Genomic DNA, 109,379 nt, shown 5'->3' with positions numbered 1-109,379 from the left:
TTCTGCAAGTCCTCTATATAACTGGGTTCTGTTTGAGCCGTTCTGCAAGTCCTCTATATAACTGGGTTCAGTTTGAGCCGTTCTGCAAGTCCTCTATATAACTGGGTTCAGTTTGAGCCGTTCTGCAAGTCCTCTATATAACTGGGTTCTGTTTGAGCCGTTCTGCAAGTCCTCTATATAACTGGGTTCTGTTTGAGCTGTTCTGCAAGTCCTCTATATAACTGGGTTCTGTTTGAGCCGTTCTGCAAGTCCTCTATATAACTGGGTTCTGTTTGAGCCGTTCTGCAAGTCCTCTATATAACTGGGCTCTGTTTGAGCCGTTCTGCAAGTCCTCTATATAACTGGGTTCTGTTTGAACCGTTCTGCAAGTCCTCTATATAACTGGGTTCTGTTAGAGCCGTTCTGCAAGTCCTCTATATAACTGGGTTCTGTTTGAACCGTTCTGCAAGTCCTCTATATAACTGGGTTCCGTTTGAGCCGTTCTGCAAGTCCTCTATATAACTGGGTTCCGTTTGAGCCGTTCTGCAAGTCCTCTATATAACTGGGTTCTGTTTGAACCGTTCTGCAAGTCCTCTATATAACTGGGTTCTGTTTGAGCCGTTCTGCAAGTCCTCTATATAACTGGGTTCTGTTTGAGCCGTTCTGTGCTCTGCAAGTCCTCTATATAACTGGGTTCTGTTTGAGCTGTTCTGCAAGTCCTCTATATAACTGGGTTCTGTTTGAGCTGTTCTGCAAGTCCTCTATATAACTGGGTTCTGTTTGAGCCGTTCTGCAAGTCCTCTATATAACTGGGTTCTGTTTGAGCCGTTCTGCAAGTCCTCTATATAACTGGGTTCTGTTTGAGCCGTTCTGCAAGTCCTCTATATAACTGGGTTCTGTTTGAGCCGTTCTGCAAGTCCTCTATATAACTGGGTTCTGTTTGAGCCGTTCTGCAAGTCCTCTATATAACTGGGTTCTGTTTGAGCCGTTCTGCAAGTCCTCTATATAACTGGGTTCTGTTTGAGCCGTTCTGCAAGTCCTCTATATAACTGGGTTCTGTTTGATCCGTTCTGCAAGTCCTCTATATAACTGGGTTCTGTTTGAGCCGTTCTGCAAGTCCTCTATATAACTGGGTTCTGTTTGAGACGTTCTGCAAGTCCTCTATATAACTGGGTTCTGTTTGAGCCGTTCTGCAAGTCCTCTATATAACTGGGTTCTGTTTGAGCCGTTCTGCAAGTCCTCTATATAACTGGCTTCTGTTTGAGCCGTTCTGCAAGTCCTCTATATAACTGGGTTCTGTTTGAGCTGTTCTGCAAGTCCTCTATATAACTGGGTTCTGTTTGATCCGTTCTGCAAGTCCTCTATATAACTGGGTTCTGTTTGAGCCGTTCTGTGTTCTGCAAGTCCTCTATATAACTGGGTTCTGTTTGAACCGTTCTGCAAGTCCTCTATATAACTGGGTTCTGTTTGAGCCGTTCTGCAAGTCCTCTATATAACTGGGTTCTGTTTGAGCCGTTCTGCAAGTCCTCTATATAACTGGGTTCTCTTTGAGCCGTTCTGCAAGTCCTCTATATAACTGGGTTCTGTTTGATCCGTTCTGCAATTCTCTATATAACTGGGTTCTGTTTGAGCCGTTCTGCAAGTCCTCTATATAACTGGGTTCTGTTTGAGCCGTTCTGCAAGTCCTCTATAAAACTGGGTTCTGTTTGAGCCGTTCTGCAAGTCCTCTATATAACTGGGTTCTGTTTGAACCGTTCTGCAAGTCCTCTATATAACTGGGTTCTGTTTGAGCCGTTCTGCAAGTCCTCTATATAACTGGGTTCTGTTTGAGCCGTTCTGCAAGTCCTCTATATAACTGGGTTCTGTTTGAGCTGTTCTGCAAGTCCTCTATATAACTGGGTTCTGTTTGAACCGTTCTGCAAGTCCTCTATATAACTGGGTTCTGTTTGAGCCGTTCTGCAAGTCCTCTATATAACTGGGTTCTGTTTGAGCCGTTCTGCAAGTCCTCTATATAACTGGGTTCTGTTTGAGCCGTTCTGCAAGTCCTCTATATAACTGGGTTCTGTTTGAGCCGTTCTGCAAGTCCTCTATATAACTGGGTTCTGTTTGAGCTGTTCTGCAAGTCCTCTATATAACTGGGTTCTGTTTGAGCCGTTCTGCAAGTCCTCTATATAACTGGGTTCTGTTTGAACCGTTCTGCAAGTCCTCTATATAACTGGGTTCTGTTTGAACCGTTCTGCAAGTCCTCTATATAACTGGGTTCTGTTTGAGCCGTTCTGTGTTCTGCAAGTCCCGTATATAACTGGGTTCTGTTAGAGCCGTTCTGCAAGTCCTCTATATAACTGGGTTCTGTTTGAACTGTTCTGCAAGTCCTCTATATAACTGGGTTCTGTTTGAGCCGTTCTGCAAGTCCTCTATATAACTGGGTTCTGTTTGATCCGTTCTGCAAGTCCTCTATATAACTGGGTTCTGTTTGAACCGTTCTGCAAGTCCTCTATATAACTGGGTTCTGTTTGAGCCGTTCTGCAAGTCCTCTATATAACTGGGTTCAGTTTGAGCCGTTCTGCAAGTCCTCTATATAACTGGGTTCAGTTTGAGCCGTTCTGCAAGTCCTCTATATAACTGGGTTCTGTTTGAGCCGTTCTGCAAGTCCTCTATATAACTGGGTTCTGTTTGAGCTGTTCTGCAAGTCCTCTATATAACTGGGTTCTGTTTGAGCCGTTCTGCAAGTCCTCTATATAACTGGGTTCTGTTTGAACCGTTCTGCAAGTCCTCTATATAACTGGGTTCTGTTTGAACCGTTCTGCAAGTCCTCTATATAACTGGGTTCTGTTTGAGCCGTTCTGTGTTCTGCAAGTCCCGTATATAACTGGGTTCTGTTAGAGCCGTTCTGCAAGTCCTCTATATAACTGGGTTCTGTTTGAGCCGTTCTGTGCTCTGCAAGTCCTCTATATAACTGGGTTCTGTTTGAGCCGTTCTGCAAGTCCTCTATATAACTGGGTTCTGTTTGAGCTGTTCTGCAAGTCCTCTATATAACTGGGTTCTGTTTGAGCCGTTCTGCAAGTCCTCTATATAACTGGGTTCTGTTTGAGCTGTTCTGCAATTCTCTATATAACTGGGTTCTGTTTGAGCCGTTCTGCAAGTCCTCTATATAACTGGGTTCTGTTTGAGCCGTTCTGCAAGTCCTCTATATAACTGGGTTCTGTTTGAGCCGTTCTGCAAGTCCTCTATATAACTGGGTTCTGTTTGAGCCGTTCTGCAAGTCCTCTATATAACTGGGTTCTGTTTGAGCCGTTCTGCAAGTCCTCTATATAACTGGGTTCTGTTTGATCCGTTCTGCAAGTCCTCTATATAACTGGGTTCTGTTTGAGCCGTTCTGCAAGTCCTCTATATAACTGGGTTCTGTTTGAGCCGTTCTGCAAGTCCTCTATATAACTGGGTTCTGTTTGAGCCGTTCTGCAAGTCCTCTATATAACTGGGTTCTGTTTGAGCCGTTCTGCAAGTCCTCTATATAACTGGCTTCTGTTTGAGCCGTTCTGCAAGTCCTCTATATAACTGGGTTCTGTTTGAGCTGTTCTGCAAGTCCTCTATATAACTGGGTTCTGTTTGATCCGTTCTGCAAGTCCTCTATATAACTGGGTTCTGTTTGAGCCGTTCTGTGTTCTGCAAGTCCTCTATATAACTGGGTTCTGTTTGAACCGTTCTGCAAGTCCTCTATATAACTGGGTTCTGTTTGAGCCGTTCTGCAAGTCCTCTATATAACTGGGTTCTGTTTGAGCCGTTCTGCAAGTCCTCTATATAACTGGGTTCTCTTTGAGCCGTTCTGCAAGTCCTCTATATAACTGGGTTCTGTTTGATCCGTTCTGCAATTCTCTATATAACTGGGTTCTGTTTGAGCCGTTCTGCAAGTCCTCTATATAACTGGGTTCTGTTTGAGCCGTTCTGCAAGTCCTCTATAAAACTGGGTTCTGTTTGAGCCGTTCTGCAAGTCCTCTATATAACTGGGTTCTGTTTGAACCGTTCTGCAAGTCCTCTATATAACTGGGTTCTGTTTGAGCCGTTCTGCAAGTCCTCTATATAACTGGGTTCTGTTTGAGCCGTTCTGCAAGTCCTCTATATAACTGGGTTCTGTTTGAGCTGTTCTGCAAGTCCTCTATATAACTGGGTTCTGTTTGAACCGTTCTGCAAGTCCTCTATATAACTGGGTTCTGTTTGAGCCGTTCTGCAAGTCCTCTATATAACTGGGTTCTGTTTGAGCCGTTCTGCAAGTCCTCTATATAACTGGGTTCTGTTTGAGCCGTTCTGCAAGTCCTCTATATAACTGGGTTCTGTTTGAGCCGTTCTGCAAGTCCTCTATATAACTGGGTTCTGTTTGAGCTGTTCTGCAAGTCCTCTATATAACTGGGTTCTGTTTGAGCCGTTCTGCAAGTCCTCTATATAACTGGGTTCTGTTTGAACCGTTCTGCAAGTCCTCTATATAACTGGGTTCTGTTTGAACCGTTCTGCAAGTCCTCTATATAACTGGGTTCTGTTTGAGCCGTTCTGTGTTCTGCAAGTCCCGTATATAACTGGGTTCTGTTAGAGCCGTTCTGCAAGTCCTCTATATAACTGGGTTCTGTTTGAACCGTTCTGCAAGTCCTCTATATAACTGGGTTCTGTTTGAGCCGTTCTGCAAGTCCTCTATATAACTGGGTTCTGTTTGATCCGTTCTGCAAGTCCTCTATATAACTGGGTTCTGTTTGAACCGTTCTGCAAGTCCTCTATATAACTGGGTTCTGTTTGAGCCGTTCTGCAAGTCCTCTATATAACTGGGTTCAGTTTGAGCCGTTCTGCAAGTCCTCTATATAACTGGGTTCAGTTTGAGCCGTTCTGCAAGTCCTCTATATAACTGGGTTCTGTTTGAGCCGTTCTGCAAGTCCTCTATATAACTGGGTTCTGTTTGAGCTGTTCTGCAAGTCCTCTATATAACTGGGTTCTGTTTGAGCCGTTCTGCAAGTCCTCTATATAACTGGGTTCTGTTTGAACCGTTCTGCAAGTCCTCTATATAACTGGGTTCTGTTTGAACCGTTCTGCAAGTCCTCTATATAACTGGGTTCTGTTTGAGCCGTTCTGTGTTCTGCAAGTCCCGTATATAACTGGGTTCTGTTAGAGCCGTTCTGCAAGTCCTCTATATAACTGGGTTCTGTTTGAACCGTTCTGCAAGTCCTCTATATAACTGGGTTCTGTTTGAGCCGTTCTGCAAGTCCTCTATATAACTGGGTTCTGTTTGATCCGTTCTGCAAGTCCTCTATATAACTGGGTTCTGTTTGAACCGTTCTGCAAGTCCTCTATATAACTGGGTTCTGTTTGAGCCGTTCTGCAAGTCCTCTATATAACTGGGTTCAGTTTGAGCCGTTCTGCAAGTCCTCTATATAACTGGGTTCAGTTTGAGCCGTTCTGCAAGTTCTCTATATAACTGGGTTCAGTTTGAGCCGTTCTGCAAGTCCTCTGTTGGATATCAGGAAGATACAGACCCACGTGGATACTTGAAAGACCAAGAAGGTGAGAATAATTAAAGATAACTAACTAGGTTTCCCTTTTTATCTGTGAATTAATCGTTGGAGTAGAGAAACACATATACAAAGAACCAGATACAAAGAGGACCATACTGTATGCGTGTCAGGTAAAATAACACCCCAATAACAACCCATCTCCCAGGACAAACTAACTAGCAATAGCTAGCGAGCTAAATGTCCATGAATGTTTCATGCCTGTTTCGACCTGCTCCCAAATTAATATAGTTGGTTCACAGTTGGTTTTGATATTTTAACCTGCGTGTCATCATTCTATCTGGTGAGGATGGACAAAATCAGGTGGATGCAAGTGCATGGCTGGTGTAGTCAGCATTTGGAAACTGTGTTTCAGATATCTCCTTAAAGTAGTAGAGCTGCTGCTCCTCTCCTCACAGAAGTCCTCCACCTGCAAATCCGAGGCCCTAATTGTGCTTCTGTTGCAGGTGTGGTTGCGAATCAACCTTTATTTGCATGCAATTAACATATACTGAACAAAAATATAAATGCAACATGCGACAATTTCAAATATTTTACTGAGTTACAGTTCAAATGAGGAAATCAGTCAATTGAAATAAACTCATTAGGCTCTAATCTATGGATTTCACATGACTGGGAATACAGATATGTATCTGTTGGTCACAATTACCTTTAAAAACACTTCTAGCACTGAGATGCAGTGCCTTAGACAGCTGTGCCACTGAACTTGCCTAGTTAAATAAAGGTACATCTAAAAAATAAAAAATAATTGCTTACACCTGCCCATACCTTAACTCCACCACGACCATGGGTCACTCTGTTCACAACGTTGATATCAACAAGCCGCTCACCCACACGACGCCATACACGTGGACTGCGGTTGTGAGGCCGGTTGGGCGTACTGCCAAATTCTCTAAAACGACATTGGAGGCAGATTATGGTAGAGAAATGAACATTACATTCTCTGATAACAGCTCTGGTGGACATTCTTGCTATCAGCATGTCAATTGAATACTCCCTGAAAACTTGAGACATCTGTGGCACAGTGTTGTGTGACAAAACTTCACATTTTAAAAGTAGCCTTTTATTGTCACCAGTACAAGAGGCACCTGTGTAATGATCAAGCTGTTTAATCATCTTCTTGATATGCCACACCTGTCAGGTGGATGGATGATATTGGCAAAGGAGAAATGCTTGCTATCCGGGATGTAAACAAATTTGGCACAAAATTTGAGAAATAAGCTTTTTGTGCGTCCCACGTTCATGAAATGTGGGACCAACACTGTACATGTTGCGTTTATATTTTTCTTCAGCGTATATTAACATGCATTACCATTTCTCCCGACAGTGGAAAAACTGCTCTGGCTCTCTGCATGAAACAGATGCGTGCTTCCCCCACGCTGAAAGAATGGCAGACGCTGCCGAACTAATAGTCCAAAGTCAGATGAGGAGTATTCTATGGTTTCAAACGGCACTCTATCCCCGCTCTTCGAAAGAGACAGTGATGTATTTTTAAGTTTGGTGCAGCGATAGAGTGGTGTTTGAACTAGGGATTCTTTTACATCCACAGTGACATTTAAGATGACTCATTGTATGGTTCTACTTCCAACTGACTGTTTCATACCTCTATTGAGCATGTAAATTGAGTATGTATCCATTTGCCTGGAGGATCACAAGAGGTTAGATGAGGACACAGGGCATTTTAAATCATGCATTGGACATTGATTTTATAACCAACACATTTTAAATGTAAGTTACTATATTTCGGGAAGATCAGATTGACCTGCAAAGCTCAGAACTTTAATTGACATCACAGTCAACTGAACTATTACAAGGATGGGAATAAGCCACATTACAACATATAATTAATAAAGTCTTCAATTTATTAATAAATATACATCTATACAATATATCTGTACAACTGCAACTATACACAACATAAAGAAGTTAAGGTAAATAAATGTAAAACATTGTTATAATCAGAAAAATCTGATTATTAGAGATCCTCTCTTCAGACACACCTTTGTGACTTGAACTTTAGCACAACCATACATTGATTAGAATGGCAGATGTATTAAGATAAATTCCAGTCACAGGCATTTCTCTAAAGGATAGTATCTGGTCCTATCAGGCTGTTATGTTTCGTCTTTATTTAGTTATTTTTTTGTGAAACATATACATCAGTGATTTTAATTGGCGGAACATACTAATCTCTCTACTTTACATCAAAATGTTCACCTTTGAGCATTATCCATCTTTGAAATATTACTTAGATACATTACAGCATTGTGTAATACACCAAATTACACTATCCATTTGTTATAGACTTGAACAGAGGATGATTACAGTACAGGTGGTTCATGTTCAGATCTATTCCCTTAGCACATAAAGGAAACACAAATGAACACTAATTCATTAAAACAAAGATGTAAAGGGTTTTGAAAAAAAGCGGTTAAAACAATATATAGAGGCACTCTAACAGAAGGCAGTAAAGTCCCATTCTTTCATTCTCTCATTTCAATGTTCGGTCATTGTCACACGGCAGAGTTCACAGTTCACTTACATGCTTGACCTACATCTTTCAGATGTCATTTAGGATGTTCCACAGAACTATGTGGAAAATCTTGAAGAATATTGGGGGTCACAAGAAGAATGATGTCTTCAGGAGTTTGTACTACACATTCAGACAGTGTGACAGGTGACATTCAATGTTCTCATGGTTCCTTTCCTTCCTTGTCTCGGTCCTTTCCTCTGCCGGTTGAGAGATTGTTCCGAAATCACACCTGCATATTCGCTCCATATTGTCTGACAGTTTTACTGACCACATGATACACCTACAGCCCTAAAAACCTGCTAAACGTGTAGTCCACTACATACATGTTTTGTAATAATCAGACAGTGGGCAAATTCCCGAGCAGAATCCCTGGGGAAGGGTTCTGGGCTCGGCCTCTTCGCTATTTTCTTGTCCGGAATTCTGCAGTGACATCTCCACCTCCCAATCCACATTCAGAGGAGAGGCCTTCCCTGATGACCAGGGGACTGGGACACAGGTGGTCAGATGTAGTACTCCCTGTTGTCCCTGAGGGTGGAGCTATGACTGTCATGGAGGTGGCACTCTGTCCGGTAGGCTGGTTCTGCCTGGTAGGCTGCTTCTCTCCGGTAGGCTGTTTCCAGGTTGGTTCGGTGCTCCTTCTCCTTGATGCTGGCGTCTCTCCGGGCCTGACGGTGCTGGTACAGGAAACGGGTCATCACCGCCACTACACACAGAGTGATGAAGACTACTGCTGACACCACACCTGCGGGGGAGCAAGGGCAGCCATCTTTATTGGACCATTGAATAAGTTCTTTAGTGGATTGTAGAATAAGTTCTTAGTGGACTATAGAATAAGTTCTTTAGTGGACTATAGAATAAGTTCTTTAGTGGACTATAGGGGAAGTTCTTTAGTGGACTATAGAATACGTTCTTTAGTAGACTATAGAATAAGTTCTTTAGTGGACTATAGAGGAAGTTCTTTAGTGGACTATAGAGGAAGTTCATTAGTGGACTATAGAGGAAGTTCTTTAGTGGACTATAGAATAAGTTCTTTAGTGGAATATAGAGGAAGTTCTTTAGTGGACTACAGATGAAGTTATTTAGTGGACTACAGAGGAAGTTCTTTAGTGGACTACAGAGGAAGTTCTTTAGTGGACTACATAGGAAGTTCTTTAGTGGACTACATAGGAAGTTATTTAGTGGACTATAGAGGAAGTTCTTTAGTGGACTACAGAGGAAGTTATTTAGTGGACTATAGAGGAAGTTCTTTAGTTGACTACAGAGGAAGTTCTTTAGTGGACTACAGAATAAGTTATTTAGTGGACTATAGAGGAAGTTCTTTAGTGGACTATAGAGGAAGTTCTTTAGTGGACTATAGAGGAAGTTCTTTAGTGGACTATAGAATAAGTTCTTTAGTGGACTATAGAGGAAGTTCTTTAGTGGACTATAGAATAAGTTCTTTAGGGGACTATATAATAAGTTCTTTAGTGGACTATAGAGGAAGTTCTTTAGTGGACTACAGAGGAAGTTCTTTAGTGGACTACAGAGGAAGTTCTTTAGTGGACTACAGAATAAGTTATTTAGTGGACTATAGAGGAAGTTCTTTAGTGGACTATAGAGGAAGTTCTTTAGTGGACTATAGAGGAAGTTCTTTAGTGGACTATAGAGGAAGTTCTTTAGTGGACTATAGAATAAGTTCTTTAGTGGACTATAGAGGAAGTTCTTTAGTGGACTATAGAGGAAGTTCTTTAGTGGACTATAGAATAAGTTCTTTAGTGGACTATATAATACGTTCTTTAGTGGACTACAGAGGAAGTTCTTTAGTGGACTACAGAGGAAGTTCTTTAGTGGACTACAGAGGAAGTTATTTAGTGGACTATAGAATAAGTTCTTTAGTGGACTATAGAGGAAGTTCTTTAGTGGACTACATAGGAAGTTATTTAGTGGACTACAGAGGAAGTTATTTAGTGGACTATAGAGGAAGTTATTTAGTGGACTATAGAGGAAGTTCTTTAGTGGACTACAGAGGAAGTTATCTAGTGGACTATAGAGGAAGTTCTTTAGTGGACTATAGAGGAAGTTATTTAGTGGACTATAGAGGAAGTTATTTAGTGGACTATAGAGGAAGTGCTTTAGTGGACTATAGAGGAAGTGCTTTAGTGGACTATAGAGGAAGTTCTTTAGTGGACTATAGAGGAAGTTTTTTAGTGGACTATAGAGGAAGTTCTTTAGTGGACTATAGAGGAAGTTCTTTAGTGGACTATAGAGGAAGTTCTTTAGTGGACTATAGAGGAAGTTCTTTAGTGGACTATAGAGGAAGTTCTTTAGTGGACTATAGAGGAAGTTCTTTAGTGGACTATAGAGGAAGTTCTTTAGTGGACTATAGAGGAAGTTCTTTAGTGGACTATAGAGGAAGTTCTTTAGTGGACTATAGAGGAAGTTCTTTAGTGGACTATAGAGGAAGTTCTTTAGTGGACTATAGAGGAAGTTCTTTAGTGGACTATAGAGGAAGTTCTTTAGTGGACTATAGAGGAAGTTCTTTAGTGGACTATAGAGGAAGTTCTTTAGTGGACTATGGAGAGAGTTCTTTCAGTTGTGAAGATTTCTATATTATATTTATTAAGTATTTATTCATTTGGCTGTTTAGACTCCGAAAAAGTACATTTCATATATTAATTTAACTGGCACTGAGATAATTGTGAGCTAAAACTTAAAATCCCTTGCCAAATATGATTCTTACACTTTAAGAATTTACGGTAACACTTTATTTGGCACCTAGTGTCAGAACACGTTATGACACGGTCATAACCATGTCATAATATTTCATAAGAGCTGACATAATCTGTCATAACGCTGTCATTATATGGTCATGACACACATTTAGATGTGTTGTGACATATTGCAATATTTTATGGCTGCTTATGACAGCTACATAAGAGTGTCAAAGCCCACAAATCCTACCACACAAGGCAAACCATTCCATTCTACTTGTAAATAGTATGTTATATAACATTTCTCAAAACGTCCCATTTTATTACCATTGTAATTGTACACACACTGATGTCAAACATGTGTCTAGCCCAGTGCTGTGTCGCTGATGACGGGGATGAATATCGGAGCAGGACAAAACACCCTTTTTGGGATTTATGACTGACATGTGGTCATGTACGTGATAGGCCTATATGGCTAACAGTATATTATTACCCGTATATTATTACCTGAGTTTTGACTGGACACTATTTAAAATAGGATTCCAGAATGATCATGCCCCCCGTATTTCTTGCTCAATTCTTAAAATTAAGCACATTAATCCACTTTACAACGTGTTAAAACATCAAACATTTAAAACATTTTTTTACCTTTATAATAAAGCAATCTATGCATCATCGCATTTGCAGACTTATGTAATATAGTCTACCATTCATAATGTGATGAGTAGATTGCATAGTCATAATTTAGGCTAATAATATAAATTAATCACTGTTCGCAAAAAAAGCATGGCTGAGGCATGTAGCGTAGAGTAGGCCTAGGCTATGTATCAGATACGTTTCTTCTTTATTTGCATTGGAAAAATGTGGCCTTTTATAAACCCATTTCATGGAATTCTACAACACTTTATATGACTGGAGACATTAGCAGAATCTTTTTTAATATGACACATTACAGGGTAGCCTACTCTGCTGACACTGACAAACGGATCAATAAAAACTATGTTGTCCATATAATAGGCCTACGAGAAGGGGAGACACAAATATAATATGACGTCCATCTAAACTGGAGGAGGAAATTATTGTCAAACAACAAACTTTTAAGTAGCACTGACCCAAAAATGATAAGTAGTGAATATGCACAGTGCAACACTCAGCAGAGATATTGCCAATGCTCTCTGATGGTGCCAATAAGATTTTGATAAAACCGATTAGGTTTTCATTTTCTTCTCTTTACAGCAATTACCATTTGCTTTCCAAACTAGGTTATCCTGAGATTGTATTTTGAAATATTTTGATATGCCTGGCTGGTCCTCTACTTTTCACAACACTAATCTCCCCAAATTGCCTGCACCGTCTTTCCTTCTGACTGTAGGAAATACGATTTAAAACAAAGAAGCTAATGATCCTCTGTGGCCAAATCATGCTTTAGTAGCCTATTTTTTAAATAATTGTATTTATTTCTGTATAGACAGGAGAAAGCTAATTAGGCTGTAAAATTTTGGCAATTTAACTCAATTTACTTTAGCAAAAGTTTAGCTTCCCCTAGCATTATGGACACACTGCCTATGCTTACATATTAAAGAGGTAACCACTCGTAACATCCCTATTCGATTGCAGGCTACGGATTATGTTTTTTTGTGGGCCATTATAAATACAAATTAATCTTGATGGGTGAGAATATTATCAAGTGCATGTCAAATTGTTTATGTTGATGTTAATTAATGGACAATTAACACAGTTATTTGCATGACAATCACCGGCTGACAAAATGTCATGACCACCACAGCCCTAGGTGAGCATACATTTATGGGCTGAAGGAGCCTTTATCTGATGGTCAGTCTCAGCGGAGGAAGAAGCCAGCAGGGTCCGCCTCTCAACACCCTCTGCTCTCCCTTTCCTCAATGACCATCTTCCAGCTGTTAGCAAAACTTGAGTTGTACCGTATTATTTCTGCTTCACGCACAAATTCATGTTGTTTCTCATATGATCAGAGAAGATGAAATATTCCTCAATTTAAAAAAATACCAAAGCTGATAATAATAACAATGCAAACTTATCAATACACTTTCCTAATCATTCATTGCAGCTGCAGTGCTTGTTGTAGCGCAAGTGGAAGTAGTGTGAATGCAAATTTTATGGCTTAAAAAAGTGTTGAATAGAAAGTGTTGACAGTGCAGAGTAAAAACGTAAACATGAACTCACTCATAAAAACAGCAGCTCTTTGTTGTAATTTGTGACAGTCTCTCTCTAAAAGTTCAGAAAACTCACAGCATCAACTTTGCTGTAGCTGTCTTTTACGCCTGCTACGTTACTGCAGACACAATAATCTGAGCCATCCAATTGGCCAGTGGTAGGCCTATAGTCCACTTGAATTGCTCCCCAACGGGAAGGCTGAGTTTGTGCCTTAAGACATATGAGATGGTTCAAAACGGGAACACGTTTTATACCCGGCACGACAGAAATTAAAGAAATAGGAACGCAAGGCTTATCTTTGGGTTTTTCACAGAAATATTTGGCAATCGACCAGGAATGCCTTGTTGCTCAACCAGTCAATCGCGATCGACCCATTGGTGACCACTTAAATAGATGGTAGCTAACTGTTAGCTAGCTAGCTACATGAATAGTTGAGAGCTAGCTTTAGCTATGTTATGAAAACAATGAGAAAACTGGATTGTAATGTATTTGATAATGTGTGAAAGTGTTTGCTATTGCCATAATATATTTGGTATAACGTTTTAGTTTTCAGCTTTCTTTAGCGGTGTCACTGCATTGTAGCAAACTCTATTCTGATTTCTGTCTATACTTATATTTTTCAGAGAAAGTAATGCATCTACTGCATCCAGGAGTGGAGGTGAAGACCTTGAGGGAGGCTGCAGAAACAAACTTTCACATGAAAGGAAACTTCTTCACAGGGAAAAAACAGATTTGAATAAATAATACAATTTAGAGTTAAATCCTTGTTGTTGTAATTAATTCTTTAGTCATGTTTTTTCCCATTTTATTTTAAAAACTTGTAGAAAATACACTTTATGACACTATTATGAAGCATTATGACCATCCTGTGTCACTTTATTTGGACTAAGAAAATACACTTTATGACAGTGTCATGGAGCATTATGACCATCAGAATCATATAAGCCAGATGGACCTATCACGTACATGCCCTTATGTCAGTCATCAGTCACAAAGAGGGTGTCTTGTCCTGCTCCTGAAATCTGCTCCTGCATTCATCCCGGTCATCAGCAACAGAGCATTGGGGAAAGTACATGTCTGAGATCAATGTGTACGCAATTACAATGATAATTTAATATGGTCAATAACAGAAAAAGTTGTATAAGATAAACATACTGTTTACAAGTAGACGATGGTGTAATGGATTGTTTTGCTTTGTGCTGTATGTTTTGTGTGTTTTGACACTCTTATGTAGGTGTCATAACCAGCCATAAAATAACACAATATATGTCACAACATGTCTAAATATATTTGTCATGACAGTGTTATTACCATATTATGACAGGTTATGACATGTTATGTCAGCTGATATGACATATTATGACACTAGGTGTCAAATAAAGCGTTCCCAAATTTAATTAGGAATGGTAGTCTACTGTTGTAATCTTTATCAAAATTAAGTGTGAGGGAAATAAAAGTAGTGATGGAAATTTCACAATTCTTTACCTAGGCAGTTTTACATATTTTAAGAGGCCATTCTACACAATGGAGATTAAAAGTTGGGTTCACAGAAATTGAACAGTCTTCTTTTATTCCCTTTTTTTTATCCATTAGCTTCATTATCTACAAACATATCTGACTTAAAGTCAATTCATAAGACCTTTTAAATCAAATCAAATTGTATTTGTCACATGCGCCGAATACAACAGGTGTAGACCTTACCCGTGAAAAGCTTACTTACAAGCCCTTAACCAACAGTGCAGTTCAAGAAATAGAGTTAAGAAAATATTTACTAAATAAAATAAAATAAAAAAATAAATAATAAAGTAACAAGATATATACATACCAATAACGAGGCTATATAAAGGGGGTACCGGTACTGAGTTAATGTGCAGGGGTACAGGTTAGTCGAGGTAATTTGTAAAGTGACTATGCATAGATAAGGAACAGAGAGTAGCAGCAGTGTAAAAATAAAGGGGGGTGTGAATGTAAATAGTGCAGGTGGCCATTTGATTCATTGTTCAGCAGTCTTATGGCTTGGGGGTAGAAGCTATTAATGAGCCTTTTGGACCTAGACTTACTTTACAGTGCAAATAACAGCCCTTCTGGGTAATTACTTTGGAAGTCTCTCCAGTGCTGACTTACTTTACAGTGCAAATAACAGCCCTTCTGGGTAATTACTTTGGAAGTCTCTCCAGTGCTGGAAATGTCTAAATTGTGGCATGTTATCCTGTCTTGACAGACACACATTATTCCAAGAAAACGTCTGAGGAGAGAGCAAGAGGCAGAGATAGCCGGGGCTCATTTCACAGGACACTGACTTTGGCAATTGAGCACTTTAACAACTCTGAATTGGAAATCTCACCTCCAATTACCGCATAGTTGCTTTGTGAAGCGTTGCTTAATGGCCCCCTGCCTCTGCCGACTGTCTCTGAATGATCTACTGGAAGAGGGAAGAGAGTGCGGTGACATCATGGGGAATGTATTACATCATTGATCTGTCATTTGTTTGAGGACTGGGGACCGACATAAAACAATGAGCAACGTTCCCTTGGGAACCATCATTGTGACAATGGAAGAATCTGTAGACTGAAAACTCTCGGCTTCGGTGTTGACAGTGTACAATATTAAAATGTTAGACGACATCGTCCACAGAAATACAGTATATTCTGAATACATTCTACATTCCTCACCTGATTGAGAGTGAAATATTGTTGAGTCAGCCAGCGCTCCACAGTTAGACTCCACCAGGTGACCCCGTACACTGACCAATGAGCTGCCACGGTTCAGTAGCGCTGCCTTCAGTGGAGCCATGTGATTGAACTGGACGGAGGACAGGCAGCCAATGAAGCCCTTAGATCCTGCCTGCATCACTTCCTCATCCATAGCGCCCACTATGTAAACAACAAGGAAGGTACTAATCAAACTCCCAGATTTACCTGATTAATCAGAATGGTAATAAAGCAATCACACGTCCACCGACTGCAGACAACGACGTCCGTATCTCACCTTGACTAATGCACATGTTGGATAGAATCCCTCAAAGCAATCTGTCTCTCTTTGTCAATGTGAGATAGCATGGACCACTGAGCAGGCCCTCTTGAGACTGTATTGTCTCTGCTTGTTGTGTTCAATGAGACAGTCTGAAAATACATATCAACTCTATACAAATCCAATTAGAGCTCCACTAAAATCAAATCACATGTTTATTTGTTCACATGTGCCGAATACAACAGGTACAACCTTACCGTGAAATGCTTACTTACAAGCCCCTTAACCAACAGTGCAGTTTTAATAAAAATAAGTTAAGAAAATATTTACTAAATAAACTAAAGTTTCAAAAAATTAAAAATAAAATAACAATAACGAGGCTATGTACAGGGGGTACAGGTTAGTCGAGGACAATACATTTATTTAAAGATTTCTCAGCATTTGCAGGAAATTAATCATAACGACTGCCACATATGTAGATAGGATGCTGGCTGCTTAGAGCACTTGAATATCATTAAATCAGAGATATGAGCTCTGAAAGCAATTTGCTATTTTGATTTGTGTTAAGGACAAGAGTAGATGGGCATAAGATACAAGAGAGATCAGTGTGTGCCTGTAATTTGTCTAAAGATTTCAAATATAATGGAGCTAATCAGACTACGAGGGTCAACATTCAACAGCTTCTTCCCTTTAAAGTAATATTGTATCTAATTGGTTTGAAATCTATAATTACCATACTTCCCATAGAAGGCAATTTACTGTACAGGAAGTAGTATAATTGACCCCCAAATAGTTTAACGATGATCATCGCCACCATGTTCATCATTGGTCTTTGTTTGTGGTGCTGAAGCATTCCTTTGACTTAATAGATCCCTAGGAGACATAACCCAGCCAAGAATGTATTTCCTTTCATCCTGCAGAAAACACGTTGGAAGTAGTGGATGCTGTTGTGCTGTGCTGGAGTCATATGAATACAGTATGTGTGAAAGATACAGGCATACTCTAGAGGAAATGGATGTTTTGTCCTATATACACTAACCCAGATTTAGCATACATAATGTTGTTTAGATTTTGTGTGTTTAACTTTACTTTCATGACTTTTCATGAGTTTGATGAAACATTGGAAATCATTTAAAATGATTGATGCTTAGGCCTGCCTATGTTTAGTATTTTTGATTCAATCCTTCTAAATATCTAATACATCGCCAACGATCAATGTCTAAAAACAGTGTTCTTCTCAAAAGAACGTATAGACAGCATCTATTCGTACATATATGCATCCTCATCCAACAGGAGATCCCCAGTACCATAATGATAAAATGAATACATTTGTTATGAAATGCAAATGATGTTGTTAATTAGCATAGATTTACTCGTTCCCTAAACTATTGTGAATCTCTGTGTTAGACAAATTACGCTTGGTTTACTTAACGGTTCTATTTAGCTCCTGACTAATGTGTGAAGTGATACGCTTGAGTACAATACTCCCAAGATTTGTGATGCGTGCAATATGTGAGCCAGATTATTAGACAGATACAATGTCCTGGTGGGGTGGCTGACAACCCTCCCCATCAGCCTGTCAAATCTATACCAGATGCGAGAAGTGATTATTTGACCAAATCTAGTGCTTAGATTGTCTATTCCACGTTATATCACAGACACGTCTCGTCTATCTCTTCCAGCTTAGAAGCTTTGCCTTAATTGCAAAGACTGATTCTTCTAAGCCCTGCACTGTGGTAGGCTGTTCATTTCCTCCATTTACAGTAAAAACCATGACTGTAGCCTCCAGTCATTTAATCATTTCAAACTACCTCAAAACGCACGTCCTAATTTCTCTGGTGGGCTCACCTGTGACCTTCCCCAAGGTCAGTGATTTGATGGAGATGAACTCTGTGTCTGATGACAGGCTGTACTTTAGGTTCATGTCCTTGTCAATCTAGTGGAGAGGGAAAAAAGAACATTGAGGTGTGAAGAACACACACAACCCCCCTGATCCTCACCCTCTTCACCCCCTGCTCCTCACCCTCCTGCTCTTCACCCCCTGCTCCTCACCCTCTTCACCCCCTGCTCCTCAACCTCTTCACCCCCCTGCTCCTCACCCCCTTCACCCCCTGCTCCTCACCCCCTGCTCCTCAACCTCTTCACCCCATGCTCCTCAACCTCTTCACCCCCTGCTCCTCACCCCCTGCTCCTCAACCTCTTCACCCCCTGCTCCTCACCCTCTTCACTTCCCTGCTCCTCACCCTCTTCACCGCCCTACTCCTCACCCTCCTGCCCCTCAACCTCTTCACCTCCCTACTTCTCTCTCCCCTGCTCCTCACCCTCTTCACTCTCCCCTGCTCCTCACCCTCTTCACTCTCTACTGTTCCTCACCCTCTTCACTCTCCCCTGCTCCTCACCCTCTTCACTCTCCCCTGCTCCTCACCCTCTTCACTCTCCCCTGCTCCTCACCCTCTTCACTCTCCCCTGCTCCTCACCCTCTTCACTCTCCCCTGCTCCTCACCCACTTCACTCTCCCCTGCTCCTCACCCTCTTCACTCTCCCCTGTTCCTCACCCTCTTCACTCTCTACTGTTCCTCACCCTCTTCACTCTCCCCTGCTCCTCACCCTCTTCACTCTCCCCTGTTCCTCACCCTCTTCACTCTCCCCTGTTCCTCACCCTCTTCACTCTCCCCTGCTCCTCACTCTCCCCTGCTCCTCAGCCTCTTCACTCTCCCCTGCTCCTCACCCTATTCACTCTCTACTGTTCCTCACCCTCTCCTGCTCCTACATTTCTATTTCATACATCAAATGTAGGAATCCCATTTGTTGTAAACATCCCATGTTTATCCTTTGCTCACCTGTAGGTAGACGTCTTTTCCCTCACGGTGGATTCTGATACGGTGGAGGCGTCCGTCTGCCAGGCTGGAGGGTCTGGGACTGAACACATCTGGTCTCCTGTCCACATGGAGATGGTACCAGATCTGGATACTCCCTGTAGACCACAACACAAGCTGGGTTAAACCGTGAATTCAAAGGGTTGAATTCTACCTTGATAATCCTAGACGTGTCCCTACCGTTGCGTGTCAGGATGACTGCTATGTACTGTTGACTGAAGGTGCTGACAGTGAGCAGCATGGCAGGGCTCTGTGTGGTCATGAAGATGAAAGCAATGTTCTCTCTGGCCCTGCTGTTCTCTCTGTAGACACTGGAGGCCTGGAAGCTCCTGTTCTGCATCACAGAGAAAGGCTCCTGGAAGGTGTAGGTCACCGACGACTCTCTGTTAAACGACACAGACACCTCTGCATGGACACAGAGAGAGAGTATGGGTTAGGTAATGCATTGTATCATGGGTGACAGTCCAGCACAATATGGTCCTCTCTTACTTGTTGCTAGCCATCAATAGTATCTCCATTCATGCTATAGTAACTGCCCCAGAGGCCCCAGAGGCCATTCTGCTAATATGTTTATGGCCATCTAAAAGTAAAAAGAAAAATGTTTAAAAAAATAACAATATTGTCTAAGTTCTGTGTTCCAGATGCTACGGTAGTGGGATTGGATCAAAGTGAGACTATTGTATTTCAGACCAGTGGAATATTTCAGGCTTGTCTGCTCCATGATAATGGAGGCCTAGATTAGTGTGAATGTGAGAGCAGAGACAGACCAGAGACAGCGGAGGAGGAAGGATCTGTCATCTCATCTCATCCCTCTTTGATCTCTTCTTCAGATGGACTCCAATCTGCACTCTGCCACTGATCTCAACACCTCTACTTCAATACTTCAAGAACAAGTGAACATTAGGACTGAGGCAGCCTAAGATCTTTGCTGGCATCGAATATTTCACTTGAAAACACTAAATATTCAAGGTTTTCATCACCTCTGAGCGATGTTAGATTTCTGTAAAAGGGCTGTTGTGACATAGCTCTATGTTAATCAACTTCTCCTGACTGCAGCAGATTGCACTTCGCGAGGGAACTTTTCACCCAGCTGTTAAAAATGATACTATACAAAGTGGAAGTGCATGTTTTGTATGTATACTTGAAGTTAAAGGATAGAATCATAGATTCAGCATCAGAATGAATAGATGAAACAACATTACAGCTAAATCAACCCCAAGGCTTAACCTCTGTGATGGAGTTACTATGCGTTTCACACCTTCCTTGCAGGAGGGCCCCCCGTAGGCAGACTGAGAGCAGTCACAGACGTAGCCGCTGTTCTTCTCAATGCACCTCCCGCTGTTGTGGCAGAGACTGCTGGAGCCACTGCAGTGGCCGGGGCAGCCAGCGCTCACCCCCGGGGTCATCTTAGCCCGCTCCTCCAGGTTAAAGGTCACACCGTTTATAGTCAGAGTTCTGATGCAACCCAAGAAGCCCCTCTGCCTAGCCGCCGTTCCCCCTGGAGGAGGGGTGACAGGTTATAACTAGTTCATATGTTTATTACAGTGTTATAACACAATTAGTATATAATGCATCATATTCTACTGAGTACTAGCTGCTGTTCCCCCTGGAGGGACCACAGGTTATAACTAGTTAATATGTTTATTACAGTGTTATAACACAATTAGTATGTAATGCATCATATTTTACTGAGTACTATCTGCTGTTCCCCCTGGAGGAGGGACAACAGGTTATAACTAGTTAATATGTTTATTACAGTGTTATAACACAATTAGTATGTAATGCATCATATTTTACTGAGTACTAGCTGCTGTTCCCCCTGGAGGAGGAACCACACGTTATAACTAGTTCATAATGCTTGTTACAATGTTACAACCAGACCTGGGTTCAAATAATATTTCAGGTATTCAGATAACAATTATTTGAATAAATAAGTAGTTGAATATTGGAATGTATTTGGAAATACACTTGTAAAGTATTTGAAAATACTTAAATACACTCCCATGCATTTAACTCAGTTATTAGAAACTATTATCTGAAATAAGTATTTTGAAATACTTACAGATACAATTTGGTTGACAATTTTGTAATTATTTTTTATACAAATAACCATTCAAATACACATTTTTTTATTTAACCTTTATTTAACTAGGCAAGTCAGTTAAGAACAAAATCTTATTTACAATGACAGCCTACCCTGGCCAAACCCGGACGACGCTGGGCCAATTGTGCGCCACCCAATGGGACTTCCGGATGTGATGCAGCCTGGATTCGAACCAGGGACTGCAGTGACGCCTTAAACCGCTGCGCCACTCGGGAGCCAAACAATTGTAGAGATGCCGGGGATTGAAACCGAGGCCGCATAAATAAAAGTACTTGCTTTGGGCTGTGTATTTGAAAATACTATATTAGTTACAACTAATTTATATGGTTTATATGGTATCACATTTATAACTGCTCTATGCACATATTAATCCACAGAGGGGCTGTTCACCCTAGCCCTACCAACACACAGCTGGCTGTTGAGACTGAGACTATGAGGCCAGCCCTACCAACACACAGCTGGCTGTTGAGACTGAGACTATGAGGCCAGCCCTACCAACACACAGCTGGCTGTTGAGACTGAGACTATGAGGCCAGCCCTACCAACACACAGCTGGCTGTTGAGACTGAGACTATGAGGCCAGCCCTACCAACACACAGCTGGCTGTTGAGACAGACTATGAGGCCAGCCCTACCAACACACAGCTGGCTGTTGAGACTGAGAATATGAGGCCAGTCCTACCCACACACAGCTGGCTGTTGAGACTGAGACTTTGAGGCCAGCCCTACCAACACACAGCTGGCTGTTGAGACTGAGACTATGAGGCCAGCCCTACCAACACACAGCTGGCTGTTGAGACTGAGACTATGAGGCCAGCCCTACCAACACACAGCTGGCTGTTGAGACTGAGACTATGAGGCCAGCCCTACCAACACACAGCTGGCTGTTGAGACTGAGACTATGAGGCCAGCCCTACCAACACACAGCTGGCTGTTGAGACTGAGACTATGAGGCCAGCCCTACCAACACACAGCTGGCTGTTGAGACTGAGACTATGAGGCCAGCCCTACCAACACACAGCTGGCTGTTGAGACTGAGACTATGAGGCCAGCCCTACCAACACACAGCTGGCTGTTGAGACTGAGACTATGAGGCCAGCCCTACCAACACACAGCTGGCTGATGAGGCTGAGACTATGAGGCCAGTCTTACCCACAAACAGCTGTCTGATGAGGCTGAGACTATGAGGCCAGCCCTAACCACAAACAGCTGGCTGTTGAGACTGAGACTATGAGGCCAGCCCTACCAACACACAGCTGGCTGTTGAGACTGAGACTATGAGGCCAGCCCTACCAACACACAGCTGGCTGATGATACTGAGACTATGAGGCCAGCCCTACCAACACACAGCTGGCTGATGATACTGAGACTATGAGGCCAGCCCTAACCACAAACAGCTGGCTGCTGAGACTATGAGGCCAGTCCTACCAACACACAGCTGGCTGTTGAGACTGAAACTAAGGCTATGAGACCATGCCAGCCCTACCCACACACAGCTGGCTGTTGAAACTGAGACTATGAGGCCAGTCCTACCCACAAACAGCTGGCTGTTGAAACTGAGACTATGAGGCCAGTCCTACCCACAAACAGCTGGCTGTTGAGACTGAGACTATGAGGCCAGTCCTACCCACAAACAGCTGGCTGTTGAGCCGGAGGCGGAGGTGTCCCTCAGATGGAGCTTCCAGGAAGCGCATGGGTAGTTGGTCCACCTGCAGTGAGGCCTCCTTCACGCTGCGCTCCGCCCTCACATAGTGCCACTGCCTGTCATTCAGGGGCACGTGGGACTTAATGGCCAGGACCACCGGCCCGTTTCCCACATCAAAGGAGAACATCACTGCGAACGGAGCTGAGGGAACAGAACGGGGACACAAGCTGACAGTCATTCAGGTCAGTAGTGAATCTGAGACTCCTCTTTTCTATGGGACACCATTTCGTTTTATGTCGATGAGTTGCAATGTGATGCATTGATCTTCAAAGGCTTTATTTGTGACCAAATCTTTATACATTTAGTTATTTTCTTGTTGGGGGGAGGCGGGGGCTATAGGTGCAATACACAAATGAATATATTTGAATAGCTTGCATCCACCTGTATGTAAATAAAATAAATAAAAAGAAGTGAGCCTCCACCCACAACCTCATCCTACGTCTCCATCCATCCAACCACCCACAGTGACTTACAGTCATATTATATATGCATACACGCTGCACTTGTTTCAGAGCTCCAAATGGAATATTACGAAAGACTTCAAGATAAGCTTTTACAGACTCATTTTGAACTCGGTGCTAGTCAGTACATTCACAATGTAGTTTGATCATTATTTTCTTCAACAGCCGCTGTTTTTGGCTGCCAAGGAAAATGTTATTAGAGGCTTGACAGCTTGATAACAGAGCACTGTGTGTGTCATTAGTATTAAATTATGCAGTGCAGGTCAGGAGTGACATCTTGCACATTTTTCTAACTGCATGTCAAATGTAGGCTACTGTAGCTGGGAAGTGCTTTCATCAGAAAACAGAATATTTATGATTTCAAACCACTGGCCTCCTCCAAATGGATCCTGGTGTGTGTGTGTGTGTGTGTGTGTGTGTGTGTGTGTGTGTGTGTGTGTGTGTGTGTGTGTGTGTGTGTGTGTGTGTGTGTGTGTGTGTGTGTGTGTGTGTGTGTGTGTGTGTGTGTGTGTGTGTGTGTGTGTGTGTGTGCGCGCGTGTGTGTGCGCGTGCGTGCGTGCGCGTGTGCGTGTGCGTGAGAGTGCGGCTAACAGACTCACAGCTGAGCTCCACTCTGATGAAGTCCTTGAGGCCCAGGTTCTCCAGGAAGACTCCTGAGGGAGCGCTGGTCTTGAAGTAGAAGGAGATGTCAGTGCTGAGCTCTGCCTGGAGGGTGGGGAAGTGCAGGTAGGATGACTCCTGGTAGAAGGACGCTGCATTCCACACAGACTCTAGAAAACAGGAAATACAAGTATTTTCTACGTTTTGAACACAGTCAATATTTACTCAGCATTTTGCCAGGAAAAACAAGGATGTTCAAAAGGACCATGTGTAAGATAAACATGTTACAAAATAGAACAGTTCACCTACTGTCGCCATAACAACGCAGCGGGCCGATTCTGTAGAGCGCCTCAGAGCCAGTTCTGTTGGTGTCTCCAATCACGATCTCAGTCACTGGTAAGTGCTCTTTGTAGGAGAGGACTCCTGTGTCATTAGACCTGCAATAAACAGAGAGAGAGAAGCCTCTTAATTTCACTACAGATAAACTAATCCAATCCTCAGTCAGCATTGAAACTTCAGAGTAAACACTATAAAGATGGAGTGATCGATCAAGGTCTGGACTGTATCTCAGGAGATATGCAAATTAGGTTCCCCAAATGCAAAATTACATGGAGGCACACAGGGTGAGAATAAATGTTTAAAAAAGAATGTACACAACAGAATTCAAGTTTAAAACAAATTATGTAATAAAGAATATTATCATAAGAACTGCAGTTGAATATGTTTTATAGTTATTTATACCTTCGTATAGTAAATGTTTTCCAGCAGTTGAATTGTGATGAAGATATCCCTGTATTTAAAGTTCTATATGGAAAGTAAGTAATGCGCCAAAAACATTTTTATTATGAGCAAAAAGACAAACGCAAAGGTCTGTACAGCTTTGATATTGATCAATGAACAGCCCAGTAGATACACAGAGACATATTTGCCTAGTTACCATGAGTCTGTGTCGGCATCACAGTTGCAGAAGTAGTTCATGTCCATGCAGTTCTCATCCAGGCTGCAGGAGCACTGCTGAACACCTGGCAGGAAGCCTCCCCAGTAGGTCCGTCTCTCTCCACCCTGGTCCACCCACCAGGACAGCGGGCTGCCATCTGGACCAGTCACAGGATTACAATTAGGTCCACATGTAGAAAAACAGAATCTGCACAGTGAATGTGATTAGAGCCCTGGGCATCTTTTGGTATCCCATGGCATTGTGTCAATGAGTCCTCAGTGATGTCAGTTAGACTCGCAGGGCTCATTTCCTGGAGCATCTGCAAGTGGCCCTGCTACAGTCTTCTGTCCCACAACATGACTCTGCCTGAGAGACACTACAGGCCTGCAGGAACTAGATTCTGTTACATTTCAAACCCGCACACATTACAGATGCCCTCTCATGGAACTTACTTTGAGGTCTTGAAATAAACAGAGGTACAATATTGACAATTAAACAGTCTTCTTTGGCTCCAGTGTTGCTTGCTTATTTAATCAGAATACGTTCCAGTGTTGGGCAAACATTTGAGAGCTTAATACTATACAAATTAGTTGTTGTTTATTGTTCTGTTTTTGTAGTCATGACAAATAATGTGCCAATGTGGATCCTAAGTACTGAAACGGTACATTTATACAGTGCATTCGGAAAGTATTTAGACCCCTTGACTTTTTCCACATTTTGTTACGTTACAGCCTTAGTCTAAAAATTGATTAAATATTTTGTTTTTTATCAATCTACACACAATACCCCATAATGGCAAAGCGAAAACAGCTTTTTATAATTTTAGCAAATGTATTCAAATTAAAAAACAGAAAAACCTCAAGAGTTGCTCTGTGGAGATGGGAGAACCTTCTAGAAGGACAACCATCTCTGCAGCACTCCACCAATCAGGCCTTTATGGTAGAGTGGCCAGACAGAAGGCATTCCTCAGTAAAAGGCACTTGACAGCCCGCTTGGAGTTTGCCAAAAGGCACCTAAAGCGTCTCAGACCATGAGAATGAAGATGAAACCAAGATTGAACTCTTTGGCACCATCCCTACGGTGAAGCATGGTGGTGGCAGCATCATGCTGAGATGTTTTTCAGCAGCAGGGGCTGGGAGACTAGTCAGGGTCCAGGGAAAGATGAACGGAACAAAGTACTGAGAGATCCTTGATGAAAACCTCCTCCAGAGTGCTCAGGACCTCAGACTGAGGCGAAGATTCACCTTCCAACAGGACAACAACCCTAAGCACACCGCCAAGATAACACAGGAGTGGCTTCGGGACAAATCTCTGAATGTCCTTGAGTGGCCCAGACAGAGCCTGGACTTGAACCTGATTGAACATCTCTGGAGAGACCTGAAAATAGCTGTGCAGTGACACACCCATCCAACCTGACAGAGCTTGAGAGGATCTGCAGAGAAGAATGGGGAGAAACTCCCCAAATACAGGTGTGCCAAGCTTGTAGCGTCATTTTGAAGAAGACTCGAGGCTGTAATCGCTGCCAAAGGTGCTTCAACAAAGTACTGAGTAAAGGGTATGAATACTTATGTAAATGTGCTATTTCAGTTTTTTATTTTTAAAACATTTGCTAATTTCTGAAAATATGTTTTTGCATTTATCATTAAGGAGCATTGTGTGTAGATTTATGAGGAAAAATAAGAATTTAATACATTTTAGAATAAGGCTGTAACATAACAAAATGTGGATAAAGTCAAGGGGTCTGAATACTTTCCGAATGCACTGTAGATGAAACGGTATAATGAATCGAGAAGACGAGTCAAAATTACAGTGTCATTGTAGATGCTAATTGGCCTTTTCTTGTCATATTACAAGCTGCAGCTGTTGCCTGTGCCCAACACTACAGACACATAATTAAACAAATGAAAATCACAAACAAATAAAAAACTATCAAACATATTAAACTAATGTGAACCATATTCCATCAATGCATGCAGGTTACACATTCATGACGGTGTGATGTATGAGTTCACAAAAATACACTTTTTAATATCATGCAAATTTACATAAATCCATTTGCCAAATTGGTCTAATAATAAACAATTATTGATCGCTATATTTATTGAACAGCTAAGTAACATGGTGTGTATGACAGAGGGGTTGAACATCATTAATCTTCTATAGAGAGAATATATGGGTTGAAGCACGACAGCCAGCAGAAAACAACCTACAGTATTCATGTTCCATCTGACACTGTTCATATATAGCCCATGAAATGACTTGTTTCCTGTCTCTTATTGATCCACTGTGAAAATTAACTTGTTTGTTTGCGCACACATGACAGCCAGGGAATCAGGGAATTCAGGACTTCATGAATGTTTCATGATTTAGGAGCAAATGTGGGATGCCTGGGAGACCGTTTGCTCTCAAAGCAATTGAAGATTGATGCTCAGAGACATGCTGGGCGGTAGCCTTTCAAGTTATTGCAAGATAATGGGATCAATGTTTAGAGGATTGAGCGTATATTAACACGCTCAGGTCAGAGTCAGGTTCATTCTTAGAATACTAACCAGTCATATTACGGAACAGGTCCATCTGGGAACATCTAAGTTTGACTTCATAAGGTGAACAGGATGCTATCAACCCAACTCACCTCTGGTGTTGAAGAGGCGGGACTTCCTGCAGCTGTACATAACTTCCTGTTGACACTGCTCTGACCTGGCCACGAGGGCCATCAGTTGTTCAGGTGAGGCGCTGTAGTTAAACTTCATAATGTAGGGCTTCTGTAGTGTCGAACCCTGGACCCTGACTGGATCTGTGTTGTTGTGGGTCACTACTGTCCACACCTTGTTCTCTACAACACAACACAACATAGAACAAAACACAAACCTGAAGACATTTTGACCTGTAACATGCTGTACATGATGTGCAGAGCCGGTTGGTTGTGTCATTTTCAACCTTTTGATTATAAAACCTTGGATACATTCACAAGCTTTGACTTAGTACAAGCCAATATCCAAATAAACATGTTGAATTAATTATTAGATTGATTAAAAAGGGGCTTCCTGCATGTACAGTAATCCACAGTCAAACATAAGACTTCATGTAGGCTCTCTAACCAAGGGTGAATAGTTTGTATGATTCAATGAGGTGAGAACTTCTATTCATTACCATCCCCCTATTTGATGTACTATGGGGGAATTGGTGTTTACCTTGCCTGAGAGAAAATCCTCTTCCACTTTGTGATTATTCACATCCCAGGTTGTCAAGCTGAGCGTTATTTACATCTCTAATAGATTCCTTAATTGAGGTCAACCTGAGGCGACTCAATGCAAAATTATTAGGATTTGTGGAGGGCAAAAAAAAAGGCAAACATTGTGATCTTGAGCCAGACTATCAACAGGCAGCAGCCAGACTATCAACAGGCAGCCAGCCACCCAGCCACCCAGCCAGCCAGCAACCTCCGTAATTACTTAAATGTTGCATTTACCTCCGGAAAGGTGAGAGCTGAAAGCTCATGACAGCAAGTGATGGATATTGTCTTGAGTGCCAGCGTTGAGGCATCAAGCTCTCATTCCTTTACTCTGTCTGTCAAAAGTCTAAAGCCCTGAAGACATGAGACACAGACTTGAATCAGAGCCTTGATAATTTTGTGGATTCACTTTTGTTTTTGAGTAACTTTGCACACTTTTACACAAATAATTTCTTATTTACAGCAGAGATTTACCCAAATATTTACTTGAAGCTCTCATTGTAACCAAAGGGCGGGTCCATATCGAGTAACCCTAATGATTTTCCACATGATAGCTTGGCTGTCAGTTGTGCTGTGGGTCAAAGCAATGTGATCTGTCAGTGACTGAATCGGATATTGCTTACCAAGACTGGGGGCCCCGGTGGCAGCTCACCTGTCATGTTGCAGTAGACCTGTGTGGGCGCCAGAGGACCACTTCCATCTGGATCAATGGAGAAGAGGCCTGAGGAGCTGCCAGTCAGCCGGTAGGCCTCACATGATGCCTCATAGATGGCTACAGAGGAACACAGGGAAACATGATGCCTCATAGATGGCTACAGAGGAACACAGGGAAACATGACGTCTCATAGATGGCTACAGAGGAACACAGGGCAACATGATGCCTCATAGATGGCTACAGAGGAACACAGGGAAACATGATGCCTCATAGATGGCTACAGAGGAACACAGGGAAACATGACGTCTCATAGATGGCTACAGAGGAACACAGGGAAACATGATGCCTCATAGATGGCTACAGAGGAACACAGGGAAACATGACGTCTCTTAGATGGCTACAGAGGAACACAGTGGAAACATGACGTCTCACAGATGGCTACAGAGGAACACAGGGAAACATGACGTCTCATAGATGGCTACAGAGGAACACAGGGAAACATGACGTCTCATAGATGGCTACAGAGGAACACAGGGAAACATGACGTCTCATAGATGGCTACAGAGGAACACAGGGAAACATGACGTCTCATAGATGGCTACAGAGGAACACAGGGATACATCATGCTCTCAAATGTCTGACAGAAATTTGATGAGAAAGTTTTAAAATGATTGTATTGGCTAGCATGTAACATAATTGAAAGTGGCTGGAAAATTTGCGATAGTTCTGAGTGGATATTAGTTGAGAAATTCTAAAACACAGACATCTACCTTTGAAAATAGGAATATAATATATGGTACATCAATATACATGCTTTATACATGCTTTATATGAACCTACACATCCAAGTATAACTGACCAAATCATGAAAAACAAGCATAGTAATTTTGAATTCCGTAAAGTGAGTGTGGAAGAGGTGAACAAATTATTGTTGTCTATCAACAATGACAAGCCACCGGGGTCTGAAAATCTGGATGGAACATTACTGAGGATAATAACGGACGATATCGCCACTCCTATTGGCCGTCTGTACAATCTAAGCCTATAGGAAAGAGTGTTCCCTCAGGCCTGGAGGGAAGCAAAAGTCATTCCGCTACCCAAGAATAGCAACGCACCTTTCACTGGCTCAAACAGCTGACCAATCAAATCAACCTGTTACCAACACTAAGTAAACTTTTGGAAAAAAATATGTTTTATCAGATACAATGCTATTTCACAGTAAACAAATTAACAAGAGATTTTCTGCATGCTTATAGGGAAGGGCATTCAACATGTATGGCACTTACACAAATGGCTGATGATTGGCTGAGAGAAATTGATAATAAAAAGATTGTGGGAGCTGTTTTGTTAGACTTCAGTGCAGCTTTTGACATCAGCAATAATAATCTGATGCTGGAAAAACGTATGTGTTACGGCTTTACATTCCCTGATACTGTATGTTGTGGATCGAGAGTTACCTGTCTAACAGAACACAGAGAGTTCTTTAATGGAAGCCCCACCAACATAATCCAGGTAGTCAGGCATTCCCCAGGGCGGCTGTCTAGGCCTCTTACTTTTTTCAATCTTTACTAATAACCTGCGACTGGCTATGAGTCAAGCCTGTGTGTCTATGTATGGTGATGACTCTATACACGACACACGTCAGCTACCACAGCAAGTGAAATTACTTAGAGCTGCAGTCAGTTTCAGATTTGGTGGCAAGAAATAAGTTAGTGCTAAATATTTCAAAACCTAAAAGCATTGTATTTGGGACAAGTCATTCACTAAATCCTAAACCTCAACTACATCTTGTAATGAATAATGTGGAAATTGAATGAATAATGTGGAAATTGAGCAAGTTGAGGAGACTAAACTGCTTGGCGTAACCCTGGATGGTAAACTGTTATGGTCAAAACATGTTGATGCAACAGGAGCTAAGATGGGGAGCTGAGAACTGTCCATAATAAAGCGCTACTCTGTCTTCTTAACAATGCTATCAACAGGGCAGGTCCTAGGCCCTAGTTGTGTCACAACTGGAATACTGTCCAGTCATGTGGTCAGGTGCAACAAAGAATAGGGCAGAACAGGGCAGCACGGCTGGCCCTTAAATGTACATGGAGAGCTAACATTAATAATATGCATGTCAATCTCTCCTGGCTCAAAGTAGAGGAGAGATTGACTTTACTATTTGTATTTGTGAGAGGTATTGACATGTTGAATGCACCTAGCTGTCTGACACCCATGCATACCCCACAAGACATGCCACCAGAGGTCTCTTCACAGTCCCCAAGTCCAGAACAGACTATGGGATGCACACAGTACTACATAGAGCCATGACTACATGGAACTCTCTTCACACAGTACTACATAGAGCCATGACTACATGGAACTCTCTTCACACAGTACTACATAGAGCCATGACTACATGGAACTCTCTTCACACAGTACTACATAGAGCCATGACTACATGGAACTCTCTTCCACATCAGGTAACTGATGCAAGCAGCAGAATCAGGGGGAAAAAACGGATAAAAAAAACACCTTATGCACTGCACTCTACACACACATACACATGGATTTTGTGTTGTAGATATGTGGTAGAGTAGTATGTAGTAGAGTAGTGGCCTGAGGGCACACACTTAATGTGTTGTGAAATCTGTTGTGAAGTTTTTAAAATTGTATAACTGCCTTGATTTTTTTGGGACCCCAGGAAGAGTAGCTACTGCCTACGTAGGAACTAATGGGGATCGATAATACATAGAAATACAATTGGACCTTGTCATACTAATGTTGTAGCCTTCCCATATTGCATGTCATATTGCACACATACGCATACTGTAACTAAGAAAAGGTAGCAAGCCAGACACCATTATACATTAAAAAGAGTATGTTCGAAGTAAGTGGGGGCATTTTCAATCATGTGGTGCACATTCATATCAAAGTGCACTGCATCCGCTGGCGAATAAACAAGAAATCAGTATTCAGGAGCAGAGGGTTCTGAGAGCGCTCAGTGGTGAATATCGAAAAGGGTATCTGTACATGTCTGGAGACGACAGATGAGAGGAGAAACTTCCATGTGTCAGACTGAGGATCTTGATGTACATTACCTGAGACCCAGATAGTTAAGCCAGGGGACTGATCACTACAGGTTCACTCTGGCTTTAAACCATCTCATGTTGTTACCCCTTTGAATTACACTTTATAAGGAGGGCAGCACATGTATAACAGCTCTATGTGATTGTGAGATGCATTTAATTATAGTGCATATCCCGTCATGGGGTGTATTGTGCAGTATCGTCAAGAACACATTTGAGAAAGGAGTGGTGAGTGTTATATACTGTATATAGTGTAGCTAAGAAGAGCAGGCGGGGACTCACAGTTGTGGCAGGTGGCTCCAGTGTATCCTGTCCCAGAGCAGTCGCAGTAGAAGCGACTCCAAGACTGGGAACACTGCCCTCCATGTTCACAGAAGTTGGGCAGACATCTGGAGATAGGCAACAGCAGAAATATACATGACGTTATCATGTATATAAATATCTATACTATGCATGAGCAAATGTCAGGGTGTACATAATAAAAATAATAAAACATTCTAAAGATTTGATAAGGTAGAAAATCAACTGCAAATCTGTTTTTACAATCTCAGAGATTGATGATATATACGTATACTAGTTATTTATTTGAAAGATTCTGAACTTGTTTCCCCAGTAATAAACACAAACAATCACACAATGAAAAGTCTCAGAAGGATAAAGTGTTGGCAACCAAAGAAATGCAATCAAAGCCCAAACACGTATCTGTAAGATCTCACAATCCTTTTTGTAAAGAAGGGTAAAAATGTGCTTTGTCTTTGTGTCGAGGCCTACTATCCTGAACCTTGCATTATCTGCTAAGGAGACTCCCTCCCAATATATTTTTCATTTCCTTGTCATTATCAAGGCACGGTCTGACACGCAAGTACTCAAGAGGTGAGACGACACAGTTTGTGCATTTTTCTTTTGCCGTTGTTTATTTATGATTTACAAGACTGCTCGGTAAATCCCAAATTAATTGGTACCCCTCCAACTCAGATTGTTTGGGCAACTGGTAAACAAACACAGTACTGTGTTATTATGTTTGAAAAAAACAAACGGCAGCATAATCACATCAAACCCAGAACATGTGTTTATGGGATTTGAACACCCAGCGCTTCACAGCAATTCCTCTGCTAACCACAATTTCCTGATTAACCTGTTTGGCGTGCAAGCCCGACGTCAGTACACTTATGACAACAGCCAGCTCAAAGTGCAGGGCGCGAAATTCAAAAGATATTTTTTTTAAATATTTAACTTTCACACATTAACAAGTCCAATACAGCATATGAAAGGTACACATCTTGTGAATCAAGCCAACATGTCCGATTTTTAAAATGTTTTACAGGGAAGACAAAATATGTAAATCTATTAGCTAACCACGTTAGCAAAAGACACCACTTTTCTTACTCCATCAGTTTTTTACTCCATCAGTAGCTATCACAAATTCGACCAAATAAAGATATAAATAGCCACTAACCAAGAAACAACTTCATCAGATGACAGTCTGATAACATATTTATTGTATAGCATATGTTTTGTTAGAAAAATGTGCATATTTCAGGTATAAATCATAGTTTACATTGCAGCTACAGTCAGAAATTGCACCGAAAGCAGACAGAATATTTACAGACACCAACGTCAAATACCTAATTACTCATCATAAAACATTTCTGAAAAATACATAGTGTACAGCAATTGAAAGACAGGCATCTTGTGATTCCAGACAATATTTCAGATTTATCAAGTGTTTTACAGCGAAAACACAATATAGCGTTATATTAGCGTAGCCACAATAGCCAAAAACACAAGCAATTTCCCAGTAGCAAAAGTAAGCGATCATAACAAACAGGCAAAAGATATATAATTTTTGACTAACCTTGATTTTCTTCCTCAGATGACAGTCCTATAACATCAGGTTATACATACACTTATGTTTTGTTCAAAAATGTGCATATTTAGAGCTGAAATCAGTGGTTACCCATTATGCTAACGTAGCTACTATTTCCCACAACGTTCGGATATTTTACTGACACTTTTTCTGGCACACATATTCTGACCAAATAGCTATTCATAAACATAACTAAAAAATACATGTTGTATAGGAAATGATAGATCCATTAGTTATTAATGAAATCACAGTGTTAGAATTCTAAAAATAACTTCATTACGTTATGCAGCTTCGGTATAGCTTAGAGTAGCCAAAACGTTGGCCGCCCACGACTAGTACACAGTTCGACAGATATATGAAATAGCATCATAAAATGTTTCTTACTTTTGCTGATCTTTCATCAGAATGTTGGACAAGGTGTCCTTTGTCCAGAACAGTCGGTGTTTGGATTTAGAACCTTCATTTTCCCTCTCGATTTAGGAAGCGCACTTGCCAAGTGGCACGGATCTCTCCAACGTAAACAAAGTCAGAGAACGGAACACGGCAAAACTCCCGAAAAAATTTCAATAATCTGATTAAACTATATTGAAAAAACATACTTTACGATGATATGGTCACATGTATCAAATAAAATCTAAGACGGAGATGTTAGTCGTCCATAACGAGAGCAAAACAGAAGGCAAATCCATGTCCTCTTTCGCGCGCTCCAGAAACAGGAAGTGGACGGTCACGTCAAACAAAGAGCTTTAATTCCACCTCAGACCAAGATAAACACGACATTTTTTCTCTCACCGCCTCTTGACAACCAGGGGAAGGTGTATGAAGTGTATGTAGACTCTTACGTATCATGCCCATGTATAGGCATGAAGTTGAACAGAGCATCGATTTCTGACATTCCACTTCCTGGTCAGGAAGTGTGCTGCAGAATGACTTCTGTCTCACTCAGAGAAATAATTCAAACGGTTTTAGAAACTAGAGAGTGTTTTCTATCCAATAGTAATAATAATATGCATATTGTACGAGCAAGAATTGAGTACGAGGCCATTTGAAATGGGCACAATTTAACTGGCTACTCAATACTGCCCCTTGCAGCCATAATAGTATTTTCCTCAAGCCTCCTTCAGTTTTGCGTAATTTTTATTTTTTATTTTATTTTTTTAATTTTATCCCCTTTTCTCCCCAATTTTCGTGGTATCCAATCGCTAGTAATTACTATCTTGTCTCATCGCTACAACTCCCGTACGGGCTCGGGAGAGACGAAGGTCGAAAGCCATGCGTCCTCCGAAGCACAACCCAACCTAGCCGCACTGCTTCTTTAACACAGCGCGCCTCCAACCCGGAAGCCAGCCGCACCAATGTGTCGGAGGAAACACCGTGCACCTGGCCCCCTTGGTTAGCACGCACTGCGCCCGGCCCGCCACAGGAGTCGCTGGAGCGCGATGAGACAAGGATATCCCTACCGGCCAAACCCACCCTAACCCGGACGACGCTAGCCCAATTGTGCGTCGCCCCACGGACCTCCCGGTCGCGGCCGGCTGCGACAGAGCCTGGGCGCGAACCCAGAGACTCTGGTGGCGCAGTTAGCACTGCGATGCAGTGCCCTAGACCACTGCGCCACCCGGGAGGCCCCAGTTTTGCGTAATTGCCCGGCTTTCAAGCACGCAGCTATACAAGCAGGCATCTACAATTTCATACACTTTCGTCTTTCTACCATGAATTGCTATGGAGCGGAGTGACCGCGGCGTGGATAAGGTAACAAGCCATGGTTTCATCACCATAGTGCTGTTTCTATTGTTGTGTTCACGGCTGCCCTCACAGGTCATGAAATTAGAACCCGCGGCACAGAAGTGAACACTTGCAAAAAACTGTAGTCATGAAGTTTGATTGGACACAGAGAAAAGAAGATTAGCACTCGTAAAGGTTAACCTTCCAATCCTTTAATGAAGCATAGTTCTGGTAGTTACATCAAGACACGCCACTCCGATGGACGATGACACATTTCCAACGGACTGCTTGAACTAGCCTCCCTAAATAATATTGCATGGCAGTAAAATCTACAACACATTCAGCGAACTCTTTGTGGAAGGCTCCATGAGAGGCAGCCAATTACACACAGACATCTGTTTTGTTGTCACCAAGCATCTAATTTCCTCTTTTTACACATTCCATCGCTTTAACTAACATCAACTAACATTTAATCTGTAAATGTTGCACACACTCCAACATCATCTCAATCTGCCGGGTCGCAATCCGAACAGAACAATCAGGTATAGCTGTGATCTGACATCAGAGGATTCCCCTCAGGGTGAATACAAGGAGAAACGCCTGCTCTCTTGTTAGTCTCCTCCCTGTAAGTGTTCCGGGTTTCCACAACCTTGCCATGACATCCATTCAGCGTGTACTAATTCCACCCATTGGTTCCACAACAGAGTGGGGCAATAACGGAATGAGAGGACGCCACGCCCCACACAGGAAGCAGCTTGTTAGTAGGGCCCTCAACCAGGTTGATGAGGCTACAGTACCAGGCTCCATTGCAAGGTCTAATTGGCCGAGCCTAACTGTAAGCCTATCTCTATTGGCTGTGGTGGAGAGAATAACTGCCGTTTTGTTTTAGTTTGTCATCCAAACACACCAACATTTGGGGATTGGAGCCCCACCTTACTTGGTATAACGTCTGCAGAAACCCTAAAGTCCAACCTGTCATGGATGCTACATGTGTCAAACTGCAGCTCCTTGTAGTCTCCTAGTCGTCCTTGGTGCACCAGGTTCAGGTCCATGGGCTGGCTGTTGATGGAGAAGAGACGCATGCACCCCTGGAACGCCAATGTGGGGTTCTCACAGCCCGAGACGTTCAGAGACGGACAACCTGTGACACAGATTGAAAAACTGTTGCTAAATCGTCGTATTTTCATCATCCAGCATTTCCTGTATACATCTCCAGATAATGTCTTCAGAAGCTGCAGCAAAACCTGACCACCAAGACCTGGTCTCATGAGACAGTTATGCAGACAAAAAGACTCATTGTGTGTGGCCTTACCTCCGAAGTAGAGGCTGTCTCCTGCCTCCATGTGGTCTCCCAGCTCCATAGTTGAGGACGGCTCGTTGTCCAGAGTCATGGTGACCTGGAGACCTCGGGAACTGAGACTCGCAGAGTGCCACAGTCCATCATTCACTCTGTGACCTGTGGACACAGCGAGGTGTCATTTCTGTGCACGTCACATTTCAATGAGACACCACCAATCTCTATTACAGGCTTATCAAACATCACTTGCAGGTTTTTTCAGGGACTGTTGGGATTGTGATCTCCAACATGGGTCATATTTCAGATTACATTGTTTGTGCTAGGCCTACATATTGCAAATCAGAGCCTGTCATTGGCTGTGTAATCTATGGTCACGCGCTACGACATACTACACTGTACTAAGAAGGGAAGAGGACATGGAAATACAAATGAATGACTATGTGGTTGGTCAGATTGAAGCTAAATCATTGCCAGAGGACAAAACGTAATGCTGTGACTGTACTGGTGGTTATTGTTGGATGAAACATTGATTTGGCCGTCGGTTCCAACTCCAAATAGACATACAGTAACAGTGGATTGTGGGATATTAATTTGGATTGTCCTTTATAGTGAAGGGCTTCCAAGCTGTGGCAGTCTTTCTGTGGGTCTATAATTCCCTCTGTGCCTGCCATCTGCTGAAAGTCTGGGCTCTGCAATCCAATATTAATTCTACATGTTATTTCTGTCTGACTGCAATCCTGCAGAACTGGCATCCAAAATACAAGATATAAAGGATGGCATTTTAACTCAAGCCATTCAAAGAAGATGAAGCGTCCTCTGAGTTTATAGGGGGCAAAAGGTAATAGAAATGATGTAGATGAAATGTGCAAAACCAAACACAGACGGTCTCCGCCTGGATGATGGATGAGTTTTTTACTGTCTGCCTGTTTCACTGGAATAAAGAGCCTTTTATAGTTTGAGTCCCCATAGACAGAACTACTGATTCCAGCTTAGTATGGGTCTGGGTCAGCTAGACTAGGGGCTGTTGGCCCTTACCGGTGGAGACCTCTTCTTTCTGCTGGGCTGACATGTGGTGGGTCAGGCGCAGCCGACTGTTAATGATCTGCAGCTTCAGTCGCTGGGGCTCCAGGGCCAGCCGGGTGGAGAGCAGTAGCCCATCTGGGTTCCACGTTCTGAACTGGAAACGCACAGCGAAGCCTCCCGAAGCAGACGGCGTGGCCGGGAGCGACAGGAAGCTGCTGCTGGAGCTCAGGAAGGTAGTGGACACCAGCTGAGGCTCAGAGCACGAGAAGGTCACATTGCCCTGGTGACACACACAGAGCACACAGATGACGGAATGATTTACTCACACCATCATCAACATGATGAATACATAATGAATCTCATGTTGGGTTTACTGTACGTTCATCTGAGCAGAATGACAAACAGTGGGCTGGTAAAGGAAGGTATCAACTGAATATGGTACTTAGATAACCAAATTGCCTGTAAGAACAAAATAAATCCTTGAGAATGCCATATAAAGCCAAATGACTATCTGAAATTCAAAAGGTGCATTACAAGACCACCACAAATGCAGAAATGTAATACAATATCAAACTATGACATTTCTGAGTTTCTCCGCTCCAATCTAGGTCAGCCGTCAGGTGGGAAAAGAAAGAACACACTAATTCCAAGTGGTCCAGAGGCCTTGTGTGGTACATGGAGCTAAAGAGCAGCCATGTCAATTGAGGTCAGCGGCCCATCAATCCCAGAGCCTCAGAAGCAGGGAAGAGCAATCGGCAGCACTTCACTCTCAATGTGATCCCTCGCCACCAGACCACCACCTCAGGTACTATTCCACATTGAAATTCCATTACGGATTCCATCATGGCAGTCAGTGAGCAAAATTGCTCACTTTCTCAATTGTAAGTAAAGGCCTTTTAACATAGCAATCAGAATTTCAAGGGAAAGAAATGTGCCTGTGATGCAATTATGTGGCACTTAGGCTTCTGTCTGATTTGATGGGGGGGGGGGGGGGGGGGTCTATTCATGTGTTTAGAATTAAAGACATAGTAGTGAGGGTCAGATATAACTTAAACGGTAGAGAGAATATAGATTGGTTTTCTCACTCAATGTTTTCCTCTACGGACAGAAAGCTATGTGACTAACTCAAATACAAAATGTGATTAAACATAGTCGAATCACATTGTAGGCAAACGTGAAATCTCACTGCAACAGTGCAATTAAAACAGTCTGAGTTCACAGAGGCCTTGGTTGATTAACTACTTTGTCCCCATACTATTTTAAGGATGTACTAATAATCTATGGTACGTTTGGATGACACTGGTTGTCTTACCACGCTGTAGATCTGAGGCTTGCGGCGCTTGGCTAGGTCGATGATGTTGATCCCATTGTAGTAGAGGTTCTCAATGCAGCCATGGAAGTTCTTCCTCAGGAAGGTACCAGGCTTACCTGGCAGTGGGATGCCCCCGAAGCTGAGCTTTGATGAGGAAAAAGGGTGAAACGTATACAGGATTAATTCAAATTGTCACAATTAGTAAGATAACTTGGTTGAACTATTTACTTGGTCTGAAGTGTTTGACTATTCTACAGTAAGGTGTTTGGATAGACACACCTCATAGTCCACCTCCAGGGAGTCTCCTTCCCCCTTGGTCCTGAAGTGCTGTGTGTGGGTGTCCACGGTGAGGTTGACCTGCTTGTTGAAGCGCTCGATGAGGACAGAGTGCCAGTGCTGGTCGTCCAGAAGACTGCTGAGAGTGACCGCAACACGACCACTGCTGAACCGCAGCCTAGTGTCATCTGAAGACAGAGAACAAGATAATATGGTTACTTTGATATAGATCATAAAACAGTCCAGTATATTGAGGAAAGAAGAGGTCTGAAAGAATGTGCTCACAAGACATTCCCAAAACGGAGCACTAGAACAGTCTTCCCCAGACTCAGCTGTTCAGGATGTGGCTCTTTATGGTTGATAACATTGATCGTTATACAGTTGCCATAGGGACCGTATTGATTTGATTGAAAGAAGAGGTGCTCTCATAGGAAGTGCAGACAAGACAGTCATTTAAGAATCCTCTTTCCCAGCTCAGCTGCTCACAATGTGGATCCTTAACAGTCTGAGTCTATTTTGTAAATGGAGCTCAGGGTCAGTGGTAACTGGAAGGGTATCAGAACACAAACATCCAGTTACCCTCCCAGACTGCTCCCCAGTCTGCTTTTACATAGTTCAAATGACTATTTAATCCTTACCCAGAAACCCTTGTGTCCTGTTACACATGACCTTTGACTCATTGACCTCTGCGAGATTACCTTTACCAGGTTGAGGTAGAGGGCCAGCCTGCCCCGGTGTGGCTAACTCACCCAGGTTGAGGTAGAGGGCCAGCCTGCCCCGGTGTGACTAACTCACCCAGGTTGAGGTAGAGGGCCAGTCTGGCCCGGTGTGACTAACTCACCCAGGTTGAGGTAGAGGGCCAGTCTGGCCCGGTGTGACTAACTCACCCAGGTTGAGGTAAAGAGCCAGCCTGCCCCGGTGCAGCTCCAGTGTGATGTAGTCGCCCCTCTGACCCTCTCCATGGAGCAGCACCCCCTCAGCCTGGCGGCTCTTGAAGCTCAGCGAGATCACATCCTTCACCGTGCTCATGGACTTCTGGTTAAACCGGTAGAGCAGCGAGCTTCTGCCATCAAAGTCTGCCACGTCTGATTCTGAAGGCAATCAACAGACAGTTAAATGGTTTGGCATTGGATTATTTGCTCCCTGTCACAAAGAGCCTATTATGAACAGACTGCTATAGCTCTCAGCACTTCATACCTATGAAGGAAATGCTAGTGTCTACATCAATGGTAGTATTTAAATGTACACTGAACAAAAATATAAAAGCAACATGTATAGTGTTGGTCCTTGTTTCATGAGCTGAAATAAAAGATCCCCGAAATGTTCCATACGCACAAAAAGCTTATTTCTCTCAAATCTTGTGCACATAATTGTTTACACCTGACAGGTGTGGCATATCAAGAAGCTGATTAAACAGCATGATCATTACACAGGTGCACCTTGTGCTGGGGAAAAAAAGGCCACTCTAAAATGTGCAGTTTCGTCACACAACACAATGCCTCAGAAGTCTCAAGTTTTGAGGGAGTATGCAATGTTTTGTGTGGGGGAGCGGTTTGCTGATGACAACGTTGTGAACAGAATGCCCCATGGTGGCGGTGGGGTTATGGTATGGGCAGGCATAAGCTACGGACAACAAACACAATTGCATTTTATCTATGGCAATTTGAATGCACAGCGATACCGTGATGAGATCCTGAGGCCTTTGTTGTGCCATTCATCCGCCGCCATTACCTCATGTTTCAGGATGATAATGCATGGCCCCATGTCGCAATTCCTGGAAGCTGAAAATGTCCCAGTTCATCCATGGCCTGCATACTCACCAGACATGTCACACATTGAGCATTTTTGGGACGCTCTGGATTGACGTGTACGACAGCGTGTTCCAGTTCCTGCCAATATACACCAACTTTGCACAGCCATTTAAGAGGAGTGGGACAACATTCCACAGGCCACAATCAACAGCCTGATCAACTCTATGAGAAGTGTCGCGCTGCTTGAGGCAAATAGTGGTCACACCAGATACTGACTGGTTTTCTGATCCATGCCCCTACCCTTTGTTTTAAGGTACACTATACATTATATACAAAAGTATGGAGACACGCCTTCAAATTAGTAGATTCGGCTATTTCAGCCACACCCGTTGCTGTATAAAATCGAGCACACAGCCATGAAATCTCCATAGACAAACGATGGCAGCAGAATGGTCTTACTGAAGAGCTCATTGACTTCCAACAAGCCAGTTTGTCAAATTTCTGCCCTGCTAGAGCTGCCCCGGTCAACTGTAAGTGATGTTATTGTGAAGTGGAAACGTCAAGGAGCAACAACGGTTCAGCTGCAAAGTGGTAGGCCACACAAGCTCACAGATGGAATCGCAGAGTGCTGAAGAGCGTAGCGTGTAAAAATCGTCTGTCCTCATTTACAACACACTACCCTGGTCTCCCGGGTGGCGCAGTGGTCTAGGGCACTGCATCGCAGTGCTAGCTGCGCCACCAGAGTCTCTGGGTTCGCGCCCAGGCTGGGCTGGGTTCGCGCCCAGGCTCTGTCGCAGCCGGCCGCAACCGGGAGGTCCGTGGGGCGACGCACAATTGGCATAGCGTCGTCCGGGTTAGGGAGGGTTTGGCCGGTAGGGATATCCTTGTCTCAGTATGTAAAAAAAAAAAAAAATGTAATAAAATGTATGCACTCTACTGTAAGTCGCTCTGGATAAGAGCGTCTGCTAAATGACTAAAATGTAAAAATGTAAAAATGTACCGAGTTCCAAACTGCCTCTGGGAGCAATGTCAGCATAATAACTGTTTGTCGGGAGCTTCATGAAGTGGGTTTCCATGGCCGAGCAGCCGCACACAAGCCTAAGATCACCATGCGCAATGCCAAGTGTCGGCTGGAGTTGTGTAAAGCTTGCCCCCATTGGACTCTGGAGCAGTGTGAATGTGTTCTCTGGAGTGATGAATCATGCTTCACCATCTGGCACTCTGACGGATGAATATGGGTTTGGCGGATGCCATAAGAACGCTACCTGTCCGAATGTACAGTACCATCTGTAAAGTTTGGTGGAGGAGGAATAATGGTTTGGGGCTGTTTTTCATGGTTTGGGCTAGGTCCCTTAGTTCCAGTGAAGGGAAATCTTAATGCTACAGCATTCAATGACATTCTTGACGATTCTGTGCTTCCAACTTTGTGGCAACAGTTTGAGGAAGGCGCTTTCCTGTTTCAGATGCCCCCGTGCACAAAGCGAGGTCCATACAGAAATGTTGTTGAGATCGGTGTGGAAGAACTTGACTGGCCAGCACAGAGCCCTGACATTAAGTACATCGGACACCTTTGGGATGAATTGGAAAGCCGACTGCGAGCCAAGGCCTAATCGCCCAACATCAGTGACCGACCTCACTAATGCTTGTGGCTGAATGGAAGAAAGTCCCCGCAGCAATGTCCCAACATCTAGTGGAAAGCCTTCCCAGAAGAGTGGAAGCTGTTATAGCAGCAAAGGGGGGACCAACTCCATATTAATGCCCATGATTATGGAATGAGATGTTCGACGAGCAGGTGTCCACATACTTTTGGTCATGTATTGTACTTGGTTTTTACCTGCATTAAGTACCAATTTCAGTTCAACAAAGGCTTTCTGCAGGGCAATAAAGGCAGATTGAAACTCTGACAGAGCTTTATCAGCTGTGGGAGCAATAGCATACACCACAGTGTCATCTGTATACAGTATAAAGTTACAATTTTGTACAGATAAATGAATATTGTACATTTAAATATTGAAAAGAACCTGACCAAGAATCGATCCCTGTGGGACACCTTTTGTTATGTCCATAAAACATGATTTTACTGATAAACCATCAGTAAATACTCATTCACATACATGTTTGTTTGAACTCATCCAAGATTGATTTAGACTGTATTTTTCTTTAGAAAAGAGAGAATTGCATCAATATCAAAATCCTATCTACTATATTTTTGCAGTTGTCCTCAAACATCCTGCTTTCATTAAAGGTTATACACAGAAGTAGGGTGTTCTGGATGTAATGGGTGGAGGGGCCACTTACTGTAGGCATTATATTAGCTGAACGTGTTTGGTCTGAATGTAAGGGCTGGTGGTCACTTTAATGTAGTCACAGCTTATATGGTCTGTATGTAAGGGATGGTGGTCACTTTAATGTAGTCACACCTTATATGGTCTGGATGTAAGGGATGGTGGTCCCTTTAATGTAGTCACAGCCTATATGGTCTGGATGTAAGGGATGGTGGTCACTTTAATGTAGTCACAGCCTATATGGTCTGGATGTAAGGGATGGTGGTCACTTTAATGTAGTCACAGCCTATATGGTCTGGATGTAAGGGATGGTGGTCACTTTAATGTAGTCACAGCCTATATGGTCTGGATGTAAGAGCTGGTGGTCCCTTTAATGTAGTCACTGTCTATATGGTCTGAATGTAAGGGCTGGTGGTCTGATCACTCACTGTAGGCACAGCCGTAGACCTCCACTCTGAGTCCCACCCAGCCACTGGGGTTCCAGTCCAGGGGGACGAAGCGCAGGAAGCGGCTTCTGATAGAGTGAGACAACTTGTGGTGGACGACACTGTCAGCATTCACATTCCCCACAAACCTCTGCAGACAGATAGAGAGAGGAGGAAGCGAGTAGGGAGAGGAGGAAGAGAGGAAGGAGGGAGACGAGTAAGAGGGGAGGGAGAGGAGAACAGGCAGCAGGGCAACGCCAAGCATAAATATATAAATCATTTTATATGTATAAATACGTATATAATATATACACTATGGTCAAAAGTTTAAGAACACCTACTCATTCAAGGGTTTTCATTTTCTTTATTTTGACTATTTTCTACATTGTAGAATAATAGTGAATACATCAAAACTATGAAATAACACATATGGAATCACATTGTAACCAAAAAAGTGTTAAACAAATCAAAATATATATTATATTTGAGATTCTTCAAATAGCCACCCTTTGCCTTGATGACAGCTTTGCACACTCTTGGCAATTTCTAAACCAGCTTCATGAGGTAGTCCCCTGGAATGCATTTCAATTAAGACATGTGCCATCTTAAAAGTTAATTTGTGGAATTTCTTTCCCTCTTAACCCTTGTGTAGACTTAACATTCTGTATACTCCCCTTGACCTAAGTGTCAAAAATGACCTGCCTTCACTGAACCCCTATAATAAAGCAGCTTCATTTAATTTTAAACCCCAAATCTATTTTGCATGAAGAAACAACCTGTCATTCATCACAAACTTTGTGAATATCTGGGTTGTCCCTCTTCACAATGCAGAAAGACTGCATTTAAATCAGTGGAAACCACTCATTTTTATTACAACACACCTGTTATGATTGTTTTCTTTACTAAAGTAGAGGTTTATTATTATTATTACTATTATTATTATTGCATAGGTGTAAACATACATTTTTTAGCAGGAGAGCACTTGTATAGTCTAAGAAAGTAGCAGAAATGTGCAAAAAGTAGTTTTAAATGCATTTTATTGAAGGGAAACAATAACAGTCTTGAACTTTATTTGGCAACATAGTGATATATTCTCATATACTGTACAATGAGGAATTCAACTACAAAATACTAGTGTTCTCACATTTTTTTAACCATTTCCCCCACCCTCAAGGTTAATAAACAACAACAATAAATAAGAATAAAATAATATAGATACAAAACAAAAACGTGAAGAACATAAATCAATCAACTCTAATTAGCACATGTAGGACAGTATACAAGTGTGTGTGCATGGACTTTGCAGAGATATTCCTCACATGTGCAGCACATATTTGTTTTCCAGTCCTTCTTTGGGGGACATAATTGGCATCTCCTCCTCTTGCCTACCCCAGCTGCAGCCTCAGGTGGATCAGAACAAGATTCAGCACCCTGAACAGCTTTCATAAGCACTGCAGAGGCTGATGTGCGGAAGAGGCGCTCCCTTCTTTGAATGTGTGGGGTTACAAGTGCCTTTCCCAGCTGTTCCATGAACACCCTCCTCTTTTTCCACTTATCAGGCATCCAGGTAGGGTTGAACTTGTTCCATATCACAAAGTTATTGTATGAGGACACATCAATGATGTTATGGAAGATGACCAGAGGCCAGTCATCCTCCTGCAGCTGTAAGTTCCAATCACCTTGTCCAGGTTGTCCACGCCTCCTTTGTTGTGGTTGTAGTCCAGGATGATGGCTGGCTTCCTGTCCTCACGATCACTGATCTCAGCCATTTTGTTCAGTGTGCTCAGGAGGACCACGTTCTTGTTACTCTTCGGGAGGTAAGAAACTAGAGTGACGGTGAAGGTAAACTTAGATGAGAAGGCCTCTCTCCCCCTTGTTGCGAGGAGTGCAGGGGGAGCTCAGGCTTGTTCTTTCTAACTGTGCCAACCATTGTGATCTTCCTCTTCAGGAGCTGCTGGCTGAGTTCAATCAGTAGCACACATAATCTCAATGTGTGTGTGTGGTTTTTGTGGTGTGTAAATGATTTTATAACTGCTGGGTCAAAAATGACACTAAGACAATCTTTGTACCCTGGTGGTGTACAGCTTTCATGGAAATATGAACAAAGGCAAAGTTTCACTTTTTCTAATGTTGTGGGTCACGCTAGTAAAAGTCATCAAACTTCAAGTTGAAAAAATATCATTTATGTGGTTTTCTCTGCTGATAAACATAGTGGCGGGTCATTTTCTACCCCTAAGACAGCACAAGGGTTAATGCGTTTGAGCCAATCAGTTATGTTGTGACAAGGTAGGGGTGGTATACAGAAGATAGCTCTATTTTGTAAAAGACCAAGTCCATATTATGGCAAGAACAGCTCAAATAAGTAAAGAGAAATGACAGTCCATCATTACTTTAAGACATCAAGGTCAGTCAATTACGGAAAATGTCAAGAACTTGAAAGTTTCTTCAAGTGCAGTCGTAAAAACCATCAAGCGCTATGATCAAACTGGCTCTCATGAGGACCACCACAGGAATGGAAGACCCAGAATTACCTCTGATGCAGAGGATACGTTCATTAGAATTACCAGCCTCAGCAATTGCAGCCCAAATAAATGCTTCACAGAGTTCAAGTAACAGACATCTCAACATCAACTGTTCAGAGGAGACTGTGTGAATCAGACCTTCATGGTCAAATTGCTGCAAAGAAACCACTGCTATAGGACACCAATAAAAAGAAGATACTTGCTTGGGCCAAGAAACACGAGCAATGGACATTAGACCAGTGGAAATTTGTCCTTTGGTCTGGAGTCCAAATGGATGATTTTTGATTCCAACCGCCATGTCTTTGTGAGACGCAGTGTGGGTGAAAGGATGATCTCCGCATGTGTATTTCCCACCATAAAGCATGAAGGAGGAGGTGTTATGGTGTGGGGGTGCTTTGCTGGTGACACTGTCTGTGATTTCTTTAGAATTCAAGACACACTTAACCAGCGCAGCTACCACAGCATTCTGCAGCGATACGCTATCCCATCTGGTTTTGGCTTAGCGGGACTATCATTTGTTTTTCAACAGGACAATGACCCAACACACCTCCAGGGTGTGTAAGTGCTATTTTACCAAGAAGGAGAGTGATGGAGTGGTGCATCAGACGACCTGGCCTCCATAATCCCCCGATCACAACCAAATAGAGATGGTTTGGGATGAGTCAGAACCCAGAGTAAAGGAAAAGCAGTGGGAACTCCTTCAAGACTGATGGAAAAGCATTCCAGGTGAAGCTGGTTGAGAGAATGCCAAGAGTGTGCAAAACTGTCATCAAGGCAAAGGGTGGCTATTATTCAAATAAATAATCTCAAATATAAAATATATTTTGATTTGTTTAACACTTGTATGGTTACTAAATTATTCCATTTGTGTTATTTCATAGTTTTGATTTCTTCACTATCATTCAACAAAGTAGAAAATAGTAAATATAAAGAAAAACCCTTGAATGAGTAGGTGTTCTAAAACTTTTGACCGGTAGTGTACATATATACTATACAGGAAATATATGATATTCAGGAAATGTATAATATAAATATATACTATCCAGGAAAAATCTAATATATATATATATATATACACACACATATACAAATATATAGAAATATACACAGGAAATATATTTAAGTGATAATGCCCGAGAAGCCGGTGTTTGGATATATATTGACACAAATGTTGCATTATCACTTTGATCCCAACATCTTCAAATAATGATAGACATATTTTCATGAAGAATGTTATTTTGATGAATTTATTCATACTATTTCATCATTCTGCAAGATATAGTCCCGACACAAATCTACGGTTGCTACCCAAGCCGGATGGTCATTCGTTCTATTGGTTTGGTTGCCAGAGACGTAACCCAGTTATTCAGTATCTATGGACACAACCCAGTCATTCGTTTACATTTTTCATTACCATACTGGCTGGCAACGTTCTTATTCCTTGCATGCTAGCTTGCCGACTACAGCTAACTTACAGTCATGTCAATAGCCAGAATAACAGCAAGTAGCTGCACTTGCACTTGTTAAAGCTTAACAGCTAGTAACATTTATTTGGACATATCCATTACAATGATCTAATGAGGCGCGATTTCGCCTGGCATAGAAAATGTGCTCAATCATAAGGACACTGTTGTTCAGAGGAGCTAGTCAGCAACACAGCTAACACAATGACTTCAAACTGAAGCTGGAAAGATTGCAAACTAGCTGCAATTTGTTTCGTTTAACTTTTTTTTCAATTGACATTTCTTTGTATATATCCATAAAAATGATGCCAGATAATTCATGATTTTGACTGGTTGAGAATTGCCAGTAAAGCTCTGAGACATGAATTTGTCGAGGCACAGATTTGGGGAAGGGTACCAAAAAATCCTGCAGCATTAAAGGTCCCCAAGAACACAGTGGCCGCCATCATTCTTACAGTGGCTTGCAAAAGTATTCACTCCCTTGGCATTTTTCCTATTTTGTTGCCTTACAACCTGGAATTAAAATAGATTGTTTGTGGGTTTGTATCATTTGATTTACACACATGCCTACCACTTTGAAGATGCAACATATTTTTTATTGTGAAACAAACAAGAAATAAGACAACAAAAAAGAAACTTCAGCATGCATACCTATTCACCCCCCCAAAGTCAATACTTTGTAGAGCAACCTTATGCATCAAATACACCTGCAAGTCTCTTGGGGTATGTCTCCATAAGCTTGGCACATCTAGCCACTGGGATTTTTGCCCATTCAAGGCAAAACTGCTCCAGCTCCTTCAAGATGGATGGGTTCCGCTGGTGTACAGCAATCTTTAATTCATACCACAGATTCTCAATTGGATTGAGGTCTGGGCTTTGACTAGGCCATTCCAAGACATTTAAATGGTTCCCCTTAAACCACACGAGTGTTGCTTCAGCAGTATGCTTAGGGTCATTGTCCTGCTGGAAGGTGAAGATCCGTCACAGTCTCAAATCTCTGGAAGACAAACAGGTATCCCTCAAGAATTTCCCTGCATTTAGTGTCATCCATCATTCCTTCAATTCTGGCCAGTTTCACAGTCCCTGCCGATGGAAAAACATCCCCACAGCATGATGCTGCCACCACCATGCTTCCCTGTGGGGATGGTGTTCTCGGGGTGATGAGAGGTGTTGGGTTTGTGCCAGACATAGCATTTTCCTTTATGGCCAAAAAGCTCAATTTTAGTCTCCTCTGACCAGAGGACCTTCTTCCATATGTTTGGGGAGTCTCCCACATGCCTTTTGGCAAACACCAAATGTGTTTTCTTATTTATTTATTTTAGCAATGTTTTTTTTCTGGCCAGTCTTCCGTAAAGCCCAGCTCTGTGGAGTGTACAGCTTAAAGTGGTGCTATGGACAGATAATCCAATGTCCGCTGTGGAGCTTTGCAGCTCCTTCTGGGATATCTTTGGTCTCTTTGTTGCCTCTCTGATTAATGCCCTCCTTGCCTAGTCCGTGAGTTTTGGTGGGTGGCCCGCTCTTGGCAGGTTTGTTGTGGTGTCATATTCTTTCCATTTTTTAAGAATGGATTTAAATGGTGCTCCGTGGGATGTTCAGAGTTTATGATATTTTTTTATAACCCAACCCTGATCTGTACTTTCCACAACTTTGTCCCTGACCATTTTGGAGAGCTCCTTGGTCTTCATGGTGCCGTTTGCTTGGTGGTGCCCCTTGTTTGGTGGTGTTGCAGACTCTGGTGCCTTTCAGAAGAGGTGTGTATATATACACTGAGATCATGTGACAGATCATGTGACACTTAAATAAAGTCCACCTGTGTTGTCAGATGAATGCTATGTCTGGCATCATGTGACTTCTGAAGGTAATTGGTTGCACCAGATCTTATTTAGGGGCTTCATAGTAAAGGGGGTGATTATTTTTTTTTTTTAAACAAGTATTTTTTTTTCATTTCACTTCACCAATTTGGACTATTTTGTGTATGTCCATTACATGACATCCAAATAAAAAATATATTTAAATGACAGGTTGTAATGCAACAAAATGGGAAAAATGCCAAGGGAGATGAATACTTTTGAAAGGCACTGTAAATGGAAGAAGTTTGTAACCACCAAGACTCTGACTAAATCCGGCCAAAATGAGCAATTGGGGGAGAAGGGCCTTGGTCAGGGAGTTGACCAAGACCCCAATGGTCACTCCGACAGAGCTCCAGAGTTCCTCTGTGGCCATGGGAGACCCTTCCAGAAGGACAACCATCTCTGCAGCACTCCACCAATCAGGCCTTTATGGTAGAGTGGCCAGACGGAAGCCATTCCTCAGTAAAAGGCACATTACAGCCCACTTGGAGTTTGCCAAAAGGCACCTAAAGGACTCAGACCATGAGAAACAAGATTCTCTCGTCTGATGAAACCAAGAATTAACTCTTTGGCCTGAATGCCAAACATCACGTCTGGAGGAAACCTGACACCGACCCTACGTTGAAGCATGGTGGTGGCAGCATCATGCTGTGGGGATGTTTTTCAGCAGCAGTAACTGGGAGGCTAGTCAGAATCCAGGGAAAGAGGAATTAAGCAAATTAGAGAGATCCTTGATGAAATCCTGCTCCAGAGCGCTCAGGACCTCAGACTGGGGCGAAGACACAACTGACCTTGTGTCTTGTCTAGGAAAATGCCTTTCAGCAAAGAGTTGAAAAGGGTTTTGTGTCTTCCAGGACAAATGTTTTGGATCATAAATATAAATGGATGTAGTTCCCACGAAATGTGAAAGGTATGAAACATTACTATGTTGCGACAAAGCAAAACTCTCTCCAAATGACTCTGCTTTAAGATGAAAAAGATCAAATGTGTTGCATGGGTCATGTTGCGTGGGTTGGAATGGTGAGAATTTCCACCAGTGCTACTCAGAGGGAGAAAAAAAAGCACAAAAAAAACACTACTCAGAGGGAGAAAAAAAAGCAGTATGTGGCAAGTAGTGACTGAAGAAAAAAAAAATGGTACCACATATCGTCTGCTCCCAGGGAGATAAAAATGACCTTTCTCTGAGAATGTGAGATGTCATTATTCTTCTTCATTTCCATCCCGCTATCCCTGTAACCTCCACTGCATCAACAATCTGTATTGGGAGGCTGAGGGTGATGAACGGAGTGAAAGAGAACGAGAGAGTAGAGAAAAAAAAGAATAGAAACTGGGATGACAGATCACAAGCGACCGTCATAACGGATTCAAGGCAGGTGATGAACTAAATGGATAATGATGTGTATCACAGAGTAAAGGAAAGATGGATTGTTGACACCGGAGCTCCAGACTTTGTGAATAGTCCAACAGGGTCATTAATTCACTTCTCCCTGCAGTTGAAAACACAAAATCACATGGAGAGGTAGTATAAGAGGCACAAATTACACACACATGGAATGCATGCAGTAGAATGGAGGTGGAGTGTTACCTCTCTGAAAGAGAGTGCATAAAGACTGGTCTCTTGGTAGACAAAGAGACAGTCCTGCAAGTTAACTATTTAGGCTGTTATTGTGATTTATGCACATGCTTTTCTGAGTCCATTTAAGTGGAGCCTGGTGACAGTATTTTAGAAGAGGTGCAAGCTAAGCACTTACAAATGCATTCTAACTCATGTCTATGCAAGATAAGCATTTGGAAACTCGCTAGGGTTTACTCATCCATTCAGACCATGCAGGCTACTGCAATGCATATCCTCCACAATGTAAAGTAACTTATTTAGCAAATGAAATTAGAAAATTGTTTGCTTCACCAAAATATGGCATAGATATTCATTACTGAGAAAAATATACTTCTCAATATCCATGAGATGATTACAGCAATTTACCACAATAACCCCCAAACACAGGCCTACTATTATTAGAGAGACAAATCTGCTAAACAAACCCTTATATCCTGCAGGCAGGCAGTATACAGTAGCTCAAACTATAATAGTTGAGGTTTTCTGCACAGAATATCGACCAGGATAAAGCCAGAGTTTAGAAGAAATAGTGAAATGGTATTTGATGACAAATACATGTCTCCTCTTTATTGCAATTCCAGATAATTGCTTTCCAGGGAGGTTGTTTGAAAAGTGTGTAGACCTTTTGTTCTTCGGTATTTATATAATACCTGTGAGGAACCAACAAACGAATGGACCCTGAAACAATTCCTATTTTTTCAAGGGAAAACAGCTGAAACTGAGCTCATCCAGTCAAAACAATTCAATCGCTTATTTCCCAAAGGTAGTTTGGGAAATACATTTTGACTGTACATTAAACATTAAATAGTTCCCTTTATTGCAATCAATAGTTGAGTTGTACTTCATAAGGTGTCAATATATCCATTTCCTATGTAGATAGACACCGTACTCAAAAGATGACATGTTCTTTTCCAGGTTAGAGGTTCCGTCCAATTACTGTGCAGATGTAAACCAAAATATCTGGAACTCTTGAGAGGACAAAAGACCTCCCATTGGACCAGAGCTTCATGTTAGTCACAGTCCAAATAAACAGCTCCTAACCCCACAGTGACTTCATTATTTCTATCCTGTATCCATTCTGAACCGACGGCCTCCCTCCCCGTTCATTACGACTCTACTATTCCTCGCTCATGACGAGGTCCCTAACGTCACGTACGTCAGCTAAGAGTACATACACTCCAATGTGAAACATCCCTATTAAAGGCTTGAATGCCAGGAAATCAACATGAATTGGTGATCAAGTACATATACAGTACCAGTCAAAAGTTTGGACACATCTACTCATTCAAAGGATTTTCTTTATTTTTACTATTGTAGAATAATAGTGAAGACAATGAAATAACACATATGGAATCATGTAGTATATATTTTATATTCTTCAAAGTAGCCACCATTTGCCTTGATGACAGCTTTGCACACTCTTGGCATTCTCTCAACCAGCTTCACCTGGAATTCTTTTCCAACAGTATTGAAGGAGTTACTACAAATGCTGAGAACTTGTTGGATGCTTTTCCTTGATTCTGTGGTCCAACTCATCCTAAACCATCTCAATTGGGTTGAGGTTGGGTGATTGTGGAGGCCAGGTCATCTGATGCACCACTCCATCACTCTCCTTCTTGGTCAAATAACCCTTACACAAACAGTGTGTTGGGTCATTGTCCTGTTGAAAAACAAACGGTAGTCACACTAAGCGCAAACCAAATGGGATGGCGTATTGCTGCAGAATACTGTGGTAGCCATGCTGGTTAAGTGTGCCTTGAATTTGAAATAAATCACAGACAGTATCACCAGCAAAGCACCCCCACACCCCCACACCTCCTCCATGCTTCACGGTAAGAACCAGAGATACGGACATCATCCGTTCACCTACTCCGCGTCTCACAAAGACACGGCGGTTGGAACCAAAAAATATAAAATTTGGACTCATCAGACCAAAGGACAGATTTCCACTGTTCTAATGTCCATTGCTCATGTTTCTTGGCCCAAGCAAGTATCTTCTTCTTATTGGTGTCCTTTAGTAGTGGTTTCTTTGCAGCAAATCGACCATGAAGGACTGATTGATGTGGTCTCCTCTGAATAGTTGATGTTGAGATGTGTCTGTTACTTGAACTCTGAGAAGCATTTATTTGGGCTCCAATCTGAGGTTCATTTAACTCTAATAACTGTATCCTCTGCAGCAGAGGTATCTCTGGGTCTTTCTTTCCTATGGTGGTCCTCATGAGAGCCAGTTTCATCATAGCGCTTGATGGTTTTTACGACTGCTCTTGAAGAAACTTTCAAAGTTCTTGAAATTTTCCGAATTGACTGCCCTTCATGTCTTAAAGTAATGACGGACTGTTGTTTCTCTTAGCTTATTTGACCTGTTCTTGCCATAATATGGACTTGGTCTTTTACCAAATAGGGTTATCTTCTGTATACCTTGTCAGAACACAACTGATTGGCTCAAACACATTGAGGAAAGAAATTCAACAAATCAACTTTCATCAAGGCACACCTCTTAATTTAAATGCATTCCAGGTGACTACCTCATGAAGCTGGTTGAGAGAATGCCAAGTGTGTGCAAAGCTGTTATCAAGGAAAAGGGTGACTACTTTAAAGAATCTCAAATATATTTTGATTTGCTTAAAACCTTTTCGGTTACTTCATGATACCATATGTGTTATTTCATGATTTTGATGTCTTCACTATTATTCTACAATGTAGAAAATAGTCAAAATAAAGAAAAACCCTTGAATTAGTAGGTGTCCAAACTTTTAACTGGTACTGTATATATCTCCCTGATAATCTTCCTATTGCAATGGGTTCTTGTATTAGCAAATCAGCCTACATTTTAAAATCACACATTGCACATTACACAGTAGCTAATCAAGCATCTTGTAATTTACTCAACATTCACTTACATTCTGTTCACCAAAGTATTTAGACTATAGAGAAGATATGGCACAAGGGCAATTTCATCAATTACCCAAATGTTACAGAATCCCTCTGCCGAGGGCGCTGTTCGATTCATTTCCAGTGTGTGTTGTTGTTTATACCAGGCTGTGTGTCAGTGGGTCACAAACCAGTAAAATACATAGAGCCGGGTGGCTCTTTTTCACCAAATTTTGACTTAATATTCATAGCTAACAGGCATGTCAATCAATGATTAAAAATACACTGTGTGTACAAAACATTAAGAACACCTGCTCTTTCTATGACATACTGTACGCTGACCAGGTGAATCCAGGTGAGAGCTATGATCTCTTATTGATGTCACTTGTTAAATCCACTTCAATCAGTGTAGATTAAGAAGGATTGTCAAGCCGTGAGACAATTGAGACATGGATTGTGTATGTGTGCCATTCAGAGGGTGAATGGGCAAAACAAAATATTTAAGTGCCTTTGAACGAGATATGGTAGTAGGTGACAGGCGTACCGGTTTGTGTCAAGAATTGCAATGCTGCTGGGTTTTTCACACTCAACAGTTTCCCGTGTGCATCAAGAATGGTCCACCACCTAAAGGACATCCAACCAACTTGACACAACCGTGGGAAGCATTGTAGTCAACATTGGCCAGCATCCCTGTGGAACACTTTCGAACATCTTGTAGAGTCCATGCCCCGACAAATTGAGGCTGTTCTGAGGGCAAAAGGTAGGAAGGTGTTGTTAATGTTTTGTACACTGAGTGTATATACGGCAGGAAGTAAAGAAGGATACAAAAACAGCACCTCAACAGCCTCTTCCTGAAGGATCGTAGAGATGATATCTGAATAAGGTTTATATCCCCTCATTACTGTGGAGCAGCTGGAACAGTGTGTTTTCAACAGAACAACACACCAAGCTCATTAGATTGTGTTCTACACATTGTTTCACTCCAGGGGTAGAACAATTGGCAAATTGATGGAACAATTCTACTTTCTTAACAAGCTCACAGGGGTTTACGTGAACATACATTAACATTAGAACTGCACACATAGCTTTATGATGTTATGCACATTTGGAGCAGATAGCATACATTTTCTCTGAAAACCAAAGACTGTACTGAGCTTACATCCTCAAATGAACGGATTGGAAACACAAAAACCAAAAGTGAACTAATTTCCAACACACCACAGGTACAAATAATATCATTAGACTTTATAGCGCAAAATAATACAAGATTTCATCACCTAATAGCTAGCTGGTCACTCACAGTCAGTCTTTCATTTTCTTTTCTCCCTGACTTTTTCTAATAGGATCAATAGCAGCTGGTTCATGAGTGCCATCCTGTTGTTCCTAACTTTAAGAACTATACTCCGTGTTGTGCCATTGCGGTGCTGGCCTGGCTGTGTGACTCTAAAAGACAATGACAGCTGAGAGTTGCAAGAATAGATAATCATGTTGTCCTTGTGACCTGGTCTGGCACAGGGCAGAGATAAAAGGACTGAACCTTTGTCTCTGTCTTGTGGCTGCGGGTATTGGTGTGGTTGTGTACGTGCGTATGTGCGTTTCTGCAGTGCATGCACGTTATTATGTGTGTGTCACAGAGAGTGAGAGAAAGGAGAGATTGAGAGTGTTGAGAAAGTGCCTATGTCAATGTGTGTATATCTTTAGTGCTGCTATTTTCATACGCAGCACATAATACCATCTAAACTTACAGGTGCAGAGTTGCTGCAACCTGGCAGACGCAGGCAGCTGCTGGTATCTCATTAGCCCTCTCAGCCAGCACCACCATCAGCAGGCCATTACCTTTCAACTTCCCTTCCCAGACGGATGTCAATTCTCTGTGTGGAGTACAGTGTCAAACTGTGGTCGCCCACCTTTGGTCCGCTTTCATTAGGGACGTCTCACTAATTAGCTGCCACTGCTGTTTCTGTAGGCAGTTTTCAAAACCAAATGACACCTGTTGTCTTCTTACATTAACAAAGAAGTGAATGGCATGACTATTCAACAGATGTCTCCTCTGTGTCTTGTTGATTGACACCAGGCAACTGGCATGTTCTTAGTTTTCAATTAACTAACTGAAAAATCATTAAAAACTATTTGACTGATTTCAAAGCAGCACATTGCATTTACAACAAGAGTAGAGAGGTTAGGGGTAGGTTTGATGGCTAAAAATCTATAGGCTGCATAAAAGAAATTGAACAGTTATCATCTATTTTGCTAGCATAGACTGGAATATGTTCCTTGATCCATCCAATGGTATTGAGGAGTATACCACCTCAGCCTTCATCAAAAAGTGCATCTGCGACGTCGTCCCCACAGTGACCATACGTACATATCCCAACCAGAAGCCATGGATTACAGGCAACATCCGCACCAAGCTAAAGGCTAGAGCTGCCACTTTCAAGGAGCGGGACACTTATCCGTACGCTTATAAGAAATCCCGCTATGGCCTCAGACGAACTATCAAACAGGCAAAGCGTCAATACAGGACTAAGATTGAATCATACTACACCGGCTCTGATGCTCGACAACTATGAAACAGCCTATAGGAAGGAGGGCAGAGACCTGACAGTGTGGTTCCAGGACAACAACCTCTCCTTCAATGTGAGCAAGAAAAAGGAGCTTATCGTGGACTACAGGAAAAGGAGGGCCAAACAGGCCCCCATTAACATCGATGGGACTGTAGTGGAGCTGGTTGAGAGTTTCAAGTTCCTTGGTGTCCACATCACCAACAAACTATCATGGTCCAAACACACCAAGACAGTCGTGAAGAGGGCATGGCAACACCTTTTCCCCTCAGGAGACTGAAAAGATTTGGCATGGGTCCGCAGATCCTCAAAAAGTTCTACAGCTGCACCATCGAGAGCATCCTGATCGGTTGCATCACCGCCTGTTATGGCAACTGCTCGGCATCCGACCGTAAGGTGCTACAGCGGGTGGTGTGTGCGGTCCAGTACATCACTGGGGACAAGCTTCCTGCGATCCAAGACCTATATACTAGGCGTGTCAGAGGAAGGCCCAAAAAATTGTCAAAGACTCCAGTCACCCAAGTCATAGATTGTTCTCTCTGCTACCGCACGGCAAGCGGTACCGGAGTGCCAAGTCAGCTCCTTAACAGCTTCTACCCCCAGCCATAAGACTGCTGAACAATTAATCAAATGGCTACCCGGACTATTTACATTCACACCCCCCTTTGTTTTTACACTGCTGCTACTGACTGTTTATTATCTGTGCATAGTCACTTTACCACTACCTACATGTACAAATTACCTCGACTAACCTGTACTCCCGCACATTGACTAGGTACCGGTAACCCCTGTATATAGCCTCGTTATTGTTATTTTATTATGTTAGTTTTTATAAAAAATGTACAACACCTGTTGTATTCGGCGCATTTATCATAATTATTTATTTTTTTAACTAGGCAAGTCAGTCAAGAACAAATTCTTATTTACAATGACGGCCTACACCGGCCAAACCCGGACAACGCTGGGCCAATTGTGTGCCGCCCTTTGGCACTCCCACTTACGGCCGGTTGTGATACAGCCTGGAATCAGAACTGTCTGTAGTAACGCCTCTAGCACTGAGATGGAATGGCTTAGACCTCTGCGCCACTCAGGAGCCCCAGCATGTGAGCTCTCATTCTTATTCTTTTGGCTCCACATAAACTTCATGTAACTCACTCTACATCCACTTCACGTAACTCCCTCTACATCCACTTACTGTAACTCACACTACATCCACTTACTGTAACTCACACTACATCCACTTCACGTAACTCACTCTACATCCACTTCACGTAACTCACTCTACATCCACTTCACGTAACTCACTCTACATCCACTTCACGTAACTCACTCTACATCCACTTCACGTAACTCACTCTACATCCACTTACTGTAACTCCCTCTACATCCACTTCACGTAACTCACTCTACATCCACTTCACGTAACTCACTCTACATCCACTTCACGTAACTCCCTCTACATCCACTTATTGTAACTCACACTACATCCACTTACTGTAACTCACACTACATCCACTTCACGTAACTCACTCTACATCCACTTCACGTAACTCACTCTACATCCACTTCACGTAACTCACTCTACATCCACTTCACGTAACTCACTCTACATCCACTTCACGTAACTCACTCTACATCCACTTACTGTAACTCCCTCTACATCCACTTCACGTAACTCCCTCTACATCCACTTCACGTAACTCACTCTACATCCACTTATTGTAACTCCCTCTACATCCACTTACTGTAACTCACACTACATCCACTTACTGTAACTCACTCTACATCCACTTACTGTAACTCACTCTACATCCACTTCACGTAACTCACTCTACATCCACTTCACGTAACTCACTCTACATCCACTTCACGTAACTCACTCTACATCTACTTCACGTAACTCACTCTACATCCACTTACTGTAACTCACTCTACATCCACTTACTGTAACTCACTCTACATCCACTTCACGTAACTCACTCTACATCCACTTCACGTAACTCACACTACATCCACTTACTGTAACTCACACTACATCCACTTCACGTAACTCACTCTACATCCACTTACTGTAACTCCCTCTACATCCACTTACTGTAACTCCCTCTACATCCACTTACTGTAACTCCCTCTACATCCACTTACTGTAACTCCCTCTACATCCACTTACTGTAACTCCCTCTACATCCACTTACTGTAACTCCCTCTACATCCACTTACTGTAACTCCCTCTACATCCACTTACTGTAACTCACTCTACATCCACTTCACGTAACTCACTCTACATCCACTTACTGTAACTCCCTCTACATCCACTTACTGTAACTCCCTCTACATCCACTTACTGTAACTCACTCTACATCCACTTCACGTAACTCACTCTACATCCACTTCACGTAACTCACACTACATCCACTTCACGTAACTCACACTACATCCACTTCACGTAACTCACACTACATCCACTTCACGTAACTCACACTACATCCACTTCACGTAACTCACACTACATCCACTTCACGTAACTCACTCTACATCCACTTCACGTAACTCACTCTACATCCACTTCACGTAACTCACTCTACATCCACTTACTGTAACTCCCTCTACATCCACTTACTGTAACTCCCTCTACATCCACTTCACGTAACTCACTCTACATCCACTTCACGTAACTCACTCTACATCCACTTCACGTAACTCACTCTACATCCACTTACTGTAACTCCCTCTACATCCACTTCACGTAACTCACTCTACATCCACTTACTGTAACTCACTCTACATCCACTTACTGTAACTCACTCTACATCCACTTACTGTAACTCACTCTACATCCACTTACTGTAACTCACTCTACATCCACTTACTGTAACTCACTCTACATCCACTTCACGTAACTCACTCTACATCCACTTCACGTAACTCACACTACATCCACTTACTGTAACTCACACTACATCCACTTCACGTAACTCCCTCTACATCCACTTACTGTAACTCCCTCTACATCCACTTACTGTAACTCCCTCTACATCCACTTACTGTAACTCCCTCTACATCCACTTACTGTAACTCCCTCTACATCCACTTACTGTAACTCCCTCTACATCCACTTACTGTAACTCCCTCTACATCCACTTACTGTAACTCACTCTACATCCACTTCACGTAACTCACTCTACATCCACTTACTGTAACTCCCTCTACATCCACTTACTGTAACTCCCTCTACATCCACTTCACGTAACTCACTCTACATCCACTTCACGTAACTCACTCTACATCCACTTCACGTAACTCACACTACATCCACTTCACGTAACTCACACTACATCCACTTCACGTAACTCACACTACATCCACTTCACGTAACTCACACTACATCCACTTCACGTAACTCACACTACATCCACTTCACGTAACTCACTCTACATCCACTTCACGTAACTCACTCTACATCCACTTCACGTAACTCACTCTACATCCACTTCACGTAACTCACTCTACATCCACTTCACGTAACTCACTCTACATCCACTTCACGTAACTCACTCTACATCCACTTCACGTAACTCACTCTACATCCACTTCACGTAACTCACTCTACATCCACTTACTGTAACTCCCTCTACATCCACTTCACGTAACTCACTCTACATCCACTTCACGTAACTCACTCTACATCCACTTACTGTAACTCACTCTAAATCCACTTCATGTAACTCCCTCTACATCCACTTACTGTAACTCCCTCTACATCCACTTACTGTAACTCCCTCTACATCCACTTACTGTAACTCCCTCTACATCCACTTACTGTAACTCCCTCTACATCCACTTACTGTAACTCACTCTACATCTACTTACTGTAACTCACTCTACATCCACTTCACGTAACTCACTCTACATCCACTTCACGTAACTCACACTACATCCACTTCACGTAACTCACTCTACATCCACTTACTGTAACTCACTCTACATCCACTTACTGTAACTCACTCTACATCCACTTACTGTAACTCACACTACATCCACTTACTGTAACTCACACTACATCCACTTACTGTAACTCACTCTACATCCACTTCACGTAACTCACTCTACATCCACTTCATGTAACTCACTCTACATCCACTTCACGTAACTCACTCTACATCCACTTCACGTAACTCACTCTACATCCACTTACTGTAACTCACTCTACATCCACTTCACGTAACTCACTCTACATCTACTTCACGTAACTCACTCTACATCCACTTCACGTAACTCACTCTACATCCACTTCACGTAACTCACTCTACATCCACTTCACGTAACTCCCTCTACATCCACTTACTGTAACTCACTCTACATCCACTTCACGTAACTCACTCTACATCCACTTCACGTAACTCACTCTACATCCACTTCACGTAACTCACTCTACATCCACTTACTGTAACTCACTCTACATCCACTTCACGTAACTCACTCTACATCCACTTCACGTAACTCACTCTACATCCACTTCACGTAACTCCCTCTACATCCACTTCACGTAACTCCCTCTACATCCACTTACTGTAACTCCCTCTACATCCACTTACTGTAACTCACTCTACATCCACTTACTGTAACTCCCTCTACATCCACTTACTGTAACTCACTCTACATCCACTTACTGTAACTCACTCTACATCCACTTACTGTAACTCACACTACATCTACTTCACGTAACTCACACTACATCCACTTACTGTAACTCACACTACATCTACTTCACGTAACTCACTCTACATCCACTTCACGTAACTCACACTACATCCACTTCACGTAACTCACACTACATCCACTTCACGTAACTCACTCTACATCCACTTACTGTAACTCACACTACATCCACTTCACGTAACTCACTCTACATCCACTTCACGTAACTCACACTACATCCACTTACTGTAACTCACTCTACATCCACTTACTGTAACTCACACTACATCCACTTACTGTAACTCACACTACATCCACTTCACGTAACTCACTCTACATCCACTTCACGTAACTCACTCTACATCCACTTCACGTAACTCACTCTACATCCACTTCACGTAACTCCCTCTACATCCACTTACTGTAACTCACACTACATCCACTTCACGTAACTCACACTACATCCACTTCACGTAACTCCCTCTACATCCACTTACTGTAACTCCCTCTACATCCACTTCACGTAACTCACTCTACATCCACTTACTGTAACTCCCTCTACATCCACTTACTGTAACTCACTCTACATCCACTTACTGTAACTCACTCTACATCCACTTCACGTAACTCACTCTACATCCACTTCACGTAACTCACTCTACATCCACTTCACGTAACTCACTCTACATCCACTTCACGTAACTCACTCTACATCCACTTCACGTAACTCACACTACATCCACTTCACGTAACTCACTCTACATCCACTTCACGTAACTCACTCTACATCCACTTCACGTAACTCACTCTACATCCACTTCACGTAACTCACTCTACATCCACTTACTGTAACTCACTCTACATCTACTTCACGTAACTCCCTCTACATCCACTTCACGTAACTCACTCTACATCCACTTCACGTAACTCACTCTACATCCACTTCACGTAACTCACTCTACATCCACTTCACGTAACTCCCTCTACATCCACTTACTGTAACTCACTCTACATCCACTTACTGTAACTCACTCTACATCCACTTCACGTAACTCACACTACATCCACTTCACGTAACTCACTCTACATCCACTTCACGTAACTCCCTCTACATCCACTTACTGTAACTCACTCTACATCCACTTCACGTAACTCACACTACATCCACTTCACGTAACTCCCTCTACATCCACTTCACGTAACTCACTCTACATCCACTTACTGTAACTCACTCTACATCCACTTACTGTAACTCACTCTACATCCACTTACTGTAACTCACTCTACATCCACTTCACGTAACTCACTCTACATCCACTTCACGTAACTCACTCTACATCCACTTCACGTAACTCACTCTACATCCACTTCACGTAACTCACTCTACATCCACTTCATGTAACTCCCTCTACATCCACTTACTGTAACTCACTCTACATCCACTTACTGTAACTCACTCTACATCCACTTCATGTAACTCACTCTACATCCACTTACTGTAACTCACTCTACATCCACTTCACGTAACTCACTCTACATCCACTTCAAGTAACTCACTCTACATCCACTTCACGTAACTCACTCTACATCCACTTCACGTAACTCACTCTACATCCACTTCACGTAACTCACTCTACATCCACTTCACGTAACTCACTCTACATCCACTTACTGTAACTCCCTCTACATCTACTTCACGTAACTCCCTCTACATCCACTTCACGTAACTCACTCTACATCCACTTCACGTAACTCACTCTACATCCACTTCACGTAACTCACTCTACATCCACTTCACGTAACTCCCTCTACATCCACTTACTGTAACTCACTCTACATCCACTTACTGTAACTCACTCTACATCCACTTCACGTAACTCACACTACATCCACTTCACGTAACTCACTCTACATCCACTTCACGTAACTCCCTCTACATCCACTTACTGTAACTCACTCTACATCCACTTCACGTAACTCACACTACATCCACTTCACGTAACTCCCTCTACATCCACTTCACGTAACTCACTCTACATCCACTTACTGTAACTCACTCTACATCCACTTACTGTAACTCACTCTACATCCACTTACTGTAACTCACTCTACATCCACTTCACGTAACTCACTCTACATCCACTTCACGTAACTCACTCTACATCCACTTCACGTAACTCACTCTACATCCACTTCACGTAACTCACTCTACATCCACTTCATGTAACTCCCTCTACATCCACTTACTGTAACTCACTCTACATCCACTTCATGTAACTCCCTCTACATCCACTTACTGTAACTCCCTCTACATCCACTTCACGTAACTCCCTCTACATCCACTTCACGTAACTCACTCTACATCCACTTCACGTAACTCACTCTACATCCACTTCACGTAACTCCCTCTACATCCACTTACTGTAACTCACTCTACATCCACTTACTGTAACTCACTCTACATCCACTTACTGTAACTCACTCTACATCCACTTCACGTAACTCACTCTACATCCACTTCACGTAACTCACTCTACATCCACTTCACGTAACTCACTCTACATCCACTTCATGTAACTCCCTCTACATCCACTTCACGTAACTCACTCTACATCCACTTCACGTAACTCACACTACATCCACTTACTGTAACTCACTCTACATCTACTTCACGTAACTCCCTCTACATCCACTTCACGTAACTCACTCTACATCCACTTACTGTAACTCACTCTACATCTACTTCACGTAACTCCCTCTACATCCACTTCACGTAACTCACTCTACATCCACTTCACGTAACTCACACTACATCCACTTACTGTAACTCACTCTACATCTACTTCACGTAACTCACTCTACATCCACTTCACGTAACTCACACTACATCCACTTACTGTAACTCACTCTACATCTACTTCACGTAACTCACTCTACATCCACTTCACGTAACTCACTCTACATCCACTTACTGTAACTCACACTACATCCACTTCACGTAACTCACTCTACATCCACTTCACGTAACTCACACTACATCCACTTACTGTAACTCCCTCTACATCCACTTCACGTAACTCACTCTACATCCACTTACTGTAACGTACTGAAGAATCATTCCAATTAACACCGCACACCCTTTGTAGCCCGTTTTGCTGGTAACGCCAGGGTAGTGGGAGCATGGTGCTGGTAACGCCAGGGTAGTGGGATCATGTTGCTGGTAACGCCAGGGTAGTGGGAGCATGGTGCTGGCAACGCCAGGGTAGTGGGAGCATGGTGCTGGTAACGCCAGGGTAGTGGGAGCATGGTGCTGGTAACTCCAGGGTAGTGGGAGCATGGTGCTGGTAACACCAGGGTAGTGGGAGCATGGTGCTGGTAACGCCAGGGTAGTGGGAGCATGGTGCTGGTAACACCAGGGTAGTGGGAGCATGGTGCTGGTAACACCAGGGTAGTGGGAGCATGGTGCTGGTAACGCCAGGGTAGTGGGAGCATGGTGCTGGTAACGCCAGGGTAGTGGGAGCATGGTGCTGGTAACGCCAGGGTAGTGGGAGCATGGTGCTGGTAACGCCAGGGGAGTGGGAGCATGGTGCTGGTAACGCCAGGGTAGTGGGAGCATGGTGCTGGTAACACCAGGGTAGTGGGAGCATGATGCTGGTAACGCCAGGGTATACTTTCAGAATGTACTGTATAGCATATAAACTCTTCAAATGCACTCTGTCTGAATACAGAACAGCTATGGGACTATTCCAAGGCCCAACCTAACATTCACCCAACAGTATGTTAGAGTACAACATTGAAATATCATTACTTAACACAAAAGACAGAGATAAAAAAATACAATGCACTTCACTACTATATCCCAATTCAGTCACAATCAATCATTGAGAACAATTGCAAGGCATGTCAAGTAGGGTTCATACACTACATCATTATTTCTACATTATCCCACATTTGAGTGTAAATAATGTATTTTTAAAGACATAGAAGAGAATGAATAATTCAATACATATTGCCATAGTGGACTGGACATGCTGTCTGCACTTGTAACTTCAACTACTGTAAATTATACACCATGTGATAGAAACTCTTGAGTATTGCTAATGTGCAAACACATTTGTCCCCGAGACATCAAGAAAAATTCTGAATGGCAGAAAATGCAAGAATGTTGAGTTGTATTTGACAAAAATGGAGTGAACACAACAGCTTTTAAATAATGTACGTCCACTAAAACATCATGAACAGTCTACTTTTTGTTGTTGATGTTAATTCAATTATGTACACATGCTAACCAAGCACTAGCGATACAGTCATATTAGAGGGCGAATAGGATGAATGCGGAGTGAGTCAGTGAGTAGAGTACAGCCACACCTCCCACACTATCGTCAAACTTCACAAAATGTCTCCTTCACAAGGATTTTAAACAATGAGATAAAAAGCAAGATACAGTCTGAATTCTCCTAATGGTTTTCCCCACAAAGCGTCTCTGATGAGAGCAGAACAAGAACAGAGAGGTTTAACCTTCCGCTCGCTCTCACACCTCAGAGGCTAAGGACAAAAAGGGCATTTTCATACCTCTTTCTGAGCTATAGTTCAAATCAGAACTTGATTATATGTTACACTGTATTTTTAAAATTTTGTCCTGTTTGTTTCACATTGCCAAATGTCAAACGAACTAAAAGGCCTGAACAAAACCATATGGTCATGTGACTAATTTATTGATTGGAGAAACATGAATCCATCTATGATTATCAAAAAGCATGACTTGTCCCAAACATCATATTACTTTTGCTTTGGTCTTCAAATCAAATCAAAGTTTATTTGTCACGTGCGCCGAATACAACAGGTGTAGACCTTACAGTGAATTGCTTACTTACAGGCTCTAACCAATAGTGCAAAAAAGGTGTTAGGTGAACAATAGGTAAGTAATGAAATAAAAACAACAGATAGGCTATATACAGTAGCGAGGCTATAAAAGTAGCGAGGCTACATACAGGCACCGGTTAGTCAGGCGAATCGAGTTAGTATGTACATGTAGATATGGTTAAAGTGACTATGCATATATGATGAACAGAGAGTAGCAGTAGCATAAAAGAGGGGTTGGTGGGTGGTGGGACACAATGCAGATTGCCCGGTTAGCCAATGTGCGGGAGCACTGGTTGGTCGGCCCAATTGAGGTAGTATGTACATGAATGTATAGTTAAAGTGACTATGCATATATGATAAACAGAGAGTAGCAGCAGCGTAAAAAGAGGGTTTTGGGGGGGGGGGGCATACAATGAAAATAGTCCGGGTAGCCATTTGATTACCCGTTCAGGAGTCTTATGGCTTGGGGGTAAAAACTGTTGAGAAGCCTTTTTGTCCTAGACTTGGCATTCCGGTACCGCTTGCCATGCGGTAGTAGAGAGAACAGTCTATGACTGGGGTGGGCCGTACGCACTACCCTCTGTAGTGCCTTGCGGTCAGAGGCCGAGAAATTGCCGAACCAGGCAGTGATGCAACCAGTCAGCATGCTCTCGATGTTGCAGCTGTAGAACTTTTTGAGGATCTAAGGACCCATGTCAAATCTTTTTAGTTTCCTGAGGGGGAATAGGCTTCGTCGTGCCTTCTTCACGACTGTGTTGGTGTGTTTGGACCATTCTAGTGTGTTGTTGGATGTGGACACCGAGGAACTTGAAGCTCTCAACCTGCTCCACTACAGCCCCGTCGATGAGAATTGGGGAATGCTCAGGCCTCCTTTTCCTGTAAACCACAATCATCTCCTTAGTCTTGGCTACGTTGAGGGATAGGTTCTTATTCTGGCACCACACGGTCAGGTCTCTGACCTCCTCCCTATAGGCTGTCTCGTCATTGTCTATGATCAGGCCTACCACTGTTTTGTCATCTGCAAACTTAATGATGGTGTTGGAGTCGTGCCTGGCCATGCAGTCGTGGGTGAACAGGGAGTACAAGAGGGGACTGAGCACGCACCCCTGTGGAGCTCCAGTTTTGAGGATCAGCGTGGCAGATGTGTTGCTACCTACCCTCACCACCTGGGGGCGTCCCGTCAGGAAGTCCAGGATCCAGTTGCAGAGGGAGGTGTTAAGTCCCAGGATCTTTAGCTTAGTGATGAGCTTTGAGGGTACTATGGTGTTGAACGCTGAGCTGTAGTCAATGAATAGCATTCTCACATAAGTGCTCCTTTTGTCAAGGTGGGAAAGGGCAGTGTGGAGTGCAATAGAGATTGCATCATCTGTGGATCTGTTTGGGTGGTATGCAAATTGGAGTGGGTCTAGGGTTTCTGGGATAATGGTGTTGATGTGAGCCATTACCAACCTTTCAAAGCACTTCATGGCTACGGACGTGAGTGCTACGGGTCTGTAGTCATTTACGCAGGTTGTCTTAGTGTTCTAGGGCACAGGGACTATGGTGGTCTGCTTGAAACATGTTGGTATTACAGACTCATTCAGGGACATGTTGAAAATGTCAGTGAAGACACCTGCCAGTTGGTCAGCACATGCCCGGAGCACACGTCCTGGTAATCCGTCTGGCCCCGAAGCTTGTGTATGTTGACCTGTTTAAAGGTCTTACTCACGTCGGCTACGGAGAGAGTGATCACACAGTCGTCCGGAACAGCTGATGCTCTCATGCATGCCTCAGTGTTGCTTGCCTCGAAGCAAGCATAGAAGTGATTTAGCTCGTCTGGTAGGCTCGTGTCACTGGGCAGCTCGCAGCTGTGCTTCCCTTTGTAGTCTGTAATAGTTTGCAAGCCCTGCCACATAAGACGAGCGTCGGAGCCGGTGTAGTATGATTCAATCTTAGCCCTGTAGTGACGCTTTGCCTGTTTGATGGTTCGTCGCAGGACATAGCAGGATTTCTTGTAAGCTTCCGGGTTAGAGTCCCGCACCTTTAAAATGGCAGCTCTACCCTTTAGCTCAGTGCGAATATTGCCTGTAATCCATGGCTTCTGGTTGGGGTATGTACGTACAGTCACTGTGGGGACGACGTCCTCGATGCACTTATTGATAAAGCCAGTGACTGATGTGGTGTTCTCCTCAATGCCATCGGAAGAATCCCGGAACATGTTCCAGTCTGTGATTGCAAAACAGTCCTGTAGTTTAGCATCTGCTTCATCTGACCACTTTTTTATAGACCGAGTCACTGGTGCTTCCTGCTTTAATTTTTGCTTGTAAGCAGGAATCAGGAGGATAGAGTTGTGGTCGGATTTACCAAATGGAGGGCGAGGGAGAGCTTTGTACGCGTCTCAGTGTGTGGAGTACAGGTGATCTAGAATTTTTTCCCCTCTGGATGCACATTTAACATGTTGATAGATTTGGTAGAACTGATTTAAGTTTCCCTGCATTAAAGTCTCCGGCCACTAGGAGCGCCTCTGGGTGAGTGGTTTCCTGTTTGGTTATTTCCTTATACAGCTGACTGAGTGCGGTCTTAGTGCCAGCATCTGTCTGTGGTGGTAAATAAACAGCCATGAAAAGTATAGCTGAAAACTCTCTAGGCAAGTAGTGTGGCCTGCAATTTATCACAATATACTCTACTTCAGGCGAGCAAAATCTAGAGACTTCCTTCCAACAACTTGCGAGAGGAAACAGGGCAATAGCCCCTCTAACTGCCATGTGAATAGCCTATATTCAGTAGCCTATGGGAGAATCTCAATTGCAGACTCCTCACATCCTCATCTCCTTCTCAAAACCCATCCAACCAATGGGGAAAACACACCAGAGGTAAGAAAAAACACTCCAAAACAAAGCCTCCTAATTCATGTCCAATTTCCTTGCAGCTTTGCCCTACTCTGAGTTACAGCTCAATACTCAGCTACTCTCTCATCCCAGTGTGCCGAGTGAAAAGAAAAGTCAGAACGTAGATGACTTTTACATTTTTAAATGTTTTATTTATTTATTTAACCTTTATTTAACTAGGCAATTCAGTTAAGAAAAAAAAATCTTATTTACAATGACGGCCTACCCCGGCCAAACCATAACCAGGGCGACGCTGGGCCAATGTGCGCCGCCCTATGGGACTCCCAATCACGGCCGGTTGTGATACAGCCTGAAATCGAACAAGGGTCTATAGTGACTTCTCTAGCACAGAGATGCAGTACCTTAGACCGCTGCGCCACTGATTAAGTTAAAGTTCATGTGACCGACTGGGTTGAAACCCGGCTATCCTGCGCTTCTGTATTAGCCCATTGAGCTATAGCCAAGGCATTACCTCAGGAAATAACACAGCAGTGAAAACAAGTCTACAGTGGATGGTGTTCAGTGATAGATGAGAGGGGTTGAGTGGAGCTGAAGGATGGGACTAAAAACAAGATAACTATTAATCAAATCAAATTTTATTTGTCACATACACATGGTTAGCAGATGTTAATGCGAGTGTAGCGAAATGCTTGTGCTTCTAGTTCCGACAATGCAGTAATAACCAACAAGTAATCTAACCTAACAATTCCACAACTACTACCTTATACACACAAGTGTAAAGGGATAAAGAATATGTACATAAAGATATATGAATGAGTGATGGTACAGAACGGCATAGGCAAGATGCAGTAGATGGTATAGAGTACAGTATATACATATGAGATGAGTAATGTAGGGTATGTAAACATAAAGTGGCATAGTTTAAAGTGGCTAGTGATACATGTATTACATAAAGATTAAAGTTGAGTCAGTATGTTGGCAGCGGCCGCTAAATGTTAGTGGTGGCTGTTTAACAGTCTGATGGCCTTGAGATAGAAGCTGTTTTTCAGTCTCTCGGTCCCTGCTTTGATGCACCTGTACTGACCTCGCCTTCTGGATGATAGCGGGGTGAACAGGCAGTGGCTTGGGTGGTTGTTGTCCTTGATGATCTTTATGGCCTTCCTGTAACATTGGGTGGTGTAGGTGTCCTGGAGGGCAGGTAGTTTGCCCCCGGTGATGCGTTGTGCAGACCTCACTTCCCTCTGGAGAGCCTTACGGTTGTGGGCGGAGCAGTTGCCGTACCAGGCGGTGATACAGCCCGACAGGATGCTCTCAATTGTGCATCTGTAGAAGTTTGTGAGTGCTTTTGGTGACAAGCTGAATTTCTTCAGCCTCCTGAGGTTGAAGAGCCGCTGCTGCACCTTCTTCACAACGCTGTCTGTGTGGGTGGACCAATTCAGTTTGTCCGTGATGTGTACACCGAGGAACTTAAAACTTTCCACCTTCTCCACTACTGACCCGTCAAAGTGGATAGGGGGGTGCTCCCTCTGCTGTTTCCTGAAGTCCACAATCATCTCCTTTGTTTTGTTGACGTTGAGTGTGAGGTTATTTTCCTGACACCACACTCCGAGGGCCCTCACCTCCTCCCTGTAGGCCGTCTCGTCGTTGTTGGTAATCAAGCCTACCACTGTAGTGTCATCCGCAAACTTGATGATTGAGTTGGAGGCGTGCATGGCCACGCAGTCGTGGGTGAACAGGGAGTACAGGAGAGGGCTCAGAACGCACCCTTGTGGGGCCCCAGTGTTGAGGATCAGCGGGGTGGAGATGTTGTTACCTACCCTCACCACCTGGGGGCGGCCCGTCAGGAAGTCCAGGACCCAGTTGCACAGGGCGGGGTCGAGACCCAGGGTCTCGAGCTTGATGACGAGTTTGGAGGGTACTATGGTGTTAAATGCTGAGCTGTAGTCGATGAACAGCATTCTCACATAGGTATTCCTCTTGTCCAGATGGGTTAGGGCAGTGTGCAGTGTGGTTGCGATTGCGTCGTCTGTGGACCTATTGGGTCGGTAAGCAAATTGGAGTGGGTCTAGGGTGTCCGGTAGGGTGGAGGTGATATGGTCCTTGACTAGTCTCTCAAAGCACTTCATGATGACGGAAGTGAGTGCTACGGGGCGGTAGTCGTTTAGCTCAGTTACCTTAGCTTTCTTGGGAACAGGAACAATGGTGGCCCTCTTGAAGCATGTGGGAACAGCAGACTGGGATAAGGATTGATTGAATATGTCCGTAAACACACCAGCCAGCTGGTCTGCGCATGCTCTGAGGACGCGGCTGGGAATGCCGTCTGGGCCTGCAGCCTTGCGAGGGTTAACACGTTTAAATGTTTTACTCACCTCGGCTGCAGTGAAGGAGAGCCCGCAGGTTTTGGTAGCGGGCCGTGTCAGTGGCACTGTATTGTCCTCAAAGCGAGCAAAAACGTTATTTAGCCTGTCTGGGAGCAAGACATCCTGGTCCGCGACGGGGCTGGTTTTCTTTTTGTAATCCGTGATTGACTGTAGACCCTGCCACATACCTCGTGTCTGAGCTGTTGAATTGCGACTCTATTTTGTCTCTGTACTGGGACTTAGCTTGTTTGATTGCCTTGCGGAGAGAATAGCTACACTGTTTGTATTCGGTCATGTTTCCGGTCACCTTGCCCTGGTTAAAAGCAGTGGTTCACGCTTTCAGTTTCACGCAAATGCTGCCGTCAATCCACGGTTTCTGGTTTGGGAATGTTTTAATCGTTGCTGTGGGTACGACATCTGTCACGTTCCTGACCTGTTTTATGTTATTTTTGTATGTGTTTAGTTGGTCAGGGCGTGAGTTGGGGTGGGCATTCTATGTTTTGTGTTTCTATGTTTAGGTCACTTGTAATTAGCCTTATATGGTTCTCAATCAGGGACAGGTGTTTGACGTTTCCTCTGATTGAGAACCATATATAGGTTGGCTGTTCACACTGTTTGTTTGTGGGTGATTGTCTTCCGTGTCTGTGTCTGTGCACCACACGGGACTGTTTCGTTTGTTCGTTCGTTTGTGTCGTCTGTACCAGTTCATGCGTTCTTCGTGTTATGTAAGTTCCATGTTCAGGTCTGTCTACATCGGTTTTGTTATTTTGTAAATTCTCAAGTTTGTTTAGTTTTCGTCTTGTTTAAATAAATATTCATGTCGTATCACAACACTGCGTTTTGGTCAAATCCCTACTCCTCCTCTTCGGACGAAGAGGAGGAGGAAAACCATTACAGAATCACCCACCAACCAAAGACCAAGCGGCGTGGGAGAGCTCAACAGCGAAACCAGGACTCGTGGACATGGGAGGAAATATTGGACGGAAAAGGACCTTGGGCTCAGACAGGGGAATATCGCCGCTCTGTTGAAGAGAGGGAGGCAGCTAAAGCCCAGGAGCGGTGGTTTGAGGAGGCAGCAAGGAGACGTGGCTGGAAGCCTGTGAGTAAACCCCAAACATTTCTTGGGGGGGGGGCTAGAAGGGAGAGTGGCGAAGTCAGGTAGGAGACCTGCGCCCACTCCCTGTACTTACCGTGGAGAGCGAGAGTACGGGCAGACACCGTGTTACGCAGTAGAGCGCATGGTGTCTCCTGTACGTGTGCATAGCCCGGTTCGGTACATTCCAGCTCCACGTATCGGCCGGGCTAGATTGAGCGTTGAGCCGGATGTCATGAAGCCGGCCCAACGCATCTGGCCACCAGTGCGTCTCCTCGGGCCGGCTTACATGGCACCAGCCTTACGCATGGTGTCCCCGGTTCGCCTACATAGCCCGGTGCGGGTTATTCCACCTCCCCGCACTGGTTGGGAGCATACAACCAGGTAAGGTTGGGCAGGCTCAGTGCTCAAGGGAGCCAGTACGCCTGCACGGTCCGGTATTTCCGGCGCCACCTCCCCGCTCCAGGCCAGTGCCTACACCACGCACCAGGCTTCCAGTGCGTCTCCAGAGCCCTGTTCCTCCTCCACGCACTAGCCCTATGGTGCGTGTCTCCAGCCCAGTACCACCAGTCCCGGCACCACGCACCAAGCCTCCTGTGCGTCTCCAGAGCCCTGTACGCACTGTTCCTTCTCCCCGTACTCGCCCTGATGTGCGTGCCCTCAGCCCGGTACCACCAGTGCCGGTACCACGCCTATAGTACGCCTTGAGAGTCCAGTGTGCCCTGTTGTTGTTCCCCGCACTAGCCTGAAGGTGCGTGTCTTTAGCCCGGTACCTCCAGTTCCGGTACCACGCACCAGGCCTACAGTGCGTCTCAGCCGGCCAGAGTATGCCGTCTGCCCAGCGGCGCCTGAACTGCCCGTCTGCCCAACGGCGCCTGAACTGTCCGTCTGCCCAACGCCGTCTGAACTGTCCGTCTGCCAAGCGCCGCATGAACTGCTCGTCTGTATTGAGCCTTCAAAGCCGCCCGTCGGTACTGAGCCTTCAAAGCCGCCCGTCTGCCATGAGCCTGCAAAGCCGCCCGTCTGCCATGAGCCTACAGAGCCGTCCGCCAGACAGGAGCCGCTAGAGCCTTCCGCCAGACAGGAGCCGCTAGAGCCTTCCGCCAGACAGGAGCCGCTAGAGCCTTCCGCCAGACAGGATCAGCCAGAGCCTTCCGCCAGACAGGATCAGCCAGAGCCTTCCGCCAGACAGGATCAGCCAGAGCCTTCCGCCAGACAGGATCAGCCAGAGCCGTCAGCGAGCCATGACCAGCCAGAGCCGTCAGCGAGCCATGACCAGCCAGAGCCGTCAGCGAGCCATGACCAGCCAGAGCCGTCAGCGAGCCATGACCAGCCAGAGCCGTCATCCAGCCATGACCAGCCAGAGCCGTCATCCAGCCATGACCAGCCAGAGCCGTCATCCAGCCATGACCAGCCAGAGCCGTCATCCAGCATTAAGCCATCATCCAGCCAGGATCCGCCAGAGCCAGCCAGCCAGGATCCGCCAGAGCCAGCCAGCCAGGATCCGCCAGAGCCAGCCAGCCAGGATCCGCCAGAGCCAGCCAGCCAGGATCCGCCAGAGCCAGCCAGCCAGGATCCGCCAGTCATTCTGGTGTTGCCCCTCATTCTGGTGTTGCCCCTCATTCTGGTGCTGCCCCTCAGTCCGGTGCTGCCCCTCAGTCCGGTGCTGCCCCTTAGTCCGGTGGGATTAATTTGGAGGGTGGCCATTTGGAGGAGGCTACAAAAGCGGGGTTTGACTAAGGTGGGATGGGGACCACGCCCAGAGCCTGAGCCGCCACCGTGGACAGATGCCCACCCAGACCCTCCCCTAGACTTTTGGTGGTGCGTCCGGAGTTCGCACCTTGAGGGGGGGGTTATGTCACGTTCCTGACCTGTTTTATGTTATTTTTGTATGTGTTTAGTTGGTCAGGGCGTGAGTTGGGGTGGGCATTCTATGTTTTGTGTTTCTATGTTTAGGTCACTTGTAATTAGCCTTATATGGTTCTCAATCAGGGACAGGTGTTTGACGTTTCCTCTGATTGAGAACCATATATAGGTTGGCTGTTCACACTGTTTGTTTGTGGGTGATTGTCTTTCGTGTCTGTGTCTGTGCACCACACGGGACTGTTTCGTTTGTTCGTTCGTTTGTGTCGTCTGTACCAGTTCATGCGTTCTTCGTGTTATGTAAGTTCCATGTTCAGGTCTGTCTACATCGGTTTTGTTATTTTGTAAATTCTCAAGTTTGTTTAGTTTTCGTCTTGTTTAAATAAATATTCATGTCGTATCACAACGCTGCGTTTTGGTCAAATCCCTACTCCTCCTCTTCGGACGAAGAGGAGGAGGAAAACCGTTACAACATCGTCAATGCACTTTCTAATGAACTCGCTCACCGAATCAGCATATTCGTCAATGTTGTTGTTGGACGCAATGCGGAACATATTCCAATCCGCGTGATCGAAGCAGTCTTGAAGCGTGGAATCAGATTGGTCGGACCAGCGTTGAACAGACCTGAGCGAGGGAGCTTGTTGTTTTAGTTTCTGTTTGTATAAAATATACTCTCTTTGTAAAATGCATATAGTATGTATAAGCTGGAAGTAGAAGCCTAAGAGTTGTTGTCCATTAGTTTACTCCAATTAGGGGAGGGATGGTAGGGTTAGGGGAAAATAATAAAATAAAATATATTTAAAAAAAAAATATATATATATATATATATATAAACTCAGCAAAAAAAGAAACGTCCCTTTTTCAGGACCCTATCTTTCAAAGATAATTAGTAAAAATCCCAAAAACTTAAAAGATCTTCATTGTAAAGGGTTTAAACACTGTTTCACATGCTTGTTCAATGAACCATAAACAATTAATGAACATGCACCTGTGGAACGGTCGTTAAGACACTAACAGCTTACAAACTGTAGGCAATTAAGGTCACAGTTATGAAAACGTAGGACACTAAAGAGGCCTTTTTACTGACTATAAAAAAACACCAAAATAAATATGCCCAGGGTCTCTGCTCATCCGCGTGACTGTGCCTTAGGCATGCTGCAAGGAGGCATGAGGGCTGCAGATGTGGCCAGGGCAATAAATTGCAATGTCCGTACTGTGAGATGCCTAAGAGAGCACTACAGGGAGACAGGACGGACAGCTGATCGTCCTCGCAGTGGCAGACCACGTGTAACAACAGTTGCACAGGATCGGTACATCCGAACATCACACCTGCGGGACAGGTACAGGATGGCAACATCAACTGCCCGAGTTACACCAGGAACGCACAATCCCTCCATCAGTGCTCAGACTGTCCGCAATAGGCTGAGAGAAGCTGGACAGAGGGCTTGTAGGCCTGTTGTAAGGCAGGTCCTCACCAGACATCACCGGCAACAACTTTGCCTATGGGAACAAACCCACCTTCGCTGGACAAGACAGGACTGGCAAAAAGTGCTCTTTACTGAATTGTCACGGTTTTGTCTCACCAGGGGTGATGGTCGGATTCACGTTTATTGTCGAAGGAATGAGTGTTACACCGAGGCCTGTACTCTGAAGCGGGATCGATTTGGAGGTGGAGGGTCCATCATGGTCTGGGGCGGTGTGTCACAGCATCATCGGACTGAGCTTGTTGTCATTGCAGGCAATCTCAACGCTGTGCGTTACAGGGAAGACATCCTCCTCCCTCATGTGGTACCCTTCCTGCAGGTTCATCCTGACATGACCCTCCAGCATGACAATGCCACACTTCTCGTTCTGTGTGTGATTTACTGCAAGACAGGAATGTCAGTGTTCTGCCATGGCCAGCGAAGAGCCCGGATCTCAATCCAATTGAGCACGTCTGGGACCTGTTGTATCGGAGGGTGATTGCTAGGGCCATTCCCCCCAGAAATGTCCGGGAACTTGCAGGTGCCTTGGTGGAAGAGTGGGGTAACATCTCACAGCAAGAACTGGCAAATCTGGTGCAGTCCATGAGGAGATGCACTGCAGTACTTAATGCAGTTGGTGGCCACACCAGATACTGACTGTTACTTTTGATTTTTGACCCCACCTTTGTTCAGGGACACATTATTAAATGTGTTAGTCACATGTCTGTGGAACAACTTGTTCAGTTTATGTCTCAGGTGTTGAATCTTGTTATGTTCATACAAATATTTACACATGTTAAGGTTGCTGAAAATAAACTCAGTTGACAGAGAGAGGACGTTTCTTTCTTTGCTAAATTATATATACTTATATGGGGCGGCAGCGTTGCGTAGTGGTTAGAGCGTTGGACTAGTAACCGAAAGGTTGCAAAATCTAATCCACAAGCTGACAAGGTACAAATCTGTCGTTATGCCCCTGAACAAGGCAGTTAACCCACTGTTCCTAGGCCGTCATTGTAAATAAGAATTTGTTCTTAACTGACTTGCCTAGTTAAATAAAGGTTAAATAAAAAAAAGTGTACAGGTGAAGTCAGAAGTTTACATACACCTTAGCCAAATACATTTAAACTCAGTTTTTCACAATTCCTGACATTTAATCCTAGTAAAAGTCCCTGTCTTAGGTCAGTTAGGATCACCACTTTATTTTAAGAATGTGAAATGTCAGAATAATAGTAGAGAGAATGATTTATTTCAGCTTTTATTTCTTTCATCACATTCCCAGTGGGTCAGAAGTTTACATACACTCAATTAGTATTTGGTAGCATTGCCTTTAAATTGTTTCACTTGGGTCAAACGTTTCGGGTAGCCTTGCACAAGCTTCCCTCAATAAGTTGTGTGAATTCTGGCCCATTCCTCCTGACAGAGCTGGTGTAACTGAGTCAGGTTTTTAGGCCTCCTTGCTCACACACATTTTCTATGAGATTGAGGTTAGGGCTTTGTGATGGCCACTCCAATACCTTGACTTTGTTGTCCTTAAGCCATTCTGCCACACCTTTGGAAGTATGCTTGGGGTCATTGTCCATTTACTTGTGTCATGCACAAAGTAGATGTCTTAACCGACTTGCCAAAACTATGGTTTGATTACAAGACATTTGTGGTGTGGTTGAAAAACGTCTCTCTCTCTCTCTCTCTCTCTCTCTCTCTCTCTCTCTCTCTCTCTCTCTCTCTCTCTCTCTCTCTCTCTCTCTCTCTCTCTCTCTCTCTCTCTCTCTCTCTCTCTCTCTCTCTCTCTCTCTCTCTCTCTCTCTCTCTCTCTCTCTCTCTCTCTCTCTCTCTCTCTCTCTCTCTCTCTCTCTCTCTCTCTCTCTCTCTCTCTCTCTCTCTCTCTCTCTCTCTCTCTCTCTCTCTCTCTCTCTCTCTCTCTCTCTCTCTCTCTCTCTCTCTCAGTGCATGCTGGGTGTTTTTGGAGTTTGAGTGTTTGGTGTGGAAAGCTCTATCCTAACTAACTTTCTTGATTCTTTTCTTTACATGTTATTTTCTATGGTGGAGGGTTAATGCAGTATTTGTTTTAGCGGTATCCAAAGTTTTTTTTTCAAAGTTAGGGTGGAAGAGGACAGAGTAATTTTCCTGGGGTTTGGAAGGTGCGGTGTGCGCGATGGCTTCTCAGCCTAGCGCGGAGGAGACGCTGTCGATACAGCATGGATTCAGGTGTGTTCCTGAGAACGGAGTTAAGGTGGAGGAGGTTCTGCTCGCGGTCGGTGAACAGGTAGGAGCTGAGTTTATACATTCTGCTTCTAGAATGAACAAAGCTGTGGTTGTGTTCATGAAAAGGGCTAATTTGGTTGGTAGGCTAATTGCTAGCGGAATATTTGTAAGGGATGTGTTGGTGTCAATTTCACCTCTCTCTACCCCTTCAACAAGAGTTGTAGTGGCCAATTTGCCTCCGTTTATTACGGATGATCAAATTAGGAAAGAGCTGAGTCGTTTTGGTAAGTTTGCTAGCGGTTTCCGTGTACTATCAGCAGGTTTTCAGGCAGATGCCGTTAAGCACGTTGTTTCGTTCCGGAGGCAAGTGTTTATGTTTCTGAACAACAATGAGCAACAGCTAAATGTGCACTTTAAAGTGAGACATGGGGAGGGGCTCTATGCAGGTTTTGCCAGCACAGATAGTCTACGGTGTTTTGAATGTGGGGATTTGGGGCACAAGAGTTTTGCGTGCCCACACAAAGGCCGTAGACAAGGTGAGGGTACAGGCGCCAGTGGGGGAAATCGAGGTCAAAGTGCAGGGGGTAAGGAGATGCAGACAGCAGAGGTTGGGCCTAGTCAGGCTAGAGATGGTGGGGTAGCTGTAGCTGAGTTTAGTCAGGCTAGAGATGGTGGGGTAGTGGAGGCTGGGTCTAGTCAGGCTAGAGATGGTGGGGAAGCAGAGGCCGAGTCTAGTCAGGCTAGAGATGGTGGGGTAGCTGAGGCTGGGCCTAGTTATGCTATGGAGGGTGGTGTAAAGGGTGCTGGGTCTAGGCAGGATATGGATGGTGGTATAGAAGAGGCTGAGTCTAGTCAGGCTATGGATGGTGGGGTAGCTGAGGCTGGCCCTAGTCATGCTATGGAGGGTGGTGTAGATGATGCTGGGCCTAGTCATGCTATGGAGGGTGGTGTAGATGATACTGGGTCTAGTCAGGTTATTCTAGTGGATGAGGAGAGTATAGTGGGGAAGTGTAAGAGATTAGGGGTGGAGGAGGAGGGTGTCAAGCGGAAAAGGAAAAAGGGTGTGGGCAAAGGCACAATGGAAATGTTGCCTGTTGCTGTGGGTGAGGCCCTAACCAGAGAGAAAGAGCAGGTGGTCAGGGTGGGAGATAGAGAAGAGGAGGAAAGTGAGTCTGAGGAAGAGGATGAGGAGTTATTTTTTTCAGACTCCTCTTCAATTGGCCCGGAGCTGACAGCCAGTCAACCAGAGGGGTCTAAGTACACGTTGAGAGAACTGACAAGGTTCCTGAATGAGACTAAGGGGAAAAAAGTTAATCTTGAGGCTTTTTTTCCTGATCCTAGAAAGTTTGTAAGATCAGTAAAACATGCAATGAGAAATGAGGGGCATGGTGTCCTCTCACCCAGGAAACGGTTTAGGTTGAGGAAGTGGGTCACAACAGTGCGTAAAGGTTTACCTTCAGACACTGTTTAAATGTTTAATTTCTTTCTGACACTGGGGCTTTTTGAGCTTTTCTATTGGTCTATTTCTCTGCTGGCTTTTCTCCCACTTCTTATGGAGACTCTTCGGGTAGGCTCGCTTAATATAAATGGCGCCAGAGATGCGGGAAAGAGGAGTGTGTTGGGTGAATATGTAAAACAAAAAAAAGTACATGTGTTGTTTCTGCAGGAGACACATAGTGATGTGGTGAATGAAGTCGACTGGGGGCTCTGGTGGAAAGGGGCAAGTGTGTTGAGCCATGGGACAAATCTTAGTGCAGGGGTGGCAGTCCTTTTTGCACCGGGTATGTCTGTAAAAATGTGCTCCTCAAAGGAGGTGTGTAAGGGCAGGTTGCTTGTTGTTAAAGCAGAAATTAACAGCATGGGCTTTGTTTTTATAAATGTGTATGCGCCTAACACAGGGAGAGAAAGAGGGGTTCTATTTGGGAGTCTTAGACAGGAACTCTCACAAGTAGCGCCTGAGGAGACGCTGGTGATCGGAGGTGACTGGAACTGTACAATGGATTTTACAAAAGACAGAAATGGGGAAGAGCCTCATTCAGTGTCAGTGGGAGTGTTAGGGGACATCATTAACCAGTTCGACCTAGTGGATGTTTGGAGAACTAAACATCCAAACACAAGACAGTATACATGGGTGAAGGTCTTTGGGGCTAGGGTGAGTGCAGCCCGACTTGATCGTTTTTACATGTCCAGGAATCAGAGCAATAGGCTGCTGGGCGCTACCATTCTCCCAGTGGGGTTTTCGGATCACCACATAACCATGGCTCGGCTGTCTATTTCACCAGGGCCCCGGCAGGCATCTTATTGGAAGTTCAATGTAAAGCTCTTACAAGATGCCACTTTTTGCTCAGGTTTCCAGACTTTTTGGGAAAGGTGGGGGCAGCGAAGAGAGGAGTATGAGTCTCTGAGTCAATGGTGGGATGTGGGGAAAGTGCAAATTCGGCTTTTCTGTCAACAGTACACAGCTCTCTCATCCTCAGAGGCTAGGAGAGTATTGGGGGAACTAGAGCGGTGTATTAGTGAGATGGAGGTAGAGATGGTGGGGCAAGGCAATGTAGGCCTCCAGGCTAATTTAGCCGAATTACGTAGGGACCTGGGCAGTTTTTTCCAGGTTAAAGCAAAGGGAGCACTTGTAAGAGCTAGGTTCTCCATGCTCAAGGAGATGGATGCTCCCAGCTCCTTCTTCTTTGGTTTGGAAAGACAGAGCAGTGAAGCCAAGGGTATGCATTGTTTACGGCTCTCTGATGGGCGGGTGACCTCTGTGGTGGGGGAGATGCGGGAGCGGACTGTGGAGTTTTATACTGAATTGTATAGGGCAGAAATGTGTGATCCTATGTGTGCTCAGGTCTTGTTCGCAGGACTCCCTAAGCTCTCTCGGGCACAGAGGGATGAAATGGACATTCCTCTGTTGTCACATGAACTGGCAGAGGCCGTAACCCAGATGTCCCCCGGTCGTGCACCGGGGGTCGATGGACTTCCAGTGGAGTTTTACAAAAAATTCTGGGGAATAATTGGACAGGACTTCTTTTGCGTCTTGCGTGAGTGCATCGGGGTAGGAGAGTTGCCGATGAGCTGCCGTCGGGCGGCACTGACTCTCCTGCCCAAAAAAGGGGACTTGTGTGAACTTAAGAACTGGAGGCCTGTGGCATTACTCTGTGCGGACTACAAGATTTTTGCCAAGGTCCTCTCTAACAGACTGAAGTCCCATCTGGACTCTATAATACACAAGGACCAGACATATTGTATACCGGGACGCTCAATCACGGACAACTTGTTCTTGATTAGGGACATGTTGGACTTGTCGAGAGGTTCTAATGTGAACTTTGGACTGGTCTCTTTAGATCAAGAGAAGGCCTTTGATAGAGTGGATCATGAGTATCTGTTTAATGTGATGTCTGTGTTTGGGTTTGGGAAGAGTTTTGTGACCTGTGTGAAGCTGTTGTATGCTGGGGCGTCATGTATGGTTAAGGTGGGAGGGGGGCTCAGTAGGCCAGTCTGGGTGAGACGGGGCATTAGACAAGGATGCCCTCTATCTGGGCAGCTATACACACTAGCCATTGAGCCTTTTTTAGGACTGCTACGCAGGAGATTGCAGGGAGTGTGCTGGACAGGCATGGATGTGGTGACAGGAATAGCAGTCTCAGCATATGCAGATGATGTTTCTGTGATGGTCAGGGATGGGCAAGATATGCAGGAACTAGAGACCAGTCTGAAGGTGTACGAGGGAGCTTCATCAGCTAAGGTAAACTGGGGAAAGAGCAAAGCTCTGTTATGTGGGGCATGGGGGGATAGGGCTCCTCCTCTGCTTCCAGGGGGTTTGCAGTGGGGTTGTGAAGGGCTTAAAGTGTTGGGGGTGTACCTGGGCTCGGAGAGGTGGGTCAGGAAGAACTGGGAGGGGCTGTCACAGGCAGTGGTGTCAAGACTGGCCAGGTGGAGGTGGCTCCTATCTCAAGTGTCATATAGAGGGAGGGTGCTGATAATTAACAACCTGGTGGCATCTTCCTTGTGGCATAAACTGGCTGTCCTCAACCCCCCCGCCAGTCTGCTTGCAGACCTGCAACGCAAGCTGGTGGACTTCTTTTGGTCGGGACATCACTGGCTGAAGGCAGCAGTGTTGTACATGACCGTCCACGAAGGAGGACAGGGCCTGGTGGAACTGGAGAGCAGGATGGCTGCTTTCCGGCTAAAGGCGGTGCAGAGACTGCTGTACCATACTGATGTTGGCTGGAGGGAACCAGCATGCGCGCTGCTGAGGAGAGCTGGAGGATTAGGGTTGGACCGGCAGCTGTTCCTCATGAAGCTGGAGAGGCTGAGTACAGCAGTTTTACTCTGCGGTGCTGAGGACCTGGCAGCTATTAAGACCCACACGAGAAGGGGGTGTGGAGCCTGGGCAGTGGGTGTGGGAGGAGCCTATTTTCCACAACCCAGCCATCCCTTTGAGATCGGTTCAGTCTGCCACCCTGCAGAGGCAACTGATGGCAGGGGGTGTACAAAGGCTAGGTGACCTGAGAATGCTGGGAGAGGAGGGGTGGAAAACCCCGGAGGTCTTGGCTCAACAAACAGGAATAACGTCTCTTAGGCTGCTGGAGAGATTCCTGGAGGAGGTCCAGGAGGCACTGTCTGAGCAGGTAAGGGGGGTGTTTGAGAGGCCAAAGGGAGAGGGGCCACCAATGTTTCCGCCACTGCAGGTGACGGCAGAGACTGGAGACTGGCAAGGGGGTCTGGGGGACTTGTTAGATTTTAACACTCCGAGCCTGGGGGAGTTTGAGGGGGTGGGAGGTAAAGCCCTCTACAACCTCTGCGTTAAGGTTAGGAACATTAGAAGCCTAACAGGAGTGAAGGCACATCAGTGGCAGGGGGTATGTGGGGTGGAGAGTATGGTGGGTTTTAGATGGAGGGCGCTCTATAAACCCCCAGTACCAAAGAGGTCAGGGGACCTCCAGTGGAGGGTTCTTCATGGAGCCCTGGCCACTAACAGCTGGTTGGCGCGGGTTGATCCGGGAATTGGGCAGGGGTGTCCTTTCTGTCAAATGAAAGAAACTGTGATTCATGTGTTTTCTGTGTGCACCAGGTTAATGCCATTAATGTCTCTGTTGGAATGTCTGTGTGAGAGGTTGGGGGTGGTTTTTGCTGTTGGGATGTTTATAATGGGATACAGGTATTCGAGTAAGGAGAAAGAAAAATGTGTTTTGTTGAATTTTCTGTTTGCTCAGGCGAAGTTAGCTAATTGGCTAACAAGGAGAAACAGGGTCAAAGGTGGGGGGATAACAGACCCTTTACTACTGTTTAATGGGATGGTCTCTGCGCGCCTTAGGGTTGAGTTTGAGTTCTATAAAATGATAAAATGTGTGGAGATGTTTGAGGAGATATGGTGTGTTGGGGGGGCTGTATGTACAGCTGGGGAAGATGTTTTGGATATACGGTTGTAGGAGAGGGTATTGTTTTTGTGTATGGTGATTTGTATCATGTGGTAGATGGTAAGGTGAATATGGTACATGTATGCAGTACAGGCTATATTTTGTTTTTTTTTTATTTTAGGGGGGGGAGGGTGGCGAGTTTGAAATGAAATGAGAATGTTTCAGTAAAGAAAGACCAAAAGTGTGTGTGTCTCTCTCTCTCTCTCTCTCTCTCTCTCTCTCTCTCTCTCTCTCAAAAAATCAGGGAAATGGAGACAATTACATTGATTGAAGCCACAAGCAATATTAAAGCTGATCGACCCCCTCACAAGTAACAGTAAATATACAGTATGATGCAACTCACCCCCACCCCGTCCTCCTGTCGGTACTGCTTCCAGGCTCGGCCTGTGTCACTGAACAGGAGCAGGTAGCCGCTGACCCAGTCTGAGCCTCCGTAGCGCCCCTGTGTGGAGATGGCCGTCACCTCTATCCTGTCCCTGAGGTCCAGCTGCAGCCACGGCTGCCTGTCTGTCACCTGGGGAGACCAGCCTCCCGCTCCTCGGGAGACCAGAGAGAGAAGCATTCCTTTTAGAATTCAGTCAATGAACAGTTTGGATCGAATTGTTCTGTCTTGAGTCGATAACCTTTACCCCTGTGGGCCTCCCCTACCTGCAATGCAATTGCTGCTAAATTCTTGCATTGCTGTCTGCATGGAGAGTATCATGTGTATGCTAGGATCCTCTGTATAGCATGTGAAGTGATTGTTGTGCAATATGAACTAACCCCCTCTATCACGCTGCATGAACTAATCCCCTCTGTCACAATGCATGAACTAGCCCCCTCTGTCACGCTGCATGAACTAACCCCCTCTGTCACGCTGCATGAACTAACCCCCTCTGTCACGCTGCATGAACTAACCCCCTCTACAATGCTGTATGAACTAATCCCTCTACAATGCTGCATGAACTAACCCCCTCTACAATGCTGTATGAACTAATCCCTCTACAATGCTGTATGAACTAACCCCCTCTACAATGCTGTATGAACTAACCCCCTATATCATGCTGCATGAACTAACCCCCTCTACAATGCTGTATGAACTAACCCCCTCTACAATGCTGTATGAACTAACCCCTTCCATCATGCTGTATGAACTAACCCCCTCTATCTGGAGTGAAAACACACCATTAGGCTTAAATAACATTTCAGATGCATCAGTGCACTTCATACACTGGTGAATAAAAAAACGTAAGCTACTTCCAAACACTAATGTGAAAGTGTGATATGGCAGTGCTGTGTACAATTAGTAGAGTCAGACCCCACAAGCCACCCAGCTATCGAGCTGAAGAAACAGGTTAGCTCTGGCAGGAAGGTTCATTACTCAGCTGCTGAAGGCTGGTACACACCACCATGGGAGCAGATGAGTGCAGCATATCAAACCAGAGTCTGAGCAACATAGGAAGCATCGTTTACGGACCCCCCCCCTCCCCAAGAGAGCAGGATCATTCTGGTTGTTATAGACACACGTACTGTAGCCGAGGTCCAAAGAACCTGGGTTCAATCACACTCCAAGTCATTGAAAATCTAGTTACAGAACGTAGATTTAAATGCAGATTAATTTACTGACCTGTGAGCCTTGTTGTTAGAGCTAAGAGCAACATTTTAAAATTGTCCAAACGGTGCTGACGTGCAAACAGGACCGCATCAGGGATTTATCTGAAAACCTCTCCTTATAAGATGCCCATGAGGTGGAGATAAACTATCTCCATCTTAATTCAATAATAGCATTATAGTTAACTAATCCTGGATGAAGATCTTTTGAATATGATCTCCTAGTATTACAGCCAACAAAACTACCCGGCGGCTCTGAAATCAGTAACACTTTATTTTATTTACCTTTTTGTAATACAAGTAAATGGTTTTAATTCGCCAAAATAAACATATATATTTTTTTTTACATATTCATAGTAACATTTGATGTTTAAAAATAGTGTCATCTGACTTTTAGCTCTAACTATGGAGCGTGATGGGCTATCAACTCAGTTCCAACTGCATCTGAAAGAGAAGACTCCCGACCTGGTATAGACTATTGACTGGAAGGTTAATATATATATATATTTTTTTTTTAATGTTGTAGTTATAGTGGCTGCCACGCCTCCCAGGGGGCAAATCTGGGGTGACTCCATATATATATAATTTTTTTTCAGGGTACATAGATCTATCTACCTCTGGTGCTTATATCACAAAGTGCATTATTGTTTCAATATTTTTAGCTTTGTATATAAAAGAGAGCATTTTTATTCCTCAATATTAACACAGAAGTAATTGTTTTGTCGGTAACTAGTTACTGAACAAAGTCCTAACATTTTTGAAGGATAGCGCATTCAGGGTTAAGACTGCTACATGAAATTAAAAAAAGATAACTTTCCATTGTAACTCACCATCTCTTCTGTTGATCTTGGAGAAGTGTGGAGCATAACTGACAGAGGACTGAGAGGAGCTCACAAAAGAGCCCTGGGGCAGCATGGATACCAACGGGCCATTGCAGATATCTGTAAGAATAAAATAGAGAGTACATTAGTTCATGGTTGGGTACAATATGTAGAGCTTTAGGACCAGCATCATCTGATAGAGCAGGGGTGACAAACATAAAAAATGTATATATATACACACAATGTGTGTATATATATACAGTGCCTTGCAAAAGTATTCACCCCCTTGGCGTTTTTCCTATTTTGTTGCATTACGGAAAAGTGGTGTGTGCATATGTATTCACCCCCTTTGCTATGAAGCCCCTAAATAAGATCTGGTGCAACCAATTACCTTCAGAAGTCACATAATTAGTTAAATAAAGTCCACCTGTGTGCAATCTAAGTGTCACATGATCTGTCACATGATCTCAGTATATATACACCTGTTCTGAAAGGCCCCAGAGTCTGCAAAACCACCAAGCAAGGGGCACCACCAAGCAAGCGGCACTATGAAGACCAAGGAGCTCGCCAAACAGGTCAGGGACAAAGTTGTGGAGAAGTACAGATCAGGGTTGGGTTATAAAAATATATCCAAAACGTTGAACATCCCACGGAGCACAATTAAATCCATTATTAAAAAATGGAAAGAATATGGCACCCCAACAAACCTGCCAAGAGAGGGCCGCCCACCAAAACTCACAGACCAGGCAAGGTTGGCATTAATCAGAGAAGCAACAAAGACACCAAAGATAACCCAGAAGGAGCTGCAAAGCTCCACAGCAGACATTGGATTATCTGCCCATAGCACCACTTTAAGCCGTACACTCCAAAGAGCTGGACTTTACGGAAGAGTGGCCAGAAACAAAATCATTGCTTAACTTCTCTGCGCTACGGATCCCTTTAGCGGGATCATTTTCCTAAACAACCGCTGAATTGCAGGGCGCAAAATATTACTAAAAATATTTATAATCATGCAATCACAAGTGAAATATACCAAAACACAGTTTAGCTTGTTGTTAATCCACCTATCATGTCAGATTTTGAAAATATGCTTTACAGCGAAAGAAATCCAAGCTTTTGTGAGTGTATCAATCAATGCTAGAACAGCTAGCCCCAAGTCAGAAAAGCAATAAAATTAAATCGCTTACCTTTGATAATCTTTGAATGTTTGCACTCACGAGACTCCCAGTTACACAATAAATGTTATTTTTGTTCGATAAATATTACTTTTATAACAAAAAAACGCCATTTGGGTTGCGCGTTATGTTCAGAAAACCAAAGCCTCGTTCCGTTCGAAGAAAATTCCAAAAAGTATCTGTAATGTTCGTAGAAACATGTCAAATGATTTTTATAATCAATCCTCAGGTTCTTTTTAACAAACATAATCGATAATATTTCAACCGGACCGTAACCTATTCAATAAAAGAGAGAAAGAAAATGGAGCGCTACCCCTCTCGCGCGCAGGAACTAATCAAAGGACACCTGACTACTTTTTTAAAATATCGCTCATTTTTCAAAATAAAAGCCTTAAACTATGTCTAAAGCCTGGTCACAGCCTGAGGAAGCAATTGGAAAAGGAATCTGGTTGATACCCCTTTAAATGGAAGAAAGACGGGCAAGGAAACACAGATTTAAAAAAAGAAAATCACTTCCGGGTTAGATTTCCTCAGCTTTTCGCCTGCAGAATCAGTTTTGTTATACTCACAAAACAATATTTTGACAGTTTTTGGAAACTTTGGAGTGTTTTCTATCCTAATCTGTAAATTATATGCATATTCTACGATCTGGACCTGAGAAATAGTCTGTTTACCTTGGGAACGTTATTTAAAAAAATAAGAAGAGGTTAAAGAAAAAATGAGCAAACACGTTTGGTGTTTGTGGGAGACTCCCCAAACATATGGAAGAAGGTCCTCTGGTCAGATGATACTAAAATGTAGCATTTTGGCCATCAAGGAAAATGCTATGTCTGTCGCAAACCCAAAACCTCTCATCACCCCGAGAACACCATCCCCACAGTGAAGCATGGTGGTGGCAGCATCATGCTGTGGGGGTGTTTTTCCATCGGCAGGCACTGGGAAATTGGTCAGAATTGAAGGAATGATGGATGGCGCTAAATACAGGGAAATTCTTGAGGGAAACCTGTTTCAGTCTTCCAGAGATTTGAGACTGGGACAGAGGTTCACCTTCCAGCAGGACAACGACCCAAAGCGTACTGCTAAAGCAACACTCGAGTGATATAAGGGGAAACATTTAAATGTCTTGGAATGGCCTAGTCAAAGCCCAGACATCAATCGAATTGAGAATCTGTGGTATGACTTAAAGATTACTGTACACCAGCGGAACCCAGCCAACTTGAAGGAGCTGGAGCAGGTTTGCTTTGAAGAATGGACAAAAATCCCAGTGGTTAGATGTGCCAAGCTTATAGAGACATATATCAAGAGACTTGCAGCTGTAATTACTGCATACGGTGGCTCTACAAAGTATTGACTTTGGGGGGGATGAATAGTTATGCACGCTCAAGATTTCCGTTTGTTTTGGTCTTATTTCACAATTAAAAATATTTTGCATCTTCAAAGTGGTAGGCATGTTGTGTAAATCAAATGATACAACCCCCCCAAAAATCAATTTTAATTCCAGGTTGTAAGGCAACAAAATAGGAAAAATGCCAAGGGGGTGAATACTTTCGCAAGCCACTGTGTAAATATATATCATTGTTTTTTTAAGGAAAAAATGCAAACAATCTAAAATGACTAAAACCAAATCGAAACTGTGTATTAATGATAATGGACCTACAGTACCAGTTAAAAGTTTGGACACACATTCTACATTATAGAATAATAGTGAATTGAAATGCATTTCCCGGTGACTACCTCATGAAGCTGGTTGAGAGAATGCCAAGAGTGTGCAAATCTGTCATCAAGGCAAAGGGTGGCTACTTTGAAGGATCTCAAATATAAAATATATTTTGATTTGTTTAACACTGTTATGGTTTCAACATGATTCCATATGTGTTATTTGATTGTTTTGATGTCTTCATTATTATTCCACAATGTAGAAAACAGTAAAAATAAAGAAACATCCTTGAATAAGTAGGTGTGCCCTAACTCTTGACTGGTACTGTACATTTATGCAATCTTAAAATAATTGACTCTGTCCTGCTAACTAAAAATCACCGAAATGACAGTCAGAGAGCGTCAAATATAAAACCAAATATGGATAGAGGAATATTTTTAGTAAATATTGATGGCTAGAAAATATTAACAATTATTACAGACAGGACCTTGATTAAGACTGAATACAGCCCGTGGGGCAAAATGAGGTTGACACCCTTGTACTAGAATATGATTTGCCTGCAAAACTGCACCGCTCAGTTCATCTACTACTTGTTAGACAGAGCATTTTAAGAATAATGCTACTTTAAGAATAATAACTGAAACGGAATTATCATCTTGACTTCTGTTCACCATTTTGTGGAAAAGAATGTTTGACTGCAAGTACAGCCCACTATGGGGTCTAAAGCCATGTAGGGGGGGTTGCCTCACTTATCCACTTCAAAATCTCTCCCCAGCAGTCCATTAACTCAAGCAGTGACCCTTCAAAAGAGGACAGTAGAATTCACAACACAATCGGCAGCCCTGTGTGTATGTGTCTGTATGTCAATCGTGTTCCCCTAATCCATCAGTGTGAGATTAGAGTACTTCCAACAGGCAGAAGGAGATTAAGAGGCCATTGATCTGAACGTGTCGGCCTCATCTTCCACTGATACAGCCCTGCCCGCCAGGCCCCAAAAAGAGCAGTGAGCGAGGCTGAGCTAGCCCTGCCCGCCAGGCCCCAATCATCCCCCTCTTCAAATGGGGAAACACTCTAGACCCAAACTGTTACAAACCTATATCCATCCTGCCCTGCCTTTCTAAAGTCTTCGAAAGCCAAGTGAACAAACAGATCACCGACCATTTCGAATCCCACCGTACCTAATCCGCTATGCAATCTGGTTTCCGAGCTGGTCATGGGTGCACCTAAGCCACGCTCAAGGTCCTAAAGATATCATAACTAGAGGTCGACCGATTAATCGGAATGGACGATTAATCAGGGCCGATTTCAAGTTTTCATAACAATCGGAAATCGGTATTTTTGGGCGCCTATTTGCCGATTAAAAAAAATATATATATATTTTTTTTTTACACCTTTATTTAATCTTTATTTAACTAGGCAAGTCAGTTAAGAACACATTCTTATTTTCAATGGCGGCCTAGGAACGTTCTGCCTCAGATTTTTAACCTTGTCAGCTCGGGGGATCCAATCTTGCAGTTAACTAGTCCAATGCTCTAACACCTGATTACATTGCACTCCACGAGGAGCCTGCCTGTTAGAGAATGCAGTAAGCTAAGGTAAGTTGCTAGCTAGCATTAAACTTATCTTATAAAAAACAATAAATCAATGACTGTCATTGCTCCAATGTGTACTTAACCATAAACATCAATGCCTTTCTTAAAATCAATACACAAGTATATATTTTTAAACCTGCATATTTAGCTAAAAGAAATCCAGGTTAGCAGGCAATATTAACTTCTTCTGGCTGCAAGCCCGAAGCCGGGCACAATATGACAACAGCCACTTCAAGTGCAGGGCGCGAAATTCAAAATATATTTTTTTGAAATATTTAACTTTCACACATTAACAAGTCCAATACAGCATTTGAAAGATAAACATCTTGTGAATCCAGCCAACATGTCCGATTTTTAAAATGTTTTACAGCGAAAACACCACGTATATTTATGTTAGCTCACCACCAAATACAAAAAAGGACAGACATTTTTCACAGCACAGGTAGCATGCACAAAACCAACCTAACTAACCAAGAACCAACCAAACTAACCAAGAAACAACTTCATCAGATGACAGTCTTATAACATGTTATTCAATAAATCTATGTTTTGTTCGAAAAATGTGCATATTTGAGCTATAAATCAGTTTTACATTGCAGCTACCATCACAGCTACCGTCAGAAATGGCACCGAAGCAGCCAGAGTAATTACAGACACCAACGTCAAATACCTAAATACTCATCATAAAACATTTCTGAAAAATACATGGTGTACAGCAAATGAAAGACAGGCATCTTGTGATTCCAGCCAATATTTCCGATTTCTTAAGTGTTTTACAGCGAAAACACAATATAGCATTATATTAGCTTACCACAATAGCCAGAAACACAAGCCATTCCCCAGCAGCAAAAGTTAGCGATCGTAACAAACCAGCAAAAGATATATAATTTTTGACTAACCTTGATAAGCTTCATCAGATGACAGTCCTATAACATCAGGTTATACATACACTTATGTTTTGTTCGAAAATGTGCATATTTAGAGCTGAAATCAGTGGTTATACATTGTGCTAACGTAGCATCTTTTTCCCACATTGTCCGGATATTTTTCTGACACTCACATATTCTGACCAAATAACTATTCATAAACATAACTAAAAAATACATGTTGTATAGGAAATGATAGATACACTAGTTCTTAATGCAATCGCCGTGTTAGAATTCTAAAAATAACTTCATTACGATATGCAGTTTACGTTATGGCGAGAGCGTGCCCAAAACCTGGCCGCAAACTACTAGTACAACATGTTCGACAGATATATGAAATAACATCATAAAATGGGTCCTACTTTTGACGATCTTCCATCAGAATGTTGTACAAGGGGTCCTTTGTCCAGAACAATCGTTGTTTGGATTTAGAATGTCCTCTTCTCCAGTCAATTAGCACGGAAAGCTAGCAAAGTGGCGCGAAGCTCCACTTCCTGAACAAAGGCACACAACGCAACACGCCTAACGTCCCGAATAAATTTCAATAATCTAATTAAACTATATTGAAAAAACATACTTTACGATGATATTGTCACATGTATCAAATAAAATCAAAGCCGGAGATATTAGTCGTCTATAACGACAGCTGTACAGAAGGCAAAACCAGGTCCCTTCACGCGCTCTTCAGAAAACAGGAAACTGGTGACACGTCATACAAAGAGCATTTATTCGACCCCAGATCAAGTTATACACTCCATTTCTTCTCTCACTGCCTGTCGACATCTAGTGGAAGACGTATGAAGTGCATGTATACTGATATATATCAAGGACATTTATAGGCAGGCCCTAGAACAGAGCATCGATTTCAGATTTTCCACTTCCTGTCAGGAAGTTTGCTGCAAAATGAGTTCTGTTTTACTCACAGATATAATTCAAACAGTTTTAGAAACTAGAGTGTTTTCTATCCAATAGTAATAATAATATGCATATTGTACGAGCAAGAATTGAGTACGAGGCCGTTTGAAATGGGCACCTTTTATCCGGCTACTCAATACTGCCCCTGCAGCCCAAACAGGTTAACCAGGTGAAATTGTGTCATTTCTCTTGCGTTCATTGCACGCAGAGTCAGGGTATATGCAACCGTTTGGGCCGCCTGGCTCTTTGCGAACTAATTTGCCAGAATTTTACGTAATTATGACAGCATTGAAGGTTGTGGAATATTTAGACTCATGGATGCCACCCGTTAGATAAAATACGGAATGGAATAAACCTTTTGTTTTCGAGGTGATAGTTTCCGGATTAGTCAAAGGTATATGGTTTAGAGAGAAATAGTCGAGGCGTTATAATTCCTGTAATAACTTGCGGCTGAATTTGAAAGGGGTTCCTTCGTTATTTTACCGTTCATGTCTTCCATAGAGAATGTCTTGATCTACTTCAAATAAGGTCTGTGTTTCGTGCAGGCTTAAACCGCCTCTACGTTTTGATACCCGTATAAATCTCACTAGGATAAGGTAACGTTTGTCAACATATTTTCATAAATCCACTCTACAATTTTTTTTATCTTTGCTTATATTTAGCCAATATTGATCAGAGTTACCTTGTCCTATGGATATCTACACAGTTATAAAATTGGCACGGTGATGTAAGCCTACACGAAACACAGACCTTATTTTAAGTGAATCTAAAAATATCCTATGGAATAAATGAAGGAACCGCTTTTCAGATTTTGCTAAAAGGTGTCATGGGAATTATGACTCGCACTTTGGTTGTCAATTCTTATCATGCCCATTACTAAAATAGGATTTCCTGCATATAGAAATTAAAGTTTTTGTTTTCAACATTCATCACAGGTAACTTAAACTCTATTTTTATTCAAACAGTTGAGAGTATTTGTCTCCTAAGCAGACTCTTCAGTATCATTGTCACTTCAGAGCTGTGTGCGTGTGTGTATTTATGTATTATATTAAGTTAAAATAAAAGTGTTCATTCAGTATTGTTGCAATTGTCATTACTACAAAAATGTGTGTGTGTGTGTATGATATATACAGTATATATATATATTTTTTTTAATAAATCGGCCGATTAATCCGTATCGGCTTTTTTTGTCCTCCAATAATCGGTATCGGTATTGGCATTGAAAAATCATAATCGGTCGACCTCTAATCATAACCACACTCGATAAAAAACAGTACTGTGCAGCCATCTTCATCGACCTGGCCAAGGCTTTCGGCTCTGTCAATCACCATATTCTTATCGGCAGACTCAACAGCCTTGGTTTCTCTAATGACTGCCTTGCCTGGTTCATTAACTACTTCTCAGACAGAGTTAAGTGTGTCAAATCGGAGGGGCTGTTGTCCGGAACCCTGGCAGTCTCTATGGGGGTGCCACAGGGTTCAATTCTCGGGCCGTCTCTTTTCTCTGTATATACCGCTCTTGCTGTGGTTCATTCTTTGATCCACCTCTACACAGATGACACCATTCTGTATACATCTGGCCCTTCTTTGGACACTGTGTTAACAAACCTCCAAACGAGCTTCAACGACATACAACACTCTTTCCGTGGCCTCCAACTGCTCTTAAATGCTAGTAAAACGAAATGCATGCTCTTCAACCGATCGCTGCCCGCACCCGCTCTCCCGACAAGCATCACTACTCTGGACGGTTCTGACTTAGAATATGTGGACAAATATAAATACCTAGGTGTCCAAAGTTAAATCCAGAATTGGCTTCCTATTTCGCAACAAAGCCTCCTTCACTCATGCTGCCAAACATACCCTCGCAAAACTGACTATCCTACCGATCCTTGACTTTGGTGATGTCATTTACAAAATAGCCTCCAACACTCTACTCAGCAAACTGGATGCAGTCTATCACAGTGCCATCCGTTTTGTCACCAAAGCCCCATATACTACCCACCACTGCGACCTGTATGCTCTCGTCTGGTCCTCGCTACATATTCGTCGCCAAACCCACTGGCTCCATGTCATCTATAAGTCTTTGCTAGGTATAGCTCCACCTTATCTCAGCTCACTGGTCACCATAGCAATACCCACCCATAGCACGTGCTCCAGCAGGTATATTTCACTGGTCATCCCCAAAGCCAATACCCCCTTTGGCCGCCTTTCCTTCCAGTTATCTGCTGCCAATGACTGGAATGAATTGCAAAAATCACTGAAGTTGGAGACATATCTCCCTCACTAACTTTAAGCATCAACTGTTAGAGCAGCTTACCGATTGCTGCAGCTGTACACAGCCCATCTGTAAATAGCCCATCCAACCAACTACCTACCTCATCCCCATATTTGTTTTTGTATTTTTCTGCTCTTTTGCACACCAGTATTTCTACTTGTATATCCTCATCTGCACATATATCACTCCAGTGTAAATTGCTAAATTGTAATTACTTCGCCACTATTGGCATATTTATTGCCTTACCTCCTGACTTCATTTGCACACACTGTATATATATACTTTTTTTTATTGTGTTATTGACTGTACACTTTTTTATCCCATGTGTAACTCTGTGTCGTTGTTTTTGTCGCAATGCTTTGCTTTATCTTGGCCAGGTCGCAGTTGTAAATGAGAACTTGTTCTCAACCGGCCTACCTGGTTAAATAAAGGTGAAATACATTTTATTTTTTAAAGAGCGGGGTGGAGCTAGCCCTGCCTGCCAGGCCCCAATAAGGGCAGTGAGAGGGGTGGAGCTAGCCCTGCCTGCCAGGCCCCAATAAGGGCAGTGAGAGGGGTGGAGCTAGCCGTGCCTGCCAGGCCCCAATAAGGGCAGTGAGCGGGGTGGAGCTAGCCGTGCCTGCCAGGCCCCAATAAGTGCAGTGAGCGGGGTGGAGCTAGTCCTGCCTGCCAGGCCCCAATAAGGGCAGTGAGTGGGGTGGAGCTAGTCCTGCCTGCCAGGCCCCAATAAGAGCAGTGAGAGGGGTGGAGCTAGCCCTGCCTGCCAGGCCCCAATAATGGCAGTGAGCGGGGTGGAGCTAGCCCTGCCTGCCAGGCCCCAATAAGGGCAGTGAGCGGGGTGGAGCTAGCCCTGCCTGCCAGGCCCCAATAAGGGCAGTGAGAGGGGTGGAGCTAGCCCTGCCTGCCAGGCCCCAATAAGGGCAGTGAGAGGGGTGGAGCTAGTCCTGCCTGCCAGGCCCCAATAAGGGCAGTGAGCGGGGTGGAGCTAGCCCTGCCTGCCAGGCCCCAATAAGGGCAGTGAGAGGGGTGGAGCTAGTCCTGCCTGCCAGGCCCCAATAAGGGCAGTGAGCGGGGTGGAGCTAGCCCTGCCTGCCAGGCCCCAATAAGAGCAGTGAGAGGGGAAGAGCTAGCCCTGCCTGCCAGGCCCCAATAAGAGCAGTGAGAGGGGTAGAGCTAGCCCTGCCTGCCAGGCCCCAATAAGGGCAGTGAGAGGGGTGGAGCTCCTTCACTGCACCACAACTCTTCTTTGTTTTTCCACAGAGCAGTGATCACTCCTGGATCATCATTCTGTGGCTGCTAAAGAGGATCCCAGGCCATAATAAGAACTGGTAACATCTTGATTCCAATAATCACTGTAGTCTGTCCATCATTTTATTATCCATCACCATACCCATCAGTGGTGGAAAAAGTACTAAATTGTTCTACTTGAGTAAAAGTAAAAATGCATTAATAGAAAATGACTCAAGTAAAAGTAAGTCACCCAGTAAAATATTACTTGAGTAAAAGTCTAAAGGTTTTTGGTTTTAAAAATACTTAAAGTATCAAAAGTAAATGGAATTGCTAACATGTACTTAAGTATCAAAAGTAAAAGTATACATAATATCTAATTTCTAATATTAAGCAAACCAGACGGCAAATTGACAGATAGCCAGGGGCACACTCCAACATAATTTACAAATGAAGCATTTGTTTTTAGTGAGTCCGCCAAATCAGATGCAGTAGGGATGACCAGGGATGTTCTCTTGATAAGTGTGTGAATTGGACAATTTTCCTGTGATAAGTAATGAGTACTTTTGGGTGTCAGGAAAAATGTATGGAGTAAAAAGTACATTATTTTATTTCGGAATGTAGTGAAGTAAAAGTAAAATAGTAAAGTAAAGTACAGATACCCCCAAAAAATACTTAAGTATTACTTTAAAGTATTTTTACTTAAGTACTTTACACCACTGATACCCATTACATCACATTTTGTTTTGGATGACGTCCATGTTGGAGCTATCCTCCTAGAAACATTTCCACTGACTAATGACCATTCATTTGGTAGACAACAACGTCATGTTGAAAATGACATCAGAAGGCTGTTTGATACTTTGGAAGTGTCTTTGAGGGCAGCCCACTGCATTTCATCTGACATACATTTGCAGCACTTAGATCACTTGCGAGCAAATTTTGCTGAATGTTGATTTACAGATTGACTGATGTGGATCAAGCTGTTTTTTTAAGATATAAACATGCAGCGCTATAGCCACAGATGCTCAACATCAGAGAAAAGTCCCAACATAACTTCACAAGGAAATATACATTAAAGTTTTAATCTCAATGTTATTAAACATTTTGTGACAAATCTGTTAAATGTTATCAGTTTCGAGTTTCATTCTTACTTGACATTTTAATCCATGCTCTCTACTCACTCTAAGCATGACTCTCTCTCTCTCTATTGATATCTCTATCTATTTATCTATTGCATCTATGTCTATTTCTATCTATCTATCTCTATTTCTCTCTCTATATCTATTTATATCTCTATCTATTACATTTCTATATATGTATATATCTATCTATATCGCTATCTATTTATATAGATATCTATATCTCTATATATTAATATCTCCATCTATTTATATCTCTCTCTATATCTCCATCTATTCATTTCTCTCTCTGTATCTCCATCTATTTTATTCTCTATCTCTCTAGCCATCCATGTCTTTTCATATAATCTCACACAATCCATCAGGCTCTGGGGGTCATGGGGCCCCTTCCACACAAAGCCACCACCTTTGATCCTGATGGCCTTCTCACAATCCAGGGGCTTGGCAACATCCTCATAAATGTCAGGTTAGTCTTTCACCTCTGTAAAAGGACCTGCTCCATTACACCAACATATAAAACACATGCAGTATGAGACCTTGGTACAGTGCAAAGGGTAAACCAATACAACTGTTATGCCACAGCAGCAAACGTAAAGCAATCGGTAAAGACATAACTCTTACAGGTACCTGAATACAAAGACAATATCGGTAGTTCACTTATAATAATACTTGTTTTATGAACAGTGTTTTTGTTTATAGCCTCCATCTAGTTTTTTTCACTGAGATAAAACGCGGGGTTGTCAATCACGAAGAATTATGGTCAAAGGATGGTTTGCCTGTGAAGCTGCTCTGCTCGGTGCCTCCTTGCCCTTGGATAATTTAAAATCTCTCCAAGCTATGAATGTGATCGTGCCACGGCAAACTCGCTATGCAAAGTGGATGAGGTTTATATCTTAACCCACACACACAATTTGAGAGAAAGGACATAAACATACATAAAGAAAGCCAAACCAACAGGCCTTTCTATAAACTCAGAGCTCAGATCCTGACAGGGCATACTGTAGCAGCACTGTGTGATGTGAGAACGCACAACAGTCAGAGACATCTTGATACCTCCAGGCTAGTAGAACATAGCTGGGGTTATCAGTGATTGTGTTTGGGATAAAAATAAAAGAAGCAGCACTTCTCTTCACCCCCCTATGTTCCCCAAGGTGTGCCATCATGCAGTTATGCATGGTAAGATGGATGGCTGTGAACACATTTAGATGCACACAGTGAGCTCTCTCCTTCCTCTTTGGCCTATACGCTGTACACCAATTAATAACAAGGACCATAAAGGACATATTTTGTCATGTAAAACAATGACCCGTATCTCATTTAGTCAAATCAAATCAAATGTAATTTGTCACATGCTTCGTAAACAACAGGTGTAGACTAACAGTGAAATGCTTACTCGCAGGCCCTTCCCAATAATGCAGAGAGGAAACATATAGAAATAATAACTTGGCTATTTACACGGGGTACCAGTACCGAGTAGATGTGCCTGGGTACGAGGTAATTAAGGTAGATATGTAATCTGCTTTAAGTTTTAATGTACAGAGTTGCTGGAACACAATTCAAAATACATTTCAATTTGATGTTCTGGTGCTGTTCAGGCAATTTAAAGTATTGATTGGGGACTTATTTGTGGAGGAACATAACTGTTTTTCTGGATGATTTGTGATGTTTTATTTGTGCTTCCCATGACTGTGGTTTTGTATTTAGATTAGATTGATAGATAGACAGATAGCATATAGTTTGGGTATAATGTGTATATTTACGTTGTATATACAGTGCACATTTGTAAAAGAGACCTAGGTCTCAATAAGTCTTCCCTGTTAAAGGTTAAAAACAAATATAGGTAGGAATAAAGTGACTAGGCAACAGGATAGATAATAAACAGTAGCAGCAGTGTGTGTGATGAGTCAAAATACACAGATAGTTAAATAGTTAACCAATAGCTACCCGGACTAACTATTTAGGTGTCTTCTGGCTGGGGAGTAGAAGCTGTTCAGGCTCCTGTTGGTTCCAGACTTGGTGCATCGGTACCGCTTGCCGTGCGGTAGCAGAGAGAACAGTCTATGACTATTTAAGTGGAAGGACGTTAGGCTATTTGGATGTTGAAAACATCAATATGACTGCAAATGACAGTACAAAAAAACATATTTTGTGAGTTTTACCATCAGGGTTGGAAAAACAACCCCATTATCGAGCAAAATTTGTTGGTCACATTTCGCTCATTAAAATCCACTAAACACTGCCCTTAATTCTACTTTTCACACTATATTTTGTAACTTTTTCGGTGGATCTCTATGGTGGATGATGAATTTGGAAACTAGCTTGCTCTCTTCAAAATATGCAAATACTTTTTACAACAAATGCCCCTGAATTGACTTCCATCCCTAACGCGGCTCATTAGCCTGCATTCCCTCCAAACTCTTTGTTCTAAACAAACTGTGCTCCACAAAGAAATCAACAAACTGCAATTTGTAGCGTATGCGGCTGCAATATTTTTTGCTCCGTTTCAGGCCTCTGTACACCTGACAATGTCTAAGCAGCATGGTGGGAGTGGAGGATGGAGAGCTGTTTAAATACTGACACTAAACAGAAGGAACAACACTATACTGTCTGTTAAGATGCAAGTGAAAGTGTCTCTGTCTCAGTATTATATCTACGGAAGTATAAAGAGAGACTGTCCCCCCTGAGACTTAGACGCTCAAAGGAGCTTCCAGGGTGTTAGGCACAGCAGGTGCTGTCTACCTCCTGTCTACGGCTTCTGTCCACCCCTGTCCACCCCAATGTCTACGCACTCGTCTACGCATCCACCTACCTGCCCGTCTACCACCCATCTACACCTGTCTACCCCCTCCTCGTCTACCCGGCTACCCCCCCTCCCCATCTACCCCCGTGTCTAGCCCCCTGTCTTCCCATAATGCCTCACTCCCACCAGGATCCAGAGGAACAACGGTATAATCCAGTACAGAATGTGTGTATGCCTCCGGTTGGTATCGATAGAGCAGCATCTGATACTTCACATGGATTAATAGACTGGTCCATCTCATCTCTGTTCTGGCAGAGCCACGGCTGAGGTATCAGTTGACAATTAGGCTAGCTACAGACACAGGCTGAATTCGAGAAAGTGCAGGTCAATACATGTGATTGAGAAACACAGCACTGTATCACTTTATATCCAATAATGTGTTCAATAGAGCGAGCTGCAAAACAGTTCAGCGCAAGAGAGAGAAAGTAACGATAACTGATCTGAGGGCTGACATGTGTAGGATTACTTATAGACCGACAGATCACATGACTATCACACACTTCATTAATTCAAGTAATTTTTCACAGGTGGTGAGAATTCTCAATCAATGCTCAAAGCAGAAGTAGCACAGAGGGTTCTATCTTCAGCTGGCGGTAAGGAGGAGCAAAAAAACACACGTCAATTTAGCAATTTACCTGTCAAACATCAGCTCGTATACGCTGAGGTGGGAGAGGTGGAAATATTTTAGGTGTCCTTAAAAAGGTACCAATATACCAATTTCAGTTAGCGCAAGTAGGGATATTTAAGACCGACCAAAAGCTGGTCGTAGTGGTAACGCAGTTGGTTATGACATTGATTTAGCCAGCGTAGGCCCACACAGTAGCCTTATGTATATCACCAATGTTTTATTAAATATCACGAGCAGCAAAACAGTCTGCAGACATGACATTTTTTATTAATATTGGGGGCCTCCCGGGTGGCGCAGTGGTCTAGGGCACTGCATCGCAGTGCTAGCTGCGCCACCAGAGTCTCTGGGTTCGCGCCCAGGCTCTGTCGCAGCCGGCCGCGACCGGGAGGTCCGTGGGGCGACGCACAATTGGCCTAGCGTCGTCCGGGTTAGGGAGGGTTTGGCCGGTAGGGATATCCTTGTCTCATCGCGCTCCAGCGACTCCTGTGGCGGGCCGCTAACCAAGGGGGCTAGGTGCACGGAGTTTCCTCCGACACACGCTTCCGGGTTGGAGGCGCGCTGTGTTAAGAAGCAGTGCGGCTTGGTTGGGTTGTGCTTCGGAGGACGCATGGCTTTGAACCTTCGTCTCTTCGTCTTTGTCCAGCTTCTGTGAAAAGTTTGGACTCATTATCAGTGATGCCCATTGCATGAAGGGGTTTCTGTCACATTTAATCCCTCTCCGGCGCTCTAGGTCACCAGGCTGGTCATAATGGCGCAAACCTGTCACCATCATTTACGCGCACCAGCGCATCATCATACTCACCTGTACTCCATCACCTCCCTGATCACCTTTCCTATATACAGTTGAAGACGGAAGTTTACATACACTTAGGTTGGAGTCATTAAAACTCGTTTTTCAACCACTCCACAAATTTCTTGTTAACAAACTATAGTTTTGGTAAGTCAGTGTAGACACTGTTAATGTTGTAAATGACTATTGTTGCTGGAAACGGCAGATTTTTTATGGAATATCTACATAGGCGTACAGAGGAACATTACCAGCATTAGGAACATTACCATCAACCATCACTCCTGTGTTCCAATGGCACGTTGTGTAGCTAATCCGTTTATCATTTTAAAAGGCTAATTGATCATTAGAAAAACTGAGCATCAGCATTTGTGGGTTCGATTACAGGCTCACAATGGCCAGATACAAAGAACTTACTTCTGAAACTCGTCAGTCTATTCTTGTTCTGAGAAATGAAGGCAATTCCATGCGAGAAAATGCCAAGAAACTGAAGATCTCGTACAAAGCTGTGTACTACGCCCTTCACAGAACAGTGCAAACTGTCTCTAACCAGAATAGAAAGAGGAGTGGGAGGCCCTGGTGCACAACTGAGCAAGAGGACAAGTACATTAGTGTCTAGTTTGAGAAACAGACGCCTCACAAGTCCTCAACTGGCAGCATCATTAAACAGTACGCGCAAAACACCAGTCTCAACATTAACAGGACTGTATAGAGGCGACTCCGGTATGCTGGCCTTCTAGGCAGAGTTCCTCTGTCCAGTGTCTGTGCTATTTTGCTACAGAGTAGCTAACAAATTGTCAGCCAACATAACGTGTAAGGTAACATATTTGAAAAGTCATTACTTTATTACATTGAGTAGCAAGCTACTGCGAGGACGCGCTCTATCGACTCTGAGGTTTGAGCATGCTTTTGGTGCACAGTTGATTGCGAGCTGGACTCCGGGCAAGGTTGAGGGTTCGAAACTTGCTCCCTGCTTGTTTCATTTGAAGTTGTGCACAATTATTTGTTTATTATTTGGTGGATGGAGTCGGCAGAAATGGATGGCCTTAAAAGGTAAATATTGATACAGTAGAATGAAATAAATAATTACTTGGATTATGCATATTGTAACGAGTTACTTTCTGTATACAAACCCTTGACATCTCCTCATCAAACCTCCTAAGGCTGCTTTCTGTGCTGTATTGACGTATACTGAAAATGACATCTGCTGCTTCAGAATGAACGGTCATATCTCAGTTATTTTTTGCATATTTTCTTTACTTTCAGAGTGCGAGCTGATCATGGGGTCGAAAATGTAGATATTGCCAGATGTATGGTTACTGTCCAAGGAACAGGCCATGGAAGCTTTATTGCTGGCAAAAGTGTCCATAACCAGAGGTAATTAAACTGTTCTGTGTTGTTTTTCTCGCTTCCTCTCTGCCTGTCTTGTTGTACATGGAACCTGTCTCACATGCATTCATTTAAAAAAACTTAAGATGTCAGCTGCTAATTTTAATATTTACACCACATAAACACTCAGCCATTTTCACTGGACTATCAAGCCCCTGTTGCTGCCAAGTCATGATTTCCCTGGGGGAAATAACCAATAACCAAGTGGTGAGACACATAGCCCTCTATATTTAAATGTTTCAGGTACACTCAGATAGGTGTCTGCGTCACATACAGTCAGTAACCACCCACAGAGGCACACACAACTTGCATTTCTATAACCTCGGTGTTCACTATTCATGGAGGAGATTAGGTCCCCCCCCCCCCCCCCCACAAAACCTTTTCTTTCTCTCTGTTAGAGTGGCACGCGTATGGAGAGATGTTTGGAGTGCTGTGACATGTCAGTACTACAACTTGCTGCACAGTTTGGAAGAAGAAGGCTACCTTGACCTGTCAAATTCTATCCACCTCTTCTGTGTGGGATATGTGTTCCTACCTCAACTGCGGGCAGATCTGCAACATTTCACAGAGAGTTGGAATAATCACTCTTTAAGAACAGAGGCAAACCTGACACCTCACCAGCTGTGGCATATCGGAATGCTCCAAAACACCTGTGTCTGAGCCAGACTATGCAGAGGTATGTGTCTGTGTGACATCAAATCAACGTTTATTTGTCACGTGCGCCGAATACAACAGGTGTAGACCTTACAGTGAAATGCTTACTTAGAGGTTCTATTAGGTGAACAATAGGTAAGGTGAACAATAGGTAAGTAAAGAAATAAAACAACAGTAAAAAGACAGTGAAAAATAACAGTAGCGAGGCTATATACAGACACCGGTTAGTCAGACTGATCGAGGTAGTATGTACATGTAGATATGGTTAAAGTGACTATGCATATATGATGAAAAGAGAGAAGCAGTAGCGTAAAAGAGGGGTTGGCGGGTGGTGGGACACAATGCAGATAGCCCGGTTAGCCAATTTTTATTTATTTATTTCACCTTTATTTAACCAGGTAGGCTAGTTGAGAACAAGTTCTCATTTGCAACTGCGACCTGGCCAAGATAAAGCAAAGCAGTTCGACACATACAACAACACAGAGTTACACATGGAGTAAACAAACATACAATCAATAATACAGTAGGAAAATCTATATTGTCACACCCTGGCCTTAGTTATCTTTGTTTTCATTATTATTTTAGTTAGGTCAGGGTGTGACATGGTGAAGTATGTGTTTTTGTATTGTCTAGGGCACAGGTGTCAAACTCATTCCACGGGGGGCCGAGTGTCTGCGGGTTTTCGCTCCTCCCTTGTACTTGATTGATGAATTAACATCACTAATTAGTTAGGAACTCCCCACACCTGGTTGTCTAGGGCTTTATTGAAAGGAAAAACCAAAAACCTGCAGACACTAGGCCCTCCGTGGAATGAGTTTGACACCCCTGGTCTAGGGTGTTGTATGGTTTAGGGCAGGGGTGTCAAACTCATTCCACGGAGGGCCGAGTGTCTGCAGGTTTTTGGTTTTTCCTTTCAATAAAGCCCTAGACAACCAGGTGTGGGGAGTTCCTAACTAATTAGTGATGTTAATTCATCAATCAAGTACAAGGGAGGAGCGAAAACCCGCAGACACTCGGCCCTCCGTGGAATGAGTTTGACACCTGTGGTTTAGGGGGTTAAGTAGAGTAGATGGTTTAGTGTTCAGTGTAGGTGTCTAGGAAAGTCTATGGTTGTCTGAATTGGTTCTCAATTAGAGACAGCTGGTTATTGTTGTCTCTGATTGGGAGCCATATTTAAGGCAGCCATAGGCTTTAGCTGGTTGTGGGTAATTGTCTATGTGTAGTGTTTGTGTCAGCACTATTTATATGTATAGCTTCACGGTCGTCAGTTTGTTATTTTGTTAGTTTGTGTATAGTTGTTCGTTTCTTGTTTTTTCTCTCTTCTTTAATAAAAGAAGATGTATTTTGCACACGCTGCGCCTTGGTCCTCTCTCTCACCCAAAGACGATCGTGACATATATACAGCAAGTGCAAATGAGGTAGGATAAGAGAGGTAAGGCAATAAATAGGCCATGGTGGCGAAGTAATTACTATATAGCAATTAAACACTGGAATGGTAGGATGTGCAAGTAGAGATACTGGGGTGCAAAGGAGCAAGATAAATACAGTATAGGGATGAGGTAGATTGGATGGGCTATTTACAGATGAGCTATGTACAGGTGCAGTGATCTGTGAGATGTTCTGACAGCTGGTGCTTAAAGCTAGTGAGGGAGATAAGAGTCTCCAGCTTCAGAGATTTTTACAGTTTGTTCCAGTCATTGGCATCAGAGAACTGGAAGTAGAGGCGGCCAAAGGAAGAATTGGCTTTGGGGTGACCAGTGAGATATACCTGCTGGAGCGCGTGCTACGGGTGAGTGCTGCTATGGTGACCAGTGAGCTGAGATAGCAAAGACTTGTAGATGACCTGGAGCCAGTGGGTTTGGCGACGAGTATGAAGTGGGTAGTATATGGGGCTTTGGTGACAAAACGGATGGCACTGTGATAGACTGCATCCAATTTGCTGAGTAGAGTGTTGGAGGCTATTCTGTAACTGACATCGCCGAAGTCAAGGATCGGTAGGATGGTCAGTTTTACGAGGGTATGTTTGGCAGCATGAGTGAAGGATGCTTTGTTGCGAAATAGGAAGCCGATTCTAGATTTAATTTTGGATTGGACATGTGCGGGAGCACTGGTTGGTCGGCCCAATTGAGGTAGTATGTACATGAATGTGTAGTTAAAGTGACTATGCATATATGATAAACAGAGACTAGCAGCAGCGTAAAAGAGGGGTTGGGGGGGGCACACGATGCAAATCGTTCGGGTAGCCATTCGATTACCTGTTCAGGAGTCTTATGGCTTGGGGGTAAAAACTGTTGAGAAGCCTTTTTGTCCTAGACTTGGCACTCCGCTACCGCTTGCTATGCGGTAGTAAAGAGAACAGTCTATGACTGGGGTGCCTGAGGTCTTTGACAATTTTTAGAGCTTTCCTCTGACACCGCCTGATGTAGAGGTCCTGGATGGCAGGCAGCTTAGCCCCAGTGATGTACTGGGCCGTATGCACTACCCTCTGTAGTGCCTTGCGGTCGGAGGCCGAGCAATTGCCGTACCAGGCAGTGATGCAACCAGTCAAGATGCTTTCGATGTTGCAGCTGTAGAACCTTTTGAGGATCTCAGGACCCATGTCAAATCTTTTTAGTTTCCTGAGGGGGACTAGGCTTTGTCGTGCCCTCTTCACGACTGTGTTGGTGTGTTTGGACCATTCTAGTTTGTTGTTGATGTGGACACCAAGGAACTTGAAGCTCTCAACCTGCTCCACTACCCTGTAGTCCACAATCATCTCCTTAGTCTTGTGAATGGCTTGACAGATCTTCCTTTATATATGTATCATCACTAATACAGATGTTTATTTTGAGCATTCCAGATTCAGCAGGTGGAGGACCTGCTTTATCAGGAGGATAATGTGGAATCTTGAAACACTGACAATGGGGTCAATGTTCCTGACATCCCATGCCCCCTGTCTACTGAGAATCTTGCTGTGCTGCAACGTCAAGTGAACCCTGCAGTACCACTGACTCCTCATCTTTTGGTCAGGACATATACATGGATGCTCTTCGATTAGTTATGAGTCTCCAGCCTTTTTAGGTGCAGTCATTCCACACTATGCAGGATATTGTTTTAGCCCCAGTGCAACACTTGATAATGGCAACAAAAAAACAATTTTGGGAGGAGGATGAAATGGGAGCAGGCCCAGCTGTCAAAGTGGCAACGTAGACTATTCTGGATAGAGCAGGTACTTTTGTGTAATCTATTTCTTGTGAGGTTTTCTGTCCACAGATACAGAGAGCTGTGAAAGCCTGTGTGCAGATTAAGAGGTCCCAATGAAGAGCAGCTGTTCTCAGTCCTGGTCCTTGGGATTCAGAGGGGTGCACATTTCTGGTTTTGCCTATTTACTACACAGCTGATTCAAATTATCAAAATTTGTGACACTATCCTTGATATGATCCTGCTATTGTCATATGCTACACATGCACATGTATCTATCTATCCAATGTTATCATGATTTGTTATAAGGGATATTATACAGGAAGTATTATTAAAGAGATACTTTACATTGAAATACAGAGAGGTGTAGTAGTCCCAGAGTTAATGATCCAAGGTCAGTTTTCCATTTCACCTCCTGATGATTATGATGACTGACCGTGTTGGAATTTTAAAAAACTAAGCTTAATCATGCTCTCTATCTATCCGTCTCTCGTCTGCAGGTATGTTTTGATGTGAGAGAGGAAGCCAGTCCCGTCCCTCATCTGCTCTTAAGATACCCTTCGGGCTGTCTGGGAGCCCAAGGCTGGTTAGGGGACACCGCTAGAGACACTATATAATTGTGATGAACTGAGAGAATATTAGGGTAGCACTGTAATTCATTAATCATATGCTGTCTTCCCTGCTCCTCTGTTTTACCTTTTTCCCTTTCTGTCTTCTACACCTCTCTCCCCACCTCCTCTTTCTTCCTCTCTTTTTATAATGCACACCATATGTGCTTTGAAGTACAGATTGAACATGTATTTATAATATACTTTTACAATTATAATATTTATAATGCATTTATAAACACCTGGATAATGAACTTTCAATAAAGCGTTTCACTTTCTCTACTGGTTGAAATGAAGTATCTCATTGAAATACTACACCTATCCTGTGTCCTCAGATTAATGCAGATGAAGGGAGTTAGATATGCACAGGACGTGTAGTGTACTGTTTTTTTCTCTCTATGTATGAATTACAAATCAGCCTTTACTTAAATCATGTTTCTAGTCTATTGCATAGTTACAATGTGTCCCAGGAGCAGGAGTGGTAAACACTGTTGAAGTGTATAATTGTAATACATACATGCAGACACAGCATCATTCAAAGAACGGAGTTTGATTCACCTGGTATTGGATATGACTGAAAGAGAATTTCTCACAGAGATTCATACCTTATGTAGCCTCGCTACTGTATATAGCCTGTCTTTTTGCTGTTGTTTTATTTCTTTACTTACCTATTGTTCACCTAATACTTTTTTTGCACTATTGGTTATACCTTGTAAGTAAGCATTTCACTGTAAGGTTGTATTCGGCGCACGTGACAAATAAACTTTGATTTGATTTGATAACCAACTAATACCCAGGGGCAATCAGGCCTTAGAGAAAACAACAGCATAATAATAACACTTACAGTAGTAACAAAGACAACATATAGGAAAGACAGTTGGCTGACTGAGATAATTGAGACGTGATGACAGACACTGACATGGTTTTCGATCACAGAGCAGTTTCTCAGAGGAAAATGTATCTCTGCCCAAATATTTCCCAAGCACTACAGTCTCGTTTCTGCAACACCCAGAATACATTGTTGTTTGTTATTAGGCACCTGTGGCTTGTTTTTTACTTTTCCCCCCAAAATCCCAAGGTTAGCCTGCATACTATCAGAACAGCTGCAACAATGCTTTCTCTGTATGATACAGTTTACAGACATGATGAGTATTGTCTTCTGTCTAATGTACAAACGTCATTTATATACATATGGCCTTCCCACCGTTCTATATTAACCAATCAAGTGGCAGTCTTGTGTGACAATCAAAAGAGGAACTCTCTAGGACCTCCTCCTAAATCTATGTGTTTATACTACTCCGTCATTATCATCCCAGTGTGTATTTTCCTGCGTACATCGTGGTACTAAAGAAGTTTAAGTGAAGTTGTGATTTACTTTCAGTTTGGATGTGCGTACAATCCTCCATAGGGCTTTAATTAAGCAATAAGGCCAATATACCACGGCAAAGGGCTAATCTTATGTACAACGCAACGCAGAGTGCCTGGACACAGCACTTAGTTGTGGTATATTGGCCATATATCACAAACCCCTGAGATGCCTTATCGCTATTATAAACTGGTTATCAACGTAATTAGAGCAGTAAAAATAAATGTTTTGTATACGGTCTGATTTACCACGGCTGTCAGCCAATCAGCATTCAGGGCTCGAACCACCCAGTTTACAATCTTGCTTATCGACAATGTTTGGAATGTGCATGGCTCAGACAAATGTATTTTACAGTAGGCCTATATCAGTGTGAATGCTATGTTCAGAATATTATTTCCACATCAAAGCCATGCTACTATTGTTCAAAAACATATTTGACATATTTAGCAAATATGGGATAGACCTACATTTTGTTATTTTGTTTCAGGTTGGCATACACGGTACTGTCGCCACTCTTTTGATTCAAATCTCTCCTGATTAGTCTTTCTGGTTGCATCACCTCTGTGTGACAGGCTTCTCCACACTGAACTCATCATTAGCCAACACTGTGTGTCACTATGCAAAGAAACCAGAGGTTACTGGCTGATTAGCCCCTGGTGAATACCAGACTGGAGCCAAAAAGGCTCCCATTGGACGAGAATGACAGCTTGGCTTCCATATCCCAGCAGCCCCAGATGGTGGGTCTGATACGGTTGCCCTCTCTCCTGCCTGTGGAAATGTCACCAGACCACTCACATTAAATACAGGCGTATTGAAGGCTCAACTTCATTAGAACTGGGAAATAACTCTTACAATACTGTCTGGAGAAACAGTTCAAAGAACGGCAGACTGTCATAAAAAAAGACAACTGGTTTCCCAATCCCAGATGCACTAATTTGGTTACAGAAACTATGCTGTTATAGCTACCAGTCTGGCTCAATTATGGGTCCTGCTCAAAATGTTTGCAGGATCCACCCTAATCCCTGTATCATCAATATAATCTGCAGAGTAATAGCTGCTTACAGAAAATGCTTGGCGGTCTTCCCAAGTTTAAATCCTTGCTTCCTGTCTGCTCGGTCTACATTGGCGATGAAAAGTAAAGAAACATACCTTGTTATTCTTGTGACTCAGACAAAGCTCCTGCATCATAGCTCTCTTAATGGCATTGTCAATATTAAGTGGGCGTTTGTAATCCTTTGCCAGTAACACCAGAAATAAATAGAAGATGGAACTTACGGACTTTACTGCTATTTGTAGCATATTCATTGCACTCTATAAATAGGGAATTCTGTTGCATCAGTGTGTGAGCGATACGATTGGAAATGCAAATGCCTCCACTGGCACCACATTCATCAAATAGATTTTTCCTCTTCCATGGGGCTCCCGAGTTGTGCAGCAGTCTAAGGCACTGCATTTCAGTGCAAG

The 109,379-nt window shown here is 43.3% G+C and overlaps 1 protein-coding gene across 1 annotated transcript; it reads right to left on the bottom strand.

Annotated features, from left to right (window-relative positions):
• Nucleotides 1-8,561: 8,561 nt before the first annotated feature.
• LOC120063688 (contactin-associated protein-like 5) lies at nt 8,562-99,331 on the bottom strand. The gene is made up of 25 exons (XM_039013983.1): nt 99,313-99,331; nt 85,605-85,715; nt 83,528-83,721; nt 43,522-43,669; nt 39,945-40,148; nt 39,061-39,245; nt 38,782-38,925; nt 37,482-37,749; nt 36,462-36,605; nt 36,122-36,290; nt 31,840-31,946; nt 28,481-28,600; nt 27,229-27,429; nt 24,597-24,753; nt 23,969-24,096; nt 23,659-23,829; nt 22,521-22,739; nt 20,049-20,288; nt 18,971-19,195; nt 18,755-18,888; nt 17,763-17,850; nt 17,142-17,147; nt 15,617-15,817; nt 15,289-15,354; nt 8,562-8,803 (listed from the first exon to the last, which is right to left on the bottom strand). The coding sequence occupies exons 1-25, from the start codon at nt 99,329-99,331 to the stop codon at nt 8,562-8,564; spliced, it is 3,891 nt and encodes a 1,296-aa protein (XP_038869911.1).
• Nucleotides 99,332-109,379: the final 10,048 nt, after the last annotated feature.

Source organism: Salvelinus namaycush, chromosome 19 (genome assembly GCF_016432855.1).
Source record: "Salvelinus namaycush isolate Seneca chromosome 19, SaNama_1.0, whole genome shotgun sequence".
Lineage (NCBI taxonomy): Eukaryota > Metazoa > Chordata > Actinopteri > Salmoniformes > Salmonidae > Salvelinus > Salvelinus namaycush.
Note: the sequence above shows the minus strand (reverse complement) of the source record. Positions and strands in the feature narration are given on the sequence as shown.

Excerpts from the sequence above, each read along its gene's own strand:
- LOC120063688 (XM_039013983.1), bottom strand. Across the intron at positions 39,246-39,944 it reads GGCTCTTTACCTCAACCTGG|ATGACACTAGGCTGCGGTTC; the intron begins GTGAGTTAGTCA and ends CTCTGTCTTCAG. Across the intron at positions 23,830-23,968 it reads GCTGCGTTGTTATGGCGACA|AGTCTGTGTGGAATGCAGCG; the intron begins GTAGGTGAACTG and ends CCTGTTTTCTAG.